General features: G+C 38.0%; 1 long non-coding RNA gene across 1 annotated transcript; it reads left to right on the top strand.

Moving 5' to 3' along the window:
- Nucleotides 1-1837: 1837 nt before the first annotated feature.
- On the top strand, nucleotides 1838-65469 carry LOC146437730 (uncharacterized). Its single transcript, XR_014851962.1, has 5 exons — nucleotides 1838-1910; nucleotides 18681-18864; nucleotides 20867-20987; nucleotides 59007-59176; nucleotides 65399-65469. It is a non-coding gene; the product is annotated as an uncharacterized LOC146437730 (long non-coding RNA).
- Nucleotides 65470-116677: the final 51208 nt, after the last annotated feature.

The following is a 116677-nucleotide window of genomic DNA, read 5'->3' as shown; positions in this document are numbered from 1 at the left end:
GAGCTGACTGACAGGCAGGGCTAACCCACCACAGATCTATCCATAACCCTATTTCTAAAATAATAGCACCAAACAAACAAACAAAAAAAAAAAAACCAAAACTCCAAACAAACAAAAAAAGCTGCTACTGAAAATGTAAAAAAACATAACAAGAATGATGGCAATCACTTCTGTTTCCTTATCAGAAGGAAATGAAAATGGTGCTGTTTAGAAATGTCAAATAAAATGCCTCCAGCATTTTAAATAAGACTTTAAAATATTACATTGAAATCAGCATTTTTCACCAGTTTCTTTTTAAAAAAAGAAAAACACCAAGACCCAAAATATTTACTATAAATTAAATATTAAAGAATAGTCATTTTTATTACATTGCCTGCATTAGCAATGTAATAATTTCTTTTGAAGAATGTCATTACCTCTAGTAAATGTTTAGTCCCCGTGCTTACACAAATCCAAACTGGCTTGATCTGAAATCAGCTGGACAGCTAAAGGCAGTAAACTGTTGATGCACGTGATAAATGGTATGTAATCATTTAGGCATCTTAGCCCAAATCCATTTCCAAATAAAGTAAAGAACACTCCGTCACAGAGACACCACCAGTCATCATTTGGGGTTTGGTGCAGGAATCACTGACTTCCATCCTGGGCAGCAGATGGAGTGTGGATGTCTGAATGCAGGAGTTTGGTATCCTTGCAGCTGCCTTTGGGACAGAGACAGGAGATGAGTAATGCTGTGACAGCAGCTCTCTAGTCATCTCTCATTCCCTTCTCTGCACACCTCCTTGTGTAGGCTTAGCCAGCTAGGCATCCCTGTGTTTAAACCATGTCTGTAAACCCTTTTCCATTGTGCAGCTGAGATAAATCACGGAAGATTTAATGTGGGGAAGCAGCCAGGTAACCTCAGCCCTGCTGATGCTGGTGTGCCCTGCTCTTTGGTTAAAATAAATAAAAGCCCTTCCCCTGAGATTAGAAATCCTGGGGAGCCTTTTTTCTGGCTAAAGATGAGTTTAAGTTTTCAACTTAAAAGGAAAAGGCAGAACATGAGAGAGTTTTCTAGTACAAAGTGATGAGAGGGTAAGAAAGGACTCTGCACCCACAGAAAAGTTCAGACTGACAGTGGTGGCAGAGCACAAGCAGGCAGATGTGTCTCTGTTTAGGAGACAGGAATGTTGTCCCATGTGTGCAGGGCCAGGTTGTTTTTTAATCTAGTATTTCAGCTTTAATTTGTGCCTCTGTCTGGCTTTGCTGTTTTTCTGTGTTTACAGAGTCACCTGAACAGTTCCATGAGTGTGCTCCTTTTGAAACTGGGAGGACAAAAATGGTCTATAACTATAGTAACGCTCTAAAATTACTTATCTTGTAAATTTCTTCAAGTCCTTTATTCATAATCAAAGCATTTTCAAGACAGTTACAAGTCCTTGTGGCCACATGAGTTAGATCTGGTTATGCTTTGCTGAGAAGATTATGTTCAGAGTATCTTTTGTGTGTTCTTTCACTCTGCCATTCATGAGTGAAAAATGATGTATCATTTCCTTTCAAATATTTACTGGATTGTCTGTTTTCACATTTTAAGTCTTCATTTGAAATAAGCAAGATAATTTAGATAAAACATTTTGATTAGAGCCAGAAGCTCTAAGTATTTCACTGTTTAATAAAATAGTGCTGCAAGATGCAAATGATTAAGTGGAACATGTTTTAGATACTTTAAATTGCATAGCTTAAAATTACATATGCCTTCGCGCTCCCAGATGGAACAAAACATTGATATACAGAAACCCATATTTTTTGTTTCTTAGTGACTAAAATGATTTCTTTTCCTCCACTCCCTTTTTTCTCCAGTATAATACTGTAGGAAATGGTCCTTCTTCACTGAAAGCTAAAATATGAGGATTAAGCCTTTAGGAACAGAGGTAGGTAACTTGGTTTGCAGTTTTACCTTCAGCTTATGGACAATTTATTTAAAGAACGATGCAGTCCCTTTAATTATCTTGAAAGACCATAAAGACATCATAAGTAATAAAGCTGAAAATAGGAGGCATCAGGGTCAGGTAATATGATTAGGAGTATTGTGAATACAAGTCAAGTCTCATTGTACTTCCCCTTTCTGAAAAGGTCAAGAGTGATTTTTGTTTAAAATTCTGAATGCTTTCTATTTGAATAATGAAAACAAGAAATAAAAGGTATTAAAAAAAATCTGGTTAATGCAAACCAGTTTAAATGTGTGTTTTCCTTCAGTGATGTAAAAAGGTCTGCGTTGCAGGAACAATATTATTTTCAGAGTTTATTGCATCTGTATTCAATTTCTGCTGCTTTCCTTTCTGAAACACGAAGCTCAAGCTGCATTACTGCGCGGTGAGAATTTCATCCAAATTGAATGCAGCTATATGTTTGCATCTTGGCAGTCTGGGAAGGAGGGTCACACATTTACAATAAGCACAAAGCACTTTGATGTTCTCTTTTTTGTCCCTGAGAAGAGGGCAGACTGCAGGAATGGTTTTGATAGCTTTTTCATGACAAGCTTATGTGAAACCAAACTGCAGACCCTGCTTTGAAGCAAAGTCAGCAATGAGGGAACACAGATTCCCAGTTAAAAATGAGAAGATTAAATAAGACAATAGAAATAAGGCAAGAAAAAGAAAAAAAATGGAGATTAATCAAAGCAGATAAATACATAAGTAAGAATAATTTGTGACTTGGGATCCTGGGCATTGTTTTTGGCTTTCTTATCTTCTTGGGAATTTTTTTACAATGCTACTCAATTCACTCGTTCTGTGTTGGGGTCGTTTTCTTTTTTCTTTTTAAATTTGGTGGAGCATTTTCTTTCAAAGTCCCAAGCTCAACCCTGACATTATGTTCCCAGCTGGAGGTTCTATAACAACCTGAGACTATTTCCTCTTGGAATAGAACTACATATGTTGTGGTTATGTTTTGATAATCCATCTTTACAACTAATGTTCAGGGTTATTTGCTGCCCTTGCTGTCATCTTGTTTGCAAGATGACAAAGGGATAAATTAAATTATATGGATTCGTTGACTTCGCATGTGATTTCTCAAGTGGTATTTTGACATTAACTTCTATAGTTACCAGTGGAAATTAATTAAGAAATTAATTAAGAAATGACTTACCGCCGGGAATTGTGAAATAGGTAATTTTTTTCCACTAGCTGGGAGAAAACTAGGGAAAAAAGTAGGTTTTGTTTTTAAAAGAAAACCAGCCTTTTGCTTAACTTATCTAGTTAATATCTATAAATACTGCAGAAGCATGAGGTTTAAAAATATTGTGAATACAGAATAAAATGGTGTATATTCCTTGCTTAAATTAAATCTTCATCGATATTGGTAGCTGAATAGCTTAATAGCAAAAAATAAACTTTTCTGTCCTAGTCTGTTACATTGGAGTCTGGGTTAAAAAAAAAAAAAAGAAAAAAGTTAGATTTCAGATTTCATATTATAAAGAAGAGCTGCTAAATAGCTGCACTTCATCTCTGGGCAGCTCAGCACTTTGAAGGATGGGCAGACTGAATCACACACAGAAGCACAAGGTAGTCTTAGGGATATTGCAAAGAGAATCATAAGACAGATGGCAGCACTTCCCTGCACCTGCCTTGGACAGATGAGCAGCCTTGCTTTGGAATCTTTTGTATTTCTTTAGAGTAAGGTGTCTGGAAGTTCAGTGATGTTTGACTTGGGCTTTTAATGCTAGTTGTTGTAAGACACAGACATTTTGCCAGTTCCACTGAGGTCATCAGAACTGCACCCTTGCATCAGCTGGATACAATTTAAATATTTAAACTTCAGAAACTCTTGCTAATCTCTTTTGCAGGGCTTTTATTTGCCCAACACATTGTAGTAATTACACAAATTTTGTATACTGGCACAGGTTTTTATAGACTTGGAAGTACTGTTAATTCATATTTCATAACCTTAGCTCTGTTAAGATGAATGGTCCCTGGCAGAAGGAAGAAAATGATAGAATAGATCAGAAAATATTTTCTGTAAAAGGGGTATAGGTACAAATGAATAAATAGAATAGAAAGCAAATATAGAGCTGAAGACATGAGTTAGAATCATGCAAGTGAACAGATGCCCTGCAATCAATATAAGAAGAGATGAGTATTTAATGAAACAAAAAAAAAAAAGTAGTTTCAGCTAAAAATAACATCTGCAAAATTTATTTTATGGTATCACAGCAGCAGGTGTTATGTGGCAGTAACTTAACTCTGTTTTGCAAAGTATTTTGCAAAAGCCAGATTGTGACAGCACTGCTTCAGCTGTCAAGTACCTTACTCCAAAAGCGGTCTCATCAGCTTCCCTTGAACTCATGCTATGCTTCTGGTGATTTCAAAGGGAGTACTTGCTGCTGTACAAAACTGAGAACTCCATTTGAGTACTAGACATGCCAGCTGGAAAGGACAAGACTGAGAGCTTGCAGGTCCTCATGTATTTTTACTTTAAACATATTTGTTACTGCCCCACAGAGTGCGAAGAGTAATCTTGAACCTCAGATGATATTCATCTAAACTATTTCCAGTTTTGGAAAAATAAAACCAGCCAAACTTTCTTCTTAAGTGTAGTTCCTGCCACTTCATATTATTAGGTGAATATTTTTAAATGTAGCCTTTTTTTTTTTTTTTCCCCCTGACTGGAAGCTTCAGCCCTTTGCTTGCAAGAACAGAATATATCCAATTGACAGAGAAGAACTTGGATGTACTTCTCTAAAATCAGCATCAAGACCCCAGGGAAGCTGTACAAACTCAGTTGCAGCCAGCCTTACCCATGTGGGTTGTCTTGAAAAGCCTGTCCATGAAGAATTTTGTCCTTGATTTTGCAAGGAGGAGAATACAAGTTCAGTGAAGTGATTTCCTTTCCCAATCAGGCATAAGTGATTTCCTTTTGAGCTCTGCAGCGGCATTAGAAGGGACTAGTGGTGGAACTGGATTTCAGCTGATGTGTGGTAGATCATAAACCTCTATTAAATTGTGACATGGTGAAGCACTCTGGTGAACTGGCGGTACTGGCTGGCACGTGAGGAGTAGAGAAAGGAGGTGATAGATGCAGCTGACAGAATGTGTGGCAGCAGCAAACAGGTAAAACTAGTGTTTGCTGCACTGTTTGCTGTGCTCTTTGCTCCAGAGCATTTTAGAAAGACACTAAAGCAAGGTTTTGCCTCCCCTGGAACAGTCTCAAACTGCAGCACCAATTGTAGGAGTTTGAGGAATAAAACAAGAAAATGAACTGTGGCAAATCTAAGGTTAGCATAGCATTACCTTAAAGTCCTTTGGAAACTAAGAAATTAAATGACTGAGAGAATGGTTGTATAGCATGACCTTGCACTAAATCAGGCTTGATTTCAAGGGAATAAAAGGTGGTGACTGCAAACACTGCTTTTATTTGACTTTGTGAAGAGTGCTCATGTGATGTGACTAAAAGTCGTGCAGAGCTACAGTATTCATAAATGCAAAGTAATGAATGCACTTAAGGACAAGTTAAATCAGCTGCACTGACATATATGCAATGTTGGGCTCTAATTCAGTTCTCAGCACTTAGGAAAGAAAGCTTGGAATTATATTAAAAAACCAGATAAGGCTCAGAGCGGGAAAGAACTGAGGTGTGGAAGAGGGGAAGTTCTTAAAAGAAAGATGAAACTGACTCTTGAAATGACAAAAAAACTGGGGAGGTGAAATATGATGGAGATTTAAGAAATCATGAGAGTATAGAAGAGGTGAATGGGGAGTGATTGCTCACTGTTTCTGACAATGCTGGTTCTAAAAGGTGCCCGATGCCATTATTCAAGCTGCAGTTCAAAAGTGGAAAAATAATATCCCTCTTCTCCCTTAGGGAGAGGTTAGTCATTTAAACTTATGCTTTCCAGAGGCAGGGAGTCCAAAAGAATAAGAAAAAAATTTGAGGATGCAGTGTCCATTAGCGACTATAAAACATCCTCCCTAAAACTGATTGTCAGATGCTGGTATGGTGTTGGAGGGAGGGGTTTTCTCCTGGCACATATTCTCTGTCACATTTATGCTCTTTTCTTGAACTCCTCTAAGTAACTTCTTGTTGGAGGTCAGGTAAGAGGGTAAGTAAACCTTTGTTCTGATGATGGAGGTTTTCTCCATTCGTATATTGTAAATCTACTGAAAAATTTAGGTGTCCTGAAGAAAAAGTGTAACAATTTGCTTACTTAATCAGGGCAAGTTTCAGAGTTAACAGCTGACAGGAAGCAGCACAAGTCCACTTTGAAGAAAAGGAAGGCCTGGCCTTCAGCACCAGGCATGGGTCTAATAGTTTTGGCTCTCTGCTGATATTTTGCTCCCTAAGTGCCTTGGTATCTGCATTTTAAACAACTATTTCTCCAATTATCTTACTTTAACTCTGTCTCAGCATATATTGAAAGAAAAGTCTCTCAGTGCTGTTACTGTTTTTTTCTTGTCTTCAATAATGACTCAGAATACCTGAACAATAATCAAGTTGATTGCATCCAGTCGTTAAATTTAGTAAAAGTTAAAGTTTTTAAAAATTACCTCTCTGCCACTTCTGTCTTCAGTAGAATGGCTTGTCAGGGAACCTCAAAACAAGAAACTTTCTTAACATCCAGTGTTCTCTACTTATCAGAGATCTGTTTGCATCTGTGACTATACGTCTGCTGTCATTCTACACAGCTGCATTTGAGAAACATCTTTTCCTGTGGTCTTCCATGCAGCTCTTCCCAGACACCTGTAACAATCCTCTTAGTTCATCTTAGGACTCTTATTAGGGTAGGGAATTGCTTGGGGTAGTCCAAGATAACTATTGGAATGAAAAGGTGTACTCAGTGCTAGACCAGCAGGAAACTCTAGTGATAATAGGTATATCAAGAATACTACTGTAATCTGGACTTACACTGGCATGAAAGAAAGTTTCTCTTTTTGGTTCTAAAATTTGTTAATGGCCTGTAAACACAGGAATTCTAAACCATTTAATTTTTTTTTTTTTAGAGCATTCTCTCTGTGTATACAGTTCACATGTGTTCAGCTATCACTTACTGATTTTTTTAAAGCATGTTTATATTAGTAGCCTCGATTTAGGTAAATTAAAGTTTTTAATTTTACTTTCACAAAAATTATGTCATGTTCTTCTGAATTCTCTGGCTTGCTATTATAATGTATACAAGGTCCATTTTTCTGATCTCATGGGTTTACTCAGGCTTTTGCATAGAGTCCTATAGAATAAAAGTTGAGCCCATGAGGTTTATGCTAACATGCAATTAGTTTGCAGGTTAAATGTTGAGGTAATACTTCAAAAGGAAAAAGTAGAATCAAAGGAAATAATGATAGAAAAACTGAACAAACAGAGGGTAATATATCTTTCTTTTGTTTTGCCTAATGATAGTTACTAAAGACATGTAAGCTTTCTTACATTGACTCTACTGTTCTCTGGCTTCAACAAGATGTTACTTTGCAGTATTCTTTAATTTCTTTAATTTATTTTCTAATAATCATATTAAGATGCCTGTGTTGTCTTATTGTCTAGGACTAGGTAACTAAAGACTATTTTTAACTGATAGAAGGGATACCAGAAAAAGTTAAGTCACTATTATTCACTGATGAAAAGCAAGTAGAATATTTAGATCCATGCGTTTTCTAACTAAGATCTACTTTTGTAAAATTATATTTTTTAAACACATTTCAAATGTGTTTTGAAATGTCTTTCAAACACAAAATGAGATTTTTTTTCCTTGATACCTGTTTTGTATTTTTTGAATGTGAACTTTTTAATAAATGGCCACTAAACAATACGTTCAGACAAACACGTTTTATTAATTTTAGAAATGGCTACACTAAAATAATGTAAAGCTCATCCTCAGGATAACCAGACTCATTAATTCAATAACCATATATCACATAACCTCCTTCATCAGAAAAATGGGTTTAGGAATTTGTATTGACCAATTATTCAGTTTAGTATTCTTTTTTATTCAGTCGAGATGGAGTAACTTAGAGCATCTGAAGCAAACTCTATTAGTATACAGTAAGCAGTAGTACTGTTTAGGTTTGTTTAGGGTTTTTTTTTGTTTGTTTGTTTTTAATATTTTATGCTTGCAGCAGCACCCAACAGATCAACAAATAAAGCTGACAAAGTAAAAATTGTCTTACTTTGTCCTCCCACAGCTTCTTCCTTAGGAGCTTCCTGTGGAGCTCTGCAGATTAAGCTGGAGAGCAGAAGTCATAGCAAGAGGGTTTTGATTTCTTAGGAGGGTGTGAGTTACTACTACTGTGGTAAGTACATAAACCTCTACCACCTTATAAAGAATGTTTTTTCCTGTCTGAAGGATTGTTAGAAGCCAGGAGTTGATCAGAGGAGCAGCTGGTGGCCCCACGCAGTTCAGTGTCACTGTTAGGGTGTTTTTGGAGCTCCCTGCTGTGCTGTGTGGAAGCTGTGCTCACCTCTGAAGGCAGGAACTTGTTAACACCTGGCCCTGCTGAATGCACCCTCACACAGCAAAAGGACAGGGTTTGGGCACCCCTTCCCTGAGCTGCTGAAAAATCAATTTCCCACGTGTCACACAGTGCTCTGCAGCAGTGATATATACCTGGAAACCTCAGCACAGTACCCAGGAGGGATATTGGTGTCCCCTGATGTCCTTCGGGCCATTAAGAGCTGATGCCAATGTGTGCAATTGTCCCCATGGCTTTCTTCATCATTAGCTTGTCCTTTATCTTGGCATGTGTTAGCATGAACTTTTGTTCTTGCAAGAGCTTCTTACTTGTACATTGCTTTCCCTTTAGTGGAGAATAAAAATTTGTTCTCTTCTTTTAGTGATGACATAAGAAAAAATAGTAATACTATATATTTATTAATATATGCTAAATCCTGGATTTATTTTAGGTCTAAGCCTAGAAAATGAATCATGCAGCAGATGTTGCTTTTGTGTTACCTATACTAGGAGTCAGGCTGAATGACTAGAAGAGGTGGGGAGGTAGAATTAACTACAGATTTTATCCATCTTTCTTCCTACCCCTCAAGTTATTTTTGTTTGTATGGTCATAGTGCTGAAAATGTGTAATGGAATAGTGCCCTAAGCTACAGTATTTAACAGAATATGATTGCACTACAAGCTAAGGAATTACATTTAAAAAAAATTAATTACTTGTTGCTGAATTATATTTCAAAACACAATGGATATATTTGTATTCTGCATTTTTAAAACAAGCTGACTTGTATATACTATGAAGGATCTTCAAATTAATTGAAGTGAATATTCACTGGAAAGGTATTAAAAACATGTCAGCATGTTCAGTAATTTATGAACTATACCTCCAGATTCTAATCTATTCTCCAGAATGCTTTTATTGTAGAAAATACTACTAAATATACTTTATCAAAAAAATACATACATTTTTTCAACCTTTTTATTCTCCTGTATTTTGAGCAGTGATCATAGCGCAGGTAGCATAAAAAATATATTTGTAATCAAACAAAAAGTTATGCAGGTTTTAGAATTAAAACTGTTTATGCAATGGATTTAAACAGAACTCTTTAAGCACATATTCATTCACTTTTTGAGATTGTACTTAGCCACAGATTACTACTAGCTGAAACTTTCCTCTCCATTCTGTTCTTAAAGCCTATAATTTCCTGCTGATGAAGTTAGTAATTAAAATAAAATTCTAAGGTGCTCACAAAAACAGACTGAAGAGTCCATGAGAAAAGCATTTGGTCTCCAAGGATAAGTTGCTTTCTTTTTTGAATTCTCCAGCAAGTAGCTTGGAGATAGTGAGGTGATTACATCTAGATTTCAGCTCCCATAATGTAGGAGCTGAATATAAAATGTGTTTGTTTTCTCTTCCTCTATACAGGGACTGCACCCTATACAAAGACACGGGGTGAGTGCAAAGGCTTTATCTTTTATCAGTGCAGAAATGAGCATCTGCTGCAAATGACATATTTCACAAAGTTTATGAAACAATGTGCTACAGAGCCAAGCCTTGCTCCTCCACAGTATTCACTTATTGAATGGAAAAGTGAACAAAGCCAGAGGTTTGATTATCACTCTCAAACACTTGAAATGCAAGCAGTGTTTTGCTACTTTACCTCATTTGTCTTTAAAGCTTCTTCATAGCTATAATCACCTTGCTGATTCACACGAGAATTGTGTTTTACTTTTTTTATTTTAATACTGTCATTCTTGAGCACAGTCAGCTTTGGTCCCAGGATGCTCTGACTTCCATCCAGTCTGTCAAAGTCCCTATGAATATGTGGAACAAGTGGAGGTTCACCTCTGTACTGAGAGACCTTACAGAAAGGAGGAAGAAGAACCAAACCCTCTGTGTGTCGATGCTGTGTGTCAGTTTGCTAATATAAATATGCCAGGAGCAGAATTTGTTCCTTGATAAAAGGAAAGGTAAAAACATGAAAATAATACTTGCCTTGGACTTCAGGTCGGTGTTCTCCTGTATGGCAAAGTAAATTGCACATGAATAACAATTCTAAAATAAGAAAGGAAATGCTTTCTTATCGATGCTAAAACATCATTTAGTTTTTGGTCTATAACCATTTTTCAATTACATTTATAACTTCAATGATGGAATTCAATTTGCTAAATTTATTAAATTTTAGCAATACATTTTTTGACTGGCTAAACTTTTCAGTTATTAGTGACAGCATAGTTGAGGATTATTCAGTGTTGCTTGTTGATTTTAGAAGCTTTTTCATTCTGCTGATACATTTTATCCTAAAGAGACTGTGCTTCTTCTTGAAACCATGTCACTTAGGAAGCATTTGGGTGAGGTCACCCTTGCTTAATAAAACTATTAAAGTGGAGTCCCAGTGAAATTAAAAAGAGGAAGGTCAAAGACTTGACCAGATCAGTGAAATATTTATAATTCTATCTATCCTAAAAAATATCAAGAAAAAAGTTATCTTTCAGCGAGTTTGTTGGCGATTTGAAATTTTCTGTCTTTGTAGAGCTTCTGAAAGTTTCTTTGGACTTGTTTTTGAGTTTTAACATCAAAGAAGGAGGAAAAAGTCCCATGTTTTATAGTTATAATAGATAAAATGATAAAATTAACTGGAATTAGTTATCATGATAAAATAAATAAATTTATCATGATAAAATTAACTGGAATTTAGGAAAAGTGTTGAGGACTTTTCAGTTGTGCACCTGTAGAAAATGTTCAATTTTATACAGTCTATAAATTCACGTTTAGAGTGATCCTATAGTAATCCTATGTAAGAATCACTCCTTTGCTTGATTGGTGTGGGAATGCTGAGGATTTTGTGCTATGAGACTTCCTAAACTTGGTAACTAAAATATGCAAAAATGTTATTTCAAAACTGATTCAACATACAAAGTAGCATTGTAATTTCTGGTTTGGTTTTTTTCTTATAAACCTCTGAATATTCCACTCTTTTATGCTGGGAAATGTCTTGCTCTTTAGGATTTCTTTATCTGAAAGATGCAACTTCTCCAAAAGTTTCAATTACCAAATAAGTGGGTTTTTAAAAATTGTGTTGATTCTGAAATGAAGATTATTTTTTCTTGAATGAATTAATATTCTGGAGAAGATTTACACTTGTGGTAAGTGCTGAGATGGCTCACTCTGAAACAGGGTTACAAAACTATTTTCTTATGAGCCAAATGCAATTCTATTCATTTGCAAAAATGAAAGCCATTAAATATTTAGAAGCAGAGAGAAAATGGAGATTGAAGAAAAGGAAGGCAAGTTTTAAAGGATTTTGGTGGTTGATTCCAGTTAAAGCTTTCTAATAAAATCATACTTTGTGTTGTCAATATATGTAAATTAATCTGGGTAATTTACATTATGAAGGTTTATATACCCTTTTTATTTTGTTGTCAATTGTTTTGGCTCCCTGAAAATAAATTTTAAGTCTGTTTCTACAAAACAGAGATATGTTGAGCCAAAACTGTCTTTTTTTGATCCATAATTTTTTCTCCTGACTGCTACCAGACATACTAGAAAAACAGTCAATTCCATTCACAAACAGATCGTTAGGAAGAGCTGGTTTTCCTTACTTCCAGATTTGAGGAATACTCTGTCTTATGTGCTGCATGAGAATAACTTCTATTATAAGCAACCCTCCTGTGGTGAATCTGCTGAGTGAAAAAAAACCAAGGTACTTTTTGTTGAAATACTCAAAGATTGAGAAGTGAAGAAATAATCTAACCGCATTGCTGCAGCATTGGATTGTTGCTGCTCAGATTGGTTTTTTCATCTAAAGTAACATCATTTTCTTCTATCCAAAAGATTAGAAAAAATACCTTAGATTGATGGGATTGCCTGTATTTTACATGTTATTGAAGGAAGTTATTGTTCAAGAATAAGCAACTTAGAGTACTCTGAATCAAAGGAGTTCCACTAAGAGCTTTGAGAGAAAATGTAGAAAACCATTATGTGTGTGATTAAGGGGAATTTTTGTGAAATGCAGTGAGAAGGTAAGCTTTCTTCCTTGAGGATGTTTCAGTATAAAAAATTATGTTTCCTAGAAGCCCCTAAATACATACTGTCTTCCCCAATATTTATGTGCAGGATATTTATTCTATCCACCACTACTGGATCTTGTAGCTATGGTGAAACAAGTTAAATTTTGTGGAGAGAGAGATGAAAGAAGCAAGATACATTCAGATTCTGTCACCTTTGTTTGTTTTGAGTATCATGGGAATGAAGACAATATACCTTAGTGTTATGGTTAATGAAATACATAACATGGAGTGTTAAAAGGGTAATGCTTTGAAAAAAACCACAACCAACCAAACAAAAAAAAGTGTGATTCTCTACTTCCTTTCATTTTAAGAGCAGTAATTTCAAGGGGGAAAAAAAAACTCTTCAAAATTTTCAAGCTGGGGCTCACAGGGGAAGAAGGTTTGGGTGAGCTCTTCAGGGTACTCAGCAGGTGGATTTTCGGAGCACTGGATGCTAAACTTGGATGCTCTGGGAATCTCCTGTTTCTAACTCCAGAGGAATGGTTTGGTTTGATGAAAGTGAAAATAAGGGAGTATGGGTTTAAATTTCAATATTTTAAAGTATCCATAACGTGTTTAGTTTCAATTTATTAAAGTATCCATAGAGTGTACAGGTTTTCTACAGGAGTGTAATATTTACTAATATTTTTGTGTTAAATATTCTACCATTCATGTTTTTCCTTGGCATTGAGCATATTGAAATTATTTTCCTTTCACTGATTCTTTCATTGCCTGAATGGACTAATTGGTATATATTTTTTCCATCTGAAGTTGGTTGTCTAGTCAAATTTGAAGATACTTAGGGTCTTTGTGGCTTGGCAGAGGTTGGTATATTACACTGGAGATAGTTCAGTCTGTATTTTGCTGGAAAAAGAAATGGTAAATGATTAATACTGAGTGTATTTTCAGCTCCAGAAAAAGTGTAGCATTTTCCAGTATGAGAACTTGCATATAAAGGAATTCTTATGCGTATAGGATATTGGTTTACACAAAGCTTGTTGCTTTCACAGATGGTTACAATATTGCTGAATTTTCTTCTGATAGTTATTCATGCATAAATTTGTTAAGCATATGTCAGGAGGATAGTTATTTTTTTAGTATTTGTGTATTTGTCGTCCATTGTTGAGGAGAACAGAGGATGTATGCCTGTGATAGGGAGGCATTTTGCAGTGGAAAAATTCAATTTGCTTGGTATATACATTGTGTGATTTATAACAAGTTTGGTGACAAGTATAGCTACTGGCTTGACTGCTGTTTAAAAAAAAAATCAGTTCATTAATCAATATTCATTTTTCATACAGAAACATTATTATTTTTAGGCATCTAAAGGCCATGAATACCCAAGAGTCAACACATTATTAAAACTGTTGAGTGTCGCACTCATCCATTTGTTTCAGTTTAAAGGCTGACAAAAAATTTCTTCTGGAATAACTGGATCAGAATTCAATGTGCCTGTTTGCAACAACAGAGCACCCTAATGATAAAGTGCAAGACTATGTAATAGAAACGAATGAAGTGTAAAATAAAATAATAGAATAACATGACAAGCTAAATGCTTTCTGCAATGCAGTATTCTTGAAAGTGAGAGCATCATAAAAAAAAAGTTACTTTCATATTTCCTAATTTCACATAGGAGATATTCCTGATTTATCATCTACCTCCTTGAACAATATTTTATTGTCTATCTGGTTTAGCAGATCTCTGGATCCTAAATTCAGGATTTAGTATCCATGGTAGCTGCCATGGAATAAATCCTAACTCAAATATGCAGTAGGTCAGGACTAAATATTTTGTGTTCTCTCTTTTAATATATTTGGTATATAATTTGCAGAGTATTTACACAGTTTCAAAAGAGAGGCTTAAAATTACTCTGAAATTGCAACTTGCCAGCTTATTTCAAGTACTCCAGAAGTGCAACACAACTTTTCTGACAAGCTTAAGCCTGCAAAGGTGAGACCAAAGAAACACACTAGGCTAAGGAACAATGAAGGAAATGCTGTGTAAGTTGGAAAATGTCTACAACCCCAGCCTTCCTTTACTACTTTTGAGGTCACTATTCTCTCTTTACACCCAGTTAAATTGTGGTCAGCCTGCACAATTAGTCTACAATTAAGGAAATGAAGCTCTCTGAATAAGTGAGCAGAACACATGCCTTGAAGCTCTCCCACACTCCTTTGTGGAAGGCAGCAGGCAGCAGTGGCACTGGCATTGCCTCTTGTGGTTCAAAAGTTTGTGTTTCCAAATATTTTCAGTTCCAGGGCAGAGTGCAGCACATGTGGCAGTCGTAGGGTGGGGTTTGCCTGTTTTGGCAGCACAATGCATCTTCCTCTCAAACATGAGGACACCTGAGACCTGCCAAAGCAGCAGATGGGCAGCCTGGAGGGTGCAGGGGGCAACAAGGAGACTCCAGAGCTTCCCCACACTTCATGTTTAAGATTCTCTGTGAATGACCAGTGGTTCAGATCAGTTCTGATGGAAACTGGATTTGTTTGCCATCCACAGCAATTTTCCCATCCCTCTTCCCACCTCTGTGAAATGGCAAACCGGAGGTTATGTGGCACTGTGTCTAGGTCTGAGATAGGGGGGATTCCTTCCCTAATAGCCACAGGTGGTCACCCTGTAAGTCAGAGATTTGATTACCCATATCATTGGCTTAGCTTGCATAGCTGCAAATGCTATTAAAGGTAATAAAATTATCCAACCTTTACATCACTGTGCTGTGGGCAAAGGATATTGTTCTCAGCAATCAGCGTTTATGTCCAACCATTTAACACTGGAGAAGCTGTGCTAATGGCTTTCTGTGACATTTTTGAAAGGACAGCCATTAGATCAAACGGGCAGGTATGTAACAAGTAAAATGTAGCATTCAAATATTTGGGAAGAAATGGAATTACCAACTTTGTTATTAAATTAAATTAGTAAACGAGGCTGTGCAGGTCTTAGGTGTAGAAACTGATCTCTGGCTCTTTCTTTTCCCAGTCTAATAATTTGCTGCTGGGGACTGAAACTAGAGCTGATGGTATGATTGGATTTGCAGAATGATATAGTTTGTAAGGCTTCAAATTAGTAGAAGAGTGAAATGAAATTGCAAACAGGTAGACAAAATAGCCAAGAAAAGCAATTTGTTGCTTTAATTACAAGCAGTATGAAGGAGGAAGGGGGTTTTATGGATGGTATTATGGACCACTCACATTGCCCTTGGCATATATGATCATTCTAAGAGGGGTGGACATCAGCTCCAGGGAAAGGAACAGCGATGATTCTATCACCTTATTGCTGGAGTCATGCATTACCTGCACTCAGATTTTGCTTTCTCCCTTTGAATAAAAACTGTTTTCTACAATTATTTTTAATACCTGAAGGACATAACGTCCAAGCCATTGACTTTTAAGTGATGTTTCTCTTCCTCCCTAAGTAAATATGGTAAACACAGTGTATTGAATCAGAATGCTTGTGTGACGCTGGATATTTATTCTGGTTATTACCTGTTCACTGAAAAAGCTCATATCTGGTGTATGCCTGTCAAATCCTAAATAATTCTTGTGTGCTATTGAATAATGTTTTAGATCAGTGAATGTTTGCTCTTTTCTATCAGAGCAGATAATTGAAATATTTAAGCATATAGAAGTGACATAAATGGTGTTCATTACAGAAAAACCTAATTTTACCTGTATGGCGCAGTCAGGATTATGGTTTGATTTGGAGTCTCATCTTATTTTTATTCATTTGACTTCAACAGAAACCACCTTCTAGTCATTATTTAATCCTTAAAACTAGTAGTACTGCTAAGGTCAGCATGTATTCAATAGAAACTGAACTTAATGCTAGGAGTGAAAGTTCTCAGAAATTACTTTTCAAGTGTTAGCGAAATAAGTGAGGAAAATGATTACCAGCATATCAATTTGTAACTTTTAAAACACTTAGAATATGTAAATATAAAGCCATAAAATATGGCTGTTAATACCATGACTTCTAAGTATATATGATAATGTAATTGAAAGGTCAAAGAGAAGACCTCTTCTTGTAAATACTTAAATGAGAAATCTTTGCTCATGAATTATTCTTGTTAGGTGAGCAGGAATGGGCATTTCATTAAGTATTGCTCATGGGAATAAGCAGTGCAGGATCAGACCTTCAGTGCTTTGGAGTACTAAGTAGGAACTCTATAATGTCACTCTGATAAATTTTTTTAATCAGTTTTACCTGATGATCTGGTTAGTTCCCAAAGCAACAGGAATAGAAATCAGTCCAATTCCAAAACGCAATGTAGAGCTGCTTCAATTATTGGGTAAAGTGCCAGTTGAACATTGCACACTGTTGAAAAACAGCTGATTCATGATCTATGGGAAAAGATTCCTCCCCATAGGCTGTTTCACTATGGAACTACACTCATGATGAAATATAAATCTGGTGTCTTAGTTGCTGACTAATTTTATATCTATTCTTCTACCAACTCAAGTCTTCCTGTTGGGTATTTCATTCATTTCTCATGTTCTTGGCATTTTAATTTGGGGCTTCTGCATGTCCAAATGACTGCAAGAATGTTCTATCTTCTGCTGTTTTCCATCTGTGAATCAGACTTGGTCACATTCAGCAACTTTGGTCACATTTGAAGGCAACAAGAATGAGGAAACTGTGAAGGGTTTGGGGTTTTTCCTCTTCCTGAATCCTTGGGGTTAAGAAAAAAGCAGAATTACTTGTTCAGTATCCAGATAGTAGTTTTATGTTTGCTAAATTCTAATGAAAGGTATCAAAATTCATATATTGCTGCAGCTGTATAATGCAAAAATAATTTGAAGATTTTACAGGCTTTATCCTGAGGTAAGCTATGAAGCTGGATTTTGCTTTCCCTTGTGTAGATACCATATTACAGAAACTAAGTCTAAGTCTCCAGTTAAAAAATGACTGTGAATGGCCTGATTTATATTTCAGATTTGTGGAGCAATTAACCCTGGGGTTCTTAGGAAAAGCTATAATCAACCCTTCTCTCCTCAGTCTGGTCCCATATTCTTTATCTTGGCTGTGTTAAAATATTTGAGGGCTAATTACCTAAATCACCTTCAAATGTGTAAAGGTCTTGTTTCAACGTTGTGAAAGAGTGCATGTGGTATTTTACTACTTGGTTAACATTTGTGCATAAATATTTTCAGTTTTAATTACTGCGCTGAAGTTAGATCTACATGCAGAGGATAACCCTGCATTTCACAACTTTTATTGAGTTGTATTTAGACAGTGGAGTCACAACATCTGAAACTTTATGCTATCTGTTGACTACTCATATGCAAAAAAAATATCTTCAGAGAGGAGTTTTCTGTATACATGCACACACTAAACATTTTCAATAAGAAAATAACAATAATAATTATTGGATATTATTATTCAATTATTATTCAATAATAATAACAGCGTTTTCCACTTCTCAGCTGGTTTAGGCTGCTCCACATAATACCAATTATTTCCTCTGTCTTAATACAACTGTAAAAAATAGCAAAAGATTACAGGAGATGTATCACTCTGGCTTGTAGTACATATGTGCTACAGTATGCTGCTTGCAATGTGCAGGTATATATATATATGCACCATATATTTGGGGATGGGGAAAGAGATTATTTCAGTGCTGGCATGTGCTGATTTCCTCTGGGTTGCCATGCTGATGGGTCTCAATCCCTGGAGTTCATGAGCCATAATTTTTGGGAAGGTACAATGACATCATCACTCTGGATTTGAGAGCAGAAGAACTTAGACTATATCCCAAAACCGTGCAAGATCAAAATGTCTGTTTGGGACGACTTGAAATCACTTAACATTGTCCATTGCAAACTGCAGAACCCCAGTTCTTGCTTGGTGAGTTTATTTAAAAGAGGCTTGAGGTACAGCTTTTTGCTGAAATTGGCACATGGGAGAAATGCAACAGCTTTCTCAGGAAGTTAGAAGGAGAACTTTACTGGGAAACTTTAGAAGATCATAAATTTGGAAGATTTAAACCAAAACATTTAATCAACATAAAGCATTTCACTGAACATTGACTTAGCAAACTCTATCCACTCAATCCTAAATTACCCATATTTCATGAAGAAGAAATTAGAAAAGAAAGAGAGAAAAGAGAGAAAAGCAAGATATAGTTATCTGCTGTAAATCTTTTCCCTTAAGTGCTTGAACAAATTGAAATGAGACATCAAAGAAAAATCCCTTGCTGGTTCTATTATGATTTCATTTCCAGGCTGGTACTCCAGATCACCAAAGAGAGGACCCACTCAGAACAGGGAGGCTTTCTGGGTGCTGTAGCTTCTGAGGGTTGTAGATCAAGAAGGAATTTTGGAAGGGAAAAAAAAAATGGACTGAAGTGGAGTTCAAGAGGTTCAGGAATCACTGGACACATTCCCAGCAGGTCTGTGAAAAGTATGGTGAGGAATCAGCCTGGCTATAGTTGAAACACAAGAATGGATGACTTTGTTTTATTCTAGTTTAGTGCATTTTAGGATCTGTCTGAATTGACATGGAAGTAACATTCAAATGCCATATAAGGGGTGCATGAAAAGTGTTTAAGGAAATTAAAAATATCATGATTTTCTTGAAGTGTTGATCCCAGTTCCTCCTGGAGTTCTAAAAGTATGAGTACTCTGCCAGAGAAAATAATTCACAATACAGTGTTATTGTGGTTAAAACTGTGATGTTTCAATAAAAATCTGTGGTTTTTTAAGGCTCTATACTTCTAAGCTCTTAATGATTATCGAATCGTTAGTTTTATGTATCCCCAAGGTCTTGTTGTAGAGATATACAAATAAAACACCAACTCCCCACAACTTTAATGGTTCAGTAAATAGTTCCTTACTTGCAAAAACTTCTGTAAATTTATTCAAACTGCACTTGTTATGCATTGTTTCATTGACAGAAACAATGGTATCCTAATCTAAAGCAAGTCATGTGGGAGAAAGTAAAGACTATTAGTAGTCAATCTGTGGCATTTCACCTAAATTCAGTATTTTTCTAGAGGGGTGTTTAATTTTTTTTTTTCTCTATGTTTAAATATTACCACTTAAAGCACAACTTTCCTCAACTCTTAAAGTGAATCTTAGCTATCTAAAATACTGTAAATTGTTTGAAAGAGTGGTTGTTTGCTGATTGTGTAGGTTATGTGATGCATTGACTGATAATCAGTTAATTATACTGGCACTTGAGAGGTTATCAGTCTTGAAAAGAATTCACTTTAAAGTTATTTCAGGTTCTTTGTGAATCTAGGCAGACACTTGTGCATCAAAGTGCATACATTTGTAAAGTTTGCTGAGAATGCTGAACTACACTTAAATCTGATGTGCAAATTATCTGGGTTTTTTATACATGGTACAGTGGTTTGCACTTTAACAGTACCCTATACACAACCCCATAGATACACACTTTTTTATCATTACATTAAAAAGGGTGTAAAGTTGAGCATTTCATTTTTAGGAAGTGCTGCAATTAAGATGTGCCACTAGAAGTTATCAATTTTACACGGGCAAAAGCCTGCTACTTTATATAATTAAAAAGCCATGTTTATGGAATTTTGCTGTGAACAAAAAAGAGAAACCAGAATATCAAATATCACTTGGTAGGTAGGTATCAATTAATTTGGAGAGGTAAAAGTAAAAAAGCACTGTTAAAATAAAAGCATTATGGTCTGCCATGCTGTTGTTGATGGTCATCCTCCAGGACAACTCTGTAAAAAGTAGATGTGATTTGTGCATTTCTGTCCCCTCCAGAAATACTAGAAGGTTTTGTCTTCAAATTAAAGAATTGTCCTCAAATCTAGAAAGGTATCAGGATAATACCTGAAGGAAAAAAGAAGACACGAGTAAAAATGCCCCAAACTAGGTCTTTATAACATTGGGTTGTGCTTTCCTAGCCATTCTTGGCTTTCCTTTGGGAGTAAAAACTTGCATGTAAAAGGTCAGGGTTTTCATCTGTTGAGATCAATGGTAGTCTGTCCACTTACTTCAGTGAACAGTGAATCATGTCTCAGATTTCCAAAGCTGATAATGGTGTAAAAATAGGCTTGCACTCTCGGACTGTGAGAAACAGGGAACACCTTGGTCAGAGCATAACTCTGTCACTAAAAGAAACAAAAACCAACAACCACCACCAACAAAAACACCCTAATTGTAGAAAAGCAAAGCAGAAAAGAAGGTGAGGTTTCTTGGGGAATAGTTACTATTTATCTTAGAGCAGAGATGAACAAATCTGGAGGTGTTTCTTTTAATCTGGTTGGTGGATAGTGGGGAAGAACAGCCGTGACATGAACAGTACAGTCTGTGCTCTACATGTGATGAACATGTTTCTTACAAGCCAGCTTGCTCATTGTGCTGTTGCTGCTAATGAAACCAGGAGTGCTTTGTGACAGCAATATGCCACAATCCTTTCTGGTTGGAGAAGAGAGGACAGCATTTCACACTGGGTGTCAATCCTTAGCCTGGGATGATGTGAAGAGCTGCAGGGAGGTGCAGAACAGTTCTGAGGCAGGAAAACATCTCCCCCAATTTAAAGCCAAAAGGTATGTGTACGTGCACAGACTTCCACAAAACACTGCCATTTATATACTTCAATATCGAGATTTATTTTCAACTCGTAAATATTGGCCTACAGCCTAGCCACAGTCAACACACGTATCTTGAATCAAGGATTTGTGATGGCCAAAAACACTAGTCAGGGCTGTATATGAAAATAATATTGCACTGGGACTTGCCAGGCCGTAATTTCCATTTAAAGTGCAACTGCTACAGGACTACATGTATGCCAAGTAACCAAATCATAATTTTATTCTTATGTTGACATATTTAAATTTTGCCTATGATGAGTCTGTGGATATTGTGGGAAGGACCCCTTTACAGGCAGTAAAGTGTGGTTTCAATTTTTGTTTTGGTTTTGTGGTTTCCTTAGCCTAAAAAGAATTCGGAATGAAAATACACAGTTCCTTTTCATAAATGCAAAAACATAACAATTACATAGCCAATTATTTAGTAAAGATTAGGCTTTAAAAAAAATCTTTTGTCATATAGTTTGTCAAAGGAGCTGTAAGATGAAATATGATCAAGAGCATTCATAATTTGAAACCTACTGAATGTTGAATGCTTTGATTTATAATTGATGCTTTAGATACATTATAAGTGTGAAAACTTCAGATAACTATGGTAGTTTACACACAGACATAAAGGACTGTGCACTAAAAGCTCTATTTTAATGGACCTGATCCTGTCAAAATATCAGCAAGCAAGAAATAATGCTGCTAAATACTGAATTCTATTTCACCCTACTGATGAAATACTCTGAGGATAACAGAGCTTCCTTACAAAGTCATTTTTTTCTAAAGAAGACTAGTTGTGTTTCATAATTAAACAATCAATAGCATGCCTTAGAGATCTGCGATAAAGTAGATCCCATTTTGTCACTCAAGATATCCCTGCAAGTTTGCTGGCAATAACTGTTTAATAGATATATGACAGAGAAATTTGGGGGTGAGTATAGTCAGAGTTCTGCAGTTTGTGCCAGTATTTCACTTTTTCTTATATTTAGAGCTCTAAAGCTGAAATATGTGTATCCTCAAATGGAACATGAAAAATTCTTTCAGAGAGGTAGGTTAATAAACGAGAACAAAAGGTACAAAGAGAGAATTGAAACCTTGATGAAATGGGGAAATGGGACCACTGGTGCACCTATCAAGGGTCAGCTGGGATGTAAGGCCTCCCAGTAGCAAGGCATTGAAGAGATCTAAGGAGCTGTGCATAAAAATGCTGCAGATTCATCAGCACAATGTGTGCTTCAGAGAGAGAAACGCAGGCGTAGCTAAGGCAGTTCAAGAGGCCAGGCTGGTCCTCATTGCTGAAAACTCCAAATGCAGTGCTGAGCACTAATTAGGAGTAGGCATGGCATGGCATTCTTCAGTCTGTGTTTTTGAAGGTTTCCTCCAAACTTATTATATTCAAAGGATGGAAAAGCTTCAATAAAAAAAAAACCCAAAAAAAACAACCAGCTTTTGATTTCTAGCTTAGTTTAAAACTCAGCCTTTTATAAAGTTACTGAAAATGAAGAGCAGATTTCTAATAAAGGAGCTAATTATTATTAAAATTCTAGTGTCAGCAGAACACTTCATCCTCGCAGACAGAAATGAATTAGTAGTTCACAGATATTTGTTCTAAGTTTCCAATAAATACATGGCAAAAATTCAATAATGTTCATTAAATACATAAATGGAAAAATTAAAAATAAAGATTTTTCCCTTGTGATTTATTATATAGTGTTTTTGAAAAGCAAAGTTGAAGAACGAAGTCACTATCTGGCAGGAAAAGTACTACAGAAATGTTAATTAAATTGTATAGTCATAAGCAAGCTAGTGAGCAAGAAAAAAGCTCCCCTGCTTAGAACTGGAAGCCATATTTATTCTGCCTGGCTGCTTAAAGACGTGAAAAGATTATTTTCGATATTAAAGTGAAATTTAAATAAAGCGCACAGAGCAGCATTGCTAGCGCTTTTCTCTTTGAATTACACCAAATGAGGAAAATCAATTAGGAGGTCTTTCATGATTAAGACGTTGGAAACAAACACAGGGAGGGTTTTGCAGGTGCATCTGGGGCATGATTACATTATGGAGTGATGACAGAAAAAGTGAAGTGGAGCACAAGGAGGTGTTGTGCCTCTGATGGACATACTGGGGAAACTGGGAAAATACAGGAGCAAACTGGGAAACTCCCTGGGCTGTGCTTGAGTGAATTATCAGCTTGTTGTTGGGGAAAATGTTCCTCAGTGCTTCAAACACATGAGGTTTCTGCACACTGAGCACCAATGGCTGGGATTTTTGCTATTTGTGCTTGAATAATAGTTTGCCTATTTTATTTTGCTCTCCACAACCCTGGATTTTGAATGCTGTGTTCCTTCTGTGAGTCTAACGCCTTGAATATTGATTGGAAGGGGCGTATGAGAATTTTAGGTCTGGTTAAAAAATAAACCTGAAACCCCACCCAAACCACAAAATGAAGAAAAAAACAAAACAAAGAAAAAAAACCCCAACCTTTTATCTCCATAAAAAACAAAACCAAGGAAAAAAAACCCTTTTATTTTTGTAGCTCATGATAAAATTACATATCTCTGTTGAAAGTGCATTCCCATTGGTGTAATGAGAGTCTATTTCTCAATACAACTGCAACACCCCTCAGCCCCAATTTGCTTAATTTAATGCAGCTTCTAAGTAGCACTGAGCTTTACTTTAGGGCAAAAAAACCCCACAAACCAAACCCTCTCCTTATATTGTACTTCAAAATGATTATTTACTTTAAACTGTTATATTAAAAGGACTCCTCAGAAGGGTATTCTGGACACCTGGTTAACATTAAGAACAGTTTGCCAGAGTTTTGTGTAGGGATACAGAGCTTACTCCGAGAATTTAATCAAATATTTTGCCAGCCTTATGTGGGTAGTTCAGCTATGCACACGGATGTTCCTCAGCAGGATTATGGTAGTTCTCTCTAAGAAGGTACATAGCTTTCTTTTTTACATCACAGGGTTTTGTAGCACTTTTTAATAATAAATACTCCTCCTCTCTGAAGGTGTTTCTTCATACAGCTAGAGCTTTTAGATCAGCATCATTTCTTGGCAGTGATTGCCAGTGCTGTGGTTTTAATAAAAACAGTATCAGAGGATCATGTTCTGAAGCATATTTTGTAAAGCGAAATTGCATAGGCATATTCTGCACAGGCACTTGTTTTCTAAAACTTGACATTTGTAGAAGTTATTTGAATAGTTTGAATGAGCTTACTGATCCATTCACAAGGACTTCTTGTCTCATCTAATGTGAGGGATATGTTTGACAAATCTGATGGGAAATAAGTTTCAACCTAAGGAAACTAGTGCAGTGTTTTTTTGTGGGGTTTTTTTGGTTGGTTTTTTTTCCTGTGATGAACTGAGGTACTGAGTAACATTGTTCTTGCTTGTTGTTCTGCATCTGCTTGATAAGAAATGAAGGGGTCAAATTTTTATTTTACTTGTTTTTTCATAACAATATTAACTTTTAAGACAAAAAATGAGTGAAAATTTTGGGCATAACATTCATAAAACTGCAGCCATGGACAAAGTTGGAAATTGGTGACTGTATGCAATGGCAGGCTCCTCGAAATTGGTGACTGTATGCAATGGCAGGCTCCTCCTGTGGTAGTGATCACTTGTAAAAGGAAGATTTGGGGGATATTTTGTTTGGCAGAAGAAATTTGCTTTCCTTGTCTGTTTGTTTGCTTTTTTTTTTTTTTTTTTTTAAATCATGAGAAACTTGGCTCCCTAACAACTTCCAAATTATTTTGACGTAGGTGGTGGGAAATGTCCAGTTTACTGCCACATGCATTTCACGTGGTCACCAGGGCTTGTTTTCTCCTTTCCTCCCTTCACCCAGGCACACATTGCAGAATGCTTTGTATAAATAACAAATAGCAATTTTCAATGGAGGATGGGGAGGAAGAGAGGAGATAGAGAGAGAGGAGTGTCTATTTTGTAGGTATTCTGAATGTCTTGTAAAGTTGTCTGGTTGGGATTGAACTGTATTATTGTTGTGAAAATGGAAGGACACAGGGTCATGGGTCCTGAGTTGAATTGCGAGTGAACAGACATAGATGCATCCAACACCATGGCACAGAGCTGACATTTTACTCTCTTTTTTTATAAATACAAGATGAAATAGAGCTGATCAAGTATCACAAGTGACTCACAAAATGGAATAAGAGTATAAAGATACCTAAAAACATCTGTAGAAGCCTTTGGCAATTTTCGATGATAATTTCAAATTTTATTAGGTTTTTATAATCTTTTTTTTTTGTTTGTTTTTATAAAGAGAATAAAATTATACTATATATTAGAAGCATGCTGAATAACGCTTTGAACCATCTCTGTATAAATAAACAGATAAAACCCAGACTAGAGTTGATTTTGGTGTGGACAGCCATAATGAAAATATGTGCAGCCAAGGTAAATTTTAAATAATGTGAGCTCACTGTTCTTTATTTTCATTTTCTAGTGTAGCTTGATTGTTTCACTGTGTTACCAAAACTGTTCTTGCTTTCTTAAACTGGCATCATTTTCCCAAACTTGCTTGAGGCTTGGCTGTTTCTGATTATTCATGACTTCCTCAAATATTCTCCATTTTTCAGAGATGCCACTGATGTTTGCTCCTTTACTTTCCAGGGAGTTGAAGGTATTTTCAAAAATTGTCTAGATAAAACCTAAATGTCATCTTCTCTACAGCAGTTAAGTACCAAGTTCAGTGGGAGTTAAGTGACTTTTAGAAGACAGAAATACCTTTGGAGATAGGGGCTTAAGTGCCTTTTCCTATCTCAAGGAAGAAAAGAGACAAAAGCTTCTATTATTTGTGCTTCATAAACACAGATGTATTTTCAGTGTAGCAATTGCAAGTCTATAGAGGCTGTCAGAATTTTGTTTGCATTTGTAGCACAAAACCCTAATATATCTCTTTCACAAATAATCATAGTCAATAAACCCCTGAATCATGTGTGCCCTGCTCCAGGTAATTTCTGGTGGGATTATGAGTTCTTTGCTTGTGCTTCTGGGTGTAAATGTGGTCGGGGGAGGTTGGGATCTCTTCCCCTTGCTACCCTGCTGAATTAGGTAGAGCAGATCTTCAGGGGAGTTGTGTGGTAACCACAGTAAGGAAGGCTTGGGTCACTAGCAAGTAGCCATTTTTTGGAGATCTTGTACCTTCTATGGCAAAAAAAAAAATCAAAAATCCTTTATTTATAGTGAAAGCTCTTCTGGCTTGAGTCAACCCTTGCTTGTCACAGTGTCTCAACCCAGCAGTGCCTTGATCCAGAGTATGAAGTTAAGCTTTCTCTCTTGAAAAAAAGTGAAGGTGTAAGGTGGCACAATCCTGCAGTATTTGAACAAATGGGAGAAATAGCACTTAGCATGGTTGTAGGCTGAACTGCAGATTCCAGCAATATGGCATTTGGCCTTGACACCATTCCTCTGTAAATGGATGAAGTGACAACAAACATCTTCAAAGCGGTTTGCTTTAAGTTCACTCCTTTCTGTTGAGTTTTAGGAGAGTTCCAGGAGGGGATATAGCAACCTACCTCTTGGGATTAATATGTTATATCACATCTGTCTGCCTAATGCAGAGGAATCTCTGGTAATGTCAAGTGCCTGACACTTCAAAGGCAGCTAGAAATCACCCGCCGAGATATTTATAGAGTCCTTCTATAGGGAAATGTCTTAATGTCTCCAGATCAGTAACTGCCTTAGATCTGAAGCAGGACAAGTAAGTCTGTTTTTATAATCCATTCCAGGCCCTCATTAGTCTTTTTTTTAAATTTTTTGCTCTGACTGGTCACGCAAAATGTGCAGGAAGGCACTACTCGTGGGTAAGCTGACTCAATGTCACATGTCAGTCAGTGCAGAGACAACCCAAGAATAAGAGAAGAGGAGAGACAGACAAGCAGGGAAGAGCAAAGCAAGTCCCCCGCAGGGCAGGAGCAAGATGCCTCTGCCTGGCCTCGGCACAGAACACTTTGAACTTGAGTTGTGTCATTGAGCTGTGCCTGGGTGCCCAGATACAGCCCGAGCAATCAGAGATTTTGGCATGCTGCTTTTCCAAATGTATCCAGCTGGGAGCACAGCCGTGCACTGCCAGGCAGGGTTAAGTGAGTCGACATATCCAAAGGCTATAGTAGTCATAGTCTGTTCCATGCTGGGGGAATGTTTTGGAAGCAGGAGGCGTTCACAGGGGCCTGGTGGGTGCTGTCTTGTCAAACTGCTTCAGAGAGCACGGAGAGTATGTACAGTTCACAGTGGAGAAAAGGAAAAAATGGTGTTTTCGACAATGGAATGGTCCAGGCAGCGCAAATATGCTGGTATCAGATGGCACTCACTTTTTCTCAGCAGAGGGTGGAGACTTGCTCTGGAATTAGTGGGTCTCATTGGTACAGCTTTAAACTAGATGTGAGGAGGGAGCACAATATCAGCCTTGTTCCTGACAAGCTTTATGATGAGAGTTTCTTGGTTTAAGACAATTTATGGGGCAGACACATTAACCACTACCCTTCATCAAAAAGGACAGACATATGTGAGCAGATACATGTAAAAAAAAGAGTTTAATAAAAAAAAACCCAGCAACAGCCAAGATAATAGCAATAACCACTAGATGTAAAGCTGCTGAATCCTGTGGATGCTCCAGGAACAAAGAAAAGAAAATGGTGGAGAAGCCCCTCCCCACAATATGGTGCCTTCTGCAGATGAGCGTGTGGTCCAAGGGACAAAGGTGAGATGGCAGATAAGCCCCGTTCTCCTGACCATGCATGGAGAAAGAAAACAAAGAGCAAAACCAACCCAACACAGCAACAGAACCTCCATGATTACAAAAATAGCTCTCTCTTCCCCAAACAACAACCAATGGGGAACAAGGACAAAACAAAATCAAACCTGGAGTCCAAAACAGTCATATGCCCCTCAAGACATTCACTTCATGCCACCCCAACAGAGTTTCTCCTGACAGTAGAAGCTCTGTCAGCAATGGCAGCTGGAACTCTGTTGTGGAGCAGAAAGGCTTTGCAAAGTGAGGACCTTGTAAATTGAGGACTTTGCTGCCCTTGTAAAATCAGCCTTGCTCACTTGTGTTGCTTTGGCTAATTGGAAAAGCATTCTGGGAATGACTCAGCTAAAGTAGAGGTGAAAAGCAAGTTACATAATTGTGAAATAATTATTAGAACCACTAAGTGCTCACACCGAAGGGCTAGTGATTGATTACACTTGATGCCTATTTCTATCGTAGTCTATAGTGGTTGGTTAAGCATATTTGCTGTGCCTCACAAGTATGTAAACTCATAACAAACCAACAGCTGAAAAACCCTGGATTTTTGCAATAAAGTGTCTTTGCCATACCATCATAGAAATCGTGTGTTTAATGCTGCAGAACTCGGGAACTGGAGCAGCGGTGAACCCGTGGTGTCAATTTCTCCATGCCTTTTCCAGCTGGCTGGACCCAGTTGGTGTCAGCACCATGGTTCCCAGTCATCCCAGCTCCAAGCCACCAGCAGGAGGGACAGAAGCAGCCCTGCTGGGCACTGAACACAGCAGCCCCCAACCCCACAGGCCTGGTGGTTGCAGCTGCCACTGCAGAGAGGTATTTGTGAAATTAGCCTTGAAGCAGTTTAGGATTGCAAAATGGAGTTTCCTGGAGACCTAATCCAGGCGAGGAGCTTGGAGAGAAACAAAAGAAGGCTTCTGCCTCGCTATGTCTCGCCTTCCTAGTGAGAACAAAAGAGAAAGAGCCTGTGTGTCTCATGTTTTAAAGAGACTCCAGCACTCCCTGCTTCCATGATTCCCTTTCAGGCCCCCAGGCCTTAAACAGACAAGTAACAATGCTGGGCATATGACACAGCACAGATATGGAATACAAGACACTTTTTTTTTTAGTTACCCAGAGCAAAGAGGCAAAGATTAGAGGGACAGGGTGCTAGAGGGGGTTCTCTTCTGCTGACTCTGAAGTGTGCTAGCCGCACTGGAGCACACTTGCAGAGACAAGGCAGGGACTCCTGAGGTAATAAAAGCCAGCAAGGGAATAACAGAGAGTTGTCTCAAAGGAACCAAGAAGTGTTCCTCGAGGAAGGTGACACAGCTGACAGCCCAGCTGAGGTGCTGTCACACCAATGCACACAGCATGGGCAACGAATGGGAAGCCAAAAAAACACAGTGCTGCTAGAAAGCTGCAACCTCATTGCCATTACTGAAACCTGGTGGGATGAATCCCATGACTGCAGTGTGGCTATCAAGGGCTATGTCTCAGGCTTCCAGCTCTACAGGGAGATAGGCAGTGGTATCCCCCAGGATACTGCCCTCAGGGACAGGGGAGTGGAACAGAGCTGGCAAACCTCCTAGGAAGTCTTCCATGAAGTGCAAGGGTTAGTGATTACGAGTTCTGTGGCATTAAACACACAATCTCTATGATGGTATGACAAAGACACTTTATTGCCAAAATCCAGGGTTCTTAAACTGTTAGTTTGTTATGAGGTTCCATACTTGTGAGGCACAACAAATGTGCTCAACCAACCACCATAAGCACCATAACCAACCACCTCAGACCACGATAGGAACAGCACCAGGTGTGACCAACCACAACTGATTGGTTCTAATAATTGTTTTACAGTTATGTAACTTGTTTTTCACCTCTAGTTTAGCTGAGCCATTCCCAGAATGCTTTTCTAGCTAGCCAAAGGAACAGAAGTGAGCAAGGATTTTACAGGGGCAGCAAGGCCCCCACTTTGCAAGGCCTTTCTGCTCTGCAACACCCAGGAGCAAGGAATTGCTCGAGGAAGGTGAGACATTAGCATGGCTGGGTAGGGACAGGCTGGACAAACTGAAAGGAAAGAACATTGAAGCCAGCACAGGTGACCTGGGAAGAGTATAGAGACAAAGTACAGTTGTGTAGGGACAGGGTGAGGAAGGCCAAGGCAAGGGTGGAAATGAACCTGGCAGAGACACCCCGTCAAGGCCAGGCTGGAGTGTCCTTTCCAGCACTGGTTTCTCTGCTTATTTGCACAGTTTGCTGTGGATGTCAGATGAGGCAATGGGTAAGCAAGGTGGGAGTCTGGTTAGTTTGGGATAAGCCCCACATCAATCACCAAACTAATGTAAGAGGGCAAAAGCACCCCTAAAACTGTGGTTGAATTTTACACGTAGTGCCTTGTGTTTCTCTCTCGCAGTGATGAAGCACAGTCTCTCACAGCTGTGAGAAGTCTCTGCTTTGGAGCAGTGCCAGTCCTGCTGCAGCACAGTTTTGAGGAATTAAAGTCCATGTGCATCCCTCTATCCAGATGTCCTTTTGCTTTACTTACATTGAAAATGTAGGAGGTGCAATAAAAGTTTATCTCTCTGCTGATGAAGATTTAGCACAATATCAACATTTATTCTAGCAATTTAGAGCTCGATGGGCATTTTAAATTATCTTTGCAAAGAGAAGATGATGCTGAGATTGCCATGCCTGAAAAAATTGCGGATAATTCTGGATTTGTGTTTTCACCAATTCAGACTGAGGTTCTACCAGCTGTGCAGTCACATTTTCTCTGAGGGTCTGCACATATCCATGTTGTTGCTACAGATCTCTCCTTTTCTTCTGAACTAGCTCCAGAAGCTGGTACAGTGACAGTAGTAGTAATGATATCACCTGTAACAAGAATACCTCGTGCTGCATGCTGTTGCTTAACTTAATCGTGCTCCTTTCACAGTCTAGAATTTGCTCTCAGTCTAAAGGTCATTTATCATCCACCTTGGACCCTATTTTTTCTTGGGTTTTTTTGTCCAAGAAAAGACCAACTTAATGATTTTTTTTCTCTTCTACACATGTATATAATTATATGTATATTTTGTTTTTCCACCAAAACCAAAATTTTTTCTTAATGCTAATCTTTTTATCTGGTTTAGATAATGCAATTTTAGTTTTGTGTGTGTGTTTAGGACAAGACACAAATAATTACAACTAGTGCAAATTTAGAACAAAACAGTCTTTCTATCAGTGAATTCCCAGCTTGGTTCTTGGACTGTAGTTCATGTGGAAGAGAAGCAGCTTTGCTTTTCTTACTCATAGGCCAGTGTATAGTAACATGCAGACAGAATCTCTGTCTGTGAGAGGTAAAGAGTACTCAACCTTTATTTTGGTATTTAGGTGTCATGAATTGCATCATATTCTCTAAGGAGAAAGGCTTGTAAGCTTTTTTCTCATCTTCGCCTACCGAACTTATAACTTTCAGGTCTCAATTACTTTCCATTCTGTAAGCTTACATAAATTCTGTAAGCTTACATCATTGATGCCATTCATTAATTTGTCTTTCAATGAATTTAGCCTCCCTGTTGTCTTCTCTCAGGCCTTGTACCATGTTTTATGGCTGAGATGAGAGCATCAGTTTGGCTTGAAGATAACCCTTATTTTAGGAGTATCATCATTAATCAATTTTTCCTTTTTAACTTTGTTTGCCTAAAAGTTGTGATTAGGCATCCTTGCTAGGGAAAAAAATATTTCTTTTTAAAAAGAGAGCTCCAAAATTAAATTTATCTTCTTGTGATCCACTTTGTCACTTTGAAATAAATTTCTTGGGCTTCATCAACACAGATTTTTCCTGATGAATTAGTTGCTGTCATCTTTGCCTTCTTGGAAAGAACCTAGGTTTCCAATTTGGTGCCTGATGGATGACTGATTGTGCAGTGGTGTTGTGCAGGATCTTACACTCCTCATTTCTGTCACTTAGACATTACTGTCTCGCCATACTAAATTTTGGGTTACCTTCTGTTAATGCAGCCAGTTGGGAAGAACAGGGTGGAAACCTGCTTCCCTTGGAGAAAAATTCTACAGACTGTTCAGGTCTATCAAAATGCAGTTAGATAAACTCATATTTCTACACACTGGAAACTCTTCATTCAAACTAAAGAATAATGTTGCATTTTAACATCTTCAATGCCTTAGCTATCTGTGGTTGATGTATATGTAGTTCATTGAGACAGAGTTGTGTGCCAAGGTGACTACACAAAACGCTGACACTTCTAAAGACACCTTTCAAGTGGAAGTGTGGGTGTTTCTCTTGTCTTCTGAGACTCTTTCCTCCTTTCTAGACTGAAAATCTCACTTTAGGTGAAGGACAAGGGTATGTTGGGATTAAATCACTGTAATACTACTGAAGAAAATTACTCATTTTAGGGTAATCCTGAATACATAAATACAAAGAAGGCAACAATTTAGAAGACAGCATGTTTTTTTGAGCTGAACAAAGCAAGAGCACATGTAGTTGCTTATAGTGGTGATACACTGCAGTGGGTTAGTAATGAGACTTTTGTAAAGGAAGTACTAATGTTCATGTTTTCCTGAACCAGAGTCAACAAAGATGTAAACATTAGTGTCTATACACAGCTCCATTACAAAATATGCTGATTTTCTCTGTCTGATCTACCTCCTGCCGAGTTAAAGAGGCAGTTTTAAGGTCAGCATACAAAAATCCTCATGCATGATACATTTAGTTAATGTCTTTATTGCTAAAATCTACCTAAGTTTCCTAATTATTTCGGTTGGCAGAAAGTATCCTGAATAAAATTCTTCTCTTCTGGTGTCTAATAGAAACAAATTCTGAGGTTCTCTTGTTTAACAACTGTGCAACCTCTTGCATCAAGATTAAACACTTTGTTTTGTCCCCAGGCAGTTGTATATTTATTACTCTTGAGGCAGTGGTATTTGAAATAAATAGAATTGAAAGGTCCTGAGAAATGGTTTCTGAAACACATATATTGAGTTATTCTCTCTATGTGAGCAGAAAATGCTTCTGATGCTTCTCCCTGCACCCTTGCAAAGGCAAATAGCTGATATAAAACTATCACATGACGGGGTGGTGAAAAGGTAAGCATTTTTATCCTCAGTCACTGAGGCTTTTTGCTGCTTATTGTCCTGAAAATAATTAAGTTATCTTTATGAAATGTATTACTATTCACTAAAGATAACATAGGTAAGGGCATAATAAAGGACGAAATAAAAGATAAAAGGAAAATGTCTCTCCTTTTCTGCCTCAAAAGGTACAATATGGAAACAAACAAACAAAAAAATCCATGGCTTGGAAATGCTCTTAAAAACTTCTCAAGATTCAGATATATATTTTGGGCTGATGACAGGGCTTATCTCTTTTCCCTGATCAAAATAATAAATGCTCAGCAAGAGCAAAAGTTCTTTTATGTTATAAGGAAAACAATTTCCATGTAGCTTTTGTGTGTGTGTACGCATATTCATAAAATATGGATTAGCAGCTCTAGGTATTCAGCTAAGTAAATATTCATAAAATAAAGGTGAAATTGATATGCATTTCCCAATAGAGAGTAATAAGCATATTTTGATTTCTTAGCAAAAAATCAAACTAAGGGGAGAGAAAGCACTTTCTTTTGCCTGGACAGGTTTTATTCTTCATTCTCCTTGTGTTGATCCTGCTGGCAAAGATTTCCTGACATTTTGAATGTACAGTGTTGCTGATATTGTTAAATGTACAAGAATCAGGTGTATTGCTCAAAACATAATATAAAAAGACATTTTTGATTTTTTTTTTTCTCTTTGACTCTTGCTTTTGTCTTTGGGGTACATTAAAGTTGCATATTTAAGTTCTTTTTTATATATGTGAGAGATAGATATGCCTTTTTTACTAAAATCTTATATTCTCAGAAGTGTAGGGTCTGGAGCCTTGTTAGCAATATGTGCTAACAACTGTTGGGAGACTCAATAAATAAGATATATGCTACAGTCATGTACTGTATACTTCCAGGTATTCCTGACGGCTTTCTTTGCAGAACACATGATCATTTAGAGTAATAGAATGGAATTGTTTTTGAATAAACTGAACATTAAGTGGATATTCTAAAGCGCTACCTGAGAGATCTCAAGAACAGCTCTATTTCAAGCAGCCCATTGAATCAGGGAAAAATTACATGTTGGTATGCAAACAGGCAAAATTTTAATAAAAATCAAATCCTTGAAGTAAAAGAGAATGCAAATAGGCTTTTTGCTATTGATTTTATTTTATGCCTAAAGAGGTGGCTTAGGCTCCTGTTTTTCAGAAATAAAGCATTTAAACCCCAAAATTGAAGAATATGTGCTCTTAGAATTAGTATTATTCGCTATAAATATGGTTTGGAATGTATCTTGTTCTTTACCAGAATTTCTGTTTATATTGATTCTTTGTTTCTGTTGGGGCTATTGGTAAAAACTATTTAATTCCCCTCTGTTTTACCCCTTTGCTTGGGTCAGTAGTGTGGGGCAGTTCTCTTTCCAAGCTGGGGAGAAGGACTTAACTGTGCATCATCCCTCTCTTCTCTTGTGTTTTGTTCTTTGCTCACAAACAGTACTTTCCAATAGCAGCCATATTTTGGACAGTCAGGAAATATGAGGTCTTTGTTCTACTCATTTTATGGACTTTACTGATTTATCAGTGCATGGGCTATGCGTGTTCAGTAGTATAATTTTCAGTGTGTTCATTGCCAGTAAGGAAAATAAAAACAAAATTGTCTTTGGCAACTGGCATGGAGCTGGGGTGAGCTAGTAAATAAATGTTATGTACTTAAAAGAGATTTTTTTTATTATTATTATTTCAGTGCTGTTAGAGGAAAGATGACCACTGTCATATAGTTTGGATTTTTCTTGCTAAATTACACCATCATCTGCACGCCACTGATCATTTCCATGTGCTGAATAAATTAGACCCATCATAAACAATGGCAGCAATCTCCACTAACAGAGCTTGTTGATACCTGCCTGTTGAAGTCTATTATTTAAAATAATTCCTTTGGATTTGTCAATGTTTACACAGGCCAGCATCTTTAATGTTGATTTAAGGTTATCTCTATGTTCCATAACTAGAATACAGAACATTTTTATCGATTTCTTAGCCACACTCTTCTACTTTACTATCCATAAATGAATTTTGATTCATAAAAGAAAAACCCTGGGAGTCAAATGTCAGCTATTATCCAATATATTGCTCTCTGCTGCAAGTAAAATAGTCTGCATCTCATCTTGAAAATATAATGTATATAAGTCTTCTCTGAAAGAATTTCAATAAAATATTGATGTAAGCGCTTTTTTTATTTTGTTTGATAAGGTGTTTTGAAGATATGGACAACAGAACAAAACAAAGCCTGGAGTCATCCTGTTTCATGTTTTGAGGGTTTTTTTGAGCTTTTCCACAGAAATGGGTGTTCTATTTGTGTTAAAGAAAACAGTCTGTGGTATTGTCTGTGGTATTGTCTTGAGCGATCTGTCTTAGTAGATTTTGTGCAGAGAGTTATGATCAAGTCTACTAACAAACAAAACAAATACTGTACACATTCCTCTGGATATCACATTTGTTACTTATATCACATTCAGGTGCCCTGCTTTTAAAGAATGTGTTTCTACACAATGCTTTTCATTTTCTCCTAAGAGTGTGGCTTACTAATACGTGTTCTTAGAATGTTTTGTTTTGTTTCAAGAGAAGTTTGCAATTCCATGAACAATCGAACATGGTTTTCTCTTCATACTTCACACCCTGAAAACAGGCAAAGAAAGGTAGCTCATGATAAGAGGGCTGATGCCACCAGGAAAATTTGGACACCATAGGAGCTAGGAAAATACCACCGTCTAGGGATTTATACACTTGCAAAGAGATGCATTGGTATTGATGTGACTTTTTTTTTTTAATAATTTATTTTCACTCAAGTAGAATAAAAATAACTGCAATCCCAGGGCACATAGGATTCTCTGGGGACAGGTCATGATGTTGCCAGGTAGTACAGCTGTCCATTTTTATTAAAAATACTATCTGCTCATTTCATCTCCCTCCTTTCTCTGTCCTTCTTTCTACCCTTTTTAAAGATGCTTGCCCTTTTCCAGTCACGTGGGACTTCACCTGACAGAAGCCAGCTGACTGTGCTTCATTCTTTTAATTCTTTCGTAGCAAGCAAAGGCAAATTTTGTGATTTTTCTGGAACAAATTAAAAAATGGCGATCACTAGGATTGCAGTGAATATCAAATGAATATATAATAACAGAACATTAGGAAACAATTAGAAAAAGTGCCTAGACATTATTAATTCATGTGCTATTCATTGTACCAACATTGATCATGAGAAAGAAGTGTGGTGTTAGTTACATTTTAATCATTCAGTGTTGAAGAAGGACTAATTATTTTCAAATAGCTATGGGAAGGATCCAGTTTTATAAAAAAATCATGGAATGTCTAATTTACTCCGCAGCGTTTTAACAGGGAAACATATGGCTGCTATTATTTGTAGGACAGTGGAGAAAATCACATCAATTGCTCATGTTCCAGCTCTTACAAAAAGGCAGAGGTGCTGCTGCCCTCACTGGATCCTGTGTCAATTATGGGATGGGTGTGCTGTGCAGAACATCTTGTTCTCACCCATCCAGACTAGGGCTCGACCAGACTGAGCATTACAGCCAAACTGCTGGGATTTCTGCAGTGCCTTCCGAGGAGTAGTGGGGAATGAGAGCAGCAAGCAGCTTTCTCCATGGATTGGATGTCACTGAGGGTCATGGCTGCAATGGATAGAAGTGGACAGTAAAGGAGGTAGGACTGGTTGTGTCCATCTCCTTGCTCCCATCTTTCCTCCACTGTGGAAAATGTTTAGAGGCTTCCAGTCCCCTCTGAAGGACGAAGTTGCACATTTCTCCTTGGAAAGTCATCCCTGACCTTGCACAGCTGTATGCCTGAGAGGAAGCCTGAATGTTTGGTGCCTCTTTCACAGGAAAGGTTCTCTTCTTGGGCTGAGGCTCTACGCAGAGGCTCAGATGAGGAGCTCAGGGATTTAGAGCCTGATGGAACAGCTGTTGAAGAAGCAGGTACTGACATTCTTCACTGTCAAGCTGCCAAACTCCTCTAAGCTCATTTGGATATTTTGTATGTGATAGCTCCTTGGTATTTGTTCTCCCTACTTCCCTTCTCTAGGCAGAGAACATAACGAATGCTTCCAAATGGAGAGGTGGATCTCTAGGAACTTCTCTGCTACCCACATGCACTTCTGTGAGATTTTCTTCCTGGAGTGGCACCCTCATGGGTGAGGACTTGGAGGGCATGCTTTGCAAACAGCATGTCTCTCTCCTATTTCTGTACCTTGCCATAACCTGTGGTTTAGGTGACCTCAGATCTGCTGTAGTGATACAGTCAGAACACAGAAGGACAGCTGGGTGATGAGAATTGGTGAGCTAAATCTGGGAGGATTTAAGTGGAAATTTCACTTTAAATGAGTAGTGCCTGGGAAAAGCTTAAGAATGGGTTCAGATCAGTGTAAACTAAGTCCACTGTAGCTTTTTACCTTTATACTTCTCTAGCTACTTTGCATGCTAGAGGAAGGTAAAGATCAGCTTGTAAACCATAGTGACATACACTTACTATTGTATCAGGTTTATGTCGCTGTTGAGCAGCTAGCAGAGTAATGAAGGCACCAGTTCTCAGTGGCAAGAAGGAATGACCTTTATTGTTTTGATTTCATCACATATATAGAGTTCTCAAAAGTCACCCAGATTGGTCAGTCAGAAGCCTTCCCCCAGGCCTGATTGGCCAGGCCTGCACCGTCCAAGTTCTGGGACACTGTTCCAACAACATCCAAACTTTATCTTTATTTATAAAACACAAGAAGAATTCTCATGGGAAAAGCCTGTGCTAGCCACAGGTTTACATTGGTATATTGTCTTTTTTGTGACCTCTGAGTTTGGTTTATTTATGTTATTCAGGAACAAAGGAAATGCATATTCTCTGTGTTTGGATTGGTTGGTTTAAATTCACAGAAAAAGCAACATGTTCTTGCTTCAGTATTGGACTCCGAGTGGATGCTTTTTATTATATTATCTTCCTTAGTTTTATATAGTATTGATGAAATTGAAAATCAGTGACCTGACAAAAACAAAATAATACAGCATGAAAATTGCTACCATGATTTCATGCTGTGTTAATGCAAGGATGTCATTCCTGCTTCAGAATAATAACAGTGTTTTGCTTCTGAACTTACAGCATCTCTCTCTCCCTCTCTTCTTCTGCCCACCCCCTCCTTTTCCATTTAAAGAGAGTTGAGTTGATGCCACAATGCAATTCTTTTTAATCACATCTCTTGGCTGGTTTTTAGCAAATAACCATTATCAACAGGTAATTTTTTGAAGCAGAGAGTGGAATCTCTGTATTCCATAAACATATGCAGAAATGCAGAAAGAATCAGGCTCAACAGTCTCTATAACATGGCTAATTGCAGAATCTGGGAATTTTTTAGCCATTCTGCCTCAAAGAACCATCACTCAGGCTGCATGGCAGCATTCTTTGAATTCCCACAGGGCACTGCTTGTCTTGGAATATGCAAAAGTGATACACACTCTCTGTTCTCAGCAATTCCTATTATCCTTCAGGTGCCAGAAAAGATTTGAGGAGTGATGCTAAATTCTGATTAATGTACTCATTGAACTTGCAATGCTGTGATCAGGTTTCATATTTTAAATTATTAGAGAGCTTGTTTTTGAACCCTCCTATCTTGCCAATAATGGTAGAACCTATAAATTTCATGTAAACTCTCTAAGTTTTGTATGAAAGGTGAGGAGGTACTTGGCTAATCCTGCCATGTGGGAACACGTGTTTCAGATCCCAGATACCTGTTCAGATACAAAAGTCTCTCTGTGAGTGTATTTGCTTTACAGTTAAAGCATTTGCCCACTCTACTTGAGGTCTGAACTGCTCCAGAACCGCTTCTCGCTTACAAGGAGTTTCCTTGACCTTGGTTATTTTAGGCAGAAAATAATTTATGATTCAGTGAGCCAGAGAGAGAATACATGTGAATACAAGGTTTAGTGGTTTGTGTTCACCTGAGGGCTCCACTTTCCATGCTAAGGACAGATTCAGCTCTAATGTTAGCTTTTGATGCAGGGATTTGAAGTTCTCTTCCCAGCTAGGGTAGCTCATATGCTGCAGAATTCTCCGGTTTAGCCTTTAAAATTTCATAGTCTCCATGAGGACAAGGGGGAATATCCTGATGGATACAGTAACCCACCCCTTTAAAGACAGATAGGAGTACAGGGTTGAGATCTCTGGCCATAAGAAATAATTCAAGCAGCCTGAAAGGGTGTTCTGACTGTTTATGAGCTGTTTTGTAGGCTCGAATAAGAGGTACCTCATCCTGTAGCTTAATTAAAAAACAAGGACAACCTCTCCTTTATTTTGAAATTGGTAATATTAGTCACTTCTTAGTTAAGACAGAAGTTTTTGTGAAGCCACACTTCTATTCTGGATGCTCCTTATTAATAAACTCCAATGGTTCTGAAATGAACAGGCTAGTTCTGCTCACCAACTTGGTTGTCATTCTGTCGTGTTTTCTTCTTTGAATGATTTTCAGAATTTTCAATCTCTATCTGATAGTACTAGGACAAATATAAAAAAGGTGATAAAGGAAAAAAAAAGCCTCCTTCCAAAGGATAATTTCTATTTGCTGAATTAACTTTATTTTGGAACCAAGGGTTTGAAATCCATCACCAACTGCTGCTTGCCTTTCAGGGTGCCTGAAGCTCTCCGTGCTTTGTCTTGCTAACAAAGTGTTATGTACTTCAGTTTTATGTTTGTTTCTTAAACTGCTCCTCTCTGTTGCCACTGGTTTTTTTCTGGTTGTTTGCAGTTTTAACATCTTTTGTTTGTTCTCCTCCCCTGCTGCCTTTCCATTCTTGCATCCCTCTGGGGTTTTGCTGCGAACTGCCCATCTGATGGGTTTCCTGCTGACTTTTCTTGATTGCTGGAGCTCTAGCGTTAGCTGCACTCATTGCTGGAGCAAAATCCATGGGTTCCTCGCTGCCTGGTGGGAGGCAAAGTGTTCCAGACACTCAGCTCCAGTGCCTGGTCTGGCTCCGAGACTGGCTGGTGTCAGACAGACTGGATGAAAGGAGTTTTTTGGTCTGTTCTTTCATTTTTTGCATATGTATGCCAAAGGATTCTCCAAGTGGGGTTATTTAGTTGTTTGGATTTTGCACAGGAGATTGCTGGAACTTAATGAAGTCCTATCCTAAGTGTAGGAATGTTGTGCAAGGACCTTGATTGCTTAGTGATTTTAAATAAATGATAAGGGTTATTTTTTGTGAACAACATTTCTTTTTCACCACAGGAGGAATTTTTTCAATGAATATGATCTGTTCATAATTACTTGTTATAAAAAACAGATTTTTATTAGTTATAGAAGCATGCAGCTAAAGAAGAGGTATAGAGTTTAACGTTCTTTATGGTAGAATTTAAATTTACCATAAAATTAAACCCTGGAACTGAATTACATAAATACATTTATATCCTTTGTGGAGTTATTCACTCAGTCCTGCATCTTCTGGATTTTTTTCAAGACAATTTTCTGGCATCAGGATATGTACAGGATGGTGGTTAACACCAGGAAGGAGAGAAAAGTCAACCCCCCCCCAAATCATGTTCACAGCTCCCCATTTACTGAGAAATCAAACCTACACCTAGACACAGATTTCACACTCTGTGGTTGACTCATTTTTAGATTTCTTGCTGAGAAGACTTTTCTTCTTGATATTTTACAGTTCCTCCACAATTAGGAAAGAATACCTTTTCTAATGCCAGATTAAATGCTAATAAAATGTCACATTTAAAACCAGGTGAGGAACTGTGAAGTACACAGATGGTTCCAAAGAGAGGAAGTGGTGATATTTTGATTTATTTTGTTTATTTCTGTATAATTTGTCTTCCAATTCAAATGCAAGAAGGAGTGGTATTCAAGTACATTGTGAATGCAGTGGGTCAATTTCACATTTGGGAGAACAAATTCAGATAAAAACAAGATATGTATTATTAATGAGCTTAATTCATCATTGAAACAATGTGTCTTCAAATGTGGTGGTTATTTGTTGTTGGAACCCCTAATTGCACCTGTATATCCTCCTAAAATAGCAATTGAAGCAGAATATTTTGGTTCGATGCAGAATTTCTGGGATTTTAGGGGAACTCTATAGATGCTATCAGGCTAGATGAACATATTTGTTCTTTCTGTCTTTGCAATTCCTGAAGGCACACTGTGCAGCAGCTTTCCAAGTCAGTTGTAGCAATTAAATTAGGCCACTGGGTCCCTAAATCAAGAGCTCCAGGCCACAGTGGAAGCAGAGGCTGCCCTTCCTCTTTTCCCAGGCTCCCTGGGCTGCAGGAAGGTGAAAAGCTGGGAGCACTCTACCTCTGTCTGTGACAGATGCAAGGCAAATTTGTCTGCAGAGGGTCACATCAGCTCCGAGGTAAACTGTCTGCACAGCCATGGGTGGGTTTGTATTTTCTGTGTGTTTCATTGCTTCAGGGGCAATTTCAAGCGGTGCTTTTCAAGAATACGCGTCAGTGGGTTTCCAAAAGCCTTCCAGAGATCCAAACTGAGCTGCCACAGCATATATCACCTCCTGGTGGTATCCCTGTGGATAGGAGCTGCTTTGCTGCTTCTCTTGCTTCCTCTTATTAAATGTGATGTCTTTCAAGGAGGTAAATCCGGAAACCACCCATATATACTGCAGAAACTGGAATGCCAATTTTGGCCAGTTACTGACTAGATTTAAACAGCAAGCAGAAAGTTCTTCCTGCTTATGATCAGGAAGGTTCATAGCAATAATTATTTTGTAGGTGCAGGTTGGTCACAGTAAATGGCAGAGTAGTAAATCTGCTCCAGGTATTTATGTTTTGCTTTAGGTTGCAGAAAAATCGGCAATTCTACTTCTTTATTGCATAGCTTGCTCCTGCTAGTTGCTGTGCAATTACTGAATTAGAGAGTTAGGTGAAATTATAAAAAGCCATATATAATAGATATCACTATGAATTAGTAAGGAGCAAAGTATGTTCATGGATACATTTGCTTTGTTATTGGAATACATGTGCAGTGATACAATGCTTTGTGAAACTCCTGAATACTTACTTTCATGACAATAAAAACAGAAGATATTTTCCCCTGATTTATTCCATTTTAGGAATTACAGAAATTAATCTGCCTTCTCTTTTAATTATATTTTACAGACAAACTGTAATCTCTTTATCTCTATGAAGCTCCTCCCTTGTATTTTACCCATTGGCACTCGCTAACATGGAGCCTGTGGAGCCTGCAGTTGGTATTCTGCAGCTCAGACAGCAAATGCCAAATTTTGCCTACATATGTGCAACTTGCTTTGACTCCAGGGCAGGCGATTTGCACTTGGGCTATACAATAACTTGATTTGTCAGTTCAGTGACCGACTTAAAAATAAATAAATTAAAATGGTTCCAGCTGACAAGAAAAAGATCTCTCTTTATTCCTCCCCACTTTTTTTTTTTCCCAGCTAATCAAAGCAAAATGCTTTTTTCAAGCAAAAAAAATGCATTCCCAGACATTTTAAATAAAAGCCACAGCTAGATTTTCTGGATGATATAGATGCTATCACAAAACAAGTGCTGCAGTTTTCTTATGTATATTGGATCAGAAACAGTTCAAATATCTACTGATTTTAAGGAGCTGTTCCTTTTTCCCCCCTCACCCAACTTAGAAGAAAACATCTTAACAATGGAATTGTATGCTATTACAGAATATTGTACTTTGGGTTGGAACATCTCTACAATGTATTAAATGCTTAAGCATCTCTTGTGGTCAGCAGTACAAAAAGCAGCTCTACAGCTGCTAAGAACACACTGGGCATGCCCAGTTTATTGTATTAATAAATCTAAGTGCTCAGCAGAAAAAAATATAGACTGAGGGGCACCAGCCTGCAATACTTCATTACTTTGTGTCTAAGGTATTTTCCTAAATGCTTGATTGGGTTCAGAGACAAAAATTAGATTTGAATCTGAGCCTCTGACAGCATTTTCTAATTGTTAGGCTAATTGCAAAGCCAGAAAGCTCCTTTGTGTGCAAAATATTGTGAAACTAAAAATTGTTGAAATATTTTGGGAAGATGAGAAGTAGCCACTTCGACATTAGCAGATCACTTTCTATAGCTACCTGAGAGGAGATTGTGGTGAGGTGTAGGTTGGTCTTTTCTCCCAGGTAACAAGTGTTACCATGAGATGAAAAAGCCTCAAGCTGCACTGGAGAGGATAGCAGGAAAAATGTCTTCACTGCAAGGATTGTCAGGCATTGGAACAAGCTGCCAAAAGAAGTGGTTGAGTCACCATCCCTGGAGATTTTTAAAAGATGTGTAGACATGGCACTTGGGGACATGGTTTAGTGGCAGTGTTTGGCTCTTAGAGTTCTTTTCAAACCTAAAGTTTCAGTGATTGTATGAAGTAACCATTGGGAGTTTTGTTTCTTTTTTATTATTTGGTGGGAGTCACTCAGTGTGACTGTTCTGCAGTTATTTTTGGAGGAAGAAGTGTTTACTTCAAAAATAATTAATCCAAACCTAGGAGATAGATTTTGCCTTTTCTTCCAAAATCTAGTCTGCAAATACATAAGTGTGCAGTGGAGCAGGAGAGTTCTTTCCAGGCTGAAGTGAGAGCCTCAGTTCACATGGGTGAAGATGTAGGCATCCTTCCTGTCATATTTCACCTTATTTCAGTGGGGAGTAGAAGGGAGGTAGGATCCTTGCAGAAAGGACCTCAAAACCTGGCCAAAAAGAAAAGGATCATAGTCAGACCAACTCCTCTCCCTGCCTGTCAAAAGGTTCAGGGGACAAGGAGCTTAGGGATTCATTTCAGAACAGAACTCCAAGCAGCGTGTGACTATATCCAAAATTTGTGTGTTTATGGACACACGGGTTAAATTTTTGTCATTCTTTGGGCAGGAAACTGGAAAAAAGCTGGTTAGCTTTTTGTAAACATAATAATTTTTTAAGTGTACTCTGTCTGAGTCTTGCAAGATCTCAGTGAGTCCCCATTGTGAATAGATTTGCCTAAAAATTACCTTAAATGTTCCGATTCTGTCTCAATTTTTTGAGAAATGTACTTTATTCCGCTAACTATATTTCCTCCCATACTTGGTAGGCTTTTTCCTTTTTTTCTCTTTGTGTATGTACCTATTTGCAAATGCTCAGTAGACTAATTAAGGTTTCTGAAGGTTTAACCTCGTCTCGTACAGTAGATCCTAAGACTTGCCATGGTGTTAGCTCAGTAGGCTGCAGGGAAGGGTTCCAGAAAATACTGTGTGATATTGCCAAGCAGGGCTTTGCTGTTGAAATTACATATCCCACAGAGCTTAGGTCAATGTTAATGTGACAGGGGAGATTTAATTGTGTGGGAAGGTGTTTTCATCATGTGGTTTGGAAAGAAATTTTATCGCCTGAATCTAAAAGAATGGTGCTGTTTGTATTTTATTTAATTGTTCTTTAAATTGTGAAAGAAATCTCTGTTTTTAATTAATTGCCCAGCAAAAACAAGTTATATACTCTGCTTAAAACTGAACGCATTGGAATGGTTCTGCATCAGCAGAGAATATTTCCCTGTTTCTGTGTAAAGAAATCATATTTCTGAAATAATTTCAAAAGCACTGGGAGAACCCTCCCACCCTAGGTGTCTCAAATGAGATTCAAGTCAGTTACAGCAGCTTAGGTCAGCCAGATCTTGCTGTCCTTGATGTCATGGTGTGATGCCATCAAACAGTGCTAGCTTCTGATGCTGTACCTGGTATTGGATAAAATGAAAAACATTTAAAATACCACTGATCTCACCTCCTGGGATTATCACTAGCTATTTTCTTGAGATTTTGCACCCTACCTCTGGAATTATTGTTATTTTCTTAGGAGAGCTTCTGATTCCCTTCTCTTTGTGCTACTTGTTTTTGCCAAAGTTTCCAGGCTCACAGCAGAACTCTCACTTGCCCATGCTGGCTGGCAAAGGGCAGAGAGGGACAGAGATCTTCACTGGATTTGCAGCACTCAAAAATAACAGAGGGCAGCATAATTTATATTTTTGGGGTTGTTAGTTGTCCAGGCAGTGGATGATATCAATAGTTTGTGTTTGGTCCAAATACACAATGTGTACACATCCCAGAGTAAAGATTTGTGCCAAAATTACACCCTCGCCTGTAGCATTGACAAGACTTAAAAAATATACATCAAAATGAAAAAAACTACAAAAAAAAAAAGGAAAGGAAGAAAGAAATCCTCTTTTGTTGTATAATGGTGCAAAGCTGTATCAAAATCCATAAATTAGGCGCAACTTTAAATCCACATATAATTTCAATTACATACATCTGTTTCTCCTTAGGAAGAATGAAGTGAGGTCAACAACTAAACATTTTACAACCATCAAGATTCTGGGATGCTTTTTAAGCTATATACATATGTGATTTGTAAGAAACCTATTTATATGTAAAATTTCTCATTTGAACATTCATTCCTTTTATTATGCAAACACCAAATTTTTTGGAAGCTACAGGCTTCGAAGTGAAGTGAATGCACGTATTTCAGCCCAGTATCATTGCTCTAATTCTTTTCATTTTAACCCCCTGATGTTTCTGTCGTCATGAAGAAAAATATCTGTTTAAGTTTCAGATGTGTAGATAGCAGGGAATAGATTTGGTATAGGTTTTCCTTAAGAAAAGCATGTAAAACGTTACTGAGCTCTTTGACAAAAATAAAAATTAAAACCTTAAAGGAGGTTTTTGAGAGAAGATGGGCAAGGGAGGAATGTTACATGCTGGGACTCAAGGTAGAAGATTTTTTAAATCTTTGAATTATAAGTAATCATGTATTTGAGTGGCACTTGCTTTCCTTCTCTCACCCAGTACTGCTAAAAGCCTTGAGCATTCAGCTCGTTGTGACCCTGGTGAGGGTTATGTCCAAAATCTGGCATATATCATTTTACCAGTGATGGAAATAAAGTTGATGATTTTACTGATAAGGATTTTAGTAACACAAAAAAAAAAAAAGGAAATGTGTTTTCCATTCATCCTATATGATATAATGTATTGACCCTCCTCGAGCCTGCAGACTTTTTGAATTCCTCAAATACTAAAATGTGAGCAAAGACTTAAGTAAGCTTGCTCAACAATAAATCAAACAAGAAAGCAGAATCGCTTGGAATACATAATCATAAAACCTTCATGCATAAAATAAAAAGCAAAATACTGACCTAAATTGTTAATAACAGGAAAAGTCTGTTAATACCTGTTGTATAAACCCCTAATCTTTACAGTTGTTAACAGAAACTGGAGTGCATGCATAAAAAACCTCCCTTCACAGCAATGTTGTTATCCACATCAATCAAGATAATCCCACAGTAAAACCTTGCTAAAGAGGAAATGTGGCATGTTTGGATAATGTCAATGATTAGAAAACATGTCCCAGAAAATGCCATGCAAAACAAGTTTAAATATTAATGCACACCTTCCTAGCCCTTTTCAAACACAGAGTCTCAAATTATTCACGTGGACCTCAAGGGCTGAACTCTGATTTCAATTCCAGATGTGAAACAAACAAAAGTTTCTGTGTATTTCCAAGCAAAGTGGAGTCCTGTGCCATAAAACTTCACAGCTGTTTTTTCACAAAATGTGAATTCCCTGTCTACACAAGGGTAAATTGAGTCACAGAGCAGAGACGTGATTTAGTGAATGTGAACATAGTGAGCCACAGCACACAACAAACCTTGCTATCTCTTGTTGCCACTTCCTCCTTCATGGCTCAGGGAAACATGCTGCTGGTTCAAATCCATTCTGTCTCAGGCTGACAATGTATTTGATCATAGCTCATCAAAGAGGACAATTTTGTCCTTTAGACCACACTATAAATTAAATGCCTAGAAGATTTTCCTAGGGTGTATAGTATATTCTGGAGAAATCATTGAAAAAAGACAGAATTACACGCTAAACCTCTGTGAACAATCATGTCCTTATTTTCTGCTCCAGATTGATGGTAATTGAATATGATTTGCACTTGCAGGTTGGCACTCATGGACTGCTAATCACTTGGGAAAACACAACACGTTGCGCTCTCGAGTGCTGTTCTGCTATTGTTTCTCAGGGCAATCAAAGAATTGGCTCTCCTCGTGTGCTTATGAGGAAGGTGGTATTAAAAAAAATATGTGAGTGAAACAGAATTCGCTCAGCTAATTTTAGGTGGCTTGAGTTTAAAAGTCTGGATCACAGCTGGTTCTTGTGATTTCACGAGACTGAGGTATATTGCCCTATAAAATGCCTTTTTCTCTCCACAAACTTATCAGGCACCTTCTTATGCAGATTCAGATGACTATGTTGTAGCTATCCAAAGTCGGTGAGGTGGATCTCTCCTAAACTTAAATTGAACAAGCCTCCTTTCTGCATAGGTTAGCAAAATTGGATATTTTTGAAGCTTCTGGAGCAGCACAGCAGCAGCCAAACCCTACAGAAACCAACAGGCATGGGAGAAACACAAAGGGAAGTCTGACCATATAGTAGAAGTTCATGCTAATACATAAAAATTGCATAAAGATCTGTGTTTCAATAAGAAGGTGCATAGGTTTGTAAATGGAACCTGTCAATACTATAATTGTTTGATCAGAAGGCTTAAAATATCAGAGCAGAATTCATTATTCAACAAGCCCTCAGTTCAATTCAGCTGCATGGAATTCGGTGTGGCTTTAAGGAAACAGCTGGAAACCAGCTGAGTAGTCTTACCATCTAAGCAAGGATGTGTGAGGAAGTACACCATGCTAAAGCACATCTTTAATTAAGGGCTGCCTGCAAAGACCACATATAGGAAAGAGTTGGGTTGGGTTATTTTGAGGTTTTAATTTTTAAAGTAGAAGAAATATGTTATCTCTGACCTCCTTTCCGGGAAAAAAAAAGACATTAATAAATTATTTTGTAATAATTTAAAATAAAAATGTAAGATATGACTTCTTACAGAAACAAGCATCCTACCTGTAGAGCTTCTAAACTATGATTAAATAGTTTAATTGTTTTAATTTAAAAAACCCCAGACAACTGTGACCAAAAATTTTTAGGGCACCTTAAGCACAAAACAGAGGAAAATATGATTCTGGCAGTGGACTGAGCTGTAGGAATGCTGCTCTCACTTGTGGTTCACTCTCTTTATGTTAAACATTTATGAATAGCATGTTCTTGACCTAGATGGCTGCAGAAGGAGGTAGGAGCCCCCATACTTTCAAGAACATCCGAAATCTGGAGGTTTTTTTGTGGAGGTTTCTGCTGATCATATATATAACCTCGTCTAATAAGGGGGAGTGGACGTGAATGGCAAATCATGCCTTGTGCTCTATGTTGCATAACCTTGTTGATTTGGGACTTTTTTTAATGCATGTTAGCAAGGAGCAGTGCCAGGGCATGTTCACTGGCCTGGGGGCCACCAGGCAGCATCTGGCTAGGCTATTAAACACTCCCAGCATCCAAAGGTGGAGGGATTGCATCCAAACTGCCCATGGGGAACAGCCTCAGCCTTCTGTACTGCACTGCAGATGGTGCTAGCCAAAGAGTGCCAGGTCACTGCACCAGAGGTGTGACAAGGGCAATTTGAACGGTTTAATAACTGCAGAGAGAGAAATTCTTGTAGGTAGGAATGTTTTTGGTGCCAGAGTTTACTGGAATAGCTATAGTGCTGGTGAACTAGGATTTCTGACAGTGTACACAGAAAGTTCCTTTAGGAAAGTAAGCACTTATGAATGAGAAAAGATGTTTTTGCTTGAGTGTCACTGTTTCTTAATCATAGTAATTATAAGTTGTGATGATTAATGCCTGGTTTAAAGGTGAGATAGAGTATTATGAGTAATGGAAGTATGTACTAGAGATGGATGTCACCAAATACATGAGGATGTTTTCTTCTGAGGAAGCAGAGGACACAAAATGTACCAGAAAGGGGGTCACAGAGAGATCCATAAAAACATGGCAATTTACTTAGGAAAGGATTTAACCCACCTTTCTGTTTTCAAGGAACAGCTCTAAAACATGCAGGAGGAAATATTTTTCCATAAAGCTGTAATTAAATTGTGGAGCTTGGCTCCAGATGAATGGTGGATAGGCACTTCAGGAAATCCTTAACCTTCTGACTGCCAAAAGCAGTGGTGTTTGCTAAGCAGGATCAGTCTGTCCTTACCTTGTTTCTCCCATGTCTGCTAAGCATCAGCTACTGGCTGCAGTTGGAGGCAGAATTTAGCCATTTCACTCTAACCCAGCATGGCTGTTTCTGTTTTTCTGTAGCCCAGATCATTTGTGTGGAGGGTATAAAAAGGAACAGGCAACATTTGTTGACAGTATTTTTATTCTTTTCCTTTATCTCCCACTTGTCAGCAGGCCTGGGATGGTTTTAGAACTCAGCAGAGAAAAGGAAGCGTTGCCAGAGACATTGGAGGGGAAGTTATGACTCTAAAGAATTTATTTGCCTCGTTATGCTAATTTCTCCATTATCTCTGGGGTAGAGCAGCATCTTGATCCAGGTGAATTTACATCCAGCTCTTAATTCCATTGTTCTTGGGTTCCCACTCAGTAAAACTGGGATGCTGTCACGAGAAGCAGTGGTGGCAAATGCACCATCTGTGAGATTGATTCTCAGCATGGATTACAATAAAGGCCATCAAATTCTCCACAACACAGGTTTCTCCATACAGTGCCATAATGTTATCAGGGAATAAATCACTCAGTCCAGCCAGGGACTGAACCACGCAGCCCAACATTTATACACTCAGTCAGCAAAATCAAAATCTTCAGGTTTGTACCTGAGTGAGTGCAGCAGGACTGCTGCTGCTGACACAGCGAGGCTTCCAAATTCCTAAATAAGTCACTGGAAACCATGGGTATTTTTCACCTCTGTGGTTTTGGGCACTCTGATTTTCACTTGGGAAAGTGTGAAATGTCTGCAGGTAGGAATCTCACCCTTCAGCTTCCCCCCTTGTGAAGTAAAAATAATTTTCGTGTCGCAGAATGTTGTGATTGCTTGAGTTACTTCGAGATTTATGGATCAAATGCATCAAAAAAGCACAAAATATTTCCGTGTTCAGCAAATACAGCATAAAGGAGCTGTGCAATGGTGCACAGATAGTTAAAAGAAAAACTGGAGTTTTGAGCGAGTGCATATGCAATTTCTGTAGACAACTGCCATTATCCTGTGAGGCAGAAGTATTGCCAAATTATTAAACTAATTACAGATATTAAACAAAATATCAGTCTTTAAACCCTCTGTTGCCTTTTTTTCTTCCTTTGAAGGCTTTTTATTATTTTTTATTACAGTAGACACCTATAAAAACTTTTAATTTTAATAATTTAGAAATTTGCATATAATTTTATTCTATTTCTTTTCATGTTTCTGCAGTGTTGTCTTTGGGCTTTTAATTGATTTTTTTGTTATTGTCAAACACTTTGAAACTTCTGAAATTAACTGCGTGAAAAGAATAAATAATGACCCAGTCTTAAGAGAAGACCAGCAATATTTTATTAAAAAAGATTCTTTCACGGAATTAAATTCTGTGATTTTCATATTTTCTGAGCAATTACAATAGCATTTGTACAGGTCTTGTGGAAGTAACATATCTGCATCTATGGAGCAGGCGTAGAAAATGCTGCAAATACATGCCTTTGATCTAAATGACAGAAATAAATTTGCTAGGGACACGGTAGCATTAAGCATGTTTAAACTGACCCACATTGCTTGACGTGCAGGTAGAGTATTTCTCCTTTTGATCAGGCCATTTGATTGAAAGTATAAATAAAATTAATTTATATGCATAATACACGTAACATAACGTGGTGCATTTACTCTTACAGATGGAGGTGAATATTTTATCTATCCCCTGCTTTTTTTTCCTGTTCTGCAGTTAAATTTATCACGAGTCTGCAGGCATGACTTGCTGCTACACATGGACACGAACAATTAAGTTTTCAGTCAGAACTACAGTGAGAGGCTGCGATCCAGCTGCACTCACTAAGCCTTTTGGTAGCTGTATTGATAAGGTAGAAAGAAGTTCATGTGCAAGAAATCTGAAGTGAAGGTGCAAATCTCATGCTTGGCTGGTATTTTGTTATCTAGGAATGCGTTGATCCTGAGTGGCATCAGAGCAGCTTTACTTTCAGAGTGTTTCTGTCTCTTTTAAAACTATCCTAAATCTTTTGGACTCTTATCAGTGCAGGGAACTCAAATTTGTTAATGTTGGGATTCGAGTTACCGTTTGATAAGGTTTTAAGCAATTATTTTAGGAAATGTTCATTAACATTCAAAGCTTTTTTAAAAAAATCATAGACTTGTGCCTAACATTCAATAAAACACATTTTAGTTGCTTTTGATAAATCTGGAAGTTGGAGATGTGCTTTCTAGTTTAAAGCAGCCATAAATGCCTTAAATCATTATGATAAAACTAGAATATTGAAACAACATCAAACTTGTGTTGGGGTTCTTTTCCACATGTCCAAAGTGTCTATGATTCTAAATTAAATTGCATATAAAATAATGAGATATTCAGGGGTTTTTTTCCCAGTTAATCATTAAGCTGCTGTAATTTATTTTGAGCTCAGCATGTTGACTCCTTGTTTGAGTAGCACAAGGGATGGCTATCTAGGTGTATACAGAGCTATAATATTTTAAACATACCGGAGAAAGGAAGCAGACTAAATTTGGCTGTTGTCAGAATGTTGAGTGAAATCTGACATGTTTAAAGATGCTTCCATTGTCTGACCTTTCAGCTGGTAACTTCTGAGCTACTCCTTACCTGTTGAGAGACCCAACATGCAGAGCTCCCACTCAGGCACTGTCAGAATATGGAGCTTTCCATTATTTCATTTCATCAGGGCACTCATGGTACTTTGGGTTTGAGCTTAAACACCTGTGTTAGAAGTTTCCAGGCTTTTTCTGTAGGCTGCAAGACCAGGACGCTGCCCCAGGGGATAGTTCAGAACAGGAATTATCTTTTGATTAACGATATACTGCCCCCAAAGAAATAAAAAACTAATACTGGAGATACAAAGCTATGTTGCTGAAAGAAATACCAGAATGATACAGGAAGAGATTCTTGTATAAGACTTGATTTGTAACTATGGATTGTAAGATCCTGTCTGTCCTCGGTTCTTAAATACATAATTCATGAGTAAGGCTTGAGTAAGTTTTTCAGCCAATAAAAACAACAGTGAAATTGGAATTTAGGGGATTACAAGCACAATAAATTTGATGAACAGTTATAGCTTTTCAGTCTTTTTCTCCTCTAATAGAAGAGGGAGGAAGAAGTTCTTATAACCTAAAAAGTGAAGTAGTTTTATTTCCACTTGAGAGCTTTTATGAGAAGGTGCAGTTAGATACAAAGTTTAGAGTAAGCAAAACTTGGGTGAGATCTATTTTAATAGACATGATAATCTAAAATCTCATCATGTTTAAACAGCAGAAGCCAATGAAGGAAAGCTCCCAAAAATCTGAGGCAAAATTTCCAGTGCTTTTTCACAATGAAGTGTTTGCTTGATAATTTTCCATAGGCTGAAGGAACTGCCATACTGGTTTTGTTAGTTTTCGGTACACATCGATGTTCAGAACTCCTCCGTTCTTGCTCAAAGATTGTTGTACGTTGCATGCATGCTACAGAGAGATAAAATTCTAACAATAAATGTGCTCTGTCCCTGATTATTTTTAAAAAATAAGTCTATAGAGCGTATGGCTTCTTCAGGAAAGCCTCTTCTATGAGATTAGTCGAAGAGATATCAAGTGCAGTGATAACAATTTCCTTAATGGTCAGGAAACTTCAAAATGAGCTGGGAAGAAGGATGTCGGACAGTGAGGAACAGATGAATGAGAAGCTTCAAAAAAGATTGTTGAAATTCACAACCTTTTTTTTGGTGTTTTCCTAGAAACATGGAATGTAAAAAAGTCTTTCATTTCATAAGCTAAAATACTGATTAGACTGGCCAAAAATGAAATTATTTAAATTGTTTTTTACAGTCTCGAATCAATAATTCAACTGTCAAAAATAATTTGAAAATGCAAATCTCACTCAAAATTTTTCTGTAAGGATCAAAAGAAGAGAGGAAAGATGGGGAGAATGGAAAACTATAGGTGGGTTTGTCTTCACATTTAAGACTGGGAGGTTTGAATATTTCCTGAAAGTCTTCAGAAGTCTTTTGAAAAGCTTCAGATGTCAAAATGGAAACACCTGAAGGCCTATTATCAAAATAATAGCCTCCGCAGTCTGTGAACTGGGATAAAGAGAAATGACTCATCTCCAACAATATGGGACTGATGGATTCCACTGGCAGACAGTGACTTGTGTGACATGACTGGATAATAAGGGCTTTTATAAACTCCTTTGCCTCTTTAAGGGCCTAAAAATGAATTTTGAATCACAGGCCAAGATCAGGCACCCAGAGATGGATTCCTTGCTATTTTTAAGAACTCTTGAGACTGCAACTATGGATGGTATCTATGCACACTCTTTGCTTAAGTGGTTAAATATTCTGTCCTCTTTAGTGAACAAGGGAATAGTTATTCCTGTAATTTTTAATATAAGCTTAGAAAATGTAACTGACAGTGATAACCTCGGTGAACCATCCTGGAGACTACAGGTATTCATTAAATAATAATCATTCTTTGTAGTGCATTAGCACAAGGAACCTTAGCAATGGACAGTGAAGCTGTTCTGCCAGTTAGGAAAAAATCCTCCCCTGGCAGAAAAATCTTCCAATTTAAATTCTCAATGTGACACAACAGTTGGATGGAGAAGATGACAGAGCAGGTAAAATGCTATGGGGGTCTTTTTGGTAGTATTTAATATTTAACTCATAACATAGAGATCTTCAAGAGTTTTCTACACATTTTAAAGTATTAGAGTGTGATTAAAGAAAAAGGTATGTGGTCATGGATTTCAAAGAGAAATCCAGCCTGCTGGATTCATTGTGAGATCAAGTAAAATATCAAGCTTTTTTATATTAACTGAGTAAATATTTTATTCAGACTAATTAGAGTATTGTTTTACAAACATTAAAAGGCTTGCTAGAAGCTATGTCATTCATTACTACCATTAAAAATATTGGTATTAGGTCTTTGGAATAATTACAACCAGCAATTCTTCATAACATAAATGGGTAGGATTAAAAATAAGCACATACAAAGCTATTCATCAATTAAATAAATCACCCTGTGCTATGAAAACTCCATGAAAAGATACCTTAGAGATTTAGTTAGTATCAGGGCATTACTTGTTAGAGGAATGGTGATTGTTTGGACACGATGAGAGGGAAATCTTAGAAGTATTGTCTTGATAAGAGTAGAGGCTTGTTTTCTTTTTAAAATACAGGGGAAGTAGCATGGGCACCAAGACACTGTGACTTTTTTTTTTTTGGTGATTTTAATATATCTGTGCAAAAAGCCAAATTTTCCTGTATAATGGCATACAGACAGAGGATGAAATCATGTCTGTCAGGTGTTGTATTCTCCTGACACCCTCCTCACCCCAAAAAATCCTTCCAAACCCACCACCCTCTAACCTTCAAATGTTTCATTTTGTGCCTCTGTTTGGGCTATTTCTTGCCTAAAAGCCTGGTGGGTTTGGAAAGCAGGGGTGCGAGTCTTTTTTGCCAAGAGTGTCGGAGGTAAGCAGGTCCAGCTGTCGGCACTGAAGTGATGTCCAGCAGCCTCCAAGTCTCCAGAGACTACACCAGCTTTAAGGAAAGGGATTCACTGGAGATGGAAACCATCTTGGTTACCTGAGCAGAGGGAAAACTAAGCTGGAAAGTCAGGGAGCTCACTTTGCTCTGGCAGGTTACCCTCATTATCACTGCAGGGTTAGTAAATTATAAATATCTACCCATTAGAAGAGGAAAACTCAAACACAAGCTCTGTTATTTCTGCTGGGCTTGCTATTATTTTATTATCTCTAATCCTGTAAACAGTAATATTTCAAATGTAAAATATGTTCATGGTGCATGTAACTTTGCAAAGCAGGATGTGCTGCTACATATAAACAGCATTTCATGAGCAATTCCAGCTTTTCAAGTCTAAGTATGTACTCACTGCACGCAGCCTCTATACTGAAAGAGGCCAAAATTTAAGTAGGAAGTGCGTCACTTCCCCATATCCATTTTCCAGCTCTGTTGTAAGAGGAATGAAAGAAGGAAAGACAGCTGCATAGCGTGGAAGGCCTGTGGTGTGCTGATGGAGGGAGCAGGGCTGTGGGGAGTGCTGGTGGAGTGTGTGCCCTGGGAAAGGGTCTGCCATGGACTGTGTGGTCTCTGAAAAGTCTGCAGAGTCACCTATATATGTCTAAAGAGGGATATAAATAGAAAAGCAGGTTGGGTAGTATGTGCAGGTTTTATTTGGAAATAAACCCCAAAACAGACTGAGAACAAAAAAAGCTTTTCAGTGCCTTGAGCCTGATGCTGGCCAAGTTCCAGATAAATCCCTACTGCTGGCTGAAATTAGAGCTGTGTCAGTCTGTGCTGAGTTGTGTCTGGTAGACCTGGATGGCTCTTCTGAGAGCTACAGGTCATCCAGATTTGGGAATGTCCATCTTATTTTGCTTGGCCTCATTCCTGACATTAATGGCTAAGAGATAGGATGATGTAAGAGTCATTTTGAGACACTAGGCAATCTGGAAAGCTGCCTGTGAGCTTACCTTTTCCAGTCAGAAAATCCTTTGTTTGGCAATGGTACATGTGGACTTTCTTTAACATTTCACGATTAATAATATTGACTTAAAATATGTAGTGAGGAGGAGTTACTGACTCTTGCTTTCCATAAATATATAATGCATTTTTAATTTACACATTTACATGAAGATAAAAAAAACCCACCTTCTTTCTTTTTTTTTTCTTTTTTTAATAAAAAGGACCTTTATTGATGCCTGATAATCTAAATTACCAGAAAAAAAAAAGGTCATAAAAATTCACTTACATGATGCAAAATATGAAAAAAACATTCCAGGAAATACAACTTATTTCTCTGAGAATCTGGAACTACAAAATCTATCTTAAAAATATACAACTTTCAGAATAGGTGGAAGTCTGAGGGGCAAATCAAGACTCTAGCTCCTGCAAAGATTGATTTTAGGCTGCATTTGTCTTCATGTCTTCTGTAATGTACCTGAATTCACTGCCACATAATCAGGGTGATTTGAGTTTTGAGTGCTGCAAAAAATGCGTAAAACCTCCGTATCTTTGCTTACTTTACATTTCCAGTTTCTCTTGTGACAAGAAGACATAACTACATAAAATGTCATCCTGGCAGAACACAAGCCTACCGTTGTGTGATGGGATCACAGTCAGCAGTCTTGGCTCCACACTTTTGAATCTGAATGTGCACAGATCAAAAATACAGGTTTATTAGGAATCATCAATGCCAGTTTATGCAAAGAGCAGACAGTTCCTTTATGGAGGAGTCTGCTTGCTAGTCTGTTACACAGCTGGGGACAGCTGAAGAACAAGTAGAAGACAAATTAGGAAGTTTGATTCTTGAAGTGACTGGAGATATCCCAGCAGAAATATTCTCCATATCTCAGGCCATTAACAAGACAGTGCAAAGCACATTCTTCTGAGAAGCATGGCTCCTGAAGAGAGCTTCCACGTCTCCTGGAAGGAAAATGCTACTCTGGAGATCTGTGTTGCTTGGGTGGAAGCAGAAGGGTCCTGCCAGCTCTCAGCTCAGCAGAGTTGGCCTCTGCATGGTGCTTCATCCATTCACCCTACTCAAAAACCATCTTGCCCCCACACTGCAGGAATTGGGTGTTCAACATCCATTTAATTTCATTGCATCCTAATGTCTAATTACATCCTAATGACCTAATTACATTTGTACTCTTGTACAACTTTTACTTTGTGTTTATCCATCTCTGGCTGTGAGTTGTTCTGTTCATCTGGCTCCTAAATTATCTGTTGGCAATATGAAATGATGTAGGCACTAGGTGTTCTTCTCTCCATGGTGTATAAAGGAGTTATGTAGAAATGGCTCTTTTGTAGATGTTACACTAAATACTGATAGTTGCCCCCTTTTTTTCTAGTTTTTTATTTTATATATATGTTAGCTCCCTGCAAGATATTCCTTGGGAGTTCTTTAATATAACATGTGGAATTAACTTTTTCCTACTATAGAAATGGCATAAAAAATATTAGAAATACTTAATGCTGTCAATGATAAGAGTAAAGAGTTAGGAGAGAAGAGGAAAAATACTAAAAGCTCTTCCACCTCCTGTTCTGCCAATCCATCAGTATATCCTATATTACACTTACAGTTCTTTGTCCAAATTCCAGGAGATGTAACTTCCATCAAAGATTTTTTTCCATAATCCAGAAGAACTCATTTAAGAGAAAATTTCTTCTTTTTTAACTTTCTTTTCACTGTACTACTAGCTGTACTTCCAGAGTATGACTCACAATGAAGTAATAATTTTCTTTCCAATTCTCCTCTCCACAAAAATCCATCATTGTATTGAATTCTGAGTATTTCCTTAGGTTTTTACTTCTCTGTGGTTTAGATATGAAGACAAATTTTCCAGATGTGTTAAGGTATTCTGTGATGTTTTGCCATGAAAATAATCCATAAGGTTTACCATGAGGATGTTCCCAAGATAAGGGAAAATCCTTGTGGAATGCCTAAAGAGCAGATTATATTGTGTATGGTTGATATGCATCTTCATTCCTTGCTAGATCAATACTTTCTATCCATTACTTACTGAATGAACCTCGATCAGCTGGAAAAATATTCTGAGCTCTCACTGAATTCCCAGGCAATCAGACTGCTTTCTAAAATCTGCATTTTTGCTAAATCTTTGGTGTTCACAGAACATGCAGACCTCATGTCTACTGAGTGCTTCACACAGCTCCCAGCTCCTTTTTCCGTGTATGTTTTTTAATGAAAAAAGGCGTGAATTCTGAAGCTGGCGCTGTGAGAGTTCCTGTTATATGAAAAGCCCCTTCATTAAAGACAATATTTAATTTTTATTGTAAACCTTCATCTTGCAAGGATATTTTTCCTGTTACTTCTCGGAATACTTTGTGTGTTGTAAGAGGCAAATTGATTCACTCCTGGGTAAATATTTTTAATTTCTACAGAATTGGTACTATTGATGACAACTCTGAAAGTTCATCAATAGTCTGATGATAATACTACCCAATACCACTACATTATCTGTCAAACAAAACATTGTTCACATCATGAGGCCAGAGAGAAGACTTAGAAAAATACAGATTTTTTTCCTTTTAAATAGATTTAATCTTCAGTTCCTTATTTCATTGTTGTGTTTCCAAAGGTGGAGGAGGTAACACAGTAACACATACAGTTGTATTTGCCCAATAGTGTAAATTCATAAACTTGTTCCCTTAGAAAAGTCAGATATAATGTCTAGACTAGAAGTTAAAACTGATTTTATGTGATAAAATTAAGGCACTTGACCTGAACTTTGCCACTTGACCTAACTAACCTTTTGAATAATCCCTGAAAAAACAGTGGTTCTGTAACATATTCTGTATAAAAGCACAAATGCATAAGGTATAATACATCCAGTTTCCATGTGTTGTCCAGCATCTTGTGAACATTTTATTGTTGTATGTCTGGAAACTTTGAAAGAAAGAAAAATTCAATCTACTTCTGAACATTGGGGTCCTAAACACTTAATGAGGTTGTGAGATCATCTGCAATCAAACAACTAATCCTTTGAAAAGTTATTTGTTTTCCTTGGACACAATAAATGAGTTTTTCAGACCTAGCAGATTTTCAAGTGAACTAAGACAAAGGGCTAAGTGCACAAAACCAGAGATGCCTACATTGGAGTTTATGGGATAATGATCATTCTTCAAGTCTGATAGAACATTTATGGAGTTCCCATAATGTTACCATGAGCTCCCATAATGTTACTAATGTCTTTGATAGTTAAAGAAGAAACAGACTAACAGGGGAACTAACCATTTTCTTACAGCAAATAAGTTTTACTTTCTGAATTCCAAGATACTTGGCAAATGACCTATGAAGCTATTGCTAATTATTTAATGGAGTTATCTATAGATTTAATCAGGAAATTAATTAGTGCTATAGCTATATGTTTATGAAATGTAAGATGTCCTCTTCCCTATTCCCATATAGAGGGGAGTATTTACAAATTAATACATGTCTACATGCTTCCAAATAATGTTATATCATTGTAATGTTTTACAGTTTATATCAGCTTCCAAGGAATGCTTCAATGCCTTCATCTGCCTCCTCAAATGAAGGGCAGTCAATGCCTGTTGAGGATGACAGGAAGGAGATATCACCTCCTCCTTCAGAGCCCAAGCCATGGGTCCTTCTGAGAAGAACTGAATGCAGCTTTAATCTGTGAAAGGAAGGTAAAACTAAACTGAACTACTAGTAATCTCTGTTAAATTCCATTGCTTTTACTAGAGAAATTCTCTTCCCAGTCCAGCTGCTCTTATTGAGAGAGATTTGTCATTGAAGAAATTTATCTCATTTTGTCAAATCTGTCTTCTTCCATTTGCAAACTCCTTTTGTTAACATATTCCTTGCCAATCAGTGAGAAGGGTTTTTTCTACTTTTTAAAATGTAACACTGCCCTATATATTTTCACTTAATATCCCACAGACACTTCTGATAAAGTAAAAATGCCACCAAAACCAAATATACAAAACTCCATTTGCACAAGACCACTTCAAACATCTGGAAGCAGAACACCTAATAACAAAACATAAAGAACAGAACATTGATTTTCTGTTATTCAGCGGTTGGCAGAAAGCAGAAAGTTACTTTCTGAATTAATTATCCAATTTTGTTTCCCTCATCCCTACCCCATTTCAGTATAGGTGATTCAAAACTATTGATTTGCATATGCTTGAGCATGAAGTACAATATTGTCTGAAGAACTTGTGTATTAATACTAAGCAAAACCACTCTTCCAGTAAACATTATCATGGCTATTTAGAATAGATACCGAGTAAGTCAAAGAAGTCTTGTATCAAAATTCAGCTTAGGTATTTTCTCATAAACTGTGTAATCTTTAGCGATTGAAGTTGTACTGAATCAATAGGAAGCCTTTATTCCAGCCCAAAGGTCTTTTTGGGACTACTGCCTAACAATCAGTTCCCAACCAGCCAATTGCTTTTTGATGTTTTTTTTGCACCTTAGAAAGTAGCCAATTAAAAGCTGGTTCCTGGAGAAAAAAAGAGGGAAGATAACACCTGCTTAGTAAATGGCATAAAATAGCGCTAAAGTAAGGATGTATTTAAAGTGAGAACGTATGAACACAGATGTGCTTTTCTTTATGTGAATTGCTAATAATGTTTCTAAGACTTTTGGGAAACTTGCTTTTGTTGATGAGTTCATCAAAGAGTTAAAGGAACAAAATCGTGAGAGGGTTTTGCTTCACATCAATCATTCGCTTCAGAATTTGAAGATCACTCTTCCCTTTTAATCAGCACATGGAATATATTCTCTTTTCTTGGAGAGGGCAATTTGTTCATTACTAATTGAAGTAGACTAATTATAAATGATTAGCATTTGAAGAAGGCTTTTAACTGCTGTATAAGACCAGTTCAGTGTGCCTTTCTCTGCACTTCTCATGAGTGTAACTTAAAATACATGATTCAATAAAGACCTCGGTATAAAATAGGATTAAATGTACTTATAAGTCTTTACCAGTCATTTCTGCTGGTCTTTAATCCTAAACCAAATGATGCTAAATATGCAGAATCACAAAAGACAGAAATCAGGTAATTCAGTATAAACATGCTTGCTTTTCTGTAGATATTCCTACTACTTTTCCATGTACCATTTTACTGCAAATACTGTTTCACAAAAAAATATTAAAAACGCCTTAAGCTTTTAGTTCAAAATGGAGAGCAACTCAAGAGGAAATACTGATCCTGTAAATCCAGATGAAGAGTCACAGAAATCTACACTGAAAAGAATTGGACAGATTTTGTAGTTGCTTGGAGTAGCAGTGACAGTATTGACAGGAGCATCAGTGTAGAATAGAACCATTAAAATATAGTATTTACATACCTACATATGTCTAGAACAGAAATAGCAATCACTATCAGGTTTTCCAAGGCTTTATAAGGGAGTATTTTATGAATGGGGTGGAGATTCAGAATAATGGGCAGATGGTTTTAACTCTGCCGTGTGAGAGGTAGAACAGTTAAAATATGGAGATTGAGACGAGAAGTCGTTTGGAGTTCTGCTGCTGAATTACTGGAAATTGCTGAAAAGGGAATTGGATAGGGCTATGATGTACTTAGCGTAAGGAATAAAGATAAATAGATTAAAATAGTGACCTAGCAGTAGAAGAATGACAAGAGTGGTGTGATGTGGATACAACTTTGTAGCAGAAGATCAGTCTTTGTAGCAGCATTTTGAATTAGTGGGGGAAGGCCAAATAACTTGTATTTTCAAATACATATCACAGTGAAATGCCGGTTGATTTGATTTAAAAAATTGGGATTAAAACAAGGTGCCTGTTTTAATTTGTTAGAACTTGAAACACTGATAGCTGGTCACTCATAAAAAGATGTCAGATGTGGAGGCAACAGGGCTGGGATGCTCAGGTAGGGCTGAGAGTTACCTTAAATTTAAATTAGCAAGTAATGGCAGACTGAGACAATTTAAAGGCAAGAGTGAAGGAGACAAAACAAAAATTATTTTGGATTTCCCACCAAGAACTGCAATCAAATCTAGAGGGACCTGTGGAAGGAAGATGATGGCAGAAAATTACCATAGCACACATTCAGAGGAGCCAAAAGGGAACTGCTTTCAAGAGGAACTTAGCTGTACTGGAGGGAGCTGGCAGTTCAAGGCAGGACACAGAGTGCTATTTCTGAGTGTAAGGAGATTAAACAGAGAGGAGAAATGGTAGTTAAAAAGGCAGGGGGGTAGGACAAGTGCGTTTGTGCTGTGACGTGAGGAGATGGGAAAGTAAGGCAAAGATTAAAAGAGGGAATAAGAGCAGAGACTAGCAAAATCTGAAGTTATTGTTCCAGTTTTGCCATAGGTAAAATGAAAGTAAGTAGCAGGGTGGAAAGACAAAAGATTGTGATGAAAGCAAATGGAGAGGGCTGAAAGAAGTTCTAAAAATATGCCACAGATGTTTCTTGAATCACCAGACGGTGATCTTTCTGCCTACTGAGGATGATGAAAGTAGGCAGGTCCAGATATTACAGGACAGACTGAATCATTCCATACTGCTCTGATCCAGGCTGCCTTGTTTTCTGGCTAAGGCATTGTGGAGGGAAGTTTGGGATTGAATTCCTTGCAATTAGGCTCAGGTGGATGTGAACATACATGTTTCTGCATGAGGCCATGTTGTTGTTTGACCCTGGCCAAACACCCCAGGAACCCACAACAGCAACTCACTTGCTCTCCCCTGCCATAGCTGGGCAGAGGAGAGAAAATAATTAAACAAGGGGTCATGAGTTGAGATTAGGACTGGGAGGAAACACTCCAAGGGCAAACCAGGCTCAACTTAGAGTTACAAAGTGAATTTTTCACTAACAGAGACAGAGGAGGAAAATGACAAGTAAAATAAACCCTTAAAACATCATTCTTCTCCCAACTGCTCCCTTTTTCCCATCAACAGCACAGTGGGACAGGGCTTGGGGGTTTGGGTAGCTCATCACTGAGATCTTCTTCCACTGTTGAGTGGGAGGAATCCTTCCCCTGTGTTGCCATGGGGTCCTTCCCACGTGAGACAGTTCTCTGTGAACTTCTCCAATGTGGGTCCATCTCACGAGCAGCAGTGTCCCAAAGCTGCTACAAACTTGAGCTCCTCCCAAGGTTAGACAGTCCTCCCAAAACTGCTGCTGCCTGGGGTCCCAAGCCCATGTCAGCTGGCATTGAAACAGGGTGAAATTGGGACAATTAAATGTAGAAATAAAGCTTCAAATCAAAATCAGAAATTCAGTGTTTGCAAACTCTTATCGTTCAAAGAGACAATGAGCAGAAACCATTTGGATCACATAGCTGAAGTCAGATATTCAAAGTCACATATATTTCAGAAGTCTGAGTCCTTTTACAAATTGTTTTTAAGCTTTGCTTTCATCCCTTTTTTCAGAATTGATCTGCCATTATTTTGTGCTCCTATCAATGTTTGGTAACTGTAGGGATGTTGATGTTCCAAACAAGAAGATGGCTGTGGATATCATTTATTTCTGTCTCCCTTGTAGAAAATGCAGGTATAGCATATCAAGAGTAATGAGATCATTTGCATCATTATAGAGATAGTAGTATGTTTCAGCTCTGTTATCTACCAGTGTTGAGATCTTTTGCACAGGCAGGATCTGCACAAACTAAAACCAACTGTAGGAAATGAGTTATAAAACCTCTCCCTTCAATATAACTCAGAAAACAGCTGAAGTGTAGCATGGCAAAGTGACCTACAAGTAGCTTGCATAGCTTATACTGCAAGTATTCTAACAAACTCATCAAACCAGTATATAACTACTAAGTGTTTAAACATCCTTGCTATCATACAAAACTTTTAAAGAGTCTGTATTTTTTTTAATATGCCAGGGGATTCTTTCAAATGTATTTACCATAGTTATTATTTTTTCCCTCTATGTCCAATTTTTTTTTTTGCAAATTTAAGCTCGGAAATGTTTACCTGTATAAAAATTCCTTACATTCCTTCCCCTCTCTTAATTTCTCTGTTCCTCTTTTCTATCTCATATCAGAAGCAAAGTGTAAGTGCATTTGCAGATTTCTCTTTTTTCTCTCCAGCTTTTCTCCACCAGCAGGCCTTTGATTTGAAATTGTAAGGCACTTAAATCTTCTGCCAGCATTCTTATAAACAGATTCAACTTGTCCTTTTGTCGATGCTTCAGCATGTAGCCAATTCCCTCTCTTTTCCTGCAGTTTAGAAGACCTCAGATAATTCTTCCTCTGTTCTCTCACAAATATATGAAATTCTAAGTAGTCATCTAGCTTCACATTCATGAGGCAATTTCATCACCACCAAATTGCAGACTTGGCAAAACATTGTCCATCTGCCTTTGAAATTATTTAAGAAAGGATTGAATTTCAGAGATGCTGGTACATACAATTTAATCTACTACATGGCTGCTGGTACTTTTACAGAATAGCCTTGTTCTTTTGCATATCCCAGCACAGAATGCTTAAACTGTTGTTGAGCTTAGTTAAAGTTTCCATTCAATTCCCCAGTGCTTCACATTTTATTCGATAAAAGACAAGGTCACTGGGATTCATAGAATTTGGCCTAAAACTGCTGATTGCAGGAAACAATGCAGTTCTGTATAGATCTTTAGAAAGGACTGATCTGATGTCAGTGTGCACTCTAATGTGGCTTGGCTGCGATTTTAGGCTGCTGAAGTGGTGAATGCTTTCACTTGTGTTCCAAACCCTTAGTTAATGCCTTTGCAGATAGGTTATCTAGGAATGGTGTAATATATTAATCCCTCAGGTTTAGTTAGATAAACACCTCCTAAGCTTTAAGCAGCTGCCGCCTCAGATTCTTCAGTCTGAATCTGGTCAGATCATGGGGAATCCATTTTTCCCCCTTTTCCTCTTCATTTTAGGACTTTCAGCCTGCACACTGCAAGCACACACAAAAGAATGCAAGCAGCTGCTGTTACAGAGACATGTCTGGTAAGCAGCAATGTGTGATTCACAGTGGCACGGCCTGATGGTGGAATTCTTTAAAAAAAAAATTATTTATCCTATCTCTTTAACCACAATTTAAATGTAGAATAAGCAAAAATTCTGACTCACTGTCGTGTCTCAGCGGTCACTGTCCCTCAAACAGTGGTGGTCCACATATTTCAGTGTTAACTTCCAAGCACACTAAATCTGCTGCAGTCGGGAAAGGTATTAAACACTAAAAAAAGAAGCACACTGACTAAGTTGCTGGCTCTCTCAGTCTGAACAAGCTCATACATCTTTTGCCCTCGATAGCTTGCAGACTCTGACGTAAGAGGGGAAGAGTGGCCATGTACTTGGAGAGAAGGCATTTTCATTATGTCAAAAATAAATGGCTGAAAACTGAAGTGTGGCTAGTGCTGAGAGCACTTCCTTGGCAGGAGCTGATGCCACTCGGAATAGCAAAGCCTTTGAGATATTTCAGTAGTCCTGTATTATTTATTTTGATCATATAAATGTTTATTATCTGTCTCTAAAAATAGATTAAGTGAATTTGAGAATGCTGCAATGTGAATAAATGGCGAGTCGATGAAAACTCTTTTGGCGATGTATCTAAGCCACAACCAACCCCACACAATTTTGTTATATAAAGACTTTGAGGAGCAGAGGGGATTTAATGCCTGTAGGCTTATTGGCTCTGTGCACATTTGTTATGACCCTTTTGTTAGTGAAATAACCCAGAAAAGAGATAGGAATCAATGCAGCGCTGTAGGCAGTGTAAACCAACTTGTGTATGTTTCGAATATAGTTGTTAAGATCTTATCTTGTCATGCTTGCCCAAATGATAACAAATCCCAAATACATTTGAGCCATGGAGCTGCTCTAAACCATGCTGTAGACATGGATATTTTGAGCAATAATCCAGAAATTTGTAGCAACAAACTTTGCTTTCTCTTTTTTGCCAACAGTAGCTGACTGTTTGCTGCTGCAAGCTGAACTCAAAGATGCTGATGTGTGTAACTGTAGTGATGGGTTTATGGCAAGTATTTGAAGCTGAATGTTTCTTTTTTTTTTTTTTTTTTTTCAGTCCTATGACCTATATTTCTGTTAGTTGTGGAAAAGCCTTCTAGTGGTTATGAAATTCTTGTGATTTTTCAGCTATTCTGAAATCTAATTCCTCATTTGTGTCCTGTGCAGTAGGATAGTACTAACAAAAACATATTTTAGTGTAGTGTTCTAAATACCACTGAATATTTGAATTGTGATCCCTTATTGAATTGTGCCCTTTATTTGATATGTTATTTATCAAATGCCATTTAAAATTTCCTTCTCACACTTTATCAGACTGATCAGACTTTATTGTCTGCCATCATCTTTTGTCTCTTCCAACATCTCTCCCACTATTGCAAGGTAGCACTTAGAATAACAAAGTCCCAATTAAATAAGCTCTTTACCGTGTTTCATAAGTTAAATCACATCTTTTTCTCCAGACAGAACAACTTTTCTGAGATTTTCTTAGACATTTAGCTCCATTAAAATAAATGTTTTTTAAAAAAATTCTGTAACATTTTGTTCTTTCCAGAAAAGATTAAAAAAAAAAAAAAAGAATAAAATCTGTGTGATGAGGAGAATAGTAGCCCTGAGGTTATTCTCTCCTATCTGTTAAAATCTATTCCTACCAGACAGAACAAGAGCTCAACTTCATGGCGAAATTGATTTGAAGTGCATCTTCACTCTTGACTTTCTCTGTGGTGGCTCATTTCCCTTTTCCGTGCTCCTTTGTAATGGCATTCTTCCAAGCTGTGAGACTGAGAAGTACAAGCCCAACACTGATTTCAGCAGGGAACTGCAGAGACATTTGCCCTTTATTGTAGATGCAGAACATAAATTGAATCCAGGGAGAGCAGCATCCTGAAATTACCCCAGGAGTAATTTTTCTAGACCAGACATTTAGATGATGAGCATTGTTCCCTTTTGCTAAGCTTTTTTTAATATCATAGAAAGTCAAGCATGTTTCTACAGTAAATATTGTATATCCCTTTTTTAAACATGATTTTTACAAGAACCCTTTTGGGTGGCAATACAAATGCAAAATACTTGGGATCCAAATTAATTCAGAAGATTCAATTTGGAGCTTTGCACGATAAATAACTGCTGAGTGTGGATTTTGATGGAGCATAATTTATCAGATAAAACTGCAGGTCATGGTGTATTTAAGGCCAGTACTACTTCTAATACTGGATTTTATTGTAAAATCAATTAATTGATTAATTAATTATAGTCAGTCATTTATCATCCTAATGCAGACACTTTTTCTCCCTCAAAGTCAGAATATGCCTCTCTCATTGGAGTCATGCTTTCCAGAGCGCTTTTTATTTTATTGGATTAGTTTGGAAATGGAGAAGGCAGACCTCAAATCCACACAGGCAGACAAAACCGATCACTTTCCTTATTCTGCAAAGGCAAAAATCACAGGCAGAACTTTCATCTGCAGGCAAAGAGATATTACAAACCTAAAGCCCCCTGAGTTTGTTGTTGTCCTCGCCAAATTGAATGTAGAGATTGTATTCAGGAATACTTTATGAGACTTTTCACAGGAGTTGAGGGTCCACACAGTGTTGCCAGAATGTGTTTTTAGTAAGAGTCAAAAATTCCTTTTAGCTTGCACCAGTTAAGAAAGAGGTTCCTGTTTGATTGCCTGTGTATTGCCAAGGGGCACACGTATCCAAATGGCATTTTAGCAGCATGGTAGTAACCATCCTCAAAACCAATCCCTGCGTCAAAAATCTACAAGTTGTCTTTGTTCCCTTGTGCAAAGGAGGGTTCACAATGGAATCCAGAGAATACAGAGCAATCACACCCAGTTAATAGGAAAACCTGAAGACGGAAGATGAGAATTCATATAAACAACTTCAGAAGGTGTTTCGTATCCTTACCATGCTCTTTTGTTTTCTGCAGTCACTTATTTTTCCTATGCCTGTCACATGAGGAATAGCCAGAGAGGTGGGATCAGGGGAGATTGAAATCTACATACACTGTGTATCTGTTGTCTTTGTCCAGTGGGTTTTCTACAATTACTGCTCCTTTTGAATTTCTTCTCTTTTGAACAGAGTGATTAAATATTCAATGGGCCAGAAAGAAAAAAAGAGGAGAAATACTTGTGATGGGTGCAACCAATCATTCATAAGCTGATATTTGATTCTGGCATCAAACAATTCTTAGCTGGGGTTTATTTATGGACCTTCAAGTATCTGTTTTTGGTGTATCCTTCTATCACACTTTAGCATTCATCATTTAGCTGTCCATGATCAAAGTTCCTGTGATACCTGGAAGTGTATAAACACTGACTACAAACACAAGCTTTGTGTATCAGTTTTCTTTAATGCCTCACCCCTCATTTTAATGAGACATATGATTTAATCTACTCCAATTACTAATCCTTGTTTTCCTGCTGTATGCTTTACTGATTAGTTCTTTGACCATGTGATACATATATTTCAGTTATTTCTTCCACATAAATCTAATTTTTCTGTGTGAGTTAAAAAAAAAACAAAATGAGCTTGAAGACCTTATTAAATGCTAATTCTTCTTTGGAAATTATTTTAAGTGACAGTCTAGTCTGCATTGAAGTAATGTATTATTCTATACAATTTTCTGCAAAAACAATAAAAAAGTAAATGAACAGAAATTTGCAGGCTGAGTCGTGCAATCTTAAGGGATGGCCATCATCATGAAAGTTTTTTCATTCCTAGTGAGATTACATGACTAGAATCACAAAAGAAAACATGTTTTGTACAGATTTATATAATAATTATCCATGGGACAAGTTGTGGTCTCATTGTTCTGTATTCACAGTAACTATGATGGAGGGGAAGCATTTGTTACTCGGGAAATAAAAGGAACTCCATATCTCTGTAACTTGCAATCTCATTGTGTGGCTTACGTATGACTTTTGCCATGTTCCTCATGTCTTACAAGAAACAATGAGAAACTCATTAAACTGGGAAAGAGTTCTGTTAGAAAACATCTGCTTTCTGGTGCTTCCTTTTTTTTTTTTCTGCCTTGAATAAGGTCATCTAGTTATTCTCCAGAATGTTTAACAACACTGGTTCAGAAAGAGATTCATAGCATCAGTGGACCACTAGAACATTTTTGTCAGTGCTTTGTATTTCTCCTTCAATAGATGTTGTTTTTATACTCGGAAATCTAGCATGAGCTCATTGAGACTGAACTTTGATATGAAAATAAATAATGATTATATCATGGAGTTTTTCTCTTGTGTTGGGGAAAAATAGGTAAAATATCCTTAAACCTTTGTCTCTTTCCATGTTGTATATTGCAAAGAGCAATTGCAAATCGGCAGAGCAGATTTAAGCAGGATACTCCTAAATGAAGTTTGAGTGAAACCCTTTTTCCACCTCCAAAGTATAGTTTGAATATTTGAAAATCTCCATTATTATGTCGGCATAAAATGTTACTAAGAACAGCTTCCAAAGGAGAGCTGGGTATTTAATACAACTCTCAAATTTTTTAAACAGAAAATGGAGTCACATGAAATGCTGAATATATTCTAAATAAATAATTGAAATTTGCATGTCATAAGGAAATGCCTGCCATAGAGAGGTTGATTATAATGAGATTTATTACACAGGAAAAACATTTTTATATGCTGATCCAATTAACTTTGAAAACTTGCAGTAGTGTGCTATAGTTGTTTATTGTCGTTACTTGCTTCCAAGGCAGCAAATTTATTGACTGTGCTCAGTAGAAGTCCTAGGAGTGGAATCACAGAATCACAGAATGGTTTGAGTTGGAAGAGACCTTCAACATCACCTAGTTTGAACCCCCTGCCATGGGCAGGGACATTTTTCACTAGACTGGGCTCCTCAACGCTCCATCCAACCTGGTATTGAACACTCTCAGGGATGGGGCATCCACTGCTTCTTCACGCAACCTGTGCCAGTGCCTCATCAGCCTCAGAGAAAGAATTTCTTCCTCAAGTCTGATCTAAGCCTACTTTCTTTCAGTTTGAAGCCATTCTGCCATGTCTTCCCACTCTAAGCTCTTGTAAATAGTTCCTCTTCAGTTCCCTTGTAAGTTCCTTTCAGATACTGAAGTGCCACAAGTAGGTCACCCTTAAGCCTTCTCTTTTCCAGGATGAACAAACCAAATTCTCTCAGCCTTTCCTCACAGGAGAGGTGCTCCATTCCTCTGATCACCTTGGTGGCCTCCCCTGGGCTCACTCCAACAGCTCCATGTCCCTCCTGTGCTGGGAGCCCAGAGCTGATGAGCACTGCAGGTGGAGTCTCAGCAGAGCAGAGCACAGGGGCAGAATCTCCTCTCTCCCTCCCTCCCTCCCTCCCTCCCCTGCTGCCCTTGTGGCTCTGGATGAGCTCAGGACACGTTTGGCTCTCTGGGCTGTGAGTTAACATTGCTGGGTCATGTCCAGCCTCTCCTCCAGCAGCACCCCCAAGTCCCTCTGGGCAGAGCTGCTCTCCATCTGCTCATCCGCAGCCTGCAGTGACACCAGGGGCTGCTCTGATCTAGGTGCAGCACCAGCACTTGTGTAGTTAAACCTTATGATGCTCTCTGGATTGCATTAAATGAAAATATTGTTTCTGCAGAAGCCATGTGGATCCATCCTGATGCTTAGTTTGCTTGCAGTAAGGGTTATGCCATCAAGTCTTCTAGTTTCAGAAATTTTAGGGCTTGACCCAGAAGTGTTACAAAGTTTGACCATTGAATTTAGTCAAACTGTACTAAAAATTGCTTTGGTATTCCATGGAGTTTTCAGAGCTCAATTAAATATTTTCAAAAAGAGTTATTCGTTAATGCCAGATCCAGCACCCTTTGAAATAAATGTATTTTTAAGGCTCTGAACTTCAGACCATATACTCAAAGACAAGGAGGTATGTAAATGGAATGTGATTCCCTGTCCAAGATGAATACATGCTTCTGATCATATCTGTATGAAATATTTAGGTGCTGGTTTAAAGCACTTCAGTGTTATTTTAACATTAAGCACATGAGTTGTCAGTCAGGCTGTTTGGGCTCAGAGTTAGCCAGGAAGCTGAGAATGTGGTAATCAAGAAAGTCCTCAAACAGTACTTAAGACTTTTCCTTTGGCTAAGAATTACCATCTAATAAATTTTCCTCTCTGATTTTCAAATCCTGAGCTCTCAGTTTGTTAGGTCATTACAATGCTCTCCTTCAAAATTATTCACTGAGAATAATAATACTCTATGAAGTGGCCTATTATTGTAAATGAATAAAGCACAATGTCTTCAGCAAGAGGAAAAGAATTTCTAAAGTGCAGATCTCAGTCAATCTCTTTCAAACCTGGGGAATTTTAATGAAAATTATGGTGCTTCAAAAAAAACTGTTTCCCTAATTTCTGCTAAAATTACTTGACTTATGTCATAGAATCACTTCTCCTAACTACCTAAAGTTAACTACTTTAAATGGTAATAAGCTTCATATTCAAAACTTTACAGGATTGCTCATAGGTAATTCTAGAAGAAAATCTTAAGAATTTGGGGCTCTAAGCAACAAAACAGGGTAAGCTACTTAAATTAACAAGTGAGCTGTTAGTCAGATTAACAGTGTAGTAAAAAAAAAATCATAGGCAAACTTCATTAATGTGTTGCAGTAGAAACAGTCATTAAAACACTTTCAATTGTGCCCTTTTAGCCTATAAAACAATATAAAGCTATACAGGATCAGGAAAGAGAAAGAGAGGAAGGGAAGAATGTCAAAATGAACTATTTATATATTCAACAGGATGTAAAAGAAAAAAAAATAGATGAAATTTTTTTTTCCCATTTTTCCACAGCAAGACATACAGCTAGTCTTGATGAACTATGCCACGGGACAACAAATAGATGGGAAGGCGCAATTTTGAATTAAAAATATAACCCACTAGTTATTTACTTTTCAGGGTAGGGGCAGGAGTGACTATTAGAGAAACCTCCTGGGTAACCTCACAGTAAAAACTTTCTGTCTGTCTGCACGGTTGGATAGTATTTAACTCAATCTAGAAAAACTCAGTCACTTATATAGCTGGCAATGCCAAATACATAGTTTTAAAAAGATAACCCATCAGTTTAGTTATAAACTTTGGTGAACATGCAAATGAAAATTAAAATTGCTGAAAGCAGGAAGCAAACTTGCTTATTTTGAATGGAATAGGACATAGATTAAATCTGATGGCAACGCATCTTCTGACAAACAAAAAAGGCCATCCAAGCCTGGATGGAGATGCGCATAGTTTTATAATACTTTGATCTTTCTACGTTTCTCTTGGTCAATACGGAATAATGGTCCCAGACTCTGATGGGAGAGGGAAAACTTATGTTTGACTCCTTTCCTTTGAAAACTTTCTATAGAAATATCACTTGTGAAAAGAATTAAACTTTTCTCTGTATCTGCTAGGGCTTTATTCTCCTTATTTGTTCTCCTATTCAAAATCAAAATATGTATTTCCCTCTTCTGGAGGATGCAGAAAACTAGCTCAAATTCTCTCTTTGCAGTGACTCTAAGACTTGCACCTCTTGCCTTTCTTCATATATTGTTAAGCCAAGGGGTATCTTGGTTGCCATTGCCTCAGTTTTACCAATAAACAAAGATGCAATATTTCATATAAAAAGTTCCCAATGTGTAAAGTTTGCTTCCACAACAATGCAGTCTGTCCCTCCAAACCAAAAACGCTGTCTAACAAAATAGTACCTGGTGTAAAACTGATAGTCTTGAAGGATATGCTAAAACTAGATCACATTTTCCAAGTTGTTTTTACAGGGTTTGATAAAGAAGGTTTTCTTGTGCAGGACATAGGAAATTTGTATTACTGCACTGATTTTGTTTAGCTGAAAGTAGTGGTTTGTTTTCGTAGTTTGAGAGTTCTTGTGCAGATTTCCTTCCTGCATAGTAGGACAGGTTGGCTTTTGTTGCAGGGGAAAGCAGAGGCTTTATGGCCCATTGTGGAAAACATTTCAGTTCCTTAAGGTGAGGCGAGACAAGAGAAGGTTGTATATCAGCATTTCAGCTTGCAGTGAATCTCCTTCATCATTAGATTGTGTTAGGTTAGTTACGTCCCTCTTCTTGGTGAAATCCCAAGGCTCTGCTTAGTCTTTTGTGGCATTGGAATTCCTTGTGATCTATTATCAGGTTATCCTTGAACGAGTAGTGTATCTTTCACTCCTAGAAATAAGCAATCTGCTCTGCAGCACTCACCATTACATGGAGTCATTTATTACGGCAGAACTTTGTCATTCGATTATGCTCCTCTACAGAGCACATGGCCAAAAATCTCAATCACAGGTGTCTAAAGTTGCTTAAAGGAGTTGTTGGTGTTGCAAACTTCAGAGATGCTGATCTGGTGCTGAGGTGCCTGTGTGTTATTGTCCATGGCAGAGATGAGCCCACTGCAGCCATTTGCTGACTTCTGATCCTTTCTCTGTTTTTTAGGCTGTGAACATTTTCCTATGGAATGTGAAATACCTTTCCTTCTTTTTCATGTTATATTTCCCAGCATGAAGTGAACTGATAAAAGTGAAAAATATATACCTAAAGCTTTAAATACTTTAGCCTACTTATTATGTTCAATACCTTGCTGTATGCCTCATTTTGAACTTCTTTTTATCCACTTTTTCATGAGGTAAAACTGATTATAGGTATTACAGGTGGAGACCTGATTAACAGTAAGAGACTTGTGGCATAGAAGAAACCTGTCAAATTCATAACCTAGCTGTTTTTATAAGATATGTTTTGTTATGCCATGTGGAAAGAGATTTAAATAGCTGAAAATTCCTTTCCTCAAATAGGTTATCTTTGGTTTAGACTTAACTGCTGCTAGTAACTGCTTTATGCCTGAGGCAGGAATTCCTTGTGTTTCTGTACGTAGATGTTTTATCTACAAATAAAGACAGATCACCTCAGACCACCAGGAAAAATGGTGCACAATCAGGATATCTATTAAAAATATATTATCTTTCTATTTCAGCCACTCAAATTATGATTCACTTGTATTTCTACTGGAAATAGTATAAATCCAGATGAAGTGTTAGTCTTTCAGGGGAACTACTTTTTCAACAGTAATATTAGGTCTTTTCTGTGCAACATGATACTATAAATGTGGCAGTTATTAATCCTGGGTATTCCTGTGCTGCTGGGGCAATACTTGTTCCTGCTTCTCTTGAGTCCTAGACTGCTGTAGCAGGATGCTATTTGAACAGGTTAATTCTGGTAAACAATCATTTGGTTATTCTTTTCAGAGCAGAAGTGAAAAATCACCATAAGTAGTGAAGCATTCAGATTTTCATCACTTTGCTGGGAACAGGGCCCTGCAATACCTTCCCAAATATCCTGCTGGAATCTGGCAGGGAAAGACCATCATTAGAGAGGAGCAATGAAGGTGTGACAGCACCTTGGGCAAGCTACCAAGTGCATGCAAAGGTCAAATAGTGGATGAAAGAGGAGAGCAGCAATTAAATGAAAGGAGGAAAATGCCAGCATTATGCTGACGTTTTCATTAAGGAAATCACTGAATAGATGAAACAAGTCTGACATTTACTTGTAGGGTGGTAGAAATCACTATGCTCTGTGTACTGCGTGTTTTCCTGTTCAGTCAGCACATTGTACAGCTGTGATAAAGGGGGCTGTAATCATTTTGCACTAACGGGGATACAAAATTGTTCATTGACTCAGCTTTTCCTCCATTATGTGAAATATATTATAACTGGCCATATAAGTCAATTTCTTTCACTATGCCTCTGCACATATCATGGCTGTAATCATCTTTTTAAAATGATTTCTCAGATGATGCTACTTTCTACACAAATCACCCACCTTTCCTCTATCTTTCATTAAAACTGGTATGTCCACTAAACCGCTGTAACTGGGCACCATACAATGTAAAGTCTCATTCTAGTTATGTAGCTAGAAAATTTCGCTGCGATGCTGCTTAGTGAGAGGAGAAATTCATCATGCCTGAGTGACAGATAAATCCACCATGGACTGTGGTGGGGTGCATTTCTGCATTCATCAGCTTAAAATGCACATGAAGGAGTTAAGTCTTCAGTGGACTCATCCAAATGACATCACTCTGGCAATATAAAGAGGTCATAAAAGGGTAAAAGCCTTTAGAAATACTCCTCACTTGGGAGGTGTCCTGGGGTTACAGGCAGGTCCAGAATGGTCCATTATCTGGCTCTTCTGGACAGGTGGATGGCTCATAAGGGATGCTTGCAGCCAGGAGAGTAGCTTTAAACTTCCTCTAATTGATGCCAGAAGTTCAACAGGTTCTCAGGCAACCTGAAAATATGAGAAGTACAAAGGTGAATCTGAAAGTTTCGTAGTACATTTCCCCACTTGGAAACTCAGTAACACAATTCATCCTTTGTGTGTGGCAGAGTGGGAGGCCAGATTTAATGCCTGATGCTTAATCCTGGAAGATGCTTGTAGCACTGAGCCAAAATCCCTTTGGGAATGACACATGGCCTGCTCATTTCAATTTCATGTCCTTTAAGTTTCGTTCCTTCTGCTGTTTCTTTGTCTGCGTTGGAAGGTTCTTTTGCACAAAGAATGGTATTAAAATTGGTGTCCATCTAAAGACATAAAGAGGTCCTTCAAACGTTGATCAGTTGTATTTTACCCCACACTGATGGGATGGGATGTGCAGTAAACCAGTACACAGGCCACTGCAAAGGGATACAACAGGAACTTTGGTTCTGCAGCACTAAACTTTGGCTATAGTGAACTTATCACTGGAAAAGGGGGACAATTAAAACAGATATTCAGCCCGAGGATAGCAGTGACCACTTAGGTTGTTCTGTGCTGCTTCTTGCTATTACTGGGTGGTAACAAGCAGTTGGGGCAAAATGGTACCCTAAAATTTCCAGCTCTTTCTGCAGCTGTGTGTAAGCATGTAAAAAAGTCAGGCACGGAGACACTGGAAGGTAAAATTGAACTGGAACTGAGAAAAGGGGAATCCTCACACTTGGAAGCAGGGTCATGTTCCCATCTGAGGTCCTGACTCTTCCCAAAGACTCAGTAGGCTGACTAGCAATGCAAAGCCAAGAACTGTTAGAGCATTACCTGCACTCGGGTAAATCAGGTCTCCAGTGGCCCTTGGGAGCCTGTTGGATTAGCATACACAGTGCATACCCAGTAGTTTACTCACAGGATTTCTTTCTTTCTTTCTTCTGGAGTACATAAGTCAGGTTTTGCAGGTAGTTCACTCCAGGGACGACTCGTTTTCAAGTGAATGTAAGGCTTTGGTGTCTTTGTTTACATTGTCTTCCCACACAGCCTTAGCAAACTTGCACCCTAAAATATCCTAATATGTCACATGCTGTACCCATGGCACACAATACAGACTCAGCACTGTGTTTAAAAAATAACTTTCTGTGCCAGGATTGTTATTTCGCATATTTTGAACAGCAAAAACAACCCCCTTCTTTCAGGAAGAGTAACAAAGCAGCAAATGGGGTCAAAGGGACTAAAGCCAAACACAATACAGTGTGGGCTGCAGTACACTTTGGACAGAGTTAATCCTTTATTGATGAAATTGAACCTGGAGGAAATGTGGATGCAAGTGCACTGTACCGGGTGGTCTGATGCCAGTGAAGGTTTTCTGTAGCATAAATGTAGCATTTATCTTCTTATAAGCATTACCAAGCAAGGCCAAGGTCGTCAAAAAGGTCAGTTTTCAGGCTGACAATAAATAGAGAAGTTTGAGCTTTAGACACAACACTTTTCTTTTTCTGAGGTAGAGGTGTTTTTCTTTTCATATGCTGTTTCCTTTCATGGCATCAAGTTAGTTAGCCTCCAAGAAAAAATAGCAGGATATAACAACGGATGTGGCCTTATTTTATAAGTGATAAAATGACTGAGGAATGTGGGAGAAAAGTTCCATATTTCCATCCTTATCCTTCAGATTAAATTTAAGTCTATACTGATAATTTATTGAGACTGATCTTTCTCGTTAAATGATCACAGAATGAAGAAATGAATGATTGTATTCCTCTCAGTGCAGGGTGGGTTTAACAGGTGCCACACACAGAATATTTACTAATATTCTTTTCCATGAGCCACAAAATTTAGTCTAGCTGAAGCAGGATTTCTAACTCCCTGCTCTGTAGTCCTGTGGGCAGAGCCCCCTCCATATGTCCTGGACTGTGGTCTTTGTAGCTGGAAAGGAAATAGCATCAATCCAAACCCACTGTCAGTAGAATGAAAAGGTGAGGTCAGGAAAAGAAGCTGATGTGTTTTTTTTTTTTTTTTTCCCTGGGTAAATACAACAGTAATATGTTGATAATAATCAAATTATGTCTTTCCTAAGAAACTATATTTGTAAACAATGTGTTTTCTGTGTTTGCAAATACAATAAACCAAAACAAAATGATGTAGTGAGGTAAAAGACATGTTCCAGGATGTGTTTCTGCCAGTCTTACTGCTTCAAAAAATAGGGGTTTAGAGCCTGTCTTCTGTTTCTGTATTGCCACAGTTGTAATGTCTTCTTTTTCTTTTGCTTTCCTATTTTTAGCTGTTTCTGTGATTGTGTCACATAGTCATTTCTGTTTAATGCTCATAATTGTTAATTTGGTCTTGTTAGGTGTTTAACAAATGTAAAACCTAAAAAACCCAAAAAATATTAATAGATTGTGAAAAACTAAAAAAAGAATTTATTCCTATTCTTGTCTGCTTTGAAAACATGTGCTGTAAATAATCATATCAGTTAAAACATGAACACTGAAAAAAAAAGGTGGGGGAGCTGAATTTATGATCCACAATATAACCAAGTGGGAATGAATGCAATAATATAATATTAACACACTTTTAAGAAGCTAGATGCTTGTTACAGTATGAAAATTTCACACTCATTATATTTTTGTCACAAAATTAGTTTCATTTGTATTAATCAAAGTATATGTGTTGCAGCTATTATGCATGCATACATTTTTATAGTATATATTTTTAAAATAAACCTATCACCAGAAAGTCAAAATGCCTGAAGTATTGAAGCAAACTTCTGATTCAGGAAGGTCGTGGAGATGGTGATTAGGTGCCTTGGTTGGAGGAATAGAAAATGGGAAATTTAAGGGGGCAGAAGACTACTCAGTGCAGCAAAATGCCTGCTGCAAGTAGGAAGTGGGTTTTGAAGAAATTCCAGTTGGTGCTGGAAGATGCTAAACTGCATCTTGAAAAGATAATATATAACATCTTTTATCATTAAAACAGTAAGTTTTAATAAGGGACAATTTGAAACCATTTTTTTAGCCTAGGTTATAGTTTTAATATGTGATGAAGAATATTTCATGTAGTGGCTGTATATTAATAAGCTTGTTTTTGTTTCAGAAATTAATATCTTTTCTGAGTCTGTCAAACATTTCCAAATGGGAAATAATTACCTAATACTAATTACTCCCACAAAAGGAAGAAATAACCCAGAATGAAAATGCTGGTTTGTCTGGTAGAGCTCACCCTAAACAGATAAAACAGTTAGGGTGATACTGGAAACCAAGTTACTGTCCAGATTGTGTCTGATTTTCCTGAGCTTTTTAAAGAGATGTATCTCTCTGGTATAGATCCCCGTGGTCTACTTACAGGGAAATTTCATTACCATGCTGTGCGGTCCTTGCGGTGCTGGAAGTAAAATATTGGATTGACAGGTTCTTGTTGTGGAGCAGGGCGTATTGATGATGGGAAGACTGATTCAATCTCTAATCCTGAAGAACGACCTGCCACCTGGAGTGATAGTATACAGATGGGCGCAATCTAAACTCTCCTTCCGCCTCAAGTTGCATTTGGCTGCAGATTAACAATGTGATTCCATACAGTGGGGATGGTTGCTGGGTGCAGTGGCAATTTTCCATTGCTGACATGCCATGTCAACAGCTCTGACAAAGCTGTAAGGACAATGTTTAAATGTGCTACATCTGGCTGGGAAGGCTGCCAGGTTATTAGCAGCCCCATTAAAATTACCTGCGGAGATCTGTGTTGGTGAAGGGAGCACAGAGCACTGCTTCCCCTGCAGCTCTCCATGCAGGCATAGTAACCATCCAACAGCACACACTTGGAATAATACAGTGTTATGGTGGTAGAGTAGCAGCTCTTTTGCCATTTCTTTTTGGTGAGGGAATATTTCATAGCTTTATTTATATCAAATCCAAGTCCTGTGGCCTTACTCAGGCAGATATACTGTTGAAGTGAATGAAAACTTCACCTGAGGGTGGAGTTTCGTCAGTAAGTCTTGGTTTTATTAATGGCACTTCCTATAAAAGTACTGTGTTTGAACAGATAAATATAACTATTTTAAAAGAAATATATGAATATCCTTTTAATTATCCATTATTTTCCTTTCCTCTTGAATGACTGTGTAAGGCTCTCAGTGAAGCATACATAATATGAAAGGGGTTTAAGGCATTTTTCTGAGTACGAGTAAAGGGCCGTGCTGTCCCAGAGGACACTGCAGAAGGCACAGCACATTTTCTGCTGAGACCCCTCCCATTCCTTTGGAATGCAAAGGGAGCACTTGCCAGGATAATGATAAATGGGCTTGTGATCCCAGCTCTCTATAAGCAGTTTCTGGTACAAGCTGAAACACTCTGAGTTCAGGACTTGAATGCTGAAGAAGATTCTCACACTCTGTCCCTCACAAATCCACACTTTGTCTGTTCATGTGTGTCCAAAGGATCTCTGCATGCTGAACAATGCCTGCTTCCAGTCCATGTAGCCTGTAAGCCCAAATCCAAGCTGTGCTTGGCACTGTGCTGCCTCACCAGGTCTGCTCAGGAGGGCTGAGCTGGGCACAGCACTGAAACACCAACTGACCCTCAGCCTGCCTTTGAACCCTTCCTGTCACTCTTGGCGCCACGAGTGACCTCCAGGGCGACTTCTGGCTTAGCTCACAACACACAATGAGAAAAGGAGCCAAATGTGGCCGTCTCAGCTTGTTATGGTTATGTGATCAATGGTCAATAAAAAGCTGGAGGCACTTCACTTCTGATTATGGTTCTCTTCTCTGGTTTGCTGTAGTGATTAAGTTCTTTTCTTTGCAGCTTGAAGAAGAATACAAGTCTTTGGGTGCTTTTGTGTCAGAGCACAATCTGTGGTCTGTGTCCCTCCTGCCTCAGCTGCCTGAACAAGTGGAAGAATTTTCAAAAATTTCGGGCAGTGCAAGGGCGCTTGACATTTATTACACATGGAGCTTTCCACATGTGGCAGAAATAGAAAACTATGTTTAGACCAAGCAATATGACTTCATGTCTGTTATGCCATATGTTTTTCCTCCTGCTGCTGTACCAGAGAAAAGGGATGTGGAATAACCTGACCTCATTCTGACCATGGCTGTGTTTGTAACTCCTTGGGGCTCTTACATGAAGAATTATCATTCTGCTGCACCATATGATAGACAGATAAAATACACAGCTATCCCAAAACCTGGAGCAAAGGGAGTACAGATTTGAGCCTGAATTCTGCATAAAAGTCTTCCATGTATACTCTTTAAGGTATATTACATCTTATTATAATTATTTTTTTTAAGTAACCACTTAGCTTTAGGACTTGATATGAGTGATAGCAATACACATGTTTTTGAGTCATGAATTATATGTGTATGAAGTAGGTGACATGAAGTGTTCTGTTTAAAGGCAAAGGATAAAACACACATAAATTTTAATTTGACTTGGAGCTTGGTCTGTGTTCTGTGCTTTAGAAGTAAGAAATGAAAGCTGCTGAAGGCCAGTCATTTTGTAGTGTTCAGTGACATGTCTGCTCACACTTTGACTCATTTAATTGTCTGGTGACAACTCAGATGTAGAAACACAAGCCTGTGGTGTGAACTCTCTGGCTTGGGAGATAGGGCTGATCTGACAAATCAGCTTTCTCAATTTGTTTTATGTTTTACTCACATACTGAGATAGATGTAGGTCTTTCAATCCAGTTTAGGAGAAGAAAGAGCTAAGACAAATAATGAAGAAATCTAATTAAAAAAATCGAGCTTTCCCACCTGTGCTGAGAAGTTCCAGTGACTGAACATCCAACCCTGCTCTGTGCACAGTGTTGACTTGAAGAGCTGCCATCCAGTTGAGATTCTCCACAGGGAATGTGCAAAGGTCTGTTTTTACATGACTTCTTGAGACTTGTATCTGCCTAAACTAGCAATTTAGCTTCATAGCTTTATTGTTAGTGTCTTTTAGTTAGACTGTGTTGGAACTAACAAATTACGTTATTTAAATTGAAAAAGTAAACACAAAATGTTATGCTGCTATTTTTGCTGTAACTACCCCTACTGTTCTGATTTGGAAATGGGAATAGTCAATCACAGTCTATTTCACTTTCAGATTCCAGTACGTGGAATATACTTTTTTTATCTTATCTAAAACTAGAAGTATTTTACCTTCTAATAGAGAAGGAGGAATCATCCTTATCAAATATCAAATATATTCCCCTTAAATATATTTTTATGAAACTCATTTTTATAGAAATTAATATTTGAGACAAACCTGATTAAATGGTTTCTCTGCAGAGAGATATATAAACCAAAGTATTGTAGATTCAGTTTGGTTTTTCTTCAACAGAATCTGAGATTGTCTTAGCACATTCACCCTAAATTATGTATAAACTGGTTGCCTGGTACTACTTTACTAGATAGATACAACAGTACCTGTGTTTAAGTACTACTCATAGTAATGGGTATGGAACATGAATTGTACCAGTCCTATTAGTACACTGTGCAACTACAGACAGATAATTCCTTTCTTTCAGAATTAATGTGATCTCTTTTTCCTATTGTAGGTCAGGCATCATTTTCATTTCTTTTTCTATCCCTTCTCAGACACTGATAAATAATGATGGCTCTCTTACATGTCAGAGTCCTATTGTAATTTCAGCTGTCTTTTTCTTTCTCTCTTCTTCAATGCGTTTGACTCCTGGAACTCTCTGTTCTTTGCCATTTCCCTTCAATTTTTGTTACTTAGCTTTTATTTAGATTTGCACCTTGCCTCATCTTGCTCCTTTCCATTTTATTTGTAGTTCTGGATCAGTTCCTTTACTTACAGTCATAGTCTTTTCAGGATGTGGGACTTTTAAAAGCCACCTTTTCTTCATGGTCTACTAGCTGCAAATTTCTCTTCTTCAATAATCAGCTTATTTTATCTTTTTGCCCATTGAGCTCCATCTTTTGTCCTACTTATACAGCCTCTAATGTATTTACATAAAATTTCCTCTCATTTGATCTTCTCACCTTACGCTCTAGGATTATGTTTACACTTGAGACTAAGCCAGGTAAAGGGCTAAAGCCAAATCTCATCACAGTCTAAATCCACCCAACTATGTGGCTGGTGGAACACAAGTGTCCCAGTATTTGGTAATCATGGGCTGCCTAAAAATCCTTGCTTTCCATGCAGCCAGTGGTGCCTAAACCCTCTGGGAGAGCTTTCTGAAGAGCAGTTTGGGTATTTAGTAGCAGCCACTAAGGCAAAGCTGTGTTCTCCCAACCTACAGGAGTGTCATCTTGCTGGGCTGGCACTGCAAAGTTGAGTAAAGCCAACTTTTAGGTTTTCCTAAAGTCAATGCCTTAGAACACACTTGTAAAACGGGCCAAAAACTTGTAGAATATTTTGCTTAATATTGTACCATCTGGGGTATCTTCTTTTCCCCTGGATATTGATTTTAACAGCCTTTGATCTACAGAGAATTACAGGCGAAACTCCCTTTTTTCCAGCCCTGAAACAGACACCAGCTAGAAATCTTACTTGATGTATTCTTTTATCCCATTTTTTTTTCTTATTTTCTCCCTGATTCCTCTGCCTGTTTTTCTCAACAGCTGTTCTGACACTGTCCTTGCTTTGCTCTTGCCTTTCTTTTCTTCCTCTCTTCTTTTTTTACCTTCAGGTGTCTTCTCATCCTTATTAAAAAAAAGACAAACGAAAAACAAAACAAAACAAAAAACCCCAGAACCCCACAAAAAACAAACAAAAAAACCCTCATGTCCCCTTTCCAGCCACCATATGGCAAGTATTAGGCTTGGATATGTAAAGTCTCTATGTTTTTACAAGAACTAATGTTCTAAGAGTTATGCAATTTCCAAGTGTTGATGGGAAAAAAAAACCTGCAAGTAATGGTGGGACCCAGAAATACTTTTGCATCAATTTCCTTACCAGTAAAGTTTTTGAAAGTAATGAGCATGTTGTAGAAGATCAGTCGTTAAAAATGCAAAACACAAAGAACTGTAAACAACTTTGATGGCCTGATTAATAATTCAGTTAAACTGGAGGTTAAGAGATGAGTCTATTGCTTCACTTTAAAGGCATGCAAAAGAAGAAAAAAGGAAATTTAGGAAATGAGTTGGATGAAGTAAACTGAAAATACTGATTACTGGCATACCTAGAATTTATTTCCATGTAAGCAAAAAAGCTATTAGGATAAACCTCAGGGTGTATAGATAAATAATAACTTAAAAGAGACTGTTAGGGTAATATCTGAAAGGGAAAGATAAACTAGCCAGCAAAGACAGCTACATCACGGAGGTTAGTAACTGTTGGGGTTAAGTGAGAACCCTTAGTATTTAATCTGTTAGACTTTAAAAAGGACATTGGATCTTAAAGGCCTTGAGGAGCTCCAGGGTGGAGATTCAAAGGAGGTTTCTAGCAGTCCAACATTGTGGAGCAGTCATTTAGTGCTGGCAGGGAGAGACCTCCTACTGAACTTTGAGACAGGTTTTGATGAGCCTTCCTCGTCAAACACCCACTTACCTCACTGATTTAACACTTTCCCAGCTAACCTCTGTTTGTCTTCTGTGTAGTCTTTGAAGCTAAGATCTCAGACTTGTATATCACAGTTTGTGTTCACTGGGCTCCAAGCATTCTTCTTTTTCCTTTTAACACTTGATAAAGAACAAAGCAAAATGTAAAACTAAACACATGTCAGGCATGCAATGAATGCAGGTTGGGAAAGAATTTATTCCCAGCTGAAAGATAAGTATATTGGAACAATGTAAGGCCCCAAACAACTTGCTCAATGAGGCTTTAAAAAGGGCTTTACAATTGTTCATGTACTTGGAGTTAAATACACAGAGAAATACTGACAAGATATACTCAAGAGGTCAAAACAACAAAAAGACTTTACTGGCAACTTTAGAAAATCAAAGAACTTTGGCGAAAGATTTAGTGCAATATTCAGTCAACATAAAACACTTCTCAAAGCATTAACTTAGCCCATTCAACTTAGTGAACTCTAAGCCCGTTCAATTTTAAGTTACTCAAAAATTCTGAGAAGAGGGAATCAGAAGAAGAGAAAGAGGGAAGGACAGAACAGATATAGAAAATGACACATATATTTACCAGCTCCTGGTTTCCAGGGGTGTTCAGCTGACAGAAATTCCCAGAGGAGGAAGGGTCAAGGCATGTGCTTGCCTCATGTTCAGCCTTTAATACCCCTTGGCCATCCTGGGCCCTTCCCCAGGTGGCACTTGTGGTCATTTGGCCACTCAGGAGCTGGATTGGCTCCAGAGGTGAGTGTGGAGCATTGCCATGCTGTGCCAGGGACTGGCAGCCACTGCTGGGCTGGGATTGGGGTGTTGGGGTGTACAGGGCAGGGCACTGCCTCACCTGGGCAAGGCCTGACCTGTCCCTTCCCCACACACATGCACCCCAAAAGGTCTGCAGACATCAGGCTTTCCAGTCTCTCACAGAAAGAAAATTTTCATTAACAATTTCCTCCCCCAGTGTTATCTCATCCCTACTGTGATTCATGTTTCTTGGGATTCCTCCTCCTTTTCTCTTGTTTTTCCAGCATTAAGTCCACAGCTGAACAATTCTCTATCCCCTATGTTTGTATTTGCAAATACAAATTTGTATTTGCAGAGAGAGGTATGGGCACTGAGCCCCACACTGCTAAAATTCCATTATTACCACCTAAATTTCAGTCACTTTTCAAACTGTGATGTAGATTCAGCACCTCTCTTTTTAGTTCCAGGTGTCCCCCACGGTAGGGTTTAAACCTCCCAGGACATTCCAGAGGTTTGGAGCTCCCAAGCTCAAACTCAGAATTAACTCTGCATGCCTCTGGGGTGTCAGCTAAGACATCCAAGGTCAGTGTGCCTAGATCACCATCCAGACAGTTTCTCAGAGCTAACACCTTATGATGTGTCAAGCACATTTCTGTATGGGACTTCACTGTGGGTTACCTGGTGTCTAACTATCCCAAAATAATTTTGACAAGAATCCAGTACATGGCAAAACTGCATTCCTTAAATAAGGTTGTCTAAAATGGATTTAACAATTCAGGACAGAAAAATATAAGTTCCTCTTTTAGCACTTCTCTGAATAGATATCAAAATTTTCCTTACTTCTATTTCTGTTCCTCTCCCCCTTGGTCCCTAGAGAAGGCCTTCCCACCTTAGGTCTTAACATGATTTTACTTTTTCCATGCCCTTGTTCTGTTTGAGCTCTGTTCTATAAACTCCCTTAGATCTAACTCTTTTTCACAGGTGCACCTCATTTTCCTGACATCTACTGTTGCTTGTCCATCAGCAGTTTCAGCATCTTCCCTGTCATTCAGGCTTACAGTTCCTGTGTCAGTTTTGACACTCTCTTCCCTCTTTCCAGAGCAAGTTGTCACTCCATCATGTCACTATTCTCTGTCTAACTCAGTCTTTAACTTCCATGACTGTAATGTTATTTGGGATTTAGTTGTCTTTTGTCTCAGGCACTGTGGGTCTAATGCCAGCTTGCATCCCCTATAATTATTCCAGGAGAATCTAGGAGATCCCTCTCACCCCTGGCACCATTTGGCATCCCTACACAGGGCATTTTATGTCTCCAACAGCTTTCAAATTTCGTGTGTAGCAGTGGAAGCTGTTACACTATGGGACTGAAACTGGCAGCAAACAACAGAGGCACTGCGACTCTTCACTAAATCTGTTGTGCTGGCACAGTAAACCCAGCAAGGTTTTATTGTCCAAGAGACCTGGGCAGGTGAACTGCCCTCCCTGAATCACACAGGTCAGTGTGAATCACTGGCTGGGTGATTTTTTGTGTGCAACAGGATACTTTGTGGGATCATCTGATTGACTCCTCTGACTAGAAAGAGATTTGCACTGTTCTCTGGCCTTGGCTTAAACAATAGAGTACTTGAGGGTTTTAAGTGTTCTGAGGTTTTGATGTCTTCAAAAACCTACCAGAGAAAAACAGTATGTTTCATTGTGCAGCGTTAAACGTTATTTCTGGTACTCACGATGGAGAGGTTCAGTATTTGTGGTGTGCCTGTGTAATGCTGCAGTTCTCAGCACGATGAGACAGTGTGATGCTGTGCTGCAGTTGTGGCCTGAAAAAACAAAAGCCCTCTTATTTATTTCCACTAGTTATGCTATTTGCTCAGAAGCTGCTATTCACTCCAGCTAGTGATTCTCTATGTAAAGCATCATTGGCATAAGCCTGTTTACTATTGTTCTCTTCAGAGTGAGGCTTTGTACAGCCCTGTCACTGCACTTCCCAAGCATCACAGCACCTAGCACAACGTTAGCTGCAATGACACAGCCCAAAACTCGGAAACTCTGAGCTTTTGTTTATTGTTTATTAAATCGTTTCAGAAACTTGCCGTGGTCTTTAAAAGCTTTCTCAAAAATTGACTGTTCTAGTTCTGTAAGGTGCAGCCTTCCAAAATTCACTTCATTTTGGTCTTAGAATAGTAAATTACTGCTCACCCTTATTTGGCTGATTTCAAAGGTTGAGGACTACAAGACTATCAATGTTCTATTTTTTTCCAATGTCTCTTCTTTATTGCCTTTTTTCTTTGTTTTCTCTCCTCTTCCTAAACTCTTGATGCAATCCTCGCCCCTTTCTACATGGACCTAAATACAAACAGTTCCCTTGACAGTAGTTAGTACAGGGCTCCTACAAGAGCTGGCACAAAATTAAAGTAGCAGTGAAATTTCCAGTAAAAAATATTGCATAATCTATGGATATACCCAGAATATATTTGTAGCATAATTATGAATGTGTCACTCCCCGGATGAAACTTCAGCAAAGAAGCCTTAGGTATTTATTATCAATAACTAAAAGTTATCTCCAGTTCAGATCCCTTTATCCTCTTTTGTCCTCTCTCTATTTTTCGGTTTCTCTGTGTGTGGAAGAGTTTCATTCTTTCCTGTCACTCATTTCAGGGGAGGATGACTTCTCTACCGCAGGGTGAGAGATGGTGGGGAGCTGATAAAGACTCCTAACAGTGTTCACAGCAGTGAGTGACTCTACAATCAAGGGACTGCTTTCAAGATAAGGTGCATCCATGAATCCAGTTAGGGATGTGTTGGTGGCTGTGAGGGGTCCAGTGGTGTGCTGCTGGAATCCGTGGTGACAGAATGACTGCCAGGGATGTCAGGGCACCACTGCCCTCACCTAGATGTGGGGGTGAGAAATGCCAGACAATTTCCTAAGTTAGGAATGAGAGCACGTATGATACTAAGGCATGACAAATAAACACACAGTGCATTTAAAACTCTTGTACTTATGTTTTTGAACACGTGGTCTCTTTCCTCAGGTTCACTCTGGCGTTTCAAATGCAGCTGCCAAGTATCCTCTGAAACAATGGCAGCTAGGGTTGTCTGGCAAAGAGGAGATCTGCTTTCTGAATATTTTAGTTGGAAGTTCAGTTTTTATCTCTTCTTTAAATGCTCATAGCTAAAAAATACATATTAATGAGAGAGACACTGATATTAAAAAGGCCACAGTCCCATTTGCTATGGCACTTCCTAGGTACACAGGAGATGTTAGTGCTGCTTCCTTCCCTCCTTGATTCTAGACAGAGCCTTGCTGCCCATCAGCTGCTGTTCTCATGTAACAACCCCAGCTGAGAGCATGTAGAGAGGCACAGCACCAGCTTCCCAGCAGCTCTGTAAATCTGAATGTCTCCCACTGCTTTGCATCCACTGTTTCATTAATGTGTATTAATGTAAAGGCATGTAAGAAAACAAAAGCAGAGCAGAAACTATTAATGATACTGTGATATTAATTCCCATTTCTCAATTAATTTCACATTGCCTGAGAGAAGATATTGGCTAGATTTGACTGTTTTTTCGAGAGGAAAGTGGCAAGTAATAAATTTACTGCTAGCCTAGGGTTTGTCTGTTTGACTGAACCACAGAAAACAGGATGGAACAGCAACCACTAGCTATGGCTTAGTTCTGTATTCCAGCAGAGCCTTGAAATTGGCCATGATTTCTGTGTTCTTGGGTAGGGCTTTTTTTTATTGCTGCTCCAAATGAGAGTGAAAAATTCCTTCCTGCAGTTAAAATATGTTTTGAATGAGCAGGTGTTGATTCAGTCAAATTTGCAAGCTAATTTACCTTCCTGGGATTTCAACTGTTGAGGCACCAGGGGAAACATTTGAAAAAGTGCTGGCAGCAGTAAGCGCCTATAGATCATTATTTCAGATTGTTGTTGTGGGAGGAAATGCGATGCAGTGTTTGGTTCATCAGCTAAAGTTCTATTTTAAAGCATCAGCCAGGCTCAAGGAGGTCAGACTGTACCCAGAAAGATCTCTTCTGAAACCCTTTAGTTCTCTAGCCCCATGAAAGAATAGTTGGAAGCAAAAAATAGACCATGCCAGATGAAAGTTGGTGTCTTGGCGTAGTTCCATTAGCTTAAATGGAGTGATACTGATTTACACAAGCTAAGTGTCTGCCCTTAAGTCGATTGTTTAGAAGTCATCCAGGAGTATTTTCATACCTTTCAAGGGGAGGTTCAGATGGTCTTTAAAACCTGTGACACTTCAGTAACTGAAGTGTAAAGCTGCAGAGCAGTAACCAAGGCACTTTCTTTTTAAAAATTGCACTCCTAAGAAAAATCAAATGCTACAAAATAGCTTTATAGCTAAAAATAGTTCTGTCTTGGTGATTTGGACAGTTCAGGTGCTGTGGACTTAACTGTTTGTATTCCAGCTGTGGGAGGTATTCTGCTATTAACAAAAAAATTTCTTTCCATGCTGATGATGCAAAACATGTTCTTGATCAGTGAATGATGTGTAATATTTATCATGGCAGAAATAGAAAACCTTTTATGCTGTTTCTAGATCAATTAGAGTAACTTCTTTTTTTAATGTAAGAGCACCGAAGAGTTTCATTCTTTCTAAGAGAGAAAGGAAAGGCTTGAACAAGTAATAGAGCATACCTATTTCTTTTCACCTATGTTAATTAACCCATTTTGGCATTTTTCTAATGCATGAAGTCTTTTTGATACATAAAATGAAATTGTAGAAAGGTTTGCAAGTCCAGAAATTCTACACTGGGAAACTCCAACAGACAGATTCACCTGTGTCTTCTACTTACCCAGTACTATTGAGATATTTAATGGTACACCATTTTCAATCCCCTTCTTCTCAGTGGAGAGGGCTTTTTGTCTAGATTAGATGGCAGATGATGCTTTTCCTTTGACTGAAGTACAGGGGGGATTGGGTGAGTTAGAGCTGGTGCTCTCCCAGCATTTCATCTCCCCGTGAGAGGGTTGGACGGCAAGAAGAAACTAAGCTTTGTAGATATCTTGATATGCTTCCCTTCAGAGGGATTTGTTCAGCTAGAATTAAAAAGCAAAGTAATTATACTAGAATAAAATATTTTTTATCCTTAGAATAGAGTATCCACATGGGGGAGTTATATCAGCACAGCTTTGGCACTGTAATTATCCTGTTAAAACGAGGCTGCTCAGATTCTCCCTCCAGCTAAACCCCAATCTGACCCGTTACCACAAGTGGGAAGGAAGGGAATAAAGCAGGTTCATTGGGCCCTTCATCACCTCCCACATAACACCTTCAGATAAAAACTGTAATTCTGGTGTGGTTAGGAACAGCAATGAATGAAATAAAGTGAAACATAAAAGCTTCTTTTTTGGGTTTTTTTTTTTTTTTTGGTACATTATTGAAATGTTCTGTTAAACAAAATGAGCCTGAAAAAAGAGAGAATATGATGATACAGCACAGATCCATGCTCCGTGGAGATGTCTAGGCACTACTGAACACCTGGGCTAGTGTAATCAGTAGCTTATCTTATTAGTACATAAAAACACATTTTTAAAGGTGGTATTTTGAAATTCCTGAGTATTTCATTTTAAAATTAAAAAGACATTTGAGAGTTGAGAATAACAGTCAAGTTTTTTAAAAAAATATGCAGTTTATTTACTTTGGTAACAGAATTTGTGTGACAAACAATAAATCATTATTTCAAATTCACTCAGGGGATTAAACACAGTGCTCTCTCAAAGCTCTGAGTCATAATTCTTGGTCAGATTCTCTCTTAAAATTCATGTCTAGATAAGAAGTTTAAAATACCCCTGTAATTTCATCTCACTACAGTAACATGTTAAGTCAGTAATTTGTGCTCTAAGGCTTTAACACTGCATGTTATCAGTGTGTATCATAGTGCCTCACTCCACTTTACTCTTGGTGAAATCTAGTGTCCTTACAAAGGCTGTTGTTGGTAAAGACAGCTCCTTGGAGCACTTTTTTCTCGTATTTGTTTATCTAAGTTGCTTTAAGCCTTTCTCTTTTTCCTCATGACACAATACTTTGCAGAAATAGGCAAATTGTGTAAATGAGCTGTCAATTATTTGATCAAGGTAAAAGACATTCTCAAGGAGAGAGTTTATTAAAAAGGAATTGTTGATCAGTTTATCAAAGAAAGATCTGATGCAAAAATTATGTGGGTGGGGTTACCAATTCAATATGTTATTTGCAAGTTCTTACAGTACAGTTTGCAAAGTAGCTGCTTTCTTGAGCTTCAAGCTCATCAGGGAAGGACACATTCTTTTATATTTCTCTCAAGCAACCTATCAGAATGTGGATGCTCAGAGATGTGAAAGTGATTAAAACACCACTAATTATTATGACAAAGTAAGAGATTTAAGTGTGAAAAACCTCTAAGAGATCTATAAAAGCTGTAAAAATTTTAAGGAGGACTGAATAAGCCCATGCTTGTGGAATAAAGAACACACCTCAAAGTACTGATGGCAGCTTCCTCATTGCAGTGGGGTCACCAAGAAGTTACAGATTCCATATCCAAATCTTGCACATCTAAAAAACATTTTGATGTCCCTTAGGTGTATCCCACCCGCAGAATATGTACAAAAGCCTGTAGCCTCAGCATGGGGATGACATCAGTGGAGAAGCAGGGTAGTAGAAAATTTTTTCCCCCCAAGACCCCTTGAGGTCTTGCCAGCAGCAAGCAGTGTGTTTGGCCCTAGCACTGCTGGCCAGGTAAATCCAGTAACAGAAGCTGGTTTTACACAAACTGATGGAAAAAGGTTCAAACATTTCAGTTGATTTATTACAGGATGTAGATAAGTAAAAAAATCTATTCCTATCTTTCCCTCAGCAAGGATCTCAATCTTAGGGGTCTGTGTGAGTGTTAGAGTAGAAGTAGGTTGTGTGGTCTGTAAAATTAGGAAGCATCAGCCTTGTGACTGCCTGTGCAAGCCTAATTTTTACCATTTTATAGAACACATCCAGACTTCATCAGACACTCAGATCCCCATTTTCCTGAGAGGGACTCTCCTTCATAGAAGGAGTGTGAAGACACAAAGGGACTTATATGAATTCTCACCGTCTCTGTAAATAAATATGTTTGTAAGCTTCACCTTTGTCATAAATCTCTTTAAAGAGATTGAGTTTGCTCAGTAGATATAATTTTAATAAAATATATGTTTTCAATGTTGGTTGTTTCTTTTTTGAGGTAGCATACCTGAAGCAATGCCAATTTCTTATATGCAAGAATTCATTATTTTTAAGAAGATAATATTAAAACATGTGGAATTTAGGAAGACTACTGCTAGACTATCTACTTGAGTTTTTAAGGTAAAAAAAAACCAAACCCAAAACCAAACCCAAAACCCATACAACCCCTGTTGTATGTCTCATTGTGGATAGGAACTTAATGGATTATGCTACATAAATGCATTTTTTTATCAGTGAATTCTTATCAATGTATTCATCAAATATGAAGGGAGGTTGGACTAGATGACCTTCAGCAGTCTCTTGGAGCCTTGTCCATTCTGTGATGCTGTGTTTTAAGTAAGTCTACAGAAATTATTCCAAAATTCTAAGCTTAGGGGTATTTTTGGAGCTTTTTAGCTGTTACCTGCTCAGGTAGAACAAAGCTTAATTCACTGTATCAACAATGGCTGCAATGAGCTCTCAGATCAGCCACTGCATATAATCACCTAAAAACACAACAATAATAAAAACATATTTTCCAAATAGTTATTTGGCAGCGACTGTGCTTGACTGTATTCCCAGATGAAAAAAGGGAATGGCTGGGATTTAACACTTTCAAATGAATGTAAATTAGTTTAATACAAACAGAAACTTCACTCTGAAGTGAACACTAGTTATTAAAAATAAATAAATCTGGAACAAACATGCTCCAGTAAAGAAGATTGGCATGAGAGTAGCAGTTACGTTAAAAGATATTAGATTAACATCCTCTAATCATGCAATTTGTTGGCTCATTCTAAAAATATATATATAGAGGAAGTAATTTATCAGAAGATTTTCTTTTCTTAGCATCACAGAAATACATTTTAAAAACCGTAAGATGCAAAATAAATGTGTGGAAAACAAACAGAATTAGATTTACCTATCCTTAAAGGACCATCATCCAAAAAGAGATGGTATGAAATTTTAATTCCTACACAAGCTACCAACAACCTTTTTTGAGAGACAGAATGCGGCATGATTTCTAGACAACAATCCACTCCTTTTCTTCACTGGGCATGGGCACTGCTAAAATGCATCCACTAGTATGTGTTTGTATTTTGCTTCTAATCAGCAGATTTGAATGTAATTATGTCTTTTGCAGGTGAGGTGTTAATGCTAATATGGCCCATCAGCTGCGTGCTGCCACTTGAAATGGTCCACTGGAAAACCTTGAGACAAACAACATTGAATTAGGCTCAGAGCCACGAGCAGCTGTGCTAAGTACCACTGGCATTGCCTCAGATGTGCAATTCTCAGAGTGAGCCTACTGCTAGCTGCTTTTAAAATGTGTTTATGGTGGTGACAAAAACTTTCCATCATCAATTCTTCTTGGACCTCTCTGCCTCTTAGCTGAAAAATTACAGCTGCCTGCAAGGAGAGGGATGCTCAGTCCTATTAATTTTCATTGGATGAAAAGGATCTTTTTTCCTTCAGGCTAAAGGTTTAACCTTTATGAGTTTCATGAGTAACAAAAGGCAGCCAGATTTTTATTATAGGGTGTAGAGCTGCACATTTGTTCAAAATAATCAGCACTGGGCAATTTACTGTGTATCGATCCAAAACAAACCTTATTACCCATGTAAGCTGTTTCCTCCTCAAGCCTAGGTTTGGCATGGGAAAACAAACTTGTTTAATCATCAGTTTTCAAATGCTTACCATGTATGTCACCACAGGCTGATATAAGATTTGAGATCGATAGGAGGAATACTGTCTGGAGAGGTGCATCAACAGATTTTTGTTGGATTTTCCCCAACCAACAACCTCCCATGTATTTAGAAGTTACCTTTCTGAGTACACAAGTATTTCCACAGGTACCCTGCCAGGCTCAGCAGCCTAAACAGGAAAGAGCCAGCAACACCTTTACAGCAATATCTTTGCAGCTGCTATAAAATTAAAGGCCATAGAGGTTTTTTAGTTTATAGAATTGCTGGTAGATTGCTTCTGACTTGCTGTGGAGGGTTTGCCAGCCTTCACAGGGCTGGAGAGTGGAAAACATACTGTGAGGGCCTTTTTTGAAAGAATGGCTTAAGGAAGATGATCACAGAAGGGAGGAGAGGGAAAAAGGAGGAGAGAAGACAGGAAACTGCATTTAGCTTTAGTTTTGTAATCCTCTTTTAGTTACAGAAGCCAAAAGAGCATAGAAAACTGCCTTTTGACTTGTTACTCTGTTGAGGATGAGAAAACCTTCAGCTTGGTATAGTTACAAAGACATCATGAAAGTATGATGGATGAGGCAGCAGTAGGTGGGAGATGAAATAAAAATTCATGAGGACCTTGTATCACTTGGCAGTGAGAACATTGCTGTGTTGAAGGGACTGGCAAGAAACACTCACCAGCTGAAGGGCAGTTTGATCATAAATGGGAGCAAGGATATGAGAATTGGATTTCTTTTTCTTGGTGTCTGTCAGCCCACTCAGAAGCTGAGAAGGCCTTTGCTTGACCTTGATTTCAAGCTGCGGTTGAAAAAATACAAGGTGTTGCACCACAGTCGTGGGGTGAGTGGTGGTGGAGAGACTCACAAGTCAGATGGGCAGAAAGAGTAGCAGCACTGGTGAGACAGCAGTGGAAGGAACTGAGCCATAATTTACACATGCCAACAATCTGTTTCTGTGTGCTTTAATCTCTCGTTGTTAAAGAAGCCTTTCTTTCTCTATTTTTTTTTTTTAGCACAACTAGCATTTCTCCAAAGGTTGAGAATACTTCTTAATATCTGGCAGCCTTGAACTGTGGGGAATGCAGTATTACCTGTTGAGACTCTAGCAGAGTACAAAAAAAAAGCCAGTTAATTCTTTGGTGATGCAACAGAAGTTGTGAAAGATGAGAAATCTACCGAATAGCTGCTAGGTATTTAAAAACCACAGAAGGAAAAAGTGAGAGTTACGATATCAAAGTTATCTGTTATCTTAAAAATCAGAATTAATCACAATAAAAGAAAAATCGTAAGTTTTGCTTCTAGGAGACAAAAAAGGAACTTGGAAGGAAGGGAATCCAACTGATGAGTTAGTGAAATCAGCTATCTGTAGATTATAATATTGAAGGGATTACTGCTCTCTGGGCATTTCAGATGTATCTTGTGCAGAGCTAATGCACTAATATGTGTTCATATTGATAGAAACAGTGTGATTGGCTGAATGAGTGCTCTCAGTAGAGTCTTGAAGTGAGAGCTGTCATCATACGTATGATTTCTGTATTGTTTTCATTGTTTGATGAGTTATAATGTAGTTGGTGAAGTAGAGAATGTGGAACCAAGTCTAGCGGTCATATTCTCCTCCAGCACAGTTTTCAAACTTAAACTATTTTTTCCACACAGCATTAAAAAAAAAAAAAAAAAGTATGGAATGTGTGAAGCAGTTTTGGAAAGCAGAAGTTAAATAGAAGGCTCCTTCACCACCGATCTTTTAACCCTAACTTACTTACACTTAATAGACCAAATAACAACCAGCTGTACAGCAAGGATGCTGGATTTTTCTTGTATTTATGTGCATAATGTAAGCTAGTTCCACACAAAATCTTAGTGCTTTGGCTGCCTGTCGCTGTTGAGCAGCTAGCAGGGTAATGAAGGCACCAGTTCTCAGTGGCAAGAAGGAATGACCTTTATTGTTTTGATTTCATCATATATAGAGAGTTTTCAAAAGTCACCCAGATTGGTCAGTCAGAAGCCTTCCCCCAGGCCTGATTGGCCAGGCCTGCACTGTCCAAGTTCTGGGACACTGTTCCAATAACATCCAAACTTTATCTTTATTTATAAAACACAAGAAAATTTCTCATGGGAAAAACCTGTGCTAGCCACAGCTGCCCTTGCTGGTTTAAGATGTACAGCAATATTCCTGGGGCATTTCCTCTTGGAAGAATATGCCAAGAGCCTCATGTATCTCCTTCTAAGGGAGACGGGAATAAAGTAGATAAGAGCTAGTCCAGTCTGGTTCTGTATATTTTCAGAGTGCCTTGTAAACACAGTTCTGAGTGAAAGTAGTCTTTTCTGTATTCTTTTAACTAATATGATTTCTTTGTGTTTTAGAAAGAGAAAGAATCTAATTTTACTCTAGGTATATGAGTTTCTACTTCCCAATGCAAAACTCATTTTGTTATAATTTGGATTTTCTATACTGTTTGGCATCAGTTTTGGTGGGGATTTTTGCTGGCTGTCTGCATTTTAAATGTAGGTTCATCTATGTAATTTATCCATGATCTCTTCAGGTCAATGTGATTCAAATTATTTACCCAAAAGATGAAAGTAGCTTTTAGTAGTTATTCCTGGTAATTTTATTTTCTAAATTTCCATCTGCTGATGGTAAGAATTCCTTTTCAAGTGAAGAGTTATACTGATTCTTTCAAATTATGTTCATGGCCCACTTCTCTTCCTCATTTCTCTTTCATTGTTAGCAACATCAATCAATGGTATGTAACTTAATTCATACCACATTTTGGAAATACACAGAAGAATAACAGAAAACATCCAATGCAAAGTCAGTTGTGGTGATACAGGAGGAACTCAGCCTCTGTGCTATTTCTGCTGCCACTTTCAGAATGACCCTTAGAACGGTTAACAAGAACATATCCTGCATTGAGAGCTGCTCCATTGTTTTTTTAAGATCTGGGGTTTGTATTGTTGGTTTTCATTTCGTTTGGAGGTTCTTTGGTACTTTTGTGTCTTCTTAGTTGGTTCTGCTGTTTCAAGGAGAAAGCAAAACCTCAACAAGAAGTAATAGCTTTTGAATACTTAGCTATACAGTAATGAAAGATATCTTACTAACTTCTACAAGCTCTTTTAAAAGTTAGCCCTCCTTTCTTAACAGCAATAGAAGGGTCTCAGTCTCGTCTTGTGGCTGAATGAGCTTATGCAGTTCTGTGATGCTTACTGTGATGTTTGTCTTGGAAATGGGGTGGGGACTTTAACTTGAGTTACTCAGAGATTGATGTTATCATTTTGCATGTAAAACTATTGTCCCTATTCTAAAGGTTGTTAAAAGACGGAACAGATTATTGAAAGTAGTTAGAGGAAAGATTGCATTAAGTGCCTCTCGATAAAAGATTTTAAAAAGTCCATCACTTTAGCTGACTCAAAAACATTGAGAGATTACTTATATGTTGCAGTGTACAAATTAATGTTTTGATGCTGAGACACTATTGAATACTCAAGACACTTTAGTGACTCTTCAGTATTAGTGGGAAAAGGGGTAATAAGAGAAGATCTAAAACATCAAATCACACAAACTACAATTAGAATGGGTGAATGTTTTAAATGGAAAGGATATTCTTCATGGTTGCAGGTGGCAGATTTTCTTTTATCTCAAAGTGTTTGCAGAAGCCTCTGAGATTATGTTTGCTTTTGAAATGCACCTTTCAAGAAGGTTGATATGGATTTGGCACAGGCATTTCTGGTTGATGTTAATGATCTGTGGAGTGTAGCCCTGTTTCTTTCATTGTCCTGCTTGCCTTTAGACTCACTTCTGAAATAATATTTGTAGTTTTGTGTTGTTGTTTGAAATATTTATCTTTTTCAGGCTACATTAGGAATGGAGATATGATAGCCTTTTTATACCACATGATTTTATGTTCTCTGATTTGGCTGGTTTGAAAGCAAGCTGCTGGGGAATACTTTTCTCTCCTTTTTTCATATTGACTGGTAGAAAGTAGGTGTTTAAAAAACTCACTCTACCCAAGACAGTGCTAATGCAAACTCAGATTTGCTAACCCAAGAGACCTGAGTAAGGCAATTGGAAGAAATAAATTATGTTCTTTTCTGAGGCAAGTCTGTCTTTTATGAAACTCTCTGAGCTGACAGTACAGGAGGCCAAAATAAAAGTTTTGGATTTGGCTTTCAGGAACCTTGGAGGAAAAAAAAAGCAAATACCTGTAGAACTACATGCACTTACAGTTTTACAGGTGTCCCAGATTAAAAAAAACATAAAAAAGACAATTATGTTTCCTCTTTTAATTGCCAAGGAAAAAGCATTATTTTCCACTATTCATACATTTACTATAAGACCTCTTAAAAGATAGTTATGGTGCTGTTCAGCGTACTGAGCATACCAGGATCCTGGCTGAATGCCACCATCAGTGTTTGAGGACAATGGAGCACCTGGATGTGGTGGGAGCAGGAAGGTATGCAGATGGAGGAGTGTCATGGGCTTTTCACAGTTTGTCTACTCAAATAACATCTGAAACTTTTGAAAGGAGATGGGATTCTGTGGGGAAGAAAAACACAGCACAGTGGAAAATTTGCATCTGAAAGTAATATAATTACTGCTGTGCATCAGATACACATTTCTATACTTGAATTGATTGGGAAAAGGTTTCCAATGAAAAAGAGACTATTTTATCCCAGTAGTGACGAGAAGCAATAAGATAATGCAGTTTACAGTAGATAAGAGTATAGTTTTCCTTTATCTCTCCAGTCTCTACCTGTCTCTGTGTTGTTCTCACATAGGCTTGTAGGTCTGCTAACCTGAGGACATCTATCAGAGTGTTTCAGCAGGAAAAAGTATGACTTAACTGTATGATCTTAGTGGAAATGTGTTTGCAAGAGAGAGACTTCTGGAAAGAACATTTACTTCCTTAAAGCTGCATGGGAGTTACCCTTGCCTCATAGAGAAAAACACTTTACAATATTACCATTGGAAATTATCCCTGGGAAGACATGCCATGTAACAAACGTAGCACAATGAAATGGCTTCTCTGCTACAGTCATTTACAAATTCATAAACTTTAAACTATGGTAAGAAGTTTTGTTTTGCAGCTTTTCTTAATATGAAGCAGAATATCTTTAAAAAATATTCATGGAAAATATGCAATGTCCTTTCTTTTGCTCTAATCCTCTGTATTACCTGTACAAAGAACAAGGATTTGCACGCCCCCACCCCGCCTTTTTTTTTTTTTTTTGGCTTATCTATGCTGCAGTCCCACTGTCATTGTTTGATTCTGCTTAAATCCCTCTGTACCTAAAGGTACAGCCTTATCAATTGAAAAGCTAATGCTATATAAGAAGTGAAAAGAACACAGAAAGGTTTCCTAGCAACTACTGTGAATCCTTCTAAAGTAAGTCAGTTAAAACCATGTAGTACGTGCAATGGGTGTAAATTAGGGAGCTAAGCTGATCCTCAGATTTACAGATGCCCACTATAAAGTACAATAAAACCCATAATAGCAGGTGAATTGCTCAAGAAGAAAATCACATCAGTCTTGACAGCTTTATCATTATTTAAATGATCCAGCTTAAATTCTACTACGTAGTTAGCAAGACGGAGTGTCAGAGCTACATCAAGGGTTTACAAAGCAGAGTTAATAGCATTGGTTAGTGTTGCTGCTGTGATTATGCCTTTTACAGCTCCTTCTGAAAAACAACCAGCAAACATAAACAAACAGACCCAACTCCAAGGGGCAGTTGCGGGGGAGCCATTATAAGGTGCAATTATACAAACTCACGTCTGTGAAAGAGGGTCTTTGTTGTTCTGTTCTGCTCTTGCACACCATGAATTAAATTGGACTTTTTAGGTTACTAAAAGCTGCTCGGTACAGTGTTGGGAGGCTAACAATTCTCTGTCTCCACACACACTGCTCTCTCGCACTCTCATTTCTGCACTCCACACTTTTTTATTGTTGATTTTTTTTTAAAGAACTTGTTGGACTGGGATTCTTTAGGGAATCAAGCTAAACCCCTCACTTTTATTAGAGCAATGTCTTTATTTCTGGAGAATGCTCACTTGACACATGGCTCGTTTACATAAAATTTGAAAAGTTTTCACTAAAAACAGAGTTTGTGGCTCATGCAATTAAATTTTTTAGAATGCATTTAAGCCAGTTGGTGGGTTGAATTTTAAATCAGGTAGTGCAATACCTTTTCACTCAACTAAAATATTTTTAGTTTACTCTCAATCTGAATCATCTAATAATATGTATAAGAGAAAATGTAAACCTGCAAAAGCTAAGTCTAAAATATCTAAAATTTTACACTACTGATGAAATTCCTTCCTTATTCCAGAGTGATTTATAGCACTGGATTAGGTTTTCAGCATCTTTAGAAATAACAAATAGTACAGGAATACAATGAAGTTTATTTTCAAGTAAGGGTACTACAAAACCAAGTTTCCCCATTGTTCCCTAGTAAACAATGTATCTTCTAGTAAAGAGAAAAGACAGGATGGACTTGAAGTGCCACCTATAGCCTCAGCCTATCAAGACAAAGCTGTGCCTGGAGAAAGCCACTTGGGAAAAACATTTGGTGATGGTGGTTTTCTTTTTGTTAAGTCATCACCCCTGAAATGAGACTCATATATGAAAACAAGACCCAAATCACCATCCTTTTAGAATAGAAACACCTGCATGAAGGTGAGTGTTCCTGTTTATATTATTAAAGTTGTAGTGTTTGGTTTCTTCCGTTTTGCAGATTTTGAAAAAGAAAACTGAAAAGTTCTGGAACACACTCCAATACTTACCCAATGCTTATTCCTCCCTGGCACCTCTGATCTGAAAATCAGGTGGAAACTGTCAACAGACTGACTTTTCTCACCTTATTGTGTTATTTCTGCTTCTCATTTTGACTTCCAACAGAAAGGGCAAAGACACAAGAATATTGAAATATAAAAAAAACCAACCAGCCAACCAAACAAACAAAAAAACCCAAAACAGGAACAGCAGCACTCCGGACTCCAAGCAAGTTCAAAGTTGTTTTGAAGTCTGGCAGTAGTCTGAGATGACTTTTATTGTTGAGGTGCCCATTCATCCATTTTGTAGTGTGGAGAGTGGGCTGACTTTCATAACTCTCCTGGAGGGCAGGCATGGAAATTGTGAAGCTGCAGGTTTTGACATATACTTCTTCCTTCCCCTCTCCAACCTCACTTAGCAACCACTGCACTTTTAATAGTACTGTGGTAGAAATATTAATTCATTCAGTAGATTGAAGTAGATTCAGCACCCCCAGGTCTTTTTCATCAGGCAGCTTTCACAGAAAAGCAGCATAGGGAGTGCTGCTTAAGGGCATCACTTGCTTTCATCTTTATGGCATAAGAAATAGACTCATCAGCTCCCATCGTTCTACTACAATTTGTCAGTACAGTACTGGAGAGAAGGCCTTCCAACCGTTTGTGGGATTTAATTTTTACCCTCTCTATAATTAAATTGCCACTCTTAGAGATTTGTGCTAAGCGTAGGGGAATAATTTAGACACACAATGTAATAACACTTCCAGATGGTATGTTCATGAGTCTGTTTTCTAATGGTTTAATTAATTATTCTTGTCTTTCGTAGCACGTGAACCATGATTATCCACCACAGTGTCCTTAACCTGAGCCAAAGTCTGGATAGTTGCTCCTTATGTTTCTTGGTTATATTCTCTTTGCATGCTTGCCCAGATGAAGGAATCATTGTCAGGCAAAACCAATAAATAACTGTGAAAGTCACAGAGTGTAAAAACCTGTCTATAACTGCCCAGTATGGAAATTGTTGGTATGCCATGGGTGTTTTGGATATATTATCAGGATCTGACTTTTTGTTACTCCGCCTGATAGTCTGATACTAGCAGCAACACTGTAGTCACAAGACTAAATGAACTTACTTTATCTTTACCTTCTGGCTTAGATGAAACAGGCTGAAATAAATTATCTGGTGGGTATTTCTGCCACTGCTTTCTCTGTGTGCATGATTCTGTGTTCTCATTCTGCATGATTTGCAAAAGCTCATCTTTAAAAAGAAAGAAGTGCAGTATCTGTAAATCTGTAATTGACATGGGTTGTTTATTTCAGTTTATCTAAAATTTATATATGAGTGAGAATAAATATTGCTTATCTACTCTGCAGGCGTGTATATGCACATAGTATTTATATTTCACTCTTTGCCAGGTCATTTATTTACTTTTAGCAGTTGATATTTCTTAGGATAGTACACATCTAGACTTTCATGAAATTTGCTTCCTGCAGGAAATGTTTTAAGTTTCAGAGATATCCTGAACATTTTCTTAGAAACATCACCATCTGTCAAATTCTGAAACCTATTTTAATCAAGATCTTGTGCCCATAATTATTAATATCTCCACCAATCTTGGAACAAGTACAAGGTGTTTTATTGATATCTAAATGTTCACAGGGTAGAAAAACTATAGAACTTAACAGACCATTAGACAGAAAGCTACACAGGTAATGAAACTTGAAACTATTTGCCTTATGTTTATGGAAATAAATTCTGACAGGTTACCTAAAACTCCCTTCTCCCAGCTTCCTCTTATATCATCAGTTCAGTGCACAATGCTTTAACACATTCAGGGCCAACAAATTTGGAAAAGAGTTTTGTCTTGAGAGCAGTTGAGTCATCACAGAAGCTCCTGTGCAGCATAGCAGTTCATTTGGTGTAACTCACAGTCATGCATGAAGCAATTCCCTATACATTAGATTTATAATCTGTTTAATCCTTTCTTCTCAGCACTCCTGTTCTTCAATTAGTGCTTTTTCACACACATTTCTCTAGTCTTAATCTTATTTCATCTTCCCATAGCCTGGGAATTGCAGGATCTATTCAGCTTTCTTTGAAGCTGGTGGCAGATAAAAGCTGGTTTGTTTTTCTGAGGAAAAAAGAAAACCTAGTGCTATGCCCAGCTGTGGTGATAATAAATTTGTGTGCAACAGCCACCTTTCAGAATGTTCCTATATTTCGTTTCCTGAAAAATGATGTGATATTTCAGCTATCAGGAATGCACAATGGCATAATTAAGGAAAAATGTAGTTGATTCTCTTCTTTATATATCAGATTGCATCTCACTTCTTCTCATGAGATTTGTATTTTCAGGACTGCTGGTAATATAAAGAAAAAAAGGACTGTTTTGCTTTAAAATCTTCCCCCGTTTTCTTCTTTCAGGTAGGAAAAGATTCCACTCAGAATAAATATATATATAACTGGGAAGGAGGGAAACATCAAATTTTACAGTATTATCTCACAAAACACTTACAGTCCTACTGCACAGTTAAACTATCATAGGAAAAGATGTGAGATGTTCTTTAAAGGTAAAATTCTATCTGTACAAGGCTGTGCATCACTGAAGTGCTACTTAAACCCTGAAATAAGTGAGCCTCAAGTAGTTTGTAGACCATCACACAAGGATGGATTTCACTCTAAGAAATATCAAGTAGTATTTTTCAATCTAAATCGATGGTCCAAGAAGCAAAATAGTGTCAAAATAGTGTTGATTTATAAATCTGTGTGTGTATAGGGCTTAGGTAAATAGAAATAGAAGTAAATATATACATATATAGATAAACTCAAAATATGAGCATTAAAATGCATTTAGTAAAGTTTTGCTGAAATAAAAGTCTCAAGAGGGAGATTACAGTTGTTTTTTCTTCTTTTTGTGGAGAAGTTTGCAAATCCAAGAACTTAAGAGAAACAAACACCTTGGAAACATGGGCACAGTTTTGCTTTACCAACCGTAAACCAGCAATAATGTTGCTTTTGTTTAATATGGTACCTAAGGATTACAACACAGTGATGTCATGAGACTGTTCTGAAAGGACATAGAGGTTTGGGCATGAAAAGACAAAAATTACAGGAAAATGGACCTCAAAATTATATGTCCTCTGATAATTAAGTCCTTGGCATGCAAAAAGGCATAATATCAGGTATAAGCCTATTATACTTGTTACCTGCCTTTCAGTTGGAAATTGCTGGAAGCCATAAAAAATAGAGGTGTTCACACTGCTCAAGTTTAATTCCATCAGATTTGTTGAAGCTTGAGTCTTTAATAAAGGACATTTTTTTCAAGAAAGCAAACTTATCTCTTTCCCCTTCAGGGTTTTCTCCTCTTATCCTTTCCCAGTGAAACTCTGCTCAAGTGAAAAACAGGACCACAACTGTCTGCTATCATATGGCAGTTTAAAGTTTCACCACGACATTGTTTTCCAGAGATGACTGATACAGATATTGAACAGAATGTCAGCTTCGAAGGATGCTCAGAAAGATGTAAAATGGGCTCTTTAATACTGACTGAATTAATGCATTAACACTTTGACCTTACCTTCCATAAATTCAAAAGGGCAATGGAAAACAAAACAAGCACAACAAAAAATCAACCAGCCAACTGAAAATATTTACATCTGACCCCAAAGATCAATAAATCAGAATTTCTACTTCGCTAGTTCTGGTGGAAAATTGCCATTTCTCTTTAGGCTGAGAGAAGATACCCTACATTTTTTTTACTGTAAATGCTTTATTTTTTTTGTCTTTTGACTGGGTAATTTCTACTTAATCACCATATGCATAAACAACAGATGTGGAAATCTTCATTTCTGTGGTCTGAGACAGAGAAAATAACTTTCAAGGTATATTGTGGGTAGGGAAGTTAGCAGTGATTAAATCCATGCAAACCTGCTCAAGACTAAAAAAATGTCTAACGGCCATTGATTCACAACACTGATTTTGTTGTCCATCCTTGTCATCGAGAAAGAGTTTATGTAGAAAAATACATGCTTACGTGCATCTTTGTTCATGTGCACAAGAGGCAGCAGCAAAATCCCTCCCATTTTTGGCTAAATGATGTGAGTGTGAACATACAGACTGCTGATGTACATTTAGGTTACTTCTCTGTACAGCTAAGAAATGTGTTGGCACTCTCAGGAACTTTCCCAGGTGGTGTCAGTCTCCCCACAAGGAGTGTATTTTTCTCTGTTTCTTTTTTGATTTTTTTTGTTTTGTTTTGTTTCGTTTTCATTTTGTTTTCATGAAACTGATTAAGAGCTCCTTAAAATTCCTAGACTTTGGTTCCTCTTTCCGCTGCCATGGATTTTTATTTTAGTGACCAAAAGGTGGTATTTCCATCTTGCATTATGCTCCATGTTTTTTTCAAGCAGACACTGAAACTCAGAAAAAACCAAGATGTTCCCTTCCATGCACTGGGGAAATGTAATATTTGGTAAGCATGGCATAATTATAAATTATATATGCTATAATCTTAACCATAAGCATACCTGAAAAACAGGGTGCTTTCATATGTACCTGTTTGTTTGAAATCACCCTTGAAACAAGCACAAATAATTATGTCATCCTATTACTTAAATCAACATTTCCATACCACTTAAATGAACACAATTAACTTCCTGTTTAACTTATTATTGGTTGTTTTTTTCCCTTTTGCATTAAACATTTCACTTAGTGGTTCTCAGGCTGGGGAAAGAGGCCCTCCTATTTGGTTAGAGAAGCTATGGAATGAGATTAATGTTTTTCTCCTGCTATCTAAAAAAATAAATCAGGTAGTTGAAATTCTAACCGTTATAAATTCAGGTAACAAGATAAAAATATTTAAAAACCCAAGAAACATGTCTTTCAATTGCTGTCAGCCAAAAGTGGCTGACAAAGAGGTGAATAGTTTTATACTAGCCCTTTGTACTATCAACCTGCCATAGAAAAATTATTTGTTAGAGCCAGAAAATCTGGATTGCAGTGAAACTGAAATGTGGTTTTGGATTATATCTTTTGAAATGGAACCATTAAGAAAAAGTTGATCAGTGTGGAGTCAAAACTAAACAGGGAGCTGAAATGTCTCCTTTTCCTCTTTCAGCAGGGTTGTGAACTCATATCAAGTTCTTCATTGGCACTCCCTTTGCCTAGATTTTCTTTTTTAATTTGAAAAAGAGCTTTATGGCACACTTTATAAAATTAATGCCAAGGTATAATCCTTAATTACTGACATATTTTTTTTCCTTTAAAATTAAAAGCACTTATCAAACAGTAAGTCATTGTCGTGATTGTAAAAATGAGTCTATTATACAGATATTGTCATCACAACAGAAATTATGGCCTGATCCAAAGTCCATTAAAATCAATGAGCCTGGAACTGTATTATTCAGATTTTAAGGATTTTCTCTGCAGTCTTTTGGAATTTGTGACCTTCTTGTTCCTTACTGTGCTCCTGTGTTCACACAGCTTGGCATTTTCTCTATTCTTTGTAAGGGTTAAAATATTAATCCATAACAAAGCATAGTAGGACTCAAAAAGGCTGACTGGAAAGTTTCCAACACCTTTTGTAATCTTTGTAATGTTTTTTTGTGCAGCAACAAAGGCCACTTCAAACCTTCTGAGTAGTTAATAATCCATATTTAGTTCACTAACCAATCATTGGGAAAATTTGGTACTCAGCTGGCAATCAGGTACAGAGACTGCATTTATTCCAGAATGTTGTTAGCCAGAGGCAGACCTCTCTCTTCAATATCATGGAGAGTTTGTCATCTTAATTTGGGGCAAAATTGAATATCACTCCTAGAGAATGTTTCTTCTAAAACTAAAGCATTTTGGTTACCATTATTAAGTGTTCTTGTTGGCAACTATCTTTGTAATAGAAATGTTATTTTCACCTTTAGCTGTACAAAGAATTTGCCAAGTTGGGATTACCATGTGCAGAACTAGATTTTTTGACGTGTCCACAAACTTTTTTCTTTTTTTTTTGTCTCCTAGTCAGAGAACAGACAAGATGCTGTGTGCTCTAACTGACCAGTGGCAAACTGTACAGCATGAATAATGAATTTTAAATAACCTAAGAAATGACCCAGAGAGGTGATAATGAATGTGCTTGGGAAATCGTTATCTTCTTATCAGTATTCTAAAAGAAGAATATGAACATTGAGAAAATTTGGGTAAAATTTGTAAGCTAAATTGTCTATTTTGTATTCCTCAATAAGCTGCACTGCTTTCTTTCTTCTAACCAGGAAAATAGAGGAAAAATCTCTCTCACTGAGATAAGGCAAGAGACAACTATACTGCGAAGCTGTTACTTGCAGAGTAGTTAATTTCAAAAGACACAATATGAGCACAATATATTTTGGAAATGTTAACAAATTCCATAGGTGTGTAGGCTTAGGAAATGCTCTATGCTGCTGCATCCACTCAGAAGTGCTTCAGTTTTTCAGTAGCAATTGGGAAGGGACTGAACTGGCTATTATCTCCCAACAGCAGGGAGTTTCAACTCACAGTTTGTTAACTTGACAGAATGTGAAACTTCCTGTTTGATATTAGAGGAAGGGGTATATGAGTGTGAGCCCTAAAAATTTATAAAGCATGCTATTTTAAAAATCCTTAGGAAAAAAGGTTAGGAATTGGAACCTGAGGTTCTCCTCCAGCATAAAACTTAGGCTGTAAGACCAGTGGATGTGTCCTTAGTGCTCCACTACTCGTCCAGCCCTGTGCTCACCACGGTGTGCTTGAGGCACCCCAGCCTGTCAGGGCACACCTGGAAATATTGGTCCAGGAATAGAGGACCATTCCATGCTCAGGAATAGAGGCTTGCCAGGGCTGCAGCCATGATACTCAACAGCAGACAGAAAAAGCTCGAGCTTTCACCTCTCCAGGCTGTTTTGGAGGTGAGCTGCGTGAAATTTTGGGCTCATATGTGAAATCCAGTGCAGATCCAGCCTCCCACACTGTCTCCATGGGTGATCTCATCTAAGAGGCAAAGTGAAAACTCTATCAAATGACATTAGCCCCTGGAACCTGATAGTCAGGGCAGGTTAATTAAATGAGCAACTGCCCACAGTGCCTCTGCTCGTTTGGGATTTTGCACTCACTATGACAGACATGAAGAAGCATCTCTTGTTTTATACCACAGCTGCATTTTAGGATCGCATGAAATCCCTTCTGCCTAAACTAATCAGATTCAGAGTCATTCTCCTGTCTCCTGGCGCTCTAATCTCCTCTCCTTTTGCATCATCTGTCACGGGGCACCAATGAACTGTGCTGACCTGTGAGAATAATGGAGAGCACGGGGGGCACTGGTAGGTTAATGTGTCAGATAACAGATGCCTGCCGTGATCCAGCCGGGATGCCACACGGCGGAAAGGTAACAGCACTGCAGAAGCTAACCACAGAGAGGCATCTCAGGGAAAGCACTGGGGGAGAGAAAACAAACCAAAAATACTTGTTACAGGTACAGGGGAAAGTCTTCGAAGATCAAGGGAAAGATGAGGGAACAACAAAGAGGATTTAAGATTCTGAAGACGAGGAGCTACATAAAAATAATTGTTTCATTCTGCAGCTTAGGGCAGCACTATAACTCTTTATTAGGCAATTATTTTCTGTCATTTTGAAGACTTTATCTCTTCCAACAACATAAAGATTCTACCTGAACTCTTTGCAGTGGTGTTCCCTTCACCCCTGTAAAAGCAATATGCACCTACTCTGTAATTCTTCTTTGCTGTTGTCAAACTCTGGGCTTTTTGTGTTATCACAGTGACGTGTCAATACCTGCATAGCAAAACTGATAATAAAACCAACACTTTTAGTATAGTAATGTGTTTTACCTCACTACTCTGTGGGCTAGATTGTGATAACCTTATTTATAATGAACAGTATCTCCTTCGGAGTGGTAGATTGCCTGACAGGATAAAGTGCTATCAATACTTGTCCCCAAAGTTTTGAATTAAAGGGTCACACTTTATCAGGTCAGTGAAATACCAGCAGCTTTGGAATGAGATGTGACAACAGCTTAGCAGTACGTACCACCTGCTACCCAGCAGTTCAAGACAGGAAATAAAGAATACCATGGCCACTTGAAGAGGCAGAGGAAATTGAGCTACCAGCTGCCTTGGGTGGCTTTGGTCTCTCTGGACACACCAGCAGTTGCAGATGGTGCTACAGCCCCCATCTGGGGGTTGGGTAGGTTAATTCAGCCTCAGGTCTTGACCTCATTCAGCTACAGGTAATTGATATGGTGAACCTTCATCTACTGGAAGGATGCTGCTCCACTTACCTTCCTGCAGGAGTAGCACCTTTATTTTGTCTTTTCTCAGGTTTTTCCTTTTGCTCCCCTTTGGAAAGCCACTGCAGTTCTCTTTTACTTTTCCTATGTTCCTATTTAGACGATCCTTTTGCAGACAAGCAACAGATATTTTAGAATTATTTTATTGTTTCACTGATTTTATATTCATATCCTCTTCTTTTTCTTTTTGTCTCTCTTTTCTTTGCTCACAATCGTTCCACTGGAATATGATTTCATACTGGTGCATTATTACAGTGGAAAAAGACTACAAAATAAGTAAAATGAGCTGTACACATCTTTGGCTTTTACCTGCAAGTGAACTCTTTGATTCCCAAAAAGTACTTGTTTTACCTTTGCATAATTTATCAGAACTATTAAATGAATTTGGTTTTTTTTTTCAGGAAACCAAACAAACCCCTAAATTCTTCTGCTGTCTCTAACAGAGCCTCTATCACCACTTTTGCAGTGGAAAACATCCCAGTTACTGGGATTTTGGTTATGAGTAAGAAATATATCCTCTTTTGCAAAATTAGCCACCTAAGGTGCTATCTGCTGAGCTGTGTACTGAGAGATGCACACTGCCTGAAGGCTGAAACAGGGATGGCAAGGAAATATTCTAGCTGCATAGACAGAGATTGTGAAAGCAAGATGAGAGAAAAGGTTAGTGATGGAGTAGGGCTAGAACAGTGAGGGGTGGAATTGGGCTGGGGAACTGCAATGTGGTTTAGGAGAGATGAGAGGCGTTGGAACAGAGGGAGGAAAGAAAAAGAAAGGGAAATAATCAAGAAGCTGGGAGACAGAATAATGAGACTGAAAAGGAACAGAAGTTGGGGGGATGAGGCAGGGAAGAAAGCGAGAGATTAAGGAAGTTGAAAAAGAAAACCCTTAAGTACAACTGGCACTGTCAGCCTGAGCCCCAAACTGGAACCATAACAGTTTGTCTTTTGGTTTTTACAAAGTTCCCTTAGTTTATGTCAGGTTTCTTGAGCTATTACTGCAGTATCAGGATACTGACCTGGGAGGGAAATAGATAGGGAAAGACATCTCATAGAATACACTTGAATACAGCAGAGGAAAAGGAAACAGTTAGTTAAATTTCACCAAAAAAAAGGGAAGGTGCATAAAATTAAGATAAACATCCTGAAGACTACTTTCCATTGATACCATTGGGACAGTGAAAATACAGAATCCTGCTGGGCTGGAAGTTTACTGATGCATTTCAGGACACTTGTGTGGGTAGGCTACTTGTGGTAATTAATTCCTGCATACTCCAGTGTTGGTAGTAAAGCATCTGAAGTCTGAGTTTCATTAACACTAGTTGGCAGGGCTTGGCTGGTAGCAATAAAGTATGATTAGAAGTCCCTAATTAGACTCCTTAAAATATTGTGCCTGAATATTCATTGGTTATATTATAGTTTAAAATACTTGGGTTTAGATAGTTTCCTTATCAGAGGGGTAAAATGTATTGACTATTGGAGAAATGTTATTTGCATAAATATATCAAATATGGAAATCCAGTGAAACTTTTGAACATAGGAAAAAGAAAACTGTTGACATCTCCATTTTCTGTCTGGAAAATGGTATGTTAATGACAATATGGAAAAGATGGGGAAAGAGACAAAAACATTGTTCTTGCTTTGAGAAATGGTAAGTGTATAGTTCATTTTCCCCACTGGTTTTTGTGATACCCTATCTGTGATTTAGATTTGTTTACAGTTATTACATGAAATATTGCACTGGCAATAGAACTTCCCCACACACACCTTTTTCTTATTCTCCCTTCTGGCTTGACAAATGCCATTCCTAGATGTATGTTTATCCTCCCTAGCACATTGCATACTTTGAAGAACATTAATAAAACCCAAAAGCAACAGTGTGTATGTCACAGAAATATGAGACTCCATTCACAAGTTGTCCCACAGACCGTGTTTTCCAGCAAGTTATTATTTCTGGTTTCTATTGCTTAGTATATTCATTATGTTCATAAAGGTAAGTGCCATTTTCCTAGTGCATTAATTTAATTGGAGTGGCTGTGATTAGTTCAAATGCCTGACATAGCACAGGACTGTACTGATCAGGGTATTTGCTTAATACATGCCTCAGGGCTATGGAAGACACTAGGGCTAGGCACTAAAATATCTACTTAAGACTAAAGGCTGAAATATTTTTTAGGGCTAAGTACATTCCTTAGTCAATATACCAAGATCCTAATAGTATTGCATATATTCCTCTGCTTTTAGAGACTTGTAATGCAGAGGGCTCTGCCACAGTAAATCTGTCAACACTCTGATGAGATCTTGTGCTGATTCCCTACCAGTAAAATCCTGTAAATTCTTCTGACCACAGGCAGAGTCATGATCATCTGTAGATACAGTCACACGCTGTGGTAATGAACAGGTTATAGGAATAACATCAAGCTTTCTGGAAAAAGAAAACAATTAGTGAGTAACAGTGAGACTGTCCACTCAGTTTGCAGGTTTGTCTGCAGTATAAACCATCCCCAGAAAGGCTTGACTGGATTTCCTTATTTATGTACTCACTTGACATTAGCACCACTACTATTGTGATGAAAATCTGAAATCTCTAGTGATGAGCACACAAAGGCACACAGGCAGCACCTCTAATTGGCAGAATCAGAAAGGGGAAGTTCACAAGGCTTGGCTAAAAGAAGATGAATGCTTCTGGTGTCGCTGAAAACCTCTCCGTACCTGTGCTCATAATCAGTTTGTGTGAAGTCTCTGTACCTCAGTGAGTGCTTTGGAAGCCTGCTGCGTCACTTCAATCACAGCTCTGCCAGAAATGATGTGCCATAAAAAACCTGTGTCAAATTCTGCCTGTTAGAGCTACCCGGAGCATCAGCATGGGTAAATAAAATAAACTATCAAAGTGAGAGTCACGATTTTGTATTACAACGGTTTGTTTCCCCGAGAAGGCAGAGTACTGAAACAAACCATCTTGATTTATGTGTCAGTTTTTTAAGTTCAGCATGTATCTAATGCTTTCTCCTGAAATGTGCCGAGAGCCCACGACTCCTATCGAGTCAGTATTTGCTTCCAGCCTGAAGAAAATTAGAGAAGGCTATTTCTGAGAGCTTAGGGAGCTGGCACTGAGAGTAAGTGATAGGGATTGGCTTGGCAAGTAAATATCATCATCTTCCAAAATTGTTTCTGATCCAATTCTGGTAATGACAGCTAAGCTTCCAAATCGAGTCAGAGTCAGCAATGCAAACAAGATGGAGCTCTTCCTTTTCACACTCGAGGTGCTTTTTTGCCCTTCTCTACAGCCCTCTGTTGGTCCTCATTTCCACCTCCCTCCTCTGTGAGGTCATTCTCACCCCTTCTCTCCCTCCCCATGCCAGGCTGCCAAACCCTTGACAAGACACAAGCTCTCTGAGCTCCACTCCCCCAGAAGCTGGCTCAGGAGCGATGCTTTCCCCCCAGGCAGACCCAGCAGGAGCCCCCAGTGCTCTCTGCAGATGTGGACACAGCACACTTGAGCATCCCCTCTATTTTGGAGCTGGGTTTTAATCCCAAAGCAGCTGGGCAAGCAGCCTGTGCACATGTGCAGCCCTTAGCACTTTTATAATACTTCCAGTGGCAGCAGAAGGTACTCAGGGATTAATTCTGCACCGAACCTGCTGCTTCTGGCTGCAGCCCGAGGAGCTGTGCTTTCCTGGCTCGTGCTGCGGGATCTTCCCTGCCAGTCCTTCCTCCCCAGACACTCTTCTTTTTTTGCTGCCTCTCTCTTTTAGGCTTGCACTTACTAAGAAGGGCAAAGATGAATTATCATCCCCCAGAGTAGCCAAGAAAAGAAAAAAGCCACCAGATATTGGCATGTTTTCTCTGTTTTGAGCAGCTGAATGTTTTTGGAGGCTTGGTTTTCATTACTAGGAGTTGGCAGGTGCCAACTCAAAGTGCTGAGCAGTTCTATCAAGTTGTAAGGAATTCATGGAGTATTTCAGCAAACAGACAGGTTCTTAATTTACTGTCTGCTAAGTTTGTATCAGACATTTTCAATTGGAAAACCTACAATAATGATGACTGGTTAAATCCCTCTGTCCTGTATGAAACCATGTTTGGTGGTGATGGAGGTGGAGTGGGGAAGGTGGTGAATCTGATGTGAAACAAAGGTTCATAGCTGGGCTGTGGCCTTTTAAATCCTGTCTTCCAAAAAGGTTCTGTATGGAAATGGCATAGTTTTGATGAAAAAAAATTATTGGAAACTTTTACTTATTTAAAAATAGGGAAAAGCTTAGTAAATCATCCCTTAAATCATACTTTCTCCTGTGAAGAAAATCTAAATCACAGATGCATCCTGTCTCAGTAAGGCCACCATATGCAAGGGCATATTCTCACCTTATTTAACAGAGATTTAACTCAGTTGGATTTCGAATTCTCTCAAAACAGTCTGCTTCCAAGCTTTATTTCTTTACCAGGGGAATAAAAACTCTTTCCTTAAGTATCTCCCTGTGTAACTCAGAGTAGGATATTGCCTAGTGTCTGGCTAGGAAAAAACAAAAGCAACAAATGTTTTAAATGAATAGACGATAGATTCCACTTTCACATTTTTTATTAAATGTGTTACTCTGGACTGAAAGGCAGAAGGAGTACATGGTATTCATGGAGTCACCTTAACTTAGCAAGCAATAGAAGTACAAATACTTTTAGCTGTAATTGTGGATTTTGCTGGCACATCACTAAATTAGCCGAGTGACAAAATTAGCTGGTTGATTGGCTAAGGATCAAAAAGAATTAATCTGGGCCACTGATGTTACTATCCCTGGGCAGTGCAAGGCTTTTAATAAACCACAGAATCAGAAAGTGTAAACCAGGAAAATGTAGCTTGCCACAAGCAGTGTTTGGTAGGCGTGGATCACTTACAAACCACCTAACAGATGGGGAAAAAAAGTGCAAGCCACGAGGATGAGTAAACAGACCTGATTTTGCTTCCACTGAGATAAACAGACACAAATTTTATGGACCCCAAAATGAAAAAATTGTAAGGAGTAAATGTAAGAATATGAGTCCTTATAGGTCAGAGACTTTGGGGGAAAGGAGAAGGGAGGAGAGACCAATTCTTTCATAAGGTGGTGGTTTTCGTCTAAACAGAAATGCATAGCTGTGTTGAACCTTCTGAACATGTTCAAAAAAAAGCAGATCACTCTGTGCATCTCATATATATATATATATATATAACCTTATACATATATATGGCTAAAGACCAAAAAGAATTAATCTGGGCCACTGATGTTACTATCCCTGGGCACTGCAAGGCTTTTAATAAATCACAGAAGAATCAGAAAGAGTAAACCAGGAAAATGTAGCTTGTGCCATATATATGTACATATATACATATTTATAATTGGAAGACATAAAGACTAGTATGAATATCAAAACTTTAATCAGTAGAGATATAGACCTAAATCTAAGCCCTACCTGAGATGATGCCTTCCACTGGTGTATCACATTTGTCATGGCCTTTAGAGATTTAATTTTCAGAACTAAAAGACTGTACTGTTTTCTTGAGGAGGCTTAGAAAGCTTATGCATCAAACAGACATGCCATTGGCAGCTTTCAACCCAACAATATTAATACTCCTGATCTGAATAGGATAACTGCAGTAAACTACTGAAGTGAGAAAATCAAATAATGCTAATCTTCGGTTAGATTAAAGTTAGTTGCATTTAGGAATTGAGAGAGAAATGGCATTAATGATAAAATGCATCAGTAGGACAGGGGATGGAATTGCAAAAGAGAAAACAGCAGGATCTTTCTGTGACTGGAGATGGAAATGCACAATAATTATCATTAAATGTTAATTTTATTTTCTTCCAGGTATAAAAGTAGAAAATCCATTTATCTTGCAGTATTGCTGCTTTTCCTCTTGGTAAATTCTACCATATTTCTGCCATGACCAGTCTTTTAGAAAAGTGATAATAGAAACAGTGACTTCCATGGGATGCCATTGCTAACAACATTCACATGGCAGCAGGTGGGTTAAAGTCAAACTTAGAGCTGCTGGTTACACAGCCAGATGCCATGTGTGTGTGCATTCAGAAATGAAGAAAGAACAGTAGAAATCATAATAAATAAATATGAATAGTTAAACAACGTGTTGTTTTTTTTTTCTGGAGAAAAAGAATAAAACAGACATTTAAACCTGCAGAGAGAAAAAGATAATAATCTTTTCCCCTCAGCTGACCTTGAAGGCTTCTAGGACCAGACAGCACTTGAAGCAATGTAGAGTTTTTGCAGAGCTGCTTGCTGTAATCAGGACACTCTCACGAGTTCAAGAGTGCTCCCCGTGCCAGTGGTTGGCCAGGAATAGGTGCCAAAAGCTGCTGGTGTGGCTTTCTGGCTGAGAGATCTCAGCTGGTTCCTCAATCCAGCTTCGTAAATTGGCAGAACAATAAGGTTGCCACCTGGCTAGTTAAAAAAAGAAAAAAGGAAAGAAAGAACAAAGACAAAATTGATCCTTACTTCTTTCTGTGATGACTTGCACGTGTGCTGACGCACTCTGCCTGAGGTTTTGGAGGAGTGCTGCTGCACAGGAGTGTGGTTACACACGGTACTTACATCAGGAGTCTCTTTTAAATGTCATAAAAGATGTTTCCCATCAATGAACAGGAATGTACACTGAAGGAATTTTTTTAAACCAAATGCTGTTTTAGGAGCTGGGTTGGAAACTGGTGCCAATGACACAGTTTGAGACAAAAAGACATCCTTAACACTATGCTAAAGCAGAGAAAACATGGGTGTGCCTAATAAATGAAAGAGATTTTGTTTACTGTACTTTGAGATTTTTTTCAAAATGAATTTTAAAGGTTCTTCCAAGTGTCTGAGTGGATTTCAAGTTCTGGAAATACAATTAACTGCAGAGAAGAGTATTAAATAAAAGGGATACTTAAAAGAAAAATACAAGGAGAACACAGCTCCTGAAACAGCAGAGAAGCAGCATCCAGTGGAACTATCCAGAGTAACTATTGATCTTCTTCCCATTTACCCTCAAAAGCTTATGAACAATTATTAAAATAAGAAAAATAAGCCTGAAATTGTGCTGTATTTCTAAAACCCTCAAAACCTTTTTAGATACTCTAAAAAAAGAATGTTTAAAGCATTTATTAAGATCTGGAAATGTTTTCTAGATAATAACCTGTTTTGTTTAGTGACAACCCTTTCTCCTTCACACGAATCTTAGTGCACAACAGAGCTGCATGGGCTGCCATGGGGGTAACCAACCCAGAGGGACTGAGCACCTGTCTGATGAAGAAAGGCTAAGAGAATTGAGTTTTTTCAGCCCAAAAAAGAGAAGGCTTGGAGGTAACCTAATTGTGGCCTTCCAGTACCTGAATGTAGCGTCAGGACAAGGGGGGATGGCTTCAGACTGAGACAGAGTAGGTTTAGGTTAGATATTAGGAAGAAATTCTTTGCTCTGAGGATGGTGAGATACTGGCACAGGTTACCCAAGGGACATTATGGATCCCTGGAAACATTCAAGGCTAGGTTAGATGGGGCTCTGAGCAACCTGGTCTAGTGGAAGGTGTCTCTGCCCACAGCAGGAGGACTGAAATTAGAAGTTCTTTAAGGTCCCTTCCAACCCACTATAATTCTAATAATTCTATGATTACCTGAAGAGACAGACTACCGGAAGATGTTTGTCTAACTTCCTTTTATAAATCTCCAATATGAGAGATTCCAAAATGCCCCAGCAATGAGTCCCCTGGAATCTACTCCAGCATCTTGCTCTGTCTTATTAGGAAGATGTTTCTGTAACATCTAGCTCAGCTATTGTTGCAATTCAAACTCATTGTGTTTGTTGCTTTCAGACAGCAGATTCTCTTCTGCATTATAAATAAGCACAACACTGTATTGCCACCCTCCCTGAAAGCTTCTTTAAATAGCTGTTATGTTGTAGACCAAGCAAATAGAATTATTCTTCTTGTTACTTTTCCTTATGGTTTTTCAGAGCTTCTTTTTTTTTTTTTAGTTTTAGATTCTTTTAGGAGTCCACTCTGCGTTATCCAAAAAGAAGATAAAAATTGTCAAATCATTTCTTTACCTGTGAAATTTTCAATACCAGTATTCTTAATCTAATGTTAAATTTTGCTTTGAGAATTGAAAAGAAAAATGCATTTTTATAGCATTCAAAGGGTTTACATGCAATCAAAATAGCATATTTCATCAAGATGGGGCAAATTTCTTTTTGCCGTAGGGGTATGCAATACTGTAGGACTACAGAGTTTACAATCTTTAAAAATTTTTGGCAGCCTACTACCAGATTAATTATTTGAACAACTACAGTTGAAATATTCCATAGGAAACAAATCCAGATTAATAAACAACAAACTATATTTCAAACCATACAATTAGATAACCCTGTTTGAAACTTCTCAAGACACAGATGGAAAATATAGATCCTAGGAGAAAATAGTAATTGGCAATTCCTTGACTTCTCCCTATCCTAACATTTTCCTGACTTTGCAGCATGTGAGCTTTACCTTCCAAAACACACCATTGAACAGATCTGGATAAACACCAGAGTACAATCAGTGAAACTCACACTGGATCAGCTTTTGCAATGTGCTGTGGAAAGACAGATGATCCGTCTGGAAGGAGATCTTTTTATTTAAGCTGATGACAAGAAATATTTGGCCTGACCTTGGCCATAAAACAAAAGCACTTCATGCTGTCCTGAGTTAATCAAAGTTCAATGAGAACCAGAACTGCCACATGGAAATCTTCAGGCTGCCGTTCCAGGGTTAGAAAAATGATGCTTCTTTTTG

The sequence above is a fragment of the Lichenostomus cassidix genome, chromosome 4 (genome assembly GCF_008360975.1).
Source record: "Lichenostomus cassidix isolate B80296 chromosome 4, HeHo_3.0, whole genome shotgun sequence".
Classification (NCBI taxonomy): domain Eukaryota; kingdom Metazoa; phylum Chordata; class Aves; order Passeriformes; family Meliphagidae; genus Lichenostomus; species Lichenostomus cassidix.
Note: the sequence above shows the minus strand (reverse complement) of the source record. Positions and strands in the feature narration are given on the sequence as shown.